Here is a 144179-nt window from a genome sequence, read left to right on the forward strand (position 1 = left end):
TTTTAGATGAAAAACTATGTTTGGTAAATTTTTCAAAAAGCTGTTTCAGCTTTTGCGGGGAGCTGAAAACAGCTTTTGGGAGGAAGCTCCAATTTGGAGCTTTTGGGAGGAAGCTGTTTCAGCTTTTTCGGAAAGCTATATTTTTGACAAAAATGCCCATATTAAAATAACATAATTACATAGTTTATCCCTGTATAAACCTAAAAATCTGCTGGAGCCAAGAACCCAAGCCGTCAGACTCCCTTCCGTAAGAAAAGGTATTTTTCTTTTCAATTTTTGTATGCATCTCTTGAACCACATTTTAGAAGAAAAAAAATTTTAATCCTTTTCTATACTTTCCAAAATCAATTTATTGTTTTTTTTTATCATCAACCTCGCGGCCCACGTTGAGGTCCTCCTCGAGCGTGGACCATGAAGAAGAGCCCCTGGACCGCGGAAAATTATTTTATGAAAAATTATTATGGAAAATTATTTTATACTAATAATTATAATATTTTATATCTTTATTTTTGTATTATACTATAAATATAATATCATATTATATTATATCATAATACATTAATATGTTATGTTAAATAATTTAATATTATATTATATTATGAAAAATTAATTTATACTAATAATTATAATATTTTATACCTTTATTTTTTATTATACTATAAATATAATATCATATTATATTATATCATAATACATTAATATGTTATGTTAAATAATTTAATATTATGTTATATTATGGAAAATTAATTTATACTAATAATTATAATATTTTATACCTTTATTATTGTATTATACTATAAATATTGTATTATATTACATTACATTATAATACATTAATATGTTATTTTAAATAATTTAATATTATGGTATATTATGGAAAATTAATTTATAATATTAATTATAATATTTTATACCTTTATTTTTGTATTAAACTATAAATATAATATCATATTATATTATATCATAATACATTAATATGTTATGTTAAATAATTTAATATTATGTTATATTATGAAAAATTAATTTATACTAATAATTATAATATTTTATACCTTTATTTTTGTATTATACCATAAATATAATATCATATTATATTATATCATAATACATTAATATGGTATGTTAAATAATTTAATATTATGTTATATTATGGAAAATTAATTTATACTAATAATTATAATATTTTATACCTTTATTATTGTATTATACTATAAATATTGTATTATATTACATTACATTATAATACATTAATATGTTATTTTAAATAATTTAATATTATGTTATATTATGAGAAATTAATTTATACTAATAATTATAATATTTTATACTTTTATTATTGTATTATATTATAAATATAATATATATTACATTATATCATAATACATTAATATGTTATGTTAAATAATTTAATATTATGTTATATTATCAAATATCAATTTACTCTAATAATTATATTACTATTATGCTATATTAACATAATATTATTTTATATTACAATAATATTATACTATATCGTATATTTATGTATTAATTTATGTTATGTTTTATTATGTTGTGTTGTATAATACTATGCAATGTCCTTTATGGTAATTTTGTCATATAAAAGTACTTTCTCAGTTTGTTTACCAAACACAAAACAAAGTACCACAGCACTTTACGAATGTAGTTACCAAACAGCAAACAGCTTTTTATAACAGCTCTACTTCAGACAGCTCTACTTCCAACAGCTCTACTTCCAACAGCTCTACTGCCAACAGCTCCCCCAAACAGGGCCTAATATTCCTTACAAATCACAATACTTGCAATAGGAACTCGGGGTAGACCATACTCCACCAAAGTGCGACTCTTCATTTCCTTTCTACTCATTTCGCTTCACGGTCGCAAAACATAGATATCAAATAAAACTAACATCAAATCACAAGATTTTACAACTAGCCGCACATATCTACATTTTCCATGTTAAGTTTTCCTTTTCGAGGAATATAAATCTATACAAATAGCATCCAACAAATTTTTCTGTTTCTAGAGTTGAGCTTAAAGCCACTTGAGAGAGCATTACCTATGCGTGGCTCACATTGAGGGCGGACCGAAATCATCTGAAAGAGGATTCGGTGATAGTGACCGAGTGGATCTAGGGCCATGCTAGAATTGACGACGCGTACCTATTATTGTAGGACATTCGTAACCTATTGAGAAAATGTGTGGCTACCTGTCATCCACATATATCGCGAGGTGAATGGAACTACTAATTGGCTTGCATCGTTTGTTGCATAACATTCCGGTGTCTGGAGTTGTAATGGCTATGAGACTTTACTGCCCTCTCCGCTGCCTCCTTATTTCTGACTTTCTTGAATATATCTATATTATGACGGTGTGGTATATCTGCTTTACCAGAAAAAAAAAGAAAAGAAAAGGGTAAGGTGCATTATTTGGATTTTCTTATGCCTCTGTGCCGCAAATTTGTATGGATGGCTGGCCGATTCGGCATTAACGCCATAACTAGCAATTGTAATTAACCGTTTTCCTAATAAAAAAAGATTTTATCATAATTCTGCATTTGTCTTCATGATGATTACTTCAAAACAAACATTTAAATCACTTGCCTCCTAGCATAAATTAGTTTATCCTATTCAATTGATCATCACATTCTTTGTTGTCCTCACGTACTGATCTTGCATCACATTTTCTTGAACTTCATCATCAGATAAAAGGGACGAAAAAAATCAAATCTAAAGCAGAAAAGAAATAAGAGGCATCATCTAAATTTAGCATTATATTAAATTATATCATCTCTTTTTTCCCGTTCCAGGCTTCTTGCGATGCTAACTCTAATGATTCTTGCACCAAAATATAATAATAAAAACGCCAACGCTCCATTAATTCCAACCGTTATCCAAAAAACGCCTCCAGGCCTGAGACATGTAGATGGCCTGGGAATGGCCCTCCTAAGGACACGATGGTGTATAACTGCTGAGGAATGCGAGTCCACCACTGGAGGAAGAGGAATTGCTTGCAAAAACTGAAGCCAAGGCTGTGTTCTTGGCAGAACCACCTCAAGATCTAGGCATCGCAATGCTGCTCCAACTCCAACAGGCCGCGACGGTCCCTGGGCGTCCTTCTTGTCCCTTCTCCCCTCCAAATGGGCTGAGGACGAGGAGAGGAGGAATTCCACGCGGGAAACCATCCACTGCTACTGTTCTGTGTCCACGAGCCGCGCTTCCTTCAAGAACCCAAGTAACATATATATCCCCTTCCTTTCTCTCTCCCCTACGTTTTTCAAGAACCTAAGTATAAATCGTTGTGAGCTTGCGAACGTTTTTCTCAAATTAATCGAATGAAAGAGGGTGAACATGAGTAAGCTAAAAAAACCCGTCCTATATATTTCGTTTCTACTTTCTACGCATTCGGCCATCTTTGGGAAAAGTGTAGCGTAGTTTATCTTTCGTTTTTTGTTTTGTTTTGTTTTTGTTTAGATTTCCAACGATCGTTTATGGCCGACTTATGAGCAACAATTCTTGTACCATCTGTGTTATGTGAATCTTGCTCTCTTGGTAGTTGGTACTGACCCAAGAAAGGTCCAGTCTTGAAATAGGTTATTTCTTTAAATCGTCTCTCGTGGAGTCTATTCATGTTTTCTTTGGTCGTGCGTTTTGTTTTATTTTTTTCCCTGTTCATTGGTGTTTTTCGAAATTTAAGTTTCAGTTTCCAAGCTTGTTTCACGTGGCTTGGGATCCGAAACGTGTTGCCAAAATAAAGCTTTTCTCCTAAAAAGAAAACGGTTCTGACAAGTTGTTGGCTGTTTTCTTGGATTTTGACAAAACCTAAGTTCGATTTGTTCTTGGTTAAATGATGAATAAACCGTACCGAACTTGTCTCACATTCTGATTTGGAAGTGCTGGCACAAATGCTTTGTTCTAATCAAGAGTCAAACCATTACTTGTATCCAATGCCCGGAATCTGAGTAATTAATTGATTTTTTCTGACCTATTTTAAAGGAGCAGGAAATGGCACATCAAACACCCAACAGGCAAATTGGGAACCCTAACTTTGAGGGCTGCCAATGGGGTCACTGTTAAGACTAGTGATAGCAATCTAGCCTGCTTTTGATTTAAAGGATTACGTTCTGTTGTTTGAATTCTATTACATGTAGATGATTAGTAGCTTCGCGGTGGAAGAGGAGCCCAGCATTCAACTTTCTATTTAGTATAGAGAGGAAATTAGCTTTTCAGTCGAATATCGCACGAGACAAATCCAATCTTATTCTTCCTCTTCTCATATGTGCTCTTATATTCCTCTTTTTCTAATCTCAACATTTTTGTCAGAAACAATGATTTATGGGAAGGATCCTTGGAGAGAAAGGAGTAAATCCAAGCTATCCAATACTATTGCTATAATGTTCTTCTGTTTAACTTGCAAATTTTTGCATAGGGTACTTATTTGGTTTTAGAATTCAGAATGGTGAAAAAACTCTAGGTTGATAATTTTATGTCCATTGTTAAAAATTGTATCGACATTTTGTCTTAGCCTTGACTTCAAGAAATGTATGTAAAGTAGTTTAATCATACCAATTTTCTACTTGTGAGGTTTGTATCTCGATCTAATTTGTGTTTTTAATCATACCAATTTTCTTTTACTATTTTCAAGTTCTCTTGTTTTCTTTTTATTTCCCAGTGTTTAATATGAGGTTGAAACTAAAATAAACATGTAACCAACTTGCAGAGGATAATGGAAAAGATTTCTTCGAATGATGATGTAGGTGGAGCTGGGGGAGCTAGCTCATACAATGCTTTGAAGAGATTGGATCAATTATGGTCAAGTATTTGTGCTGCTCCACTAGGTAAGATTGGAATTTGCTATATCAGTATTGCCAATGTTGTTGTTTCAAGTGCTATACGTTATAATATGTGTGCATGTATTAAACTGAAGATATGTACATTTGCAATTAGAGAAATGATCCATCACTTCATGATTTTAACTACTGAGGATGTGTGCCATAGTTATGAGCATTATAAGTTTTCCATCATGTAAAACCAGCCTGGAAAAGTTCTTAAGTTTGTTTAACTTCTAATTAAATTTTTTAATGGACCAAGGATGTCATAAATGATCTCCTAAGGGATCATGAGATGTGGCACCATCTGTAATATGACTGACATTCTGCTTTTGCACTCTTGTTGCAGAAAAAAAAAAGTAAAAATACGTATATAAGTGTAGATACAGAAAGTCAGTTTTTTTCAGGAGATATCTAACAATCAGTTTCATATGAACTTGTCTGTTGCAGACACAGGAGAAGTTCCTGAAGTTGTATCTCGAATTTTTAGTTCATCCAGGCAATTTGATGAGGATAACAGCCTTAACTGTGGGTTTGATGTATTGGTTTGTGGTGGCACTTTAGGTATCTTTGTTGCCACAACACTCATTTCCAAAGGCTTGCGAGTTGGGATTGTCGAAAGGAACCTGCTCAAGGGGGTGCTTTTATACTCCTTATGCTATTTAGTGACTTGTTAATCTGATATCATCTCTCTTATCAAATATTAATATGGTTTCCTTTTCTCTCAATAGAGAGAACAGGAGTGGAACATCTCGAGAAAAGAGCTTATGGAACTTGTTCAAGTTGGCATTCTGTCAGAAGAAGAAATTGAAGAGATTATTGCAATTACATTCAACCCTGTAGGTTTCTAAAATCATTAGTGGCTTTATGCTGACTGGTCCGTTCTCTGATGTGATCAGCTCTTATCTTCATTTAGTGATATTGTTGTTCCTCTTTTTGCTCGCTGTGCAGAATAGATGTGGATTTGAGAAGAAAGGTGATATCTGGGTGAAGGATATTCTTAATCTTGGAGTTTCGTAAGTTAATATACTGTTGACTTTGTTATTTCATGTTTCTCATTTCTTAAAGTGATTTTATTACATCCAAGGATCAACATACAATTGTTGCAGGATTTAAAATTCTATTATACATAAAACATGCCCTTATTGCCCCCGCTTCTTCTTTTCAGAAAACTATTAGAATTAGTAATAAGATGTCTGAAGAGAGGAATTAGCCTATATGGAAATTGTGAGCTAAGATTTGAAAATTCAAATCTTTTCAGAGGACATATATTTTCCAGAACTCTAATGACTTACAGATTGGATAAGGCTTGGTGTGGTCTTGGTTGATAAACAAAGTAGATAATAAACTTTCATATATATAATTATATAATCTGAGTAAAGAAACAAACTTAAAACTGCATAATGTAATACAACAAGCATTTCAAAATTATTAGTGCAAAGTCTTAATTCAATATAATACGTCAAGTTTGTAGGGGCAGGCAATTACCAAAGCTATGAACTGTATCATGTGGTTTTGGTTCCAAATCACTTCAAGATTATAAGATCGATGGCTGAAACCGTGAGCATGAAGTACATATATTTTGGTAGAGGAAAAGTTTACAATGAGCACCTTTTCATCTTGGTTGGCACTCTGAAGTTGAAATTTTGAAGGTTCTTGAAAGGATGATATCAACTTTTGTGGTTTATTTAGTGACTTTTCCTTATAACTAAATGTGTGAATGCTATTTAAATATTGCATGCATTTAATTATGTAATGCATCCACCTGTTTTCTGAAATGGTACCCATAATGTAAAAGTAAAGGCTCTCTTTCTGAGATTTGTTAAAGATTTTATATGTTAAGTACAATAGAAAAGAGAAATAGATAAATAGAAGATATGAACACAGGGTAATCATGCCATGTGATTTCCACTCTATGGGTGCAGGCCAGCTAAGCTTTTGGAGATTATGAAGAAACGTTTTGTTTCCTTAGGTGGAATAGTTTTTGAGGGCAAATGTTTGTCTAGTATACGCATTTATAATGATGCAGCGGTAAGTCAACCATTTCCCATGCATTTCAATTGTAATAATATATTTTTGATCCATCAATATTTGAATTTTTACTATTTAAAGCAGCACGGCTATAATTTTGATTGCCACTATTTGCAGTACTTTCTTCATGTGATTTTGAACTTTGTATACAATATTTCTAGATTTTAAAAATGTCAATTTTGCTCATTGCCACGTATGTGGGTTCTCTTATTCTTGATGCACATTATTTATCTCTACAACAGGACTCAACCTTTAGACCATATCGTTGTTACTAATCTCTCCATACTTCTATTTGATTTATGAAATAATGAAATAAATTTTGTCATGATATCTTATGGCCATCAACCTTCAATACATTTAATTTCCATTTACATTCTGTTTTTCTTTTACTAATTTTCCCCCTTATCTTACAAGGCTTACTTCTGTAGTCCCATGTAATCACTAGCTTAAGTAGCATTTGCAGCTTCGATCTCCTTCGATGATCCATGGTAGAGTCAAGTGAGCAAATGCAACTCTCAGAGCTATGAAGATTGGGAAAATGCTAAATAGTGATGTAGCAAATAGAGCACGGGGAATTAGTAAAGTAGCACAAGAGGGTATTAGATGTACAAGGTCGTACAGGATGTGGTTAGGTGTATAAAATCAACCGCAAGTTGGTGATACTTAGTAGTGGCCAACCATAAAACGGATGAACCAAGGTTTGCCATTTCGATACCAGACCCCATGCTGGTAGCATCCTATTACAATATTAGTACGCCTGGTGTGATATCCAATTTGGTGTACCGAGTGTTGGTATGCTTTCTGTACCATGTACTAGTTCGGTACTGGTATGGTACGGTACGATCAATACGCACCGATATCGATTGGCACGGCAAACCTTGGGATGAAGTTCCACTGATGTACCAACATGTGGTATTGATGAAGCAAGCATGATTAATTTATTCAAGGTGCAATGTTATTCTGCATATATCCCTTAAGGAAGAAAAAAGAATACTATGTAAGTAACCAAGGTTTTATCACAAGTTGATGATGAAGATGTCTTATATGTGCAAAATCGGACGCATCATAACCAATTATAATCTTTTGTTAGTATAAAACACTAATACTGTGATGTCACTAGAGGAGCACTTTATGTAAGTATGAGCACTTAACTACACAAAGTAATCCTACTTAGCCTATGATAGCTTGGTTGGTTGACAAAACACAATTGTAAGAGCATAGAAGGCTGAACGCTGAGTGACAGGCTGCATGTAGATCTAATATGGTGAAGCTATGCATACTCCATGTCCAATTTATCAGGGTGAACTACAAAATCAACAACAACAACAATTATTGTCTGGTGTGGTCATCTGCATTTCAGGGTTTATAATTGATAATGTGTTTTTGGTGAAATTTTCTCCAACTAGATAAGCTTTGCAGCATTACATAGACCATGTAAATATTGTTGTATATATAGAAATGCTTGCTGCCAATAGAGAATTTCTTTATAGGAAGAGTGACAAGATCCCTACTATGTGTCTAATGATGGGTGTTCAGTTTCTCAACCAAAACTACTTGACTCTTGAGGTGCTACATTGCCTCAATATAGGTACTAGACCCTTGAAGGATATGAATGACTATCCAGAGAGCATAAAACTATGGAGAGCAAGAACCAAGGCTTAAATAAGAAAATAAACTGGGTACCATGTATGCGTTGGGATAATGTGGAACAGGCTTATCATCCTTCTGAGATAAAACAAGTGGCTGGGGGGGGGGGGGATGCATTAGAAAAACATAGTATAACTCTCATTAGGAACACTCAGTGTATTATAGAAGTCTTCCTATGCCTGCAGGTAATGATGATAAGTGTGCATGATTGTAGGTCATTTAGGAGGGTCACCCTAAAGCAAGAGGAGAAGGATTGAAGGAAGCTGGAGGAGTGTTATAGGGTGAGAAGAAAGAAGAAAGGCCCCAAGTGGATTCATGGTGTCATGCCCCAAATCCGGGACATAACACGGCCATGCTACCAAGAGGTACAACTTACAATAACACAAAGCCAACAATCATAATCTCAAATAAAATAACAGTCCAAATCCATGAATCAGGCCTTCACACATCGAGTAGAATAACAATGGAATAATGATCAGTCAGATTAGTAAATGAGAAAATAAATCTTGAGAAAAGGCAGAATAGTAGGGCACTTCCTCAATAAGGTTCCATGCCTTGAGATTCATGATAGGCAAGCAGTTTGACCATGACGAAGGGGGAGAGCTTTTCTATGTTCTTTATCTTAAGAATTATACCCAGTGGCGATCTATATGTTGAAATAATAACTGTTATGCTCATGCTTATACATTTCCAAATTTTGAATGTTAATTTGTTGCATTAATTTCCTGTATCCTGCCTATTCTCGAATTTCTCTACTTAATTAACTCTCATGCCTTTTAAAACATTTTATAAGTATCTTTTACTTCATCAGATAGTAATATGTTGATTATAATCCTCAGGTTTTGCAGTTTGCTGACGGCGATGTTTTGTCATCACGTCTGGTTGTTGATTCAATGGGTAATTTCTCTCCTGTGGTGAAACAGGTGAATTTTTTCAGATGCTTACATCTTGATGGAATTATGAATGTCAATTTCCAACCTTCGTAAGATGACATGTCACCATAAAATTTTGTACATGGCAATCAGTTCTTATATTCATAGAGAAGATTTCGAGTTCTTAGATTTAAATTCTTTATATTTGTTTTTACTTTAGGCGTAACCTTTCCATGCAATTATTTGTTGCAGTGGGCCACATTGCAGAAGTGGCTTGTTTTGAAAGTATATAGAAGCTTGTAGGACTTGACTGTTTCAAATCTTGTAGTGCATGGGAGCTTACTCTTAGGAAGGACTGATCCATGTGCTATCAAAGCCTAAAAATCTAAGGACACGGAAGCTAAGTTTTCAGGAAGCACTCAGAGGTTTCTTATGTGATAGTTGTGACATTGTCTGTTTTTGGCAACTAGGATTTTCTCCTCATAATTAACCCTTGATGAATGTAGATTGGTCTTGGGTGTTGAATTCTCTTGGTATGACCTTCAGATGCCAAAACCCTAGACACCTCATTGCAAGAATCGCTGAACCGGTACCGATAGGCGTACCGTTCGGCCACTAGACCGGTTCGGCCGGTACCAAACTGGCTAAAAAGGTCACAACGCGCATGGCGTGGCTGTGGCATTTGCGCTATGGTAGATCGAATCGGACTTGGTGTGGGTTCGCACCGAGTCCTGGCCGAACTGGACGGAACCGGTCTGGTTCCATCCGGTTCGCTCTTGTACTGGCCAGTTCCGGCTTGTTAGGGGCGGAAATCGTTTTCTATGCCCGAACCAACCCGGTCAGAGATTAGACTGGTTCGGTACAGGATGAATCGGTCGGTACGAGCTAGTTCAACATTCTTTACCTCATTGTATATTTTCTCATACAATAGGCCTGAAATTTTCTAGATTTCTGTACCATAAGTGGCATATATACTCATTGCGATTAGTTTATGAACATTCAAGCAACCATGCCTCTATTGCCTTGAAATTACTCAATTATTCAAAAAGTTGTTTTCATGGACTATCGATCAAGTGTCTTATTTATCCAAGAAAAATAATTTCGAGATAATACATTCTACGTCCTTTGAAACTCAGATAATCATCTTTAATTTGTTTGAATTGGATGAGTCAGATACTGAAAAGACTAGTCTTGCTGCTTCTTGGAGGAATAGAAAGTCTCCAATTTTAGCCTTGTTTTCTAGAATCTAAATATGTAGCCTTGCAACAACAAGATTCCTTAAAGGATAGACAATAACACAATAAATAAAAGAAAATAAAAATGAGTTGTAGAGAAGATAGAAGATGAGAAAATAAGAAAATGTAGTGAGAATTGGGGACGTAATGAGTTTCACTCAAGATTTGTTGGAACGGTATTGGAGCTTGTACTGGCCGGCAATTGGTTTGGTACAGTACAGGTTCGTACTGTACTGTGTTGGAGCGTATTGAAACAGCTGTACCGTGTTGGAACGTACTGAAACATGGGGAGACGGAGAAGGAGAGGGAGGAAGAGAGAGGGAGAGAGGGGGGAGAGGAAGAAGGGGAGGGAGGGAGAGAAGGGGGGAAGCTGAGGCCTCCAAGCTCATCTAAGATTGAGAGGGAGACCAAGGCTGAGGTGTTCGACGACAGCTTCGCAAGGGGGAAGAGGCCGAAGGAGGCGGGAGAGAGAGAGAGAGGAAGTGAGGGCTTTGCAAGAGCTCAATGCAGCTTCGAGTCATCTGGATCCTGTGATGGGGACCGAGAGAAGGAGGGAGGGGGAGGCTTACCTTAGCGATCATCCAGTGGAGGCTTCGAGCATCTGGTGGAGAGAGTTCTCACGAGGTGAAGTGAGCGGGAGAAAGAGAGCCCTCGAAGGCTCTCAAAGCTTTGGTTCGAATCGGGGAGAGGCGATGAATTTTATAACCCGAAGTCCAGGTTTGGCATTGGTTTGGTTCGGTATGGTCCGAACCACATAGTTTAGGTTGGTTCGGCATTTCTTGTTTTTACTAGGTCATGTACACTTTATCAAAGGCTAGATTTCACCACGTATAATGCATGTGAGAGGAAGGTAGTGGGTGTGATCCTTCCATCTTTAGAGATTTTTTACTACTCTAATTGAAGACAAAGAGTTGGATGACATTTCGGTTTGTTGACAAGGTTGCACGCGCGCATGCACACACATCTGCGCTGCAACCATGTTTGAGGTGTGGATCGACCATGATGGTTAGCCAACTGACTACATTGCTCAGAAATGGCTAGTCGTTTATAACAGCCAGTATGCAAATTTCAGCCTGTATATGAGTCTGGAAGAGGCGTAAAAACTCTTTTTCATGGGAAATGACCTCACTGATTGCTAGTAAGCAGTAATACTTGAATAACAGGTAACATAAATCTCCTGTCCTCTGATTATGCATAAATTTGGAAGCAACCAGGTCTGAAATAATACTGAATTAATTGTGACTTTGAAGGGGTTTGGCTAATTCTGCAGTTTGATTTTTGAACTTCACTTTTCACTTCTAACTTCTTCAATAAAATAATATTTGTCATATACGTGTATGTTCCTCTCATGTTAGACATGATTGTTCACTATCTGCTATTTTCCTTGATTATTTTGATGTAGCTTACCTAGACCTTGGTCTAGATATTTCATCTCAGCAAAGAGTTACATTGGCAATTCCTATTCTCAAAGGTTGCCACTCCACTTGACATTGAAATAATAGTTTGTTCCTTTTTCTTCCAAGTTACGATATATACTATGCTCTCAGAGAAAAATGCGTGGATCTTAGTTGTTTTTTTTTATCAAGCAGAGATACTACTTTATTTGCATCAGAAAACAATTGGGTTACAGATGGCTATTATTCTTATAAGCTACCCCGTTTGAGGCGCCAATTGGAGATCTTGCATTAACAACAAAGATAAGCCTTGATAGAAATGATAGGTGAATAAGGATTCATGAAACCAACCCCACATGTTTGGGAAAAGACTTGTTGATTATGGTTGTGGTTTATATCTTTCCATGTACATGATAGAGATATATTTACAGTGTAAAATTGTATTTATTTCCTGACTCTGTTCTTTATTTATTAATTTTTTTCTTTTTATTGGTTTGTAGATAAGATCTGGCAGAAAGCCGGATGGGGTGTGCCTTGTTGTTGGCACTTGCTCTCGTGGTTTCAGTGAGAACTCATCAAGTGATATTATTTTCAGTAGTTCATCCGCGAAGAAGGTTCGAGATTCAGAAGTACAATACTTTTGGGAGGTAATTTCAGATTTAGTTTTAAAATAAACTTTATATAATAACCAGGGGAAGAAAGACATGTTTTTGTCTATATTCTTTCATGTTTGTCACTAAATGCTGATCCTAAATGTGATCCTGACTACTGGATGATTTTGCAAAAGAAAAAAAGGGGGTCATCTTGAAGTATATTTCTTCCTTGTTCCTATGTATTATGCTGATTTAACAAGGATGCATTTCTTCATATGTAAATTAGGGTGTCACTTCACCAATTTTATTAAGAAAGAATGATGCTTTATTTGATAGCTTCTTGTTCTACTTTGGTTGGTCCAGATGTTTCACAGTCTGATTTAGATAATTTTACAGGCTTTTCCTTCTGGTTCTGGTCCTACAGATCGGACAACTTACTTGTTCACTTATACTGATGCACATCTAGGGGCACCAAAGTTGGAAGAGCTACTAGAGGACTATTGGGATCTTTTACCAGCTTATCAGGTTAGTGCTCAATACTTTGCTCGATTCATTTAGTATGCTTATCCTTGTACGGTGTGGAGGAGACCTTAAGGTCTCCCATATTCTTTGAAGTCTTGTGATGTTCCTTTTCAATATAACCTGTGTCTAAAGTCTTTAAAGTTTGTTCTGGGTAGGTGTTTTCAGGCTCACATATAATTTATTTCATCTTTGAGTGTGTGTATATATATATATGATTTTGCGATCTGGCAATACAAATATACATGGTGAAGTACATCTGTCTGATCTCATGGTATTGAGGAGCAAATATAATTTTTCTGTGGCTTTACATGCAATTTAAAGTTAAAAAATTGATAGGTGGCTATTTGATGGACCGGCAAAAGACTGAGTTTGCATAAGCTGCTGAACTTGTCACAAGCGATGTAATGGTACATGCTTTCAAGGCATTTAGCAGAAGGCAATGACAACGGTTCAAGAATTTTAAGCAGCAAAGTTTTGCTATTATTTTATTCCAAAAAACCGAGTCGATGGCTTGACTGGGCAAATAATGGCCAATATTTCTGTTATATGGTACACCATGGTTTTGAGGAGGTTCCATAATTATGGAATATTGGTGTTTACATCTTGTGACCGAAGCATTGTGGACTTGAAAGTCAGTCCCTTTTCTAACGGCTATAGGTTTAATAGTATCATCATACCAATGATCTGGAGGAAGGTCATTTTCAGTAATGTAACTCAACAGTCAATTTATTACACTTTGACAATGAAGAAAGAATATGAGTCGCATATTAACATAAAGTCAATTTGTCATCATTTTTGGTTTCCAAATTAGCTTTATCTTTGTGAATTCGAATAATGCATTTTGTTTCCCTTCTATTCTTTCTATCCTGCCATTGACGTACATATATTATAATTTTCTCCAATAGGGTGTATCTCTTGACCAGTTGGAAATATTAAGAGTCATCTTTGGTATCTTCCCTACTTATCGAGACAGGTAAAGAACCAGATAGCTAGCATATTGGAACGGACATTATTGTTTTGATATTCTTAGTGTATAAGATATTCTTACACATTCATATATAGTTTATACATTGTTTTTGCTCGTATTGTCTGGACATACCGTGCATGAGGGCTTGTGCCTGTTATAACCATATAGGACAATTTTCACTATAATAGTAAAGAAATAAAGCATCGTGCATCTAATTTCTCAAATTTTATAAAATTCATGTCCAGGACACTTAGCCTGAGCTTCAAAATTTAGTTTCTTTCTGAAGCAAATCCCACCATTGGATTTGATTATTGCATCAAACATAACAAATTCTTACCCTTCTCTCCATCTATACTTTCTCACAGAAATTCTATTTACTGTCATCAGCAGATCATCACCAGAGATCCCAGATCCCAATTAAATCTTAGGGATTTGCATCAGATCTCCATGATTCCTCTGGTGATATCGGATTCATTGAAGTAACCACCCCTTCATTCTTCAAGTGGTTGACAGTAGTCAATGGTCTATTGCATTCATCTGAGCTTTTCTACTTCATGTTGGATTTGCCTTGGAAGGTTACTAATGGACTTTCATCTCTTTCAATGAAACTTCGGATCCTAGATTTACTTTAGTAAGAACAACCCTTTTCTTTGGGACTAATGTCATTCAGGGAACTAAAATTATCTCTCTTGCCCTGTTTTGCTTCCAGAGCTGATTGCTTATCTTTGCTTCCTAAGAGGACTAAATATGTAAGTGTGCATGCAAGGACACATGTATCTATGCACATATGTTAGGCTACTTGTTATTTGTGTATAAAGAAGGCAAACCTGAATTGAATTACCTAAAATACATCTAGTCTTTGTATCCTCTTCCATCTTACCTTTGCTTCTAGTGTTTTCACATCTATCCGACCCTTCATTAGAATTGCATAAACTCTTGCTCTTAAGATTAGGTTTCAGAGTTCTTCTCTGTCATTCATTTCAACCAAACCTTTTGAAATCCTTCTTACTACCTTCATCAATAGTATTAGGCATGCACCACTGCCTTCTCCCTTGTTGTACTCATGTTCCTCTCTATGCACATGCCATTTTAATCTGTTGAAATTTACCAATCCATTTCTCTCTATTTCAAAAATACATTCTCTGCTTGTGCTATTTCCAGACTTCCCAAACTTCCTTAATCAGTGAGAAGTTTTATGCCTTAGTACCCTCATCTTGGTATGCTCATCTTTTGCCTATTTACTTATTTTTCAAATAGTCTTGTTTGTGCAGCTTTCAGCTATAATTGTTATCTTGTATAGTTTTGCCTTGTCTCTCTCAATGTGACTGGCTATCACACAACACCATGGTAGCGCCTTTTACTTAATTTAACATCAATTAATTCTCAAACCGCTATTGGCCAGTTTGAATTGTTTGAATCTTCTTCAATAAAAAATAATTACATTTTTTTTGAAGATGGAAAATTGATTGTTATACCCACAATGGATAACCAATATTAGCTTAGTCTATCTGTACTAGCTTTGCTGGAGCTTGCATGCTACTCTTAGTGATCATAACAGGTTGATTATCTAGGAAAAAAAATATTCTGATTGTTATCCGATTGTTATTCGGCATTAGGTACAGCACAACATGTGCCTGGTCACTCCATCTTGGGTGAAATTAGCATTGCATGGACACAGATTCGAGACCCGGATTTGGACACATCCAACTATCTGACTTAGCAAGAGGGAAAAAGAGACATGGAAATTCATAGGATAAAATAAAATTTTAACTAAATTATATATTTATACTTTTAAATATTAAATATTAAAAGATATTGTTTGTTAAGATTGTCAATTTACATGTTTTTAATTCAAATGTCCTAATTAAGTGATTAACTTAAGAATTTAAGGAAAATAATATTTTACCTAGTCTCTAAAAGCAACAAATATTGACTCCCAATTTCAAATAGAGGTTCAAACTCATCGTTAGAGGAGATCAACTCTCTTCCAACCTATAAAATTGGCTGACAAAGTACTTCATTAGTATCCAAGTGTTTGATACATATCCGACTTGGATATGTATCCGGCATATTTTATTGGAGCTGAATGCAAGTGTCTAGGTAACACAGTCAAATCCTATTCTTATCACTCGGCCATCCTATTGTCTTATCACTTCTCTAGCACCCTATCTATTTTATGCCCTCTGATGCCACTACCTCATGTATGTGGAGTTAAAGTTTTCTACTAGGACTATGTACTAGCCCCTGCAATCCATTTAAAAAGCACAAGAACCATATAACACCTACATAGAGATTTTGCATGCTTAACTGACATATGTAGTGTGTGCACAATTTATATATCCACTTGTAGTTTGACATTGAAAAACATATTACCCCTACACAAGGATGTTGCTGAGTACCTGACATAGCTTGTAATGCACAGATTACATGTCCACGTGTAGCCTGACATTGCTGCAAACATATGACCAACTTGTTTAGCGCTTTCTCCTTTCATGTTTTCAGCATGCGGTGTTTGCAGACCCATGCATATAAGGGAGGTCATAGTATATTCAAGACATCATTTTGAATAAAAACCTTAAGTATTTATGCTGAGTTAATAGTGTAATTTGAGATGCAATCTGTAAGAAGCACATACTTAGCCTGTCATTGTGTATGAGACATCTGAATTCAGTGTTTCATTCATTGTACAACTTTTTCACTTTTTAAATTTATATTTCTTGCATCTTGATTCGTTGTGTATGTTCATCATAAGTCATGCCATGATCTTAGCTTAATAAGCTCCTAAATGAGAAACTATTGTGAATTCATTTTCTCTGAGATCTCCCTTGTTAATTGGTTACAGCCCACTGCCTGCAGCATTTGATCGTATCATACAGGTATTTTACATCATCCATAGTGAAACTTTCATCCTCTGTGGCTTTTCACTAATAGTTCAATGAAGGTTGGTGATGCCAGTGGTATCCAATCACCTGTTTCTTTTGGAGGTTTTGGGAGCATGACAAGACACCTAAGTCGGCTGTCGACAGGTATGCATGGCTAATGCTTACTATAGAAGCAGCACGTTTTCTAAATAAATGAATTTGTTCAATGAATAATAAAAGTTATGTGAGTCTGGATTTTTCAGTCAATTTTACAATCAGGAAAATAGGTATATATCTGCATCACCACAATTGGTGCGTACCCTTTTTTAATATAAACTGTGCAGTCTTTTTTAGAATGGCTTAGGATAGGTTATATTTGTAATTCGTTAATCGAGCTCCGTATGTTACCATGAAATAGAGCAAAGATTGTAAGTGTGATGAAGGTCAACAGAGTTATATGTTTTAGGCTCTATTAGATGCAGGCGCAGTTTTCATGCTATACAAAGTGTATTACAAAGACTGCACTCTGATGTTATTTCCATTCTTTTGGTTTGTTGGAGGTTAAGGTATATACGAAGCGGTCATGGGAAATTTCCTTGATGCTTATTCCTTGGGCTTGCTAAACCCTTATATGGTTTGTATTATATGGCTCAGTCCATTTACGTAAGTTCTGATGGATAGACCTCAGGTGAAGAATTTGATTTGCAGCCAAATTTAAGTGCATCATGGTTGTTTCAAAGAGCAATGTCAGCCAAGTCAGATACTGACGTATCATCAACTTTTATTAATGAGCTTCTTTATGTAAACTTCCAAGCTATGCAGGTAATGTTTCCACACACGATTCCTTATGACATTGTTTCTGCTTGTGTCTTTGTGATTAAAATTCTCTATTGGTATCTTAATTATATTTCGGCAGAGGCTTGGGGATTCAGTGCTTCGGCCATTTCTCCAGGTTCGAATCATAATCTTAGACTTGGTTGATCCATTGCTTGCTAGAAACTTTTGAGGTTCCCTTACTTCTGTAAGAGTATTAAAAAAGGTTATCATGTCAGTTCACTGCCTTAAATTTGAATAGGTACCATTGTTTATGGTAGCACTCGCTTGTGTTTTAAATTAATTGTTTTTTGAGGAATGTATTTATATGATGCCATAATAGGATGTGATACAATTTGGGCCTCTTGTGAAGACCTTGGGTTCAGTGATGTTAAACCAACCACAAATTTTGCCTTCAATATTCAAACAGGTGAACATATTTCATTTTTTAAAAACTAAATTTATCTTTTCCTAAATTTTCTCTTCTTTTGTTATTGAGTATTTTATTATCTTTTTAGCAACTGTAACTTTTTTTAAATTAAACTCCACATCATTTATTTTTATAAAATTGTGATTATTTGTATATGCTACTTGACATTATCACAGATGCTAGAGTTACAGCAGGAGATAAATTTGGTTCTCATTGATGGAGGTGCTTTTGCTATATGAATTATGTCTGCCTACTTTGTGATATAGGCAGTGTGCTGATCCCTTAATTACAGTAATAGGGAAGCCAAAGGATGTTCTTTCCTGTTGTTTCTCTTTTAACATTGATATACCAACTCCAAACTTCTGAGCAGGGCCGGCCCAACCTTTAGGCGACTTAGGCGGTCGCCTAAGGCCCCGGCCCAAATATGGCCCACCGCAGGAAAGGCCTCAAAGATAAATGAAAAGAAAAAAGGTCCCCATGTTAGTTCGTCTTAGGCCGGCCTACTGCAGGGAAGGCCTCAAAGACAAAACAGCCTTAGGCCCCCAAATACATTGGGCCGTTCCTGCTTCTGAGCATCACCAATGGTCTTGTCGCTGACCTGTAGAGCTGGTTCAGGGTTAACAATTTCCTGTCTGATGAATTACATTCTGTAACCCTCATTTCCTTCCCTCATACATTAACGGGTCCTAATGTGTCACATACATCAGTGCATATGCAATCAGTAACCCTCCACTGGTCATGTATTATTATACCACTGCTCGGCTTTAGCGTTTTATCCATTTCAAAATCTCCTTGTAAATGAATCCTTACATTACCTCATACACAATGCAAATGCAATCGGTAACCATCGACCAGTCATCTATTATAATACCACTGCTCAGCTGTTTATCATTTACCTATTTTAAAAGTTCTACCTTCTGAAAGTGATGCGTTCTGTATATCAGGAAAAATTTAGATGCAAAGTGGATAGTTCAGCCACTGAACTGAACCTAATCATTTAACTCTTTGAAGCATGTCTGTTCTCTCTTCTGTAGTCATTTGTACAGAGGAAACCTCCATGAATGATGTTCCCCAAGAACTTCACATTTGATGACATCAAAAAGTTCCCATAATTTCCTTACATCAATTGGGATTACTGAGCCAACTACCAAAAATCTGTCACCTGGCCAAAGATGACCATCCTAATCGCAAGCAGCAGGAGTGTCACTTGCACCCTTATCTATAGTTTCTGGAAAACAGTCTCCAATTAGCTGTTGATTCCAGTCAGGTTTGGGGACATTAACTAAAACATAATTTCTAGGGGAAAAAGAAACTAACATTGTGCTTCAAAGCAGTTAATGTTAAGGATAGAACTCCCTCAGTTGGTTCACCTGATAGTTTGTGATGTTTACTGTCAACTGGTCACCATCTATGCATTCATGAGATTTTTTTTATTTTAATTTTTTAAATAGAACGATGCTGCTAATCATGGACTGACAAAAGGGGATTCTATGCTTCCTCTGGTCCTTAATCACTGTGTGGGGAAGAATTTAACCCAGAGGTTTAGCATTGAGCGTCAAACAGAGATTATCTCACGAGGTTGCAGGTCAACAATGTTTGCTGTTATCCACTTGGAGGACATGACCTCAGTGGCGGCGGCAGACTCATTGCATGTGAGGTAATTTTTAAAGGACTCTCTGCTGTTCAAAGGATTAGAGGAGTCAGATGTATGTACATGTTTTGAAATTCTTTCAGATTGGCCTAACGCACAGGGCGATCCAGAACAAAGGCCTTTGCATCAAAGGGACACTGGTAGGCTGTTGAGGGGTAAAATGGTAGGAGCATTTAGTGAGCCCTTTCCATATAGCGATATGTGGTTGTTCATCATTGGGTATCAAGGCTGGTGCATAGGAGTAGCATGTTGACCTTGGTGAAATAAAAATATTGAACTCGTGCAAGTTTACACGGTCATACATGATAGAGCTAGTGAATGAGGTCAGCAGTGGAAGCTAGGTTCATTCATCTTCGGTTTCTTGAGTTTTATGACCAATTATCAACTCATTATCTATGAAGTGGCTATAGTAGGAAATTATGTATAATGAATTTTATCTGTTATTTAGAGAACGGTGATTTGCTTACGACCTTCTTCCCTTTCTTTGACATGGTTTCCATGATTGCATCTGTTTTCATATGTCAACAAATGGTTGCTTGGTTGTAACTTACGCTAGTGATATGTTTCTTTCTCCCGTATTTTCTTCAGGTTGGAGTTGGCGTTATTCTTGGCTGGTCTGTGCATTTTGTAATGCTCGGTCACTACACATTTCTTTCATGCTATGTTGGTCCTGTTATTAGGTAAAGTATCATGTATGGCAAGTTGCTAGCAGCTGCTACTTTTTGGTGTTCTTTACCCATAAAAAACGTACCTGCTATATTTTTGCTGACATACAAACGCTTTCTTGTCGAAGACCATGGATGGAATTTCTTCCACAAAAGAAGAAATATGAATGGAATCGGCATTTGGAAGCATGGAAGTATGGAGCTGGCTTAGATTACAAAGAAATGAAGTAAACAGCTTAAAGCAGAGAATTTTTATATGATATTCATAGTTAATCACTTAACTCCGGATCATATGTTTCTGTAGACATTGTTTTCTTAGCCCACATTTGGGCAATGAATACTCCACACCATGTCATAACCGATCTGTGATAGAGAATATCTTCAATCTATTTAGCACGTTGACCAATATGTCATGTAATATGGCATTTGAAATTGTAGCCTTTGTTGTTTTTAATAAAGAATAAGCGATCAGAATAAGTGTGCGTTTTCTTGATCCGTAAATATTCCAGAACTTTCACATTGACCCGGTTTTAAGTCATGCAACTAAATTTTTCTCAGTTTAGATTTGGTCAAGTTTAAAAAACTATGGGCATGTTGGATTGCATCATATCAAGTTGATTTATTTTTTTTGCTTTTTTACTTCGGAAAGTACAATAAATATTCATCACGACCTGGATTTAGAACCCAGAAACGAAGGCACCGACTGATATTCTTTCACTGTAGAGGCCAGATGTTGAATCATGCGATCGAGAGTAGGATGGGTCGGCCTATGTTGGGCCAGATCAAATTTGATTGGGTCAAGCCACGAAACTTGTCTCGCGAGTCCATCTCCTCCCGCCCACAACCCGACCCAAGCCAAATGATTTGGTTCGCAACTTGACAGAACCAAAATTATGTCCTACTATAGAGTGGTAACATTTAATCACCGTAAAGTCACTTCACTTCGTCATTGTGAAAGCATGCTTCAAGAGAAAAATTGCATTGGAAAACAAAGGTTAAAGACAGTCATCATAGATGACCATCAATTACAAAAAACTAACTTTTACAAGCTTTTCACAACTATGGCCTCATTCCATATTTCCACTGAAGTTTTGTAGAAGCAGATACGCTAACTGGGGATGAATTTGTAGGAAAGACTCCCTTGCTTTGTAGTTCTCCCTTTGTTGACCACAATGGGTCAAGCAAGTTTACTTACCATTTTAATATTTTTCTTTACCAATTATACAGAAAAAAAGAACAATAATGCTCAACGCAAATAATAATTTCCTCATGCAAGTGCTAAGGGCTTCCATGGGGACCTGGAACTTCTTTCCACGGTAGCTGACAAAGCTTCTCGCCGCTGCTCGGCACACTTAATATACTCTTCGATAGGTGGAAGATTTATTCCGCCCTCAACATCTTTCAATGCTTGGCCTCTTATTACCTATCGCAAGCATGCAATCTCATACACAAACCATGGCAAAAGAAATGATACGAAAAAAACACAAAATTCAAAGTCATACCTTTGAAGCCCAATGCCTTTCAGCTTGTTGGCACACATCCCTGATATCTCTCCCAGACATTCTAAAACACAACATGCAATCTATGGTCATTCACAGACAGGGGATCATACCAATAAAGCATAATCTAAATTTGCTTACAAAAAGAATAATATGTAGGTCAGAAAAGTTGGTGCTGGCTCTCTTTAACAAACTACAACATTTCATGCACCAAGAATATACCAAATTATATAACAAGCTGAAATTACGTATCCAACCGACATCTACTTCATGAACAATCACATCCCTGCAAATGCCATAATTACAACAAATAGTAAAGCATAAATAACAATGGTATTAAGTCAAGAAATCTTCAAATCTTGCAGCTCTGGAGGGCATAATGAAAATCATAAGACTTCTCAACATTTCCTGCTAATGAAGGATTTCAAAACAAGGCCTGTGTTTTGCCCCTTATCTTGAGTTTTACCTTTTCTGTGCATAATCTTCAAAAGGGATTCATTGCGATGATTGCAAAATTTTTAGCTTTTCTGATATGCCGTTAGCTGGTTTATATGGGAAAAGAATCATCGCAGTTCTCATACAATCAAATATCAAATATTGACATTACTGAACCAAGATGACACAAGGGCACATTGTCACCTCGCTACTTCTTCCATCATATAATGTGATCATGGTTCAAGGCGCACAAACATAATATGCTAGTGCTTGCTTTTGAAAGTTTAGTGCTCAAGAGTGAACTGTTTCTTAAACAGAAACAAGTGTGCCAAAACGTATCTGCATTTGCAAGTCATGCAAGTCATGAGGCATGATGATTGCTGGCACCTCCCCAGAGATGTTGCCTTTTGTAAAACTGAATAGGGAATCCGATGACATCTAAACCACGAGTAACTAAACAAATGAACTTCAGAGTCTTAGGAATTGCTGAAACATTGAACCCGAGCTTTTCCATTGACAAAGGGGATAATGAGTTTTAGCACAACAACTTCATATAGTCCATAACTTTGTAATTCATAAAGATTTCTTGAATCAGTCCAGAATAAATCATAGAATCTGTAAATAATTTAGTATTAAACAAATCTTTAACTGACTTGTTATAGGAAGCAGTTCAGAAAATCATTCAGCGAAGGACAAATTAAGAATAATTCAAAGGTTTTTAACAATTCAGAAAATTTTAACAATTCAGAGAGCATTGCTTGGATGCTGAGTAGTTAACCACCGCCTGGACAATAACATTGGTATTCAGCCCTTAACCAACCAGAAAACAAAGTTATTCGCTGTTTCTTGGTACTCATTTAACCCACCATTCATGCCATAATATAATATAATCTATTATTAGATTAGATTCTAATCTGTTATATTATATTATGTTGCCATATTATATTACAATATTATTATATTATATTATATTACATATTATGTTATAATTATAATAAAATTATATAATATTGTAGTAATATTGTATTATTAATAATACATTACTATATCATATCATATTATGCTATATTATTATTATACTATAGTATTCAATATTATATTACACTATATTATAATAATATTGTACAAAATAATAATATTTTAATATGTAATAATATGTAATATTTTATTATATTATACTCCAATATGCATTAGTATGTAAAATATCCTTTATTGTCATTTTATCGTATCAAAAGTATTTTCTCATTTTGGTTACCAAACATATATTAAAGTTTCACAACACTTTAGAAATGTAGTTACCAAACAACAAATAGTTTTTTTATAAAAACTCTACTTCCAAAAGTTCTACTTTCCAAATGCTCTACTTCTAAAAGTCCTAAAAGCTCTACTGCCAACAGCAATCCCAAACAAGGCCTAAGCCTTAACAAATGCTAATTATAGAGATGATGCTATAGAACAATGCAAGATAATGAAACTAGAAAAAAAAAGTGATGACTTTAGGCCAGACAACTAATGTGTGAAACCCATGTTTCAAAACTTGGTTCTGGTTTCGGTCAGGCCAGACAGTAGTTCTTTATGTTTCAGCAGTTTCAGCTTGAAGAGTAGATGGCTAAAATACCCCAAGGAAACCTATTATGATCTTTAGGTTCATGGTTTTGCTATTTTGAGGCTCAAAGCTTGAATGGATGAGGAATTAATCTTTGAAAACTAATGAAAATCTTACAGAACTACTGTTTTTTTTTATACATAAAGAACTACTGTTTAACAAACTTACTCTTAAACAACTAATATTGTAAATATTTATAATAGCAGAATATGATTATACAGAACCAGTTTATGAATATAAAACTTGATATAATGACAACCTTCATGCTAGGTACCAAACCAACATATAACTAATAATTCAGTAGGTATGAGAAAAGATCAACAACTGTGATGGATCAACAAATGTCACATATGGTTACTGTGTCCATGTCACCCGTACCATTAAGGCCCTGTTTGGACACTAGAGCATCTTATCCGGCAATAGGATTTGCTTTAATCTATACACAGCCAGAAAATTAGGAGTTTGAGGAGAAATTATTCAATAGACAGTGAGCAAAAACCATGATGGGAAATTCTGGTTCATAGCAGCCCACATAAGAAAATCACCTCTCAAATAGAACAGAATCCCAATTTTTCAGGAATTAAGGGCTCTGGGTGGTTTCTGTTCCATTAATCATTTCTCTCCTAAAGTTCCTCCCCTTTTCACTTTAAACTCTATTTGGGTCTTATCCAATGAATAACATACCCAGCCATCCAGAAAGGCCCTAAAAAAGTTCAACTCCAATCTACTAGTATCAAGACAACCTTCTAAAGTCTAAACATCTCACGACCTTGTTCTGCAACAAACAAGTTCAGAGAAAGAGACTTGAAGATCTTGCTTTATTGAGATAAACATGTCTAAAGCCAGCCATTAATTAGACTTCAGAAAAGGATGGAAGGAAAAATAGCCAACAAATTATATGCAGTTGGTTAACTATCTTGAGTAATGGAAGCACTTACTCTTCTGTAGCTGAGGCAAACTGGACTAATTCAGACTTTTTTAGGTGCTTTGCATACTGAGCAGCTATTTCTTCACGAGTTTGTTGATCAGGTAGACCAAATGAAATCATTGAATCAAAGCGGCTGGAAGAAAAGATGCACATGCAAAAATTGATTGCTCTTATCAATCAATAGCATGTATAGCATACAGAAAGAACCATGACAGATTCAGCAACGTCCACTAACTCCACACAGGAAAAAAACATCATAGAAGTTCACCTGATGAGAGCAGGATCAAGGTCTTGCTTTCTATTGGTTGCAGCTATAACCACTACTCGCTTTTCTTGCTCAAATCCATCAATCTGCAAAAAAGCAGACCGTGCATTAATGGCTTGATATAAATCACACAAGTGTAACAACACTATCACCAGTTCAACCCCATAAAAAAGAGGAAGAAAATATAGAACTTTCAATCAGTGAAGCTGGTATTAAAACCTGAATCAAAAATCTCCTCAAACATCAACCATTCCGGCATATCCATAGGAAGAAGCATAGGCGAACAAATCGAACACTTATATCACGTATTATTTTGAGAGAAAATTATATCACTACTTAAGTTCTGGATTTTGATAAATGCAATACCCTTTTTTTGGAAATACACACTTAGTCAGATTAACTCTATTGACCATGTTTGAGAAAATGAAATGATGGTACACAGTAACATGAGTCTATCACTGATAACTAATCTTTTAGAACAAATTTATCACATGCAATGCAGGTGCCTGAAATACAGCACTTGTAATTTATAATCTATAATCACATTAAGACTTAGTCAACTTAAAAAACCATAACCTTTTAATAGTATGTATTAGATGCAATGTACAAAAAGAGTTGCCACACCCTTTTTTCACCAATTCTCAAGTGAATTCAGGAGGAAATCAGAATGTAACTTGACAATGAATTCCGAACTCCTAATCCTGACTTAATGCTTAAGTATGAAGCAGCAGCTAAGATGATCCTTCAACTTTACCATTTTATTCTAAACATGACATTGCCATCTGAAGGAGTAATTGATCTAGTGACACATCAGGTTTGTTTGCAGAACAAACAAGCCGGAACATCATTATTAAAATTGTGCTTATGTAAAGTACTCAATTAATTACAGATGCATCATTATACTTTCAAATTAGCAATCTAATCAAATTTATGCTTTGCAAGCATAGAAAAACATTTTGTTCAATTTATACATTTGAATTTCCACTTTTCTTTTTCTTTTTTATGTCCTAAATCCTATTATGTGAAGAGTTAAGCAATTTGAACCTAAGCTGGAAAACATAATGAGCAAGGCCCAGATCTGCTCGAACAAACTAACCCACTAGTGTTTCTAACCAGAAGGTCCAGAACAACTAAAGTATCACGAATTTTTCTAGTGCCTATCTTAACTTCTAACTTCAAGTTAAATTCTATTGATACACAATCTCTATAGTCTATACTATGGTGTTTAGCTCAAACATGACTATAGGTGTGAACATCAGCAGGTGTGAGAGAGTATGATTTGGCAAGAGAAAGAAGAGAACCTTCTATACAAAATATGTTTTATCAATAATAAATGAATATGGTTTCTATGTCTCTTATCTGCTCTAGAACTTCATCTTCATTATTCTTTATATTTCTATCAGTTTAAAAATATCAAAATTTTACATTGCCAATCCAATTATCTAGATCAATCTACCATCATCATAATGCATGAATGAAACTAAAACACAGTTTGGAGATAGGGTGCACGGCCTAAAATGATAAAATTATTGATATGGAGTAACAATAAAATAAAAGTAAAAATAACCCCACCTGTCGTAATATTACTGACAAAATCCTACGCGTAGCTTCATGCATTTCACTATCTCGAGCAACTGCAAAAGAATCAACCTATACAAATAGAAGAAAGCTGTGAAGAGATCCATATCACTCCACATATGAATACAAGCCACTCTCTCTCTCTCTCGCTCACTCACTATGTGTGCCTGCGTGTGTGACGGGTGTCCATACATACATACATACATATTAAAGGATAACATAGCAAAAAAGCCACAGCATTTCTATGCCTGGATTTGTACATCATACTTTGTCTCTCTCAACTAAGGTAATACATTCATTTCTGAAATTATGGCACATAAATACACCAAGGATTTAGAAGCTGCTCATACTGGACCTACACAATCTGGTACATAGAGTTAAAGGCCAGGAGCCGGTAGGGGAAAGACCAATATGCTCTGGAATCAGCCAAACTGGGCCCAAACCGCCCATATCGACCAATACGAGGCAGATCGGCCCCAGGCTAACCTGCACCAGGGGCCAACCGAGCAATACCACTCAAGATGGGTTTCTTGTGCTTTTTAGAGCCTGTTCTCTGCCATTTAAAGGTTGGAACGGGCAGAGGAAGAAGCCAGCAACTATTAAAAGGTAAGTTTCATGGGAATAAAGCAAGGATAATGGAGTTTTTGGTCCAGAAGAGCATTCTAGTTTGGTAAATCTGTCTCCACCCCTTCCCATTTTTTAATTTCTTGAAAAATCCAAGAACTATGTAGTATTTAATTTGAAAAAATAATGAGAATTTTGTTCTTTATGGATCTAATGATGTTTTAATCCCCATATTCATGCCTAGATCCCATGGAATTTCAATTGATACAACCCTAAACCCAATTGCACTTCAATTGATAATTCTAATGCATCTATATTCTAAATGTATCTTTAATTTGAAGTTATATGATGTTATGTCATCAACATACAACACAAAAATTTCAGCACATACCAAGAAACATGACTGGAGCACTTAAATCGATACTTTTACCATATTTCTTGCAAAAACATAGCGATAAGGAAATAAAACATAAGAAAAAGGAAAACAAAACATGGAGACCAAAATAGGCCAATACCAAGGGTGTGCGAGTTGTGTCAAAGTGTCTCAATCAATACCCTTTGTAGATACTGAGCACAACATGGCATATGCGATATAGGTTCAATACTTCGTATTTTGAACGTCACTTTACATGTATATGAAAATCTTATCTAGAATCAGCATTTGAAGTTTTAGTTTGAGGAATCCAATACCTCACACTAATTTACATAATTATAAGCATAACCATATATGTATCAAGTACAAAATCACATCTACGAATTCCCATACCACCCAATATGGGGCGTACCGTACCACATCGGATGGGAACCGGTATGAAATTCAAATTCGGATAAGTACAGAACTATAGATCCTGTATTGCCTTGTATCATCCCGTACCAAGACGTACCAAGGTAATGTACCACCCCTTACCAAGGCGTATCGAGATAGAAAGTAAAAAAAAATGGTTGGAGGGCTATTTCAGTACAAGATGCATACCGCACCATACCGACCCGTATTATACCAAACCAATAAGGTACCAATACAGTACCCGGTACCGAGATTGCGGACCTTGATCATATCAATGATAGTTTTAACTTTGCTTGTACAAGAATATATAATAAAAGTGGCCCCAAATACCTCATCTAGAAAAATGATAGCTCCATTAGGAAGCTCATTAGCAAGAGAAAAAACATTCCCTAGCAACCGCTCACTTTCACCATAATATTTTGACATGATGACCTCCAATGGCACATAAAGCAATGGAACACCCTGCAACAACAAGACCATGCGAACATAATAGTAAATGACAATACATGATGTATTTGTAAAAATAAAATATAGTAAATCATATTTTTCAAAAAACACTTGGATAACACCAGTTGTGCAGTGACAATTTTCCACGGAATATATTTTTTGTGTGATTAGCAAGTTATATTGTGAAAGTGAAGAAAGTTATGTCTCATAAATATTAATAACAGAAATAAACAACACTACCCCTGTACTACTTGCTTGAGCTGAGGTTCATAGTCTATACTCTTCATGATAATTGGTGATTCAACATCCACCAAATGCTTAAAGGGAATCCCTTCTATACTAAAGTACGACACTTAAAACCATTATCATCTTAATAGACTTTGAACAAAATATCGCATGTTGTATTCAATTAATAGCATAAGTAGAATTTGCTTCCTTCAGGGGAGAACTTAAAGCAGTTAATAGCTTGAACACAAAAAAGTACATCCAAGAAACTGTACCGTTTGGATAACAAAAATAGCATACTCAACAACATGAACAGGAAATCTCTTTGACAATGCAGCAAAGGAGAAAGTGAACAACAGATTAAGAACAGATATAGATGCCATACCGCTTGCTTAGCAATTACACGAGCAGAAGATGTCTTCCCAGTCCCTAAAATTCACAGTTGTAGAAAAAATAAGTCCAATACAATAATGACCCTATCCTAGCAGGTTAAATAAAAGACCAACAGAGAATTTGAAAAAATCAAAAAAGAGCATATGAAGTGTTTTTCTTCCCTTGGAATCAAGTTATCTTTCTCAGTGGGCAAGTACGTGTTTAGCATTACTGAACATTAAAAATAATCAATCATAGGCAACAACTGACTTAATGATTAACTATATGTACTTTTAACCTATGGATTCACAAGTAATTTATACTGTTAAAACACACAACAAAAAGAGAACTACAGATAAATATCTTCTCTCACTGAAAGAAATTTCTATTTAGATCCAGTACATGATTATGTAATGCCTAAAAAATAGCTTTTCTCCGAAATGATGTCATGGTTATAAACTATCATATACTCTGCTTTCAATATATCCTTGTTAGGGCACAAGACATCTTTCAATATTTGAGCTTAGGCATCTTGTTCCAAACCTAGCAAACCTACCCACAAAATCAAGGTAAATTTCGAGACTCCGGTGAACCAAATCACAATTGTCAATCAATTTTTCTAATAGGAATTGGCTGCTGAGTGCTTTACAAAGATAAGAGACCTGATACATATATATAGATACACACAAGGACGGTGGAACAGGTATTGGGCACCGTACCGATTGCTCGGCAGAATGAGTCGATACGGGTCCACGCCGTGCTGTAACATGCCGGGCCGGGCCCATATCGACACATCTTCTACGGCGGGGGAGAGGGAGAACGAAAGAGGAAAAGAGAGAGAGAGCGGAGGAGGGAGAGAGAGGGAGATGAGGGAAGAGAGAGGCCAGGGCCTGCTAGCAAAAGTCGGAGAGCCTCCGCACGTAGGAGCAGGAGCGGCCCAATATATTTAGAAGCCTAAGGCCGTTTTATCTTTGAGGCTTTCCTTGCAGTGGGCCGGCCTAAAGCAAACTCATAGAAGGGCCTTTTTCCTTTCCATTTTGTCATTGAGGCCTTTCCTGCGGTAGGCCTTCTTTGGGTCGGGGCCTTAGGCAATCGCTTAAGTCGCTTAACGATTGGGCCGGCCTTGCGTAGGAGGTGGAGGCTGGAGAGACGTGGAGGCAGGACTCCACCTCCGGGCCCCTTTTATTTTTGGATTTTTTAAGTTGAAGTCGGCAAACCTATTGCCGACTTCACTTAATGGGTTTGCCGACTTCAACTTAAAAAACCTAAAAATAAAAGGCCCCCCTCCGGGCCCCGCCTCCGCGTCTTCCCAGCCTTCGCCTCCTTCGCACGGAGGCTCTTCGGCTTCCGCCAGCCGACCCTGGCCTCTCTCTTCCCTCCTCTCCCTCTTCCTCCATCCCCCGCTCTCTCTTTCTCTTTTCCTCTCTCGTTCTCCCTCTCCCCCACCGTAGATATGTCGGTATGGGCACGGCACGGCACGACATGACGTAGGCCCGTACAGACTTGTCCCGTTGGGCAACCGGTACAATGCCCGGTACTGGTTAGGCCGTTCTTGTGTGTATCTATATATATATGTATTAGATCTCTTATCTTTGCAAAGCACTCAACAACCAGTTCCTATTAGATAATTAGAAAAATTATACCAGAAGACAAATTGATTGACAATTGTGTTTTGGTTCACTGGAGAAAATTTACCTTGATTTTGCGGGTAGGTTCTTAAGGTTTGGAACAAGGTTCATTAGAGGCTCCCCGGCCGGCCCGAACCACTCTCTTCCTTCCTCTCTCTCTCCCTCCCTTCCCCGCTCTCTTTTTTTCTTCTACTTCTTCCCCTCCGACTAGTCCTCTCAGTTTCAATGGCGGAACCGTCCTGGTCTGCCGTCGGTACGACCCGAGATGCTTTGAACCGGGCTATTTGGGACCGTTCCGCAAACCTTGGATACACATACATATGGTGCTAAATAAAGATTATTCTTTTAAAGAGACAATTGTGCATGTATACAACAATTACTGGATTGAACTAATTTATAATAATGCACACTATTTCTAACTAAATGAGCCATAATCACGAAACCTTCTCCCAATTAACTGGGATCGGTTTCATTTTAATCCTCATTTGCCAATCCTATGATGTTAAATGCCTTAGCATTCGTGAACATATTGTTGGACATGCTGTTTAACAATCAGTTCTCAACCAAACATCCACCCTTCACCTTACCATCCAGGTCTGGAACCAACAATGACAGTATTCATTGCTAACTATATAGTACATCCAAATGAAAAGGCATGCCCTAATTCTACAAGTGCAAATAGTTCCAACGAGATCTATCATTTAAAAAGCTTAAAGCATAAAAACATATATTTCTCTTGGGGCACAAAAGAAAAGATAGAGATAGAATCTTGAAATGCTTAAAATGCTATATGCTTTCTCCATTCAACAGAGAGAGAAGCAGGGTGAATCCAACAATATGTAACTAGTTTTCCCTTCAATGCATGAACAACAGCATAACCTCTGAGTCTGAGTAAAATTTTAAATCATAATCAACTAACCTGGTGGACCTTCAAAAAGGACAGCGCGAGGTCGATTACTCTCAAATTTAGAACGGGTTCCACGAGCAATATCATCATACACTTCAGGGCATTGTAATGCCAAAAGTATGGTGTCCTCTATTTCCCTATGAATTTCAATCATAATAATGCCATAATTTGCATAGGAAGACAAAAGACAACTTTAGAAAAAACTGGAGAAGAAAGCATGAAGTTAGAGAATATCTTAACAATCTTGTTTAGCAGAAAATGTCCTAGAAGTTATCCTGTCAAATAAACGTCACTAGCCTTTCCCCTTTCATTTCAAAGCATAAAGCCTGTGAGTTTTCTTCTTAATTCAAAAGATTATTGAACATAGAACCAACTAGTGGCTGTAGCTCGCACATATGATAGAGGGCACTCAAAACATGAAAAATGCCGAAGAAAACTAACAGTCAAAATCTAAACTTTCTCCACCCAACATCTCTCCTCGCCACTTCATTCTCAATCCTCTCATCTCTCCTCATCAACTCATTCTCAGTCTTCTCATCTCTCCTCTTCTTTCCCTCTCCTATTTCTTGCATCCTTGTCCACCTCTCCACTCTCCTCACACTCCTTCCCTCTTCCAATCCTCATTCCCAGCCTCTCCTCCAAAGTCCTCACATTCTGCAGTCTCCTCAAACCTTCCATGTTGTAGCATCAAACACATCACAGTATGACATAGCTTTACCTTACGCCTGTTAACATTTTGACCCCTCTCAGACATCAGTTAACCCCAGCTTCCTTGGCCACAGCAGACCTGCAGCCTATGCTGACACCTAAACCCTCAACCACAATCTAAAATCTACATGTTCACTAGGCTAGGTTCTTCCTACAGACTTCAGATCAGGCAACGACTAGGCATGAATCAAGATAATAATCCAGGGCTGACACAAGGCATGGGCATTCACCATAAAGGTCAGATTGCATCCAGGCAAGCCCGGTCACTAACAGTTATATGTATGCAGTATGTGGAATCACCATTTGTCGAAACAAACATACTATCCCTTGATAATAACTAATTTGCATTAATGAAAAAGGGGTATACCAAGCTCACCTTCCTACATCCAATTACCTAGGTGTTCAAATAACGAAAAACCCATCATGACATAAGCATGAACAGCAGAAAATTGGGGGTATAGAAGACTACGCAAGTCTAATGATGACCTGTGAGGCTCCTTCTTTGCTGCAGGCGGGTACACTCATTTTAATTTTTCCTCTTTTTTTTTATGGAAAAGGAGGCTTAGCCACCTTTTTTTTAAATTTAGACATAAAAACCAGATGTGCAACATTCAACTAGAACCAAAGTGTCGTATAATCTACAGTCTCCAATGATGCAAAAGATATATATAGCCATCAAAAAGCATAATTCAAACATATAAAAAATATAAAATGCTTCATTAGGTTCTCTCTACGATTCATTGTCGCACAATACTGATGTCAGGGAGAAAAGAATTGAATAGCTATTTACCAGATTTGGGCATTCACCTTGTATTTAAATATCCATTACCTTTGTATTGGCGCTTATACAAAGGTTTGTGCATGATGCAAAATTTTAAAAAAAAAAAATTCAGATGCACGTAGTCTACAAGACAACTATCAAATAATAAATGGTTAAAAGGAAAATTATTCATTATCATATTTATACCGTTTCTGCTGATCATATCCTGCAATGTTATCCCATGATATCATCCCGTCCATGGGAGCACCACAAGTTCCATCAAATCCATAGACTCTTACACCCATGGCCTCTAAAGCAGACACTGCTTTTTCCACAGAAGACGTTTGTGCACCACCATGATTATTGTCTCTTTTGAACTCACGCCCCTTTGGGCTCTTTCCTACTGATTTTTTGACATCCTTTCTACCAGCTAGTTTTAGTGCGCTCACCAAGGCATCAAGTTCTTTGAAGCTAAAGCTTCCCTGTTTTATGAACTCAATCTCCTGAAGAACAGCTTGGTTAGAAACTTCTGAAAATGACTGGTTTAATTAAATTCAATATACAACCTAACGGACAAAGATTATAATGGCAGAAAGCACAATGCTAATGACTTAATTAGCCAAAAGAAAAGGAAGAAAAGAAGAACTAACACAATACTCAGAACCAACAAGGGACTCAAATAGCAAAATGCAGAAACTGCCCCCATGTTTTTCTCCATTGTCATCCTTCACGTTTTCTGGAGAGTTAAGAGTTATCTGCCATGCAGCTGCACTGAAACAGAAGTGCTGTAATTATACCAGTAAAACAGATAGTGAATATTTATAAAGATCTAACATCCATGGTTTGATTGATTACCCAGATATAATATCCATAATTTGAGTGATTACCAACTTTCTATGAAAGCATAGACATAACATATAAATACTGCGCGAGAATAACTAATAAAATTACTCCAGAATATCTAAGGAGAAAGTAATAAGTTAATAACATCCAATGAAATGACCAACACAACAAGCTCGTAGAATAGTTCATAACTATAATGGTAAAACAAAAAAGCAATTGCAATCATAGAAAAAACAATAACCAAAATTGCCAATATGGCTGGACACAAGAGCTAAATAGCATTGATAGGGTAGAAAACTAGCAATATTTACAAAAAGAAGGAAAGCCATGGGAGAATGTTATATAATAATGGACACTCATGAAGATGTAATGATTCAAATGTCCTTTTAGTCTTCGTTTTTTTTCTAAAAATACTATTGTAACTATTATTTGAACAATTAATTGGGGAAAAAAATTGTAATGATGAGAAACTATGGATCAGGAGCTGCAAAGGTTGGTTATGTGCTACTGAACAAGGCAAACATGTTTCTGTGAACAGCCATTCAGATCTTACATAATGGATTATAAACCACAGCTTCCTTTCTAGCAGTAATAGAACAGTGATAAAAGAACAACCAGGGGAGTTTAGCTTGATAACAAATACAGATGATATGAATCAAGCCTTTGCAGAGGTCTTTGTCACCAGAAAAAGGGCAGGTTGTGGTAATCACCAGCCAAGAACAGTGAGGAAAAAGCATCTCGAGGGAAAAATACATAAACAGATTGTGCTTAAAGAGGAGAGGACAAAGAGATCCATACAAAAATTACTAAAAAAGGTTCTCAGGAGTTCTGATAATAAAGAAAGAACTAGAAGTCTAACCACAATCAAAAAACTATCAACATCTTGCTCAAACCCTTTACACGACTGTTTATTGCTCCTGGGACACTGCTATGTTTCCCCAATAACCTTCCCAGAATGTGTAGACCCGGTTTTTTCAGCATCATACAAGCAGGGGTTGGTCATTAATTGGGGCCAAAATGCCAACTGTAAGCCTGTAATCTTGACAGTTAGAATAAAACCATGAGCTGAACAAGTTTCAGGAAAGTTTTGGGGAAGAGGAAGCAATTTTCATTGCTCTTGATACCAAACTAACCTAAAAACTAATCTAAGCCATTGCACTGAAGCTGCATCACGTAAGAGTACAATGAATGTGAACGACGCGTGAGCCAATCTAATGTTCATTTTGGAAGTTAGATGCCCAACAACAGTGCTTGACAGTTGAAAAAGCTTTGAAAAATGGTTTGTTTTGCAAAAACAACTACCTTCTTGGAGCACCATAGATAGACTATTTTACCTACCGTCATGCCTTAAATAACAACCCATGGCAAACTAGATACTATCATGCACGCATTACTATCTGCATACTTAATATATTGTGTCTAATCTACATGTTTATCTCAAGTATCATATTGCCTTCATCTCTACATTGTTTACATCTTCTCATGATTGACTAATTCATAGGATCAATTTCCATATACAAAATGTTGCACCAAAGCATATGCTATTTGTAACAACCTGGGACCTCACCTAAAAAGGCTAGCTAGAAGATATTATTTGAGTGTCTCTATATAAGTATACAAAATCTGCCCAATGCATAGCTAATTTGGGACTAAACACACATTTGTACCGGTCCTCACAAACTCCCTTTGTTTAAGCCATGGCGTTCTCGTCAAGATAAAGGTCCAAATCCATTCAAATCCAATCACAAACACCATCATTAGCTTGTAGTCAGTCCAAATGGGCTTATGTTGCAGCGTACCCTAGACCATATGAGCCATGGGCCGGATTCGCTTTAATACCATTTGTAACAATCCAAGACCTCACCCGAAAAGGCAAGCTAGAAGTTATTATTTGAATTCCTTGGCCTTGTATAAGTACCCAAAGTTTACTCAGTGCATAGCCAATATGGAACTAAACAAACCCCCGCACGGGTCCTCACATAACAAAGTTGTTTCTTGAAGAATCAAACCTATATCATTGCGTTTGTTAGTCCAAGCCTTATACGATTGTAGCAAGCAATGAACTCTTTTGTAATAACCCAGAGCCTCACCTAAAAAGGCTAGTCAGAAGGTATTAGTTGAGTTCTTTGATTCTATATAAGTAACTAAGATCTACTTAGTACAAAGCTGATGTACGACGAAGCATATGCCCGCACAGGTCCTCATCCTTTATGTATGCATTAAAGTACAAGCAGAAAATACAATTAATTAAGAAATTTAATCACAAATTATTCTCTGTCCTAAAGCCCAAAAATGAAAATCTTATGCTATGAATGAGAGAAGAAATATCAAACTACAATAACAATACAAATAAGAATGGTGTTAATTCTTTAAATTATAGAAGAAACATGTTATAAACATGCAACATAGTAGATGCCTTCGAAATTTGAGAAAGAATATCATTTTTTTTTACATATAAGAGGAAATTTCATCAGACATCAAAATCCTAAGCATACAGATCTGCTAAGTACATGTCGTAGTCACATGCTTTCAACATGCTTTCTCAATAATCAGCTCTAAATTCAACATCTTCATAATAAATTGGATACATAAGCTGGTTAAGGCCACTCTGAACAAGGGAGAAGCTTGCCACCATCAACCTTAACCAGTTAGTAAGTAGGGAAACCAAGCTTACTAGTTACACAATCTAATCAGCTCAAGTCAGGTAGAATCCATCTGACTTTTTGGGTCAGATGGTAAGTTTTTGTTAAAAACCTCATCAAGTTTTTGTTGACAACAACACATTTGTTTATGAAATTCATGGAGGGTCAGATTAGATAGACAAGAACGTATTTGATTACTTTCAGGTCGGGTCAGGCGGTCTCATATGATCCATAACAGATCTACATGTCAAACATCTCAGTCATTTTAATCTAAGTCTAACTTGAATGATCCATCAAAATGGAATAGACACGGTGATTTTCAGGTTGGTGACAAACCGGATAACGGTCAATATAAACCACGTTCAACCCATCCAGTAAATGCTCTAATGCCCAACCCTCTAAAAGCATTCTAATGATTTATGGTGGTTTTGCACGTGTGCAAATGTGACCGGAAGAGTTTCTAACTTGCTCCATGAGTTTTCAGCAGAAACTCTACTAAGCCAACAGAACATTCTATGCAGAGTTCCGGACATCAAAAATCATATGTACTTCATTAGTTATGACATTGTTCGCTCTGGTGTGGAAATCACTCAGTACTCTATGATATATTTCTTGAACATGACTCATTTTATCTGTGCTATGATTTACTATGTGTTTCAGAAGTGATAACTTAGTAACATAAACCCCCTTTTATAATGTTAATCCATTAATATGGTAGTATTTATCTTTATGAGTTCCTTGTACAAACAACACTCAAGACATAAAAAGTATTATCCCTATGTATTCTCCAATCACCGGCTCCTTACAAACTTCTTCTTATGTATCGTTTTATCTATATATATATATATCATTCATCAATCAGTTACGCAAACAAATCAATTTTTATTGACAAACAATATGCCTAACCACTGATACACTTCACAATTTTCACCTATGAGCACAGGTTCAACCAAACACATAGGGGTACTTGGTCTTTCCTTCAGATGGCAGGCCACCCTTGCACAGATCCCATCAGGTTGCCTCCAACACAGTGTGAAACTTTGATTATGATAAATCTGACTTGTTGCTAAACACCTTACAAACATCTTAAATATTAGTTGTTTGATTTACCATATTGGTAACATCCTCTACTTAGTGGTCTTAGATAGTCTTTTTACTTCTTCGATGATGATCATAACCCCTTAATCCATGGTCAACCAGCCCCAATCATCTCATCTTATAATCTGATCCATCTAACAACTTATCATATAGTCTTTCTCACATTCATTGCTAATGGTTGCCCTAAATGTCTTATCTTGGCCCTTCAGTCTTGTCACCAAGACTTGCTCTAAGTCCATTTTGAGTTTGCCTAAAGAGAAAGAAAGAGGACCAAGTGAGAATTTAGGTTCCACTCATGAATGCAAAAACGCACACACCATGCACATTCCCCAACACCTAACACTAACTCACCCACCCATGCAGATCCATACTTTTTTCTGTTTTCATTTTTTTTAATCTGCTATAAGGGTGAGCTCGCAGCTTCATTTGATTCACTTTGAAGAAAGAATTTAAGAACAGGAAAACAAAAAACAAAATAGTTAGCCAGAAGTATAGAGATGTGTATATAGAATGAAGATGGCAAAATAAAGCCGTAAGTTAAATCAACATTGTTTCATACTTTCATCCATAACTGCAGTAAAATTCAGAAGTTTCTCACCACAAGATTTCTAACCATCAAAGAAAGGTACAGAATTCCAGAAATGCTTCAGAACTCAAATGAATGGGGATCAAAATTTAAATGGTTATTTTAACAAGAAGAAATAAAAAGAATTGTATATGGTAGAGCACAAATATTAAATAATTGAAAACTATAAGAATTATTGCTTGTACAAACCTGTCCCAAGCACGTAATAACATTTCTGAACCACTGCCATGCTGTTCAGCCTTAAGTCCAAGATGTGTTACAAGATCCACAATAAGATGCGATATCTCACATGTAGAAGGAATCTTGAATTTGACAATGACCTAGTATTCATGAAGTTATTCAATAGAATAAAGTCAATAAACTGCGGAATAAAGTTACTGATAACATTGCATATGTGCAAATCTAATATCAAGGTCCATACAAGTAGCCTGCACATCAAAAGATCAGACAGCTAAAAGTCAAGCTATCTTTTGGATACATATATCCTATTATGTGTGTCGATATCAACCAATGTTGTACTATCTCTAAGGGCCTTTTCAGGTAATCCAAGAGGACTCAAGCTGGATTTCCTGTTGGATTACCCAAACAAGCCCTAAGTTGATTCAAGCCACTCAACTTTTTTAGAAATTGAATGTCTAGTCTACTGTTTTAAACCTCAAAAGGTGACACAAAGACATGCTTATATTTGCAAAATCCAGTTTATATTTATGAAGGATCTCACCATGTTGTCAAAAATGGTTAGACAGTCATTAAAAAAACACGAAAAGCATTTAACTAGTTTAAACATCTGAATGGACTATGAAACAATCGAGGAACTACAAAAAATATGTACATTATTAACATAAGCTACTCTCTGTAAAGTAATAAAACATTGACATGAATAACTCAATCAACTAGAAACTAGTTTTGCAATCAATATGAGGCATAACACTATTATCAATTCCACAAAATAAAGAAAGAAAATAAATAAGTGAGAATATGAAATAGAAGCACATTCGGAAAAAATTTAGATGATTTAAGGTGAAAAAATGAAAAAAAAAGAGATAAAGATAAATTAAGAGGGCAAAAGAGGTGCACTCCATTCAGTTGCACTATTTGAGAAAGGACATAGGCCTTCCTTCACCAATAAGAGTACTAGAATAAGTTGCTTACCATTAGAATAAAGGATAAAATTTGGTTCAGATTAAAAAAAAAAAACACTCTTAACTTCTTTTGTTAAACATATTTGGTTGGTATTTACATAAAGCCTAAGCCATGGAACACTGTGAAACAAAGCAATAGCAAATAAAATACAATCCAGTGTATTATTGTATCATGTTGTATAGTATACAGAAATTATATTTTTATAGCATCAAGTCAGTAACAGAGTACTAGTAAACACTCGACAGACTGAATTTTGAGATGAACTGTGGAAACAACATGCACAAGGTCAAGTGGTCGATATAGTCACTTCGAAAAATAAGTAGGCTTTGAAAGTGAAAAGAAGATATAAGCATTCATGTGACTATATTTAATAACCTCGAATGCTCCTGGTTTAGCTTATAATGGTAACCTTTGGATACTACGTTCAACTTAATATTTTCTGATCCCATTCTTCTCCTTCCTCCAATTCACATTTATAGTTATTTAACTGATTCATCGCCCACTCTGATCCTAAATAAGTTTTAAATCGTATCACCCAAAATCAAATGCTGCAAATGAAAAATTACGGATTTTTTCACCATCAAACACAAAATGATATTTAAACAAGCAGCAACGTGTGGCTTAACATATTGGATAAGATAAATTTGGTACTCTATGAATGAAAATTTCAAATGAGCCAATAAAGATTGAATCTGTGCTTCCTGTATGGGTTCCACGTTGTTCTTTTAGATGACTGGACAATTATAGAGCATGGAATAATTTTCCCAGCCAACCTATGTTCTAGTACTGCATGTGAATTCCACCACCAATGCCACTCAAAGCACAAATAAATTGCCCGTCCTATTACACATAATTTAGCAAAAAAGCAATAGTAAGAGCTCAAATTCTTGTCGGTACTATGCCAACGAAATATAAAGAGCATCGAGTATAAACTTATCGGAAGCAGAGAAAAGAAAAGAAAAGCATGGAAAAAACTTGCAAGCTATTCTAGACCATGGACTGGCAAAAATCATCAAGCACATGAATCCGTGCGGCTACCAGCTTAAGGTATAGTTTCGGAGCAGTCCGACAGTCGCCAAAAAGGAGAAAGGTAAACAAATCACAATAACATAACTCCGAAAAAGAAAAAGAAAAAAGGAAAAAAAAAAGCAGCCTGACAACTAGCCAGCTTCAATTGTACGGTTAACTAAACAAAGGCATCATGGATCATCACAAGAGATCGAGGGAACAGTGCTAATATCGACCTTATGACCCTTGGCCGCAACACTGAAGGGCGGATACGAGCCACGCGGCATTCCCCTGCTTCTGAGCAACTCTTCTATACGCTGCTTTTCTTGACTGACCAAGCTTTCCGTTCCACCGAAACTCGGTACAGAATCCGATGCAGCAAGAGGCTTGGGTCCATCCTGCAAAAAGGCGCAGCAAAAAGAACACAACCAAACCTCGATTCTTGTCACTGTGCTTAGGATATTTCGAAACCAGAAGAGCGACGACATCAAGAAGATGAACAAAAAGAAAGAGTAGGTGCAGCAGAGACCTCGCTGACATCGGCATAAGACCTTTCTAACGATCCAATTCCGAACACGCCGGCCAAGAAAGCGGCCGGAAATAAAGAAGAAAGCCAAAACGGCGACTCGGATGACGACTTGAAACCCGTTCTTGAAAGCGTTTGGCGATGAGACCGGTGTTCGAACAGAGGCCCTGCAGTGGAACTAGGCCAAGAATAATGGGAGAATAAATCAAGAAAGAAACCCTAGCGACGATAAAGATAAGGGATAAGAGGGCGTACAGAGATGGTGAGGTCGGTGGGCGAGATTTCGGGAAGCGGAATCCAAGAAAGGGGATGGCCTTGCAAGTCGCGTCCTCTTCATCAGCTTCGATACCAAGGTGGCCGCCATTACTCTCATGGTATTCCCGTGGAAATAAGAAAGAGACGGTGGTCTCTTCTTGCTCCCCGACTCCAGGACTGCTCCGGCACCTTGGCCCCTCGCGCAAGAAACGCCTCGCGCGATGGGTTTTCTTCGTGCGGGTAACGTGCGATGCGCGTGCACGCGGCAATGTCGGCGTCGCCTTGTCTTATTTTGCCGTGTCTTGTCAACCCAAGTAAATCTAAATCTAGACTGTTTGGTCTACGGGCTGGATTCAAACCCCATACATCAAGGTCTAGCAACAATTGGAGTATTGGGCCTACGTTTAGGTCTATCATGGGCATGCCCCTGGTCCAGCACGTTAGGTCACTTACTTTCTTAAGGGTTTCCTATGTAATAAATGCTTATACTAAGTTTGAACTAATTCTGTCAGGCCAATTGCCGAGGCTAGTTCAAATCTGGCAACCATGATTATGTATAATCCTTCTGAAATGGATAGTTCATACAGTTCTAGTACGGATTCATTCAATAAAGTCAAAAAACAATAAGTCATAGAGCGTTCTAAGCAACTTTCCTTTCTCGACCCGCAGAGTGCTTCCGAAGTGATTAGCCACATATGAAGCTACTCAGTCTGCGGCTCCGTTTGTCTCTTTGAAAACATGCTTGGCCTTAAAGGTCACACCACCACTCATCATAGCTCAACCATCCCAAAGCAAGGAGTGGCCTCCTCCACCGTTGGTGCCACTCTGAACTAACCAATTATAGTGGCTGAGTCTCCCTCAAGTATGGCCGAGCTGCCCTGCAGCACTTGCCGAGCATGGCCCAAGCCGGGCCATGCTGAAGTCAGCTCTATTTCAGAAACTGAGATGTCGAAAATCTGGCAGCCTCGAGTATCCACAACCTTAAAGTCCAAGCCTATGATGACTAAACTAGCATCTGCAAACCTTTAGCATGATTACTTCAAATCTGAGGCAAGCATTTTACCATGTAACCTCTTATCAAGTATCAATGTAACCAGCCGTCTGTGTTAATGCTTAAACTAACTAACTTCAGATCTAGTCCCTGCAATTGGCTTACTCGAACTTGTTCAAATTCTAAAGTATTATCACATATTGCCCCCTATCAAACATTAAAATATCACCAGATTCGTTGGCGACATGTCTATTTGAGATGGCCTCCGACAAAGCTGACACGTGAGGCCGACCAACGACTCGGCGAAGGAGACGAGACGACGAGCCCCAATCTTCCTCTCGCGATCGCCTCTCTACCACGGGCTCGCTCTCCCCGCCCGGCTCCGTGCCAGCGATGAGCTCCAAGGAAAAGAAGCCGGCCAAGCCCTCGAGCAGCGGCCGCCCCACCATCCGCACCCTCGCCGATCTCAACCGCCCCTCCGGCCCCTCCGACGACAGCGACTCGGACGGGCCCCAGGAGTACTATACCGGCGGCGAGAAGAGGTCCCGTCTCGTTTCTTCTCTTTCGATCTATTTCGTTCTTGATTCCCCGCCTCCGATCGTTCTTTATTCCTCAACCCAATGATTCGATTGTTATTCGTCTTTTTTGCTTTTCTTGTTAATTGAAATTTATGGTGATTGATGAGAATGGATTACTGCAGTGATTAGTGCTTCTTTTCTGGATGAAGAATTAGTGGTACTTGGTTTCTTGGGTCAAGATTAATTTTTCTATGATTTTTTCTACCGAATTTGTGGTTGCTTGACTAATCCGTTTGGAAATTTTTGAAATTTAGTATTAATGGGAAAGCAAGATACTGCTATCATGCAGAAAATGATGGGAAAATTGCCATGGTGAAGATTTTATTCATCTTATCTTGTTTATTCACTATATGCAAGAAGCTTATTTACACCAGGTAAATTTTGGGCTTAAAATATTAATATTTTACATTCAGTTATTTAATCTTTGGACTACATCTAAGCTGGTTCACGAAATCTTGCTCGTCGTAGTTGGATGCCTTCTCCCAAACGTCTCCTCAAAAAAGGAAACAAATTATCCTTAAAAAAATGTCAACAACCCTTTATCGCAAAAATAGAATTAGCGTTGATCTTTAAAGGATCCATGTTCATCGCAAAAATGTCAACAAATCTCCTTATGAGTGAAAGCATAAGGAGAGTATCTCAGAGTATGCAGAACGCATTAGCTATGGGGGATGATATGTACTTCTGTGGTTGTCATTAAAATCAATGCAGCATCAATATTGTTCGCTGAAGTGCAAATTTTCTTCCTTTTATTGGATTGTAGGCCACCTATTTATACCTTTATCCTTACTGTACTTGTTCTTCCTTTTTTTCTTCCATATTTTGCCTCATCTTGTTGTAATGCTACATCAACAATGGATACATCAAAAAATCTTCGATTAAAAAAGAAGCAAGTGAGCAACCCTCCTGCTCAAAAGTGAAAGAGCATATACTGTTTATAGTGAAATGAGCGCACTCTTCCTTTGATATTCTTCTTTCTGTTTATAGTGAAAGAACCCCCCCCCCCCCCCCCCCACCCAAAACAAAAATAAAATAAAATAAAATAAAATAAAATAAAAAAATAAAAGGAGTGAGAATGTTATCCAATATTATGAAATTTCATTTTGCATTTCCTTAGATGCATTTAAAGCTAAATTATTTTAATGACTGAGAAAAGACCAACATCATTCTTGAGTACAACGATGAGAAAATTTGTATTGAGTTCATATCAGTTGATAGTTTGTATTGGGTTCATACACTGTGTAGACACTCAGCATGCATGGGCTCAGAGTGTTACTTACTTGACTGTATGGCACACATGTGACATACCAAGAAATGTCGGGAAACCCTTATATACGTGTTTATTTTCGTAGATTTCGATTTACATGAATGTATGCAGGTATGCATTTATGGTTGCAAACATGTGGGCACACAATATAGACGTGTGCGCACTTGCATGCATGCACGCACGCACGCACACTAACTATGCTGTCGAACCTATTCCTGGTTGATGCTTTCATGCTATTAGACACTTACGTTCCCTGTACTACAGTTGTGAGCGACATAAAATTGCTATTCCCTTTATTCAATCTCATTTGCACCCTTGAAATGAATATTACTTATTAATTGGTCTATTTCTGATATCTTTATGTAGGTAGTGGATATGCTTGAATGCTCAAGTGTGAGTATTAATACCCATTGTCATACTAAAGATTTCTGCTAATTTTGATAAATGCGTTTTAAACATGTATGACATATAATTTAAGCTTCAGGCTGGATTAGGGTCAGCCTAGGTCCAGCTTGAAGGTGATTTGAGTCAAGATTTGGGGCTTCGCCTACTCTGCAGTTTGTTTTCCTTCAGCCTATGCCTGGCATGGGCTTGTTAGCAGCCCGAGTAGTCATCTAAATGTTTGGGTACCTGCCTACATGGATTACTCTGTCAATAGGAATCCATATTTTTTTTTGTTGCTTTTCTTTTCACAATGAAAAAAATGATAATGCTACATGGTATGCTAATGAGGGAGTCATTAGATTGGACACTAGAGAAACATAGTATTGCTTTGAAAGATTAAAAATAAATTAAGAGAAAGTACTACTAAGTAACCCCATAAGGTCTTTTAACCGAAGTGCTTGGTGCTTTAGTCTCTGTTTAGTTGGACAACCTAGGAAGCTCAACATTCTCAGCCATTTGCTCTAGGACTCAATATTATACATTGTTGATCATTTCATGTTTATTTATGAATTAGGTACAGATTTTAAAGATGACACGATATGCCGAACATATCCATTTTTGTAAAGCTGTAATCAAACAAAAGACTCCTTGTGTATGCCTCAAGCCATATTACTATTTTAGCTTGTAGAAGATGTTATGAAATCTGATAAAACAAATGAAGCAATTGTATTTTCTATTTAGTTGCTCGAATGGCTGCTTGGATGCTGGTCATTCATTTAGGCAATGAACTAGATCCTGTTGCTTGGGGTTGCCTAGGCTATTTTGCAACTTTACTCTTGCTATTATTTATTTTTTCAATTTGAATTAAGCAACATAAATGTTATTGTTCCCTCCAAAATCTCCTGCTTGCTTCCTCTCCTCTTCTATCTAATTCATTATGACTGTTTTTTTGTATGATTTATATGGAAGTCATGGTTTATATACTTTAGTTTGTTTAAATAGTAATATATAAGTTATTTTTAATGGCTTATGTCTGCTTCTTGTTTAAATGTTGAATCTCTTTCCCTCTCTTCATTCATCTTTGCTCTCATGCTTCATTCCAGTTGGATTGAAGGTGTGATATATTCAGATTTGAACCACCAAATTGTGATCTCCATCAACATCATTTAAATATTTCATTCCCTTTTCAGTTTTTCAGATGTCTTGTGATATGGGCATACATACATCAACCATATCTGGTATAAGCATTGGCATTTTTCCTTGACTCTGAATTTTTTAATGATAATACTCAATTGAAAGGCTTTTTTTGTCTTCGTTATTTGTGCACGTGTTGTACTGCATCTGATATTTGGGCATTTTTTTTTAGTGGTAGTATCATTGAAAAGGCAATCTACGAATTTACGTCATTGAAAAAGCAGTCTAAGAATTTTACCTAATCTCAAAGATCATTGTAAGGTCAGTGCTACAATGTTTCCTTGTATCTATGAAGATCCTATATGGCTGGATTAAAACAGATCAAAGTAGTAGATTTGAAAAGTCATTTTTCTGTTGTATTAACAATTTAGAAGTTCCAAGATTTTTTTTCACCATTTTTTCCTTCTCTCTCTTTTCCTGTGTTGTCCCCCCCCCCCCCCCTCTTTCAGGTTAATTATAACTTAGGCAGGTAAAGTTTAAATGGAGCTGTAGGTTCCTTTAGCATGCTATTAACAGGGATCTAGGTGCCGGCCATGTTGGATGGCATGGGCCTGCACGTGTGAGTCTGTACTGACCTACCATGCCATGCCTGGTGGATGCCGGCCTGTGCTGTGGCATATAGTGTTTTGATCAGTGACCAGCTTGGGCCTGTTCAGTGGCTTTTCAAACCATGGTTATTGAGATGGCCAATCTTCTTTTCATGAGTTAATGAAACTGTTTTTTTTGTTAGGTTACTTTGAAGACCTAAAGATGTCTTGTTCTTGGTCTAACTGAATCCTCATATCATAGTGCATAGAAATATAACTTGTAAAACATTTTCTTTTTTGTACTGCAGTTGCTCAAATGTTATGATGCTCATTTTGATAGTAGCGTGTTTCTTGTGCAGCGGAATGCTTGTTCAAGATCCTTCTAAAGGAAATTATGATGTGGATGAAGTTTTTGAGCAAGCTAGGCAGATGGGAGCTATTCAGGGACCATTTGAGCATCCTTCTTCAAGCTCAAGAAGTTTTACAGGGACTGGTAGACTGCTTTCAGGTGAAACAGTACCATCTGCTCCACAACAGCCTGCGAATGTCGTCCACAACATTTACTTTTGGAGTAATGGATTCACTGTAAATGATGGTCCATTGAGGAGGTTTGATGATCCTGAGAATGCATCCTTCTTGGAGGTGATTTTCCTGTCCCAATCTCTTTCTGGGATGTTGTCGTATTGTTTTACATTGTTTTGTCTGTTGTTTATTTGCGCAACAAAAAATCTGGTTGGGCATTTGTATGCTTGTCATTTGGAGTTTTCTATATTATTTTTAGATCAATGATCTTTGATGTGTTCTTTACAAGCAATTTAGAATTGTTCTATTGCTGAATATGGGTGTTTAATGTAGACTGTAACACGTAATTGGATAGAAAATATTGACAGAAGAGGTTCTTCCTACTTATTTCTCTGTTGTGATGCGATCCAAGGATTCAAGTACCAATGCCTACTGGTCCATAATGGCCGTACCAGATTCTATCGATAAGGTATGCGTAGTAATAGGCCTTCTATATTGGTACTATACTGAAATATGGTTGTCACCTCTTTTTTGGCTTTCCAGGCTCCAAGTGGCATAACCATAGTTTCAGCATTGCAGAACAAATTGGGAAGGTCTAAAATTTGAAGTTTGGAATCTGGATAAAGTTTGGGACAAGTTCAAAATTTTAAAATAATAAACAATAAAATCTGAACGTAAATGCTATATATATAAAAAAAATTACATAAATTCATCGCTGCCAACATAATTTCATGATAAAGTCATCAACTTTCAAGTTATTATCGTTTTTAGTTTATTATATACAAGCTTAATTAAGGAAAAGATCTGAAACAAAAAATAAAATCAATTGAGTCCTAATTAGGGAAGGAGTTAGAGAGCATTAATACTTTTCATTAGTTATTTTGGAAAAACAAAAAGCAGGGTCCATATAAATTCCCCAGGTTTTATCTTGTCTCTTTGTTTCCCCAATCTTCTTTTTTTCCCCGCCATTTCCCATGCTTGTTACCCATTTTTTTATCTCTTCCGCCCAGTCCTTCCAACCATGACTCCTGCCACATGATAGCCAATAAGCCCGACTAGTTTGGTGCCCAGCGGAGGCGGGCTTTGGGTAATGGGAATTAGAAATATGGAAAAGTTTTGATTGATTCCTGCTGACAATTGAGTGAGATCAGGGACTAAACATTGATGCCAAAATTTGATGAATGGAGTAGGAATCAGACGACTGGAAGATGTCAGAGATGATGTTGAGGCTATGTTGGTGATGGAGTTGATGAGGAGATTGGTGCGATTGGGGCATTGGTAGAAGATGAGGAAGGTGATGGTAACTTTGATAGTGAGGTTGGTGGGGACGAGGGTAGGTTGACCAATTGACAGGGAGGAAAACAGTGAAGTTCTAGAACTTGGTGATAGAGATAAGGTAGAAGGTGTCGCTAGCAGTGATCGAATAGTTGATGAAGCCATAGGAATGGTTCTCGGCATAGGAGCATGAGAGGGGGATAAGAAGGGGCTAGGTAGAGTGGAGATTGGCAACGGAGTTGGTCGAGGTTGCTAGCATAGGAAGTTGATAGATGGTGCATGCCGAAGAGGTCACCAACGGAAGCTAGGTTGTTGGTGGTGCTTGCGTGGTAGAGGACGTAGGTGTGGCATAGGTAGATAGAGTGGTCGGCTTAGTGGGTGAAACCAAGGCATGGGTAGATGGAACCACCTTAGGTCGAATAATTGTGGTTATCAATTCCCTGGTGGGAGGAACTCGATTGGACGTGGGATGGCAGTATCAGCAGAGCAAGGAAGGAGAGGAGGAGTTAGGGGGTGTTGGGTGCTGCTCTCTCTCTTGTCTCTTCTCATTTTTTTTGTTTTCTTGGTTGGTTAAGGGAGAGGCTGGTTTGCAAAGAAGAGATGGTTTTGTTTTCAAGTTCCGGAGAAGTGAAAGGTATTATATTAAGTTGATGGCTTTTGTCATAGGTTTTGGAGGGAGTCGTGGATGAAGTGACTGCAAAGAGGAGGGAGTGTAGTTTTTGTGGGATGGGATGGTTCAAAGTCAACGGTCTACTGTCATTGTCCTTTGGAAATGGAATAGTGACTGCAGATTCGGTGTATAGCCTAGGGGACTAATAGGATGCTGTGGGCAACTTGCTCTGACGTCACAATATTTTTGAGGTATTCGTGAGCGGTTCGAGAACCAGCAGATATAATTCGGTTTGGCACCTCATAGTGAAAATTCGACTTTTTTGAAAACTCACCAAATATTGTGACTATGGGCGTAACATGTATCAGTGCAGTATTGTACTGTATTGGTCTATACCATACCAGCAAGGCTTATGGGTACCAGTATGAATACTTTAGACATTGATGCAAGCTATGTTTGAAAGAATTGGAGAAGAGGATAGAGTTTGTTATTTAATTGTTTTTGTTATTAGGAGTTTTATGGGGATGCACTTTGCATGTCTGGAATTGCAATTCCTAGTTCTAGTCATATTGAGGACTTGTGTACTTCAGTAATACTAAGAGTACACTTGATTCCATGGTTGGATCTTAGTAACTTGAACCAAGAGTCTATTTGGAAGCTAGTTCATGTATAGAAGCAGGGAAATGGATACCTCAAAAACTTTGGGTGTGGAAGCACCTATGAAGTTTCAGAAGAGAATAATAACAATTAGTAATTAAGTATTGTATTTATAAAAGTTCACATGAGTTTTTTGATAAAAAATGGAAAGGCAAAATAATGAATGTGGAGACACTGTACAAGATACTTGTGGCAATGTCCATGGCACTGAGAGCTGTGGAAGGAGAGGGGAGGATGGTGAGGTGAGGAAGGGTAGGGTGGCGGCAAAGGTGGAATTGTAGGAGGAATGGTGAAGGATGGCGAGGATGATTCTATTGTAAGGTGGAGAGAGTGAGAAGTGCATGGTAGTCGGTGGGGCACCACATTAAATTAATTAATTATCTGCAACAAGTTTTCCGAAGTTGGTCATGACTCATGAGTGACTGCACTCACATACACGCACAGACACCATTTGTACACGAAACATGCATAGCCACTTACACATATCAGGTATGGTAAGTTTATTCAACCCCAATATAAGCAAGCTGGCCATTGCTCAATATCGGCTTAAAATTATACTGAACTGAGATCCCAAGCTCGAGCTCAGCTCTCGTACCGAGTGAGCCCTTGCTGAGCCTTATGCTATCAGAACATGCATTTCTCATGTATTACTTGTTGTGCGGTTCCATGCAAGTGTCTGTTTAGTCCCATATCAATTGTGCACCGGGGAGATCTTGGTTATTTATATCGGGCCAAGTAACTCAAATAACACTTTCTAGCTGGACTTCTTGTCATTGTACTTTCTGCACATCATGTTCATGGTGTATGGAATTAAAACATTTGCAGCAAAGAACAGGTGAATGTAGATATGGACTCTATTTTTTGGTATTAATTAATGGGTCAGTTTCTTCTTCTTCTTCTTCTTCTTGTGGAAACTCTGACTATTGCATTAACAAGAAACTCATCATTGATGAAAGGTTCACAAATTGGCGACTTGCTGATGGTAATTCTCATTCTTTCTCATCTATTCCACTAATAAAGTTGATGGGTTCCAGATAGTTGTAGCTTACTTAATCATAACAAGAACCTCGGACCATTATATTCCTGAGCATGTGCCTTACTGACATCATATGATGTGGCCATTCAATGCCATAGAGAATCTCCTTCATGTACAAATTATTTATATGAACTAAACTTTGGCATCGTGACATACGTGAGAGAGCATGGATGACCATGATTTTTCCATCTTAATGAAGATTTTTTTCTCCCCTCACTCTTGGGATTCTGGGCTTCTTGGGTGAGACAGAGAGACCAAGAGGGTCGATTTAGATGCCAGTTTCTTCAGACTTGTGAGCTGAGAGTTTATGAGTCTGGTTCCTCTTGGAGCCATAGGGTTATAGTGTATTTATACCCTCCCTTTTGTGTCCCGCCCAGTTGCCTTTCTTATGTGATCTCATATGTGACAACAGAAGGTCTGATGAATGTACTTCAAAGAGTTTGCAATGTCAAAATGAAAACCTTGTTTTTGTAGGAATAATGAATGCCTTAATTAAATTTTATCAATGACTCTTTTAGAACTCCAAAACTCTTCATAAACTAGAAATAGGGCAAATACAATTTATACTTTACAGTTTAGGGCAAAAAATATTCTTACCTAGTCATGGCAAACTAAGACCTCATTGTAGTCTCCAGTATTCTCATATGACTTGTACATGGAAACATATGTATGGTCCATGGGTATGTTTTAAGCCACAATCTTATTTTTGTTACTTGTAAATTTCTAATTTTTAACATTATTCTGTCAGTGTCCCATTGACTGTTCACACTATTCCTGAATGAGTGACATTTACGAGCTATACAATGGTAAATAAATTTGCAGATTACATATGACCTGCTTTAGACTTATTCATGCAATGCTCATGATTGTTATTTTATTATGCTATTGTGTTGTAGCTGGAGGTGGTCGTGTCATTATGTCTTTGCCATTCTTATCATCTCTTTTGCTAGATTTTTTTTTGGAGTACTAGGTTGCAGTTTTCTTCTGATATTTGCAAATTGTGTGCATTTTCCCAAATTTTGAATTTCTCCCTAGCTCGACTTCATTAAATCTAGATAACTTTCTTGTATGGTGAAAATGTGGGCCAGTAAGTGAGATCTCATTAAGCTGAATCCTTGTATGATTCAGTAGTGCAAATATATTAAGTCATAGTATCCGGTGATATTTCTTTTTCTTTGTGTAGAGCATCAGGAAATCTGAGTGCCCTGAAGAGATGGAACCTGCTGATAGGAGTTCTAGGGTTCGAGTCAATCTCATAAGGAGGGAGGAAAAGTGTCCCGTGAGTCAATGCCACCCTATACACTTTTACATCTCCCATTGCATCATCTGCTCAAAGAGTTTGACACTTTCATCGGTCCGTGCTTTCAGGAACCTGTGAAGCGGCAGACTCCATTTCAGGGTGTCGGAAGAACTTTAGGTGGTGAATCTTTATCAAATACCCCAACCTCTGAGCCTTCAGCTGCTGCTGCCACCAAAAGTTCTGCTGCTTCCTCATCTGTTGGCCTTTCTGTTGATGATTCTTTGCCTTCCACATCCATACAGCTGAGATTGGCAGATGGTACACGCATGGTTGCACGCTTCAACACTCACCACACGGTGGGTGATATCCGAGCCTTCATTGATGCATCAAGGCCTGCAGCAGCGAGAACTTACCAGTTACAGACTGTTGATTTTCCACCTAAGCAACTAACTGATGTGACTAAGACCATCGAGCAAGCAGGTCTTGCAAATTCTGTGGTGATTCAGAAGCTGTAGGACCCTTCCTAGAGGAATGTCACTTGATAAGATCTATGTTTTAGAGTTAGGATGGTCACATTTGACAAGACCTCAAAACCCTTCCATCTTACCAATGACTCTTGAAATATATGGGGGATGGGAATGTTTTATCATCAGCTCTCCGAGGTTGAACTTTGAAAAATATTTTGAGATTAAAGCACGCATAAACATAGAAATTTTTAGGCTGGTTATGCTTTAATAATCACGGTTCTGTCCATGCTTTTCCTGCATGCTTAAATTTTGAATGTTTTCCATTTTAATAGAATCCTTTCGGCTTGCTTCAGGAGATTGAGGTTGTGATTCTCCTTTAAAACATGAGCAGGGCAAATGTGGAGGCAGGCTGTTATTGACATCATCTCTTTCATTTAATTGTTATGTGGATGCCTTAATGCATGTTTTTTTTGCTGCAAATTATCATTGGAATTGGACAGGTCAGCGATCATATTTGCATCAAGAAAGTAAAATTATGGTATTCATGCTGAAATTGAGAGAGGCCAGGTTATGTTTTCTTGGATCTTTGCAGCCACGAGGAGTATAGGTGTGGGTGTGTCCAAATGGTTCATTTTGACTGGATGCTTTGTTGGCAATGAGAAAAGCTAGCTGGACGACGGCTTTAGTTGGAATGGAGGTTTTTTTTTGGCAAGACGATCAATGCAAGATGAACACCATGGTGTTTGACTGATGTGTATCTGTTCTTGCAATCTGAAAGTTCTGTTTTTTTTATTTTTTTGAAAGAAATAACCCACCCTAATTTATTTATAAAAGTTCTAATAGTTTGACAAAGTGGATCTGCGCTCTGCAATCAGACAGGTTACTGTCCTAATCTTAGGAGAATGCTTGCTGAGTTTTGATGAAGCTTGAGAGTGGTGGGGAAGGGAACAAATCCGGCTCGTGGGACAGATTTATTGTTGCATGGGCTGCATGTCATGGATCAGGATGCAAGAGATACGCTGAACCAATGAACAGTATTATTGTCGACTAAAATTCGCCATCTTCATATCGAATTTTGTACCGGTGCTATATTAGTACAGTATTGATACGATACGGTATAATTTTTTTTTGGCATATTGAGTGTCATTACGCTATCCGTATGGAGTAGCGGTATCGAATAGGTATGGTATGGTATGCTCTGTACCGTTTAATTTGAGCTGGGACGGCATACTATGTTCTAGAGAGCACATTTTCATGCATCCAAGTACCTAGGTGTGATTTTTGGTCCATGCGGAAGCTTTATTGAAACTAGACAGCCTTCCATACCAAGTACCATATCTGGTGCGATCGGATCTCGTCAAATGGTATCATGAGGTTTTCAAAGGGAAGAGGGAAGTCGAGAAAAGGTCGGAGCAAGAGATGGGGAGGAAGTTGAATATTACACCATTTTTTGCTGGGGTTGGCGACAGGCAGTCCACTTGATTGTGATGAATGATGAAGGGGTCGGTGGTTCAATGAAGGGGAAGAAAGGAAAGAGAAGGAGAGAGGAGAGAGAGAGAGAGAGAGAGAGAGAGAGGATATGAAACAGAGACACAGCAACTTGCAATGAAGGATATTTTGGGGAAAAAATCAAGCGGCTCCACAGAGCCCAACCAACTTCAGGCGTTAAGTGGATCCGAGCTCAATTGAGACAATATTAAAATTGTTTGGGCGAAGCAAGAAGAGTGCTGCGCGATTGGCTGGCATATAATACAAGCTGGCCAATTGAGGTAATCCAATAAGTCACCGACCAGCGACTTTTATATTAAATATCAAAAGATTAGCTTAGACGGGAAGTGGTTTACCACTGAGAAAAAAGATTGACATTAGCATTTCACCGTCCTGTGATTGTGCCGTTTTATTATTTCGCCGTCATGTTCGAGATAGAGGTCTACAGACAATGTGAAGGACTTGTTAATGTACCAAAAAAGGAGGACTTGCTGCATTGTCAAAACAAAGTGCTCAAACATTTATACGATTTGATAAAAGATTCAGATATTACGTCCATCCATCTTGCAATCGATAAGATCATTGCGTAAAGAGATCGTCATGTGGTGGATACGTGCCCGTTCTCTCCTTCGGCCACGTTTTGTAAACACCTCTATCTTGGAGCCACGTACGGCCCCAACCCCCTCTCTCTTATAAGCAATGCAATGAAGAACCGAGCATTGTGCACTGAGAAGAGGAGGCACCGATCAAGATGGACAAGCTTCTCCTCCATGGACGGCGCTCCTCTACGCTGAAGACATCCATGGCGCTGATTTCGCTTGGCAATACTCTCAGAAACAGCGTATGCCTATTGGCCCTATTCTCTCTACTGTCTAATATTCTATCTATGTTGAGGTTGGCAATGTTCGGTTGTATATATCTCTACCAGGTGAGGTCTTAGCATTGACTAGCCTGTATAGTAGCATTCAGAGCTGAAGATTCTTTACTGGTACTTTGAATGCTAACTGTAAATTTTAGATCTACATTTCAAGCCGGCTTCTTCTTCAGGAATTAGTTTTTTATGATTGCACACTTTTCGTCCATTTCTATTCCTTGTTTTTCTAGTACTAGACCACTTGTAGTTGTAGATCCCATGAAAAAAAATTTAATGGAATATACAAATCTCTCTCTCTCTCTCTCTTTCTCAGTGGATGTTTTGCTTTAGAATTTTAGTGTAGAAAGGGTCAGAAATATTAATTTTGTCATTGAACCGTATTGCCCATAGCTGCACCACGTCAAAGACTCGGAGCAATGATGCATATAAAAACATAATTCTCTCTTTAACAAATTTAGTTTAATTTTTTCCAATATCTTCAGTACTCTACCGAGAGTAAGGAGGAACACTCACTAGGAATCGGGCAGAAGGCAAGATCAACAGCTGAAGAGTTTAGCCGGCAAGCCAAAGAAAAGGCTGAAAAAATCAGTGAGACTACCAAGGAGGCCTGGGAGGATGCCAAGGAAGCAGTGGTGGGAGAGACGCAGCAAGAGAAGGAGAAGCTCAAAGAAAAAGTTGAGAAGGGAAATTATGATAAGATAGGCCGCGAGTAATAATATTCCCAATTCCATCAGTAAATGAAACAAATGTTCATGTAAAAAAACCAGCGAGATTGTGTGATAGAAACAAATGTTCTGGAGTGTTTCTTGAATAATTTCTGGGGAGGTTGCCTTCTAGCTTCCATGTAAAACCAATAACAATGAATGACAGAAAAAAATAATTATATCTTTGAACGTCTTCAACATTTTTCTTTCATCTCGTTGCTGTTCATTGCCTGGGTATCACCTCAGTGATTTAGTAGGATGACTTTTTTGGGTCCGTTAAAACAAATGCATTCACCAGAACACCAAATCTTGTATTCCTGAATGCATGGCCTGCAGCTTTCCTTTTTTAAAAAAACAGGCTGCAATCTTTATCTGTAAGGACCATGCGGACGTATATTTAGTCTCCACATCGGTTATTCGTTAGGTCGATCTTGGATATCTATACAGAATCAAGAAATCCAAATAATTATACCTTCCGGCTAGCCATTTTGGGTGAGGTCATTGGTTGTTACAAAATGGTATTAGAGCGGATTTGGTCCATAATCTATATGGAATAGGGAACACTGCAACATGGATCCATTGGGACTAATCACAAACCGATCATGGTGCTTGTGATTAGATTTGAATGGATTTGAACCTTTAGTCTAACGAGGAAGTCAAGACTTAAACGAGATAGCATGTGAGGATCCGTGCGGGCGTGTGTTTGGTCCCACATCGGTTATTCGCTGAGTAGATTTTAGGTACTTAAATAGGATCAAAGAATCCAAATAATACCGCTATTTTTTATAATAAAGCATGATTTCTATAACAATTATGCTAATCCATAATTTTAAGAGAAGTATGATATTTCTACAAGCAAATTTTATGTACGGAAAATATAATAATTTGAAAAATAATAAGAAGTGTGCTAAACCTATTTAAAAACATGAAGAGCATAATCAATTTCTATTTGAATGGAAATAATAACAAACATGGATGATTAGTCGGATGATGGCGTTCGACGGTTCCGGGTGGGTCAAGTATGGGCGACCCGAACTAGGAATCTTGGGCCCAAACTCTATCAGGGTCAAAGTCGTTCAACATGGTTCATAATCAATGGGTTCCAGGAACACTTAACAGGGTGGGGGTGATCAGTCCAGCAGGCGGCTCGGGCACTAAGGAAGTTTAGGGCCTCCTTTTAGAGGTCAACTCGGATTCGTAAATCAAGCTAACAAGGCCCTATACTAGGATCTATAAATCTCCTAGAGAGAGAAAGAAGGAGAAGAAATAAGAGAGAGAGAGAGGTAGGTTCTTCTTCTTCTTTTCCTTTCAACTTTTTCTTCTTTTTTCTTTCTTTCTTCTTCTTATTGGCAGGACAGGGGAAGGAGGCAGCGGACTATGGCTGTGGTTGTGGTGGTTTGACGAGAAGGCAGTTGGAGGGGGTGGAAGGTAGTGGAGGGCAATCGGCGGCAGCAGCCGGCCAGCAACAATCAACCTAAAATAGGGCCGAAGAGGGGAGAGACTTCCCAATCAATTCTTCCATTGACGATGATGGTTTAGGACCATGGGAAGAAGAGAGGACAAAGAGGAGGAAGAACAGAGTGATACCTTGGCTCTGAATGAGTCGATGACCTTGATTTCCTGCGAAGCATGATCGACAAAGTCGGTCCATGAAAACAGGGGAGCGAAAGCTTAGAGAGGAAAGAAGGAGAGCCCCAAACGGCCGCCAACCGTTAGCACCGACCATTAGGGTTTCGCACCGGTTGCGCCTTAACGGCGGTCGTTTAGGCTGCTCGGGCAGGAGATCACAATCCTCTGTTTCGATTTATTTATTTATTTATTTTTTTGAATTTTGAATCAAAACCAGCTGGGCCTGCCAACTTTGGTCCAGAATAGACCTAGTTGGCCTGATTATTACATTACCAACCTTTCTTTCTCTAAGATGGTTATATATATTTGTGTAAAATCACAGTAATAAGAACACCATCACATTACGCCCTAAAAAAAAATGAAGAAAGATCATATTTAGGTTGCCTTTTGCTTTTAATGCAAGTCACTAGAAGAGTTAGAATATCAAAAGTATTATTGATGCTGAAATCCATATTCTAATGGTTCGTTGTATCATGTATCGGTATGCTCTTTGTACCATATATCGATACCGAATGGGTACAATATGATATATTCCGTACCATCTGGTTCGCTATGGTATGGCGTACCTTATTCTTTGAGTGATGCAGATATTGTAGAAGAAAGAGAATGACATTGTCCTTCACATAAGGTATATAGTTGTAATTGCGTTTTGTAAAACAGCCCTCCTCTTAGGTTCTTCTCCGACTTGTATTGGAAGAGGGGTATTGTGGAGGCATTAATTTCCCTATGAGAGTATCATGTTCTCCTGAATGGAAAAGTTGGGACCATGAGGGTGTTGGTTCCTCGCCAACCAGGAATGCTAATTTAGGGTGCCATCGGAAGCCATGTTGATGAGTTATTATTCCATTTAATTTTTTGTGTTACCATAGTATTGTTACTCTTTTCTTTTGAGCTAAAACACCTAAGGTTTGAAACTTCGAGTCATTCCACAAATTGTTGTCAAATAAATATAAGCTATGGAGTATATAACCATCCATTTTCTTAATAGGAATAACTTGTTCCTATGTATTCCATTTTTCCTTGTTCCTAGGCCATACAAAATTGGAACCCCTACCAGCTACCACACCCTTCGTTGTCTAAGCTTCACCTACTGCCTGCTATATTTCATTCTTTGAATTCGATAAAATAAGCTAATCTAATAAATTGCAAAATAAATAACAAAATAATTCTTGTTATCATAAATTGTCTTGGAAGTCTATATCCTGTCTGAAATCTAGTTTGGAAGGGGGAGTAAGCTGCCTCTTGAACATCTCAGAAATCTGCAACAATTGTAAGCAGGATGCCTCTAGAACTACTATAACAAATTTCGAGCTCAATCGTAGAGCCTATTATAAGTAGGATAAATGTGGGTATTTTTTTTTAAAAAATAATATAAATAGATCATATAACTCTAGTATGAGTATATCCATACAAGTTAAATGATACAATAATACAGAAAGAAAAAGTGGTAGCCTCAAGTCTATCCAACAAACAATCACCAAAATACTGAGCCACATAAGAGGCAATCTAGTCAGAATAAGAATGCTTTCAACTTAAATAGAAAGATAGTTATCCTATACTTGTTCAATGAACTAATCCTCCATGCGGTACGTGAGGATCGAATGGGTATAACTCCAAGCCTACTTACCATCATATAACCAACCATCAAACTCCCATAGGAAATTGGTTACCATAGAGCGGAAGTTGAGCGGCGAAGATTACTCTCGAATAGTTACCGATATCTTATATGTACTGCAACAGATCCGAACGGACACATGAGAGGAAAATTGAGCAGGTTTGTTCAGTTCCGGATAGCCACCACGTCATTCATCTTAAAGACGGATTGCTGCCGTTCAACACACGAAACACGTACCATGTTTGATTCTAGAGATGAATTATATGTTTTGTAGATAGATGACGTGGTGACTATCCAAGACTACAATATCTTGTGGACCGTAGAGGATCCGAACTCGATACTCTAAACTCAGGACTGGTCAGCCTAGAGCTAGACCGCATGTACACGCGCGGCATGATGGTCAGCCTTAGCCCCATGCTGATCTGCACTCGCCCAGTTCCTTCCGAGCGCTCGGTGGACTGTTACAGGAAAAAGGAGGCCTAGCAGCTCATCGTTGCGTGAGTGAAATCCACCTCGGCAAGCAACAAAAAATGGAGGAGAAAAAGGTGCGGAATTTAATGGCTGTCCTCATTGCCTTGTTCTCTCCCAGCATCCAAAACAAAGTATGTTTCCACCCGGATCAATCGGCATTGCATGCTTTTCTTGGCTCTGGATGCGTTATGCTCCACTTTGAAGAGGTGATCTACTCAGCTTTTAGGTGAGATCGGTTTCTTGTACCTTTATATATATATATATAAAGTTTCTTCTCATGAATTGCTCGTCATGTCATCATGGCCTATCAACTTTCTGGTTGTAATAATGGAACTTACGTAGGAGGCGCATCAGTCGTAACCACCTTTGCGTGGTTGATGTCTTTGTGATCCAATTGATAAAAGAGGGTGGATGGAGCAGAATGTCGCCATGCTAACGATAGGTGAGATTCATGTACGTGTGACAACCTCCAAAGTCGCATCATCTTGCTGACATATGGGGACTCGTATTGAAAAGATAATTGAATATTCTATCAAGCAGCAATTATGCAAGCATTATGTTGGAAAAACGGGTTTGGTCCACCCATGATGGTTCAACCAAACCGGTAACCAAAAGACATGATCTCATGTCCAAAAGAGATGTCTTTCCATAGACATCTCTCCAACCCTGAAACTGTCTATTGACAGTTATGCATAAGGCTTCATTTAAAAAGGGGGTAGTTATGAGATTCTCTGTAAGTGACTTGGGCATTTAGGTTGTGGAAAACAGTAGATTTTTATTGGTAAAATCCACTCCTTGATCAGTGAATCGAATCAAAGAGAAAATCTGTAAGTGATCCGAAATCCTTGTTTATGTTAATGTGTTTATCTTACACCTTATAATAAACCTTACCTGTTATCTTCTTTCAAAAATGATGTTTAAACTTCGATCTTATTATCACCATTATCATTAACTTATTGTATAAGTTTTAAGGTCTTGCATATTTCATGAGGCAATATATCATAAGAAATTGTAACCATGTCCAATGACAGTGCTCATATGAGATTAGTGTAAGCAGCTGATGTAAAAAAAAATAAATAAATTATAACCATGTTATGTGACCATTTTGTATGGCGAGTATGGGTTGTGACATCCATTATATGCTTTTTAACAATTACAGAGCTATATAATAACAATGACACCGTGACAACAAGAAGTACAATAAAAGGTAAGAGATCTTTGTTTTAATTTTTTCAAAAAAGCAGATTTTCATATAGGGGGACTCTTTTGAATACCTTTCTTATTCCATACATATCAACTAGTAAAGCAATGTAAATATTAAACTTTTTGACTTTATGGTATATCAAGTTTAGGGAAATTTTCGTCAAAAGATCAAGGAAATTCTTCCTTATACAACCATCATTCTTCCATGGGAAGAGAATATTGTTGGGTAAATTAACAAAAATAAGGGGAAAGTGGTTAGCAAGAATCGAGGCATGCTCTAAGGCTCTATTTTTAAAGAAAAGTATACTTCCAGAAGGTATACAGAAAGGTATTGCATATGTCACCCGGAACTCGGATTAAAAAGAGTTTTAGAGAGCTCAGCGAAGAGGAGGTTCAAAGCTTCAAAAAAAATTTTATAAAGACATCCACATTTATAGCACAATGGTCCCACCACCATTCCTCGATTTAGGCTACTTTAATAAAGATTAAGTAGTTCTTAATGGAATAAACTAACCTGCTAGTAGACTGACTCAATCAAGTCAATACACAAAATTTGGTGATCCAGTATAAAAAAAGAAGTCATACAATAAAATCATGTCAAATCTCATTAGCTAAATATACTTAAAATGATAAAAAATAAGATGAGCTAAATAAAGTACATGATGACTGTGACTAGAACATAGAGAGAGCACAAGCTTGCACGTATAATATCATGCTTATGATGACATACGGCTAACGTACGTCACCAAGCCAGGCTCATACACACCTAGACATGTGCATCTTAAAAATTTCAAAATTTTTAAAGTATCTATAAAAAACTTAATCTCAACAATCCTCAGAAAATTCGGTCTTCAAGGGAAAAAAAAAAATCCATAAGAAAATTGGCACATGCCTCGGATCTCGGCCGAGAAGTGCTTGAATCTTGATCGCTCTCTGCTGCAACGGACCAGATTTCGAGGCAGGGTTTTCTCTTCCCTTTTGGATGCCACCACCCAAAAAGCCCGACCTTCCAGCCTTTCTTTACTTGATCCCCTTCGATAATTAGCCTTTTGGAGGGACAAATGTATCTATTCTTGACCCCTTTAACAATGGGTGTGGGAGTCTATCAGAGGCCACTAAGAGCACTAAACGTTCCAACAGAAAGCAGTATACTGTTGATCCCTGAAAGGGTTAAGCAAAAGCACCTATGTAGATGTTGAAGTGTTGGTTGTGTTTATTTTCTTCTGGTTTACCAAAGGAAGGAGCAATGAAGCTGAATGGTCATGACTAGCCTGCATATTCTGCTGATAGGTGGCAGTTTTCATTTGTAATATCTCTCTCTCTCCCCCTCCCTCCTTCCTTCTGTCATGGCTCTGGAGAAGAGATCAACAGGGCTCGGCAAGTCGTGTGTTCTTATTATAGGTAACATCTTTGATCACACTTGTTGGTGGTATTTTTTGTTGTTAGAAGTATGGCTGCGTGCCGAAGAGAGGTGAATTTTGAAGTGGGATTGTATCAACTGCAGTGGTGGCTAGTGTGGAGAGATTTGCGTACAAGGGAGTGGCTTCCAACTTGGTGACTTACCTTACTGATGTGGTGAAGATGAGCACATCCTCAGCTGCGAAGAGTATTAGCACTTGGGTAGGACTCACATCGATGCTTCCCCTTGTAAGCGCGATCCTTGCCGATTCTTACTGGGATCGTTATTCGACCATCATGGCATCTTCCTTGCTCTATGTCATGGTAAGTTTCTCCATGGACAACTGCACAGAACTGGTCATGTATTGTCAGGGGTGAAGTAGTTAAGAAGTAACCTGTTAATCGACATAGTTCTATAATTGTGTGTGTATATGTAGCAATGATTCTCTGCAACTTTGATATATATGTTCCGTTCCATGTCTATTAGTCCTGGAAGCATCGACATTAAGAAGAGTGAGAGCAATCAGCAGTGATTTTAATGATAAGAATTCATAAAGAGAGACTTCAAGCTTTCTTCGAGTAGTTGGATCATTCCTATTCTTTATACGACCATGCCTTCTTATAACTACAAATCCTATTCTTCTCGGCAGGGCTTGGTGGGATTGACCTTATGGGCATTACTATGTGCAAGGATGCCAGCCTCATCCTTGTTTATTCCGCTCTACTTGATTTCAGTAGGACAAGGTGGATACAACCCATCATTGCAAGCATTTGGAGCAGATCAACTGGAGATCGAGGACAATTTGCCTTGCAGCAATGAAGATAAAACAAGCAAAAAGAGCCTCTTCTTCCAATGGTGGTACTTCGGCATATGTGGTGGAAGCCTCTTGGGAAATTCTACCATGTCTTACATTCAAGACACTTTAGGTTGGGGTCTGGGGTTCGCCATCCCCACCGGCGCCATGGCAATGTCAGTGGCATGCTTCTTATGCGGTGCCCGCTTTTATGTGCACAAGCAACTCAAGCTACGTAATAGGCCTAAAGAGAGCATAGTCCAAGCTCTCAAGGCTGCTGCAAACTATATCATAAACCGGAAACTCCGCTTGCCATCGAGGGATGATGATGTCGCAGAACTTGAGTAAGCACTTCGAAATGGAAAAATATATGGCGAGCAAGCATTCTGCGACCTTTCGATATTACTGATCTGGTGTTTCTGTCCTTGTTTTGAGTGTAGGTTGCAAGAGAAACCCCTCAGAGATGACTTCAGTTGTTCAAAAGCTTTGGATACAGACTTTGCCACTGTGGATGAACCACCTAGTGTCACTAAAACAATTTTGAGGCTATTGCCCATCTGGACAATGCTCCTTATGTTTGCAGTCATCTTCCAACAGCCAGCAACTTTCTTCACAAAACAAGGGATGATGATGAAGCACAACATTGGAAACTTTGTGATCCCTCCGGCAATGCTTCAGAGTTCTATCACCATCTCAATCATACTGCTAATGCCTCTTTATGATAAGCTTATAATCCCATTCCTGCGTGTGTTTACTCGCGACGAGAACGGGATTACCGTGCTTCAAAGGATCGGAATAGGCATGTGCCTTTCAATTGTTGGTATGGTTGTAGCAGCACTAGTTGAATCCAAGAGGCTGGGGATTATAAAGGACGGAGCGGCCGAATCCCTTTCGTTAAAGAACACTCAGCTGAGCATCTTTTGGTTGCTGCCTCAGTACATTCTCCTGGGAATCTCCGATGTTTTCACAGTCGTTGGAATGCAAGAGTTCTTCTACATGCAAGTTCCTACTACGATGAGAACTATTGGCATAGCGCTTTACCTCAGTGTTTTCGGTGTGGGCAGCTTTCTTGGTGCTCTGCTGATCTCGGTCGTGGAGCTGACGACCGGCGCGAATGGGAAAAACCGTGGCTGGTTATCTGATGATGCAAGGGAATCCCGGCTTGACAACTACTATTGGTTTCTGGCTGTGTTAAGCTCCATTAGCTTTCTTATTTTTGTAAACTTATCTAGATGCTACCAAGGTTCCAATGCTTCTGAAAAATGATTCATTGGTAAGTATTTTACCTGAAGTGTTGAACAAATTTGTAGAGTCCAGTGAACGTAGATACCGCAGGGTTCGGATGCTTATGCAAAACGTGTAACAAATGAGTATCATTCTCTGAGTTTAAGTGTTCAACAAATTTGTACGGTTCCTTGAAACAATGCAGAGGAAGAGTTTTTTGCTGTATGCTTGATTAATATTCTTGTATCTCTCAATAAATTTATTGTCAAAACGAGGATTAGAATATAAGTTCATACTGCATACTTTCAGTCTTCTCAAAGGATTGCATACTTTCAAGCCAAAAGATATTTTTGTTGGAAACTAGAAGATCATGGTGATGAAAATGACTCCAAAGATTCCGATCAAAAAAGGAGGAGGAGAAGAAGAGAGATGGGGAGAAGAGGATCGTCGCACAATTTTTTTAGAGAAAAAAAAGAGTTAAGGATTGTGATGCTTTGATCCTGACGTGTTTACTCCGAGATAATAATTTAACTGCATTTGACATATAGCTCCATTATCTAGCTCTTGAGCAATAATTTTGAAAAACACAAGAATCTTTTGTACCACAGTGACACTGAAGAATATGAGAACAGGTCTTCTAATTTCTATTTCCTTTCATTTGAGGAGGAGAAAAAAAAACCTTTGGCCTTCTTCGAGCTACTTATCTATGAACAGAGGATATGGTACAGAAGCAACAAGGCCATGACTGGTGTCATAGAAGGATGTTCTATGAAAACAAAATCATTCCTTTATTTCACTTTCAACCATACCATAGTTTGAATTATATGTTTCTGCGAAGATTAATGTGATAATACATCAGCAGAACAAGGAATGCTAAAGATGGAGGAAGGCAGTGGAAGTGACGGAGCATGTATAAACTGAGTGTGCAGATATAAGAAGGGGTCAGAACTGTGGACTTGACTTAATCTTCCTAGAATAGAGATAACACTTGCTACTATCTTTATAAGCAATGGTAAAAAATTTCTTGTTAAGGGGTTACAAATTCAGGGCATGAATGATAGCCGTACGAGCTGTTTGATGTGGAAAAAAATCAATGCAAAAGTATCAGCTAAAGTCATTATTCTGATGTTACAATCCTCAAGAGAAGCATTTGCTTATGGTGGGAAATTAATATCAGATCCACTTGTTGTTTAGTTACATAATAATAAGCAGCTAGCAAATTTCTATAACCTAACAACCAGGATCCTTTGGTTTGCTACCCCTGGATCGCGAGGAGCAAATCAAGCAAAACCAACCAAGCAATACGGTAGTGTAAAAACTTATAATTGGCTGCACAGTTCATACAAGGTTTATTAGTACTATTATGTTTGTTCTTAGACTATTCACTAAGAATCTTTTAAATTATAAATAATTTGAATATTGTTGGTAAAAATATTGTAGAGCTTTCTATTTGTATAATATGTCCATACTCCATCACTCAAGGGATTAGAGGAGGGAGACCCAGGTTGGCCGAATTGGACCGAACCGCCTGATTTGGCCCGCACTGAGCCGACTCGGTGAGGAACTGGGTTGGTTTGCCTATTAAATTCGGGACCGGTCTTGAGCCAAATCGAACCCACTGAAACCATTCAGAATCGGTCGGTTCCAGTTGTATGAACTATGTTGAAAAATCCATTGATGGAGAAGGGCACATATATTGACCTCAGCTTTGAACAAGGAAAAAGGGAAAAAAAGACAAAGCAAAAGGATTGTGCTGTGTGCTGCGGGAAAGCAGTTTCAGAAGTATCTTGAAGGCCAGCAAAAGCCAATTAAGGAGCAATTTCATAAGCAGAACAAAGGATAAAGATCTAAAGCAACTAAGTTGCAAATCGCTCAGCTGTGTACCGTGCGTTGGAGGGCACCGGATCATGATGAATTAAGCTAAATAGGCCCTAATGGATTTTTGTAATCAAAGATCAGAAAAGCATTTACAGGTAATGGTTTTTGGATAATAGATTGTTTAGCAACTGCCTATGGTAGATAAGCAAACGATGTACTAAGAAAATTTGTTTGTAATGCAATTAAAGACAGACCTAAAAAATTCACAAAGGAATCAAATTCTCCCACACTTGTCAAGATGATTAAAGCTGTTAACCTGGGCGGCCAGAGCTGTTTCTTTCGATGGCCAACAGGAATCCTTGAGAGATCTATGCCTTGCTGCTTAGTTCTTAACTATTGACCGAGGAGAGCTCCTGAAAAAAATTCCTCTCTAGCAAAATAGCATAGCAACCACCGGAAATCCGACCTGGGCACAAGAACCATAGCAGGCAGTTTGCTGTTAGATGTTATGCGTCGTCAGAACCATAGCTGTATTTATTTATGCAGTTCTTTGCTTCTTATTTTTTTTTTTATATAAAAAAGATTTAAGATAGAAATAACCTCTCCACATGTATGCAGAGGTAAGGTTGCATACAATTGACTCTTCCCAGATCCCATATCGATACTTTATCAATTCAATACACTTCTGTATCGAAACAACTCTTACACCTTGGTACAGAGCTTGACCGACTTGATATTATGTTTCGCACCGATTTTTTCTCAATATAGTATAGCCATATTTATTTTCTTATGTCACTTTTTTAAAAAAAAAAAATGATTTCAAACAAATAAAGTAAATATTTTTAAATTTTAAAATCATTTTCCTCCCTCTAAACAGTAAATTGATCTTGGTGTTCAAACCATAACATAGGTAAAAGGTTCACCAAAAATTAAAAATAAAAAATTAGGGATCACAAGGATTATTTTGAACTGTTTTAAAGAATTAAAGCAATGATTTGTTAATTTTTGATTCCTGTGGTTTGAAGAAGGATAGAAACAAGATTACAAATGTACTTCCAACACCACTGCATGCAATAAAATTTGTAATCAGATAAGAAGGGTTACTGGTTCTCGGCAACTTGAAATTCAGGACTTCCTGCACGGTACAGAGTAATGTTGAAAACAATCGAACCTTTTAGTAGGAGGTACCCTCTGATAAGATGCTTTCAGAAGAAACTGCCAAGATCTAAATACTTGAGGTGCCACAAAAGAAACTAGGTGTTCGTCCCAGTCGCACATTACGATACATCGCCTAGCACCGTCATCCAACTTCTCCCCGCTTGATCTGGTGGGAGGGAATAGGTGCAATTCATAAAGGCCAACGAATCTAGTGGAAATATATTATTGATCATCAGAAAAACAACAAAAAAAGGAAGAAAATTAGCGTTTTGGCAAGAGAGAGAAACTGCCATGCACTCGAGTGCAACTCGAGAACAAATTGCATGCAAGAATAACCTTCTGCAGCAGTGTCATAAGATGATTGCATATGGTCATCAAAATCACCACATATGACATGGAACTACAGAACTCATTCTTCTTAACACCTACTTCCACATAGGATAGATTTAGCAATGCAGCATGAGGATTTATGAAGCTAGTCTGCATTACTCAGAAGCATGCAGATTCTATGCAGCAACGTGAGGTTGTTGCAACATAGTTGATAGATGCTCACAGCCTCACATGCTTGCAGATTTTACAGCATGGTAGTCTAATAACCTGTATACCAATTGCGAGTTAGCATTTTGCAAGTACTTGTCGTACAGCCATCGAGAGATATTCAGAGCATCGCCAGAAGCTTTCACTGTGAACACCTTTCTGCTACTTTGCCATTTATTGGTTAGACTAATCCACTCCCTCCTCCAATCCTCCAATGGAAAAGTCTCCCCTTTCACCATGCTAGCTAACAAGTATTTGAAGTATATTGCTGCCCGTGGTCCATAATAGTCTTGCAGAAGACCACTCCAGTATTTGTTTCCTGCAACAAACACACCGTTAACAGTAACACAATGGATGAACTAAAACAAATTTCTTGCATCGAAAAGTAAAATTTATCACGCACCATAGTCACGAAGCAAACTAGCTTCAGTCTCTGTATTGTCAAACCACATAGTTATTTGAGTTCTTGCATTCCACTCAAACTGCACCCCATGGACACAATGGTTTCAACATCCATAATGTTTTAAGTTTTTGCAGAAATTATTTTATATATAGAAGTACCAAGAATACCACCTGCTTCTCTTGCTCTGAATCTTTTGCAAGGCGCTTGGCACTTTCCAACCAGGACCCAAGCAGAAATCCATCATCGGAGGACAAGAGAATGTCCAAGTCTTTGACAAGATCAAGAAAGTGCTGACTGTAAAAAGTGACTTGCTTGATATCATTATGTTGATACCCTTCTATGACTTCTAAGAAAACCTGGTTTGCATATTTTACTAATGCCTGCCGTGTGAGATCCACAAGATCATACCTATGGATGACAATAAGTTAGCATGCATTACATTCACTATCCAAACCAAGCATTCTGTACTCCTTGAAAACATCAGTGATCTGATCCCACAATCTATTTGGTTCAGTTCTTAAGTTTCAACTACCCTCAAAATATTTTCTCTCTCGAGTAAATGATGAAATGTACCCTCACCTGAAAGTCTGGCTATCTGATACTTCATCACCATTGTCTAGGAAAAGTTTTAATGCATATATGACATCAGTAGTCGAATACCATAGATGTGGCTGGTCATAAGACTTAGATATTTCCTTCAAATGTCCTCTTTCTGATAATCTTCTATTGATATACTGATGCTTTGCAGATACTTCTGGTATCATAATGATGGATGGATCAACATCTGGAAATGCTACAATTACATCTCGATTTTTGTTCTGTAATGAAATCTTAAAGGATTAACATGAAGCAGCTGAAACTTTCAGACAATAAAGTATAGGTTTCACTCAAATGGAGATGGAACTGGGGGAAAAACAAAGGTATCCATACAACTCAATGATGTCCTTGGTAACTCATTTCTATACTATGATATTGGAGTTAAATATGTGTTACCATATTCTCTTAGACATAATAATCAAACAATTGCATGTACAAAAAAAAAAGTCAACTTAAATGTCAGATAATGGAAAGACAAGTCCTATAATTAAGACGAAGTACAATGCAAGAGGGAAAAAGAACAAAAACTGTGATGAGTGAAAACCAGTGAATAATTTGGGGTAAGTTAATAGATAAAAGACAACAGAACCCAAATATATCTAAATCCCAGTAAGCAAAGAGACTAGATATCTAGGTTCCAAGGGTAAAGGATTGTCTAAAATGACACTATTAGTTTCATTCTAGTGAGGTCCAGAAAGTAAACTTTGACCACAAATAGGTATTCTATGTCGCGTATTGACAATTTATTAGGAAAATTGAAAGGTAGTACAGTATCTTGGTTATCAGGAAAAATCTTTAAAAATAATCTTTCAAACATTATGTTCATAACTATTATTATTTTAAAAATAATCTTTCAAACATATGTTCATAACTATCATGACGGCTAATTTGTATCTACTAATGAGGTTAAATTATTGATCATTTTTTAATCAAGTCTTTTAATCGTCTCAGTGAAATTAAATTGTCTTACATTGGACAGAGGTCATAATGTCGTCATGATTGCTAATTTATATTTCTAGTTAAATTTCAGTTGTTGAAGTTAATTTTCATTTTAGTATTTTATTTATGAAAATTCCATGGGAAAAACTCGCCATTAAGGTCCAGCAATCACTGGACTAGTAAATGAGGCTAAGTCATCGAGAGAAGTAACTAGGGTTCTTCATGAAGGCCCTGCGGTTTTTGATGGATGAGGGTAACTAGTTCATTAGGTTGATTGGTTAATCTTGCATAGAATTGGTATCCATTTATTGTTTCAGTTTTTCACCCTGTATACTAGCTTAGCTGTCAATGTCAATCCTCCATCTTTTTCATCTAGACCTTGAGACTGCATTGGGGCCAGTTATAACACCTAATTGGCCACAGGAAATTGCTTACTCTTAGAGTCACTTGTCAGTCAATTGATAAAGGTAGGAAAAACCAGTGAAAACTAGAGGCGGCATGTGGATCATGCATCGTCTACTTGGTTAGTACTACACAGCAAAATATTCATGAAAATGCTTGTATTATTATTGAATTTGTTTGTTTCACTGACTTTTAGCATCAAGATAGCAGCAATGATGTACACCTTATATACATTCTCGAGAAATTATAACGTCAATCCTCCCAACTCTACATGCTTGTGTATACTGCATGTGAAATACTTACCAAATAACCAAAAGATTGAAATTACGAGTTTATTAAAACATTATTCTGACCACAAATTACACCTTGTTAAGCTGAAATTATTGTTTTCACAAAGCTTTGGAATTAATATAAGGAGGAATACAAGGATCTATTATTACTTAAAATGAGCCAAGTGCATTGTTGAAAAAAAAAAAAAAGTTGAACATACGCTAACACCATCAGTGCAGTTATAGATAGTACTATATAGTATTTTCCATGCAACTTGCAGTGCGGAAATAGGCCTTCCATATCTCCGTGTTGGGTAGAGATCAATCCACATCTGAAAGAAAATAAAGAATATCAAGAATTCAGAAGTCAAAGTACCATTGGAAAGCATGACCACAAGTGGTGGATAATCAGATAAATGATTCTGGGAATCACTATATACAAACCATTTAAACAAATTCTTCTTGCATGTATATGCTGCAAGCATCTTGCTATTTTCCTAAACTAACAATAACAAAAATCAGAAACTTTCTCATGGGAGAAATGTAGGTGCTATGTGCCTCAAAAGAAGTCCCACGATTCAATTATCTTGAAACTGAGTATTCTATAACATGTTTAGAGTTCCCCAATTGGGTAGAGAATATTAAAGAAACTGTAGTGACCAGAATTTAGCTGTCCGATACTTTGTGATCTTCTCATTTTTATGCTCATTCCTTCTAAGATTCATGCTTTGAGATTTTCCTTCTCTATCAACAAATGAAAATACAAGCCACCTTTTAAATGCAAATCTCGAAGCATTTGGTGTTCTTCATTCCCACAATTAATATCCAGAAATCCTGTTCTAGAGGAAGATTAATTTGCACCTTCTCAAGCAGCTTCTAGTGACAAAATTTATCATATACTGGTTTATTGAAATAAAGTCTTAGGTAATATGACACTCAGCTAAGTAAATAATCTCTTTTTCCTGTCTCTCTTGACTGCAACAAAAAATCTCCTAATATAACCTGGAAAAAGATCCCACATTAAGTAGAGATCATAACATAACTATTCATTGTGCTTCATCATGAATTTAAACAGCAATATAACTACAGAACCTTGGAGAGATGGTATCATGGAAAAATAAGAAAAGATATCAGGCTGGTGTTCTGATATTTGTTTATGCTTGTAGTGTTTGAAGACAAACTGATTCACCTTATTAGATGCAGGTTTAATTTGCACAAGCAACAACTAGCATTTCATGTTAGATTTATGAATCAAGATACGGTTGTATCGAATTTTGAAAACACATACTAACTGTTAACCCTCAAAGAATATCTGCATTCCATTGGAAAGAAACTTGTCATATAATTTAAAAGCAAGGACTCTTGCAACTTATTGATGGCAATTAAAATGAGAAGGGTGTACAACTGTACATCATGTACCCAGAGCAACATGCATACTGAGGAATTGAGAAGTGGAACAACTACTAAATTGGTAATGCTCTTTAAGCAAATGCAATAGGGGAGAAATCCTCGAGTTTTCCTGGACTGGGAAAGAATCAAGACTGAAGGTAGATCTCAGCTTATAGCAGGGAAATAGATTCATTTTGAGGAAAAAAAAAGCCATAAGGAAAATTTTTTTGCACAATTCAATCCCCAGAAGATAAGTTTATGATTATCACATGTTGTCAGCAATGAATGTTAAAGCATAATCATCATACCATTCACAAAGCATAACAAACCAAACATTAGAAAAAGGATAGCAGGGCAACCATTGCTGTATAAATTAAATAAAAATACATCTAAGAAAGAGTTGGAAAGAAGATGCACAAGTTGTTGTCAGCAAAGAACATTAAAGCATAACCATCATACAGTTCACAAAGCAATAACAAACTAAAATTTAGTAATAGGGTAACAGAGCAAACATTAGCAGTATAAATTAAATAAAGAATACATCTAAGAAAGAGATGGAAAGAAGATGCACAGGTTGTTGTTACCAATGAATGCTAAAGCATAACCATCATCTTTTTACGAAGCATAAGAAAATAAAAACCAGTAGAAGGATAACAGAGAACTATTAGAATTATAAATTAAATAAAAATATATCAAAGTAACAGATGGACAGAAGATGGCTAATGAAGTAATTATTATCGTAAAAAAAGTAAAGGAATAAATAGAGCCATATGGAATGATATAGGTATCAGACAGCTGCCAGCAAATCATGAACAACACAGAATGTTTGTTCGCATGCAGGCAAGAAGCCTTAGGTGCCAAGCAATATAGAATGATAAGTATCAGGCAGCTGGCATCCAATCAGCAACAACACAGAAACTAAGAACCATTAAAACAAGAAACCTTGGGTACCTAGCTCGCTAGGTGGCACCTACTAGTTACCTTGGTGAAATTGTCGACAATGACAAATATTAATTGAACAAGAAGGAAATCAGAGTTTATAATTCCATTTTCTACATTTTCCTGTATTTAGAAAATATTTTAATTTTCTTTTTTTTACTGAATTCCTAACTCAAAGTGACTTCAAATGTTAAAATGGAGAACCAATCAACACCGTCATATGTTCTAAGGTATTTCATTGATGTTTCCCTATAATGTATTGTAATTACGTCATAAAAAGTTTTCAAGCTAAATGTAAAAATAATTTCCCAATTTTCTTAATTTTAATTATTTCTTAACTATTTATCTTTTAGTTTACAAACTTTTACTTAAATTTATGATTTTTCTTAAGTACTAACCATATCCAATGCTACATATCAGGTGCAGAGGCCTTGGGCAACACTGGTTCCCACTTATTACTTGAAAAAAAATTTAATACAATTCAACCTTGATACTGTAGATGCTTAAGTCCTTCTGAAGATGGAAAGAAGGGCACTTGTGTATTAAATAGCTAGTTTGGATGCCTTATTGTATGCTCTAATTTATAGTCCTTCAAGCCATGTATGGTAGACTTTTTGGTCATTTATGTAATGGCCAGGCCCATGCCAAACTGGAGTTTCCTCTTGCAAGAATAACTTTATAATTTTAATGATAAGTTGAATTACAGTATAACAAGGATTGGAGTCTTCTGGTCTACTTATTCATTTAATGAAGTTATGCACAACTCAATCATTTCTTAGTATCAAGTATCAACTAATATCAGGATATCGGCGGTTAATAAGTTGATCAGACCAGTTACTTTTGAATCTATGTTTATGCCTTCGCATAACACCAAACTGTTTGCAAATACATTAAAACTTTCCTTAATCTTTTTATCTAAAATGAAAAAAATGAAACATTGAAACTGGGTATGCTACTCCATCTAGATATGTAATAATATCAAGAAAATAGATCGTGTATCAGTTCCAGAATTAAGCTCCAGAAAGTACCTATGCATACAGTATGGCATGTGTCATATAGGCTTTCAGAAGCATGGTACAACATCTGGACACTTATTTGTATCAGGCCACATTCATCAAACCATTGAGGTTCACTGCGACTCATATAAACAAATATTATCCCAAAAAGGCTCTGCAGCCTCTCTCTCTCTCTCTCTCTCTCTCTCTCACTCTCTCAAACCCACCATATGAGTCTCATTTAACAACAACCAAGAGAAAGAAAGAGGGAGGGGGAAAGAGAGAGAGAGAGTGTGTGTGTAAGAACCTCATAACCTCAATTGGAACTTGTCTCATGACAAATCAAAATTATAAGAATCACCTAACACCATATTGAGCAAGTTTATGAAAATCATGACTTGTCTACTCAATTTTTTTGCAGTTTGTTTATTTTAATCGCTGGAAACAGGATGAAGATCAAGGTACTAGGAGAAGTTACCCTTCCACATGCATTCAAAATATCAGAGGGAAAGGAGGAGGTGACAGACAGGGCAGGCTATCCTTCAGGAGATATCCTAAAGACATGGAGGCTGTAAGAGAAGGTTGTCGTTAGTTGATTCAAATGGGGATAAGACGAATAGATGATAGAGGATTAGAGGTCTAGGATAATTCTTCCATGTCTTTTCCATCACATCAGCATAATTTTCATAGCAACATGTCCGACATGTACATGGCACACGGTTTTATCATCTTATTTTAATCACTGGAAACAGGATGAAGATCAAGGTACTAGGAGAAGTTACCCTTCCACATGCATTCAAGATATCAGAGGGAAAGGAGGAGGTGACAGCCAGGGCAGGCTATCCTTCAGGAGATATCCTAAAGACATGGAGGCTGTAAGAGAAGGTTGTCGTTAGTTGATTCAAATGGGGCTAAGACGAATAGATGATAGAGGATTAGAGGTCTAGGATACTTCTTCCATGTCTTTTCCATCACATCAGCATAATTTTCATAGCAACATGTCCGACATGTACATGCCACACGGTTTTATCATCTTATATCTTACACTGTTAGGGTCAGATCAGAACCCCAACATACACGACTTGTAAGGGCAGACTGTCTCAGAGCCCTATGTCTAGCAGATGTAAACTCCCTACAGGCATTACTGCACCCCTTCCCACAACAGCCTCACCTGGTAGATCCTCCAATGCCAATACTTAGGCACATTGCTCAGGTTCGTATACATCATATCATGTGCAACACATGAAGTATATGAAATAATATGAAGACTGGTACTCAAACAGGGTTTCACATATTGTTCGCATATACAAACCCACAACATGATACATGAATGGAAGTATTGGTACTGTTACGGGGGAACTCAGCCACCATGCCCCACGTGACCGGCACGCGCGCCCAGGAAGACTACGGCAGCCCCTTGATCCAGCAATCCGACCCCGAGTCGGACATCTTCGGCTCCGCAGCCCGACCCCGAGTCGGCTGCCCCTTGATCCAGCAATCCGACCCCGAGTCGGATATCTTCGGCTCCGCAGCCCGACCCCGAGTCGGCTGCCCCTTGATCCAGCAATCCGACCCCGAGTCGGACATCTTCGGCTCCGCAGCCCGACCCCGAGTCGGACATCTCTCGACAACGACAGGCTATTCCCCAGAGGCACGCCGTAGCCTCCTGCTCCACTACTCCCTGCAACGGTTGTATCTGGCGCTGCTCCACGATCCCCTGTAACAGCCGTACAAGGCGGAGCTCCACTACGCCCTGTCATGGCCGTACCCAGCGCTGCCCCACGACGCCCTGTAACGGCCGTGTCAGTGGCAGCTCCATCGTGCCCCACGATGACGAACCCCCCTGAAAGACCCCCCAGCCTGGTATATATGCGGCTGGGGGGAGAAGGGGGGGAGGGAAGCAAGAACTTCCAGAGCATTCTCCTACTTGCTACTATTATCTCTCCTTCTCCTCCAATCTCCTCTGACTTGATCGTCGGAGGGCCCCCACTACCCCAGTGGTGGTGTGAGGCTTGCTTGCAGGTTTTCCGATGGAAGGTGGAGCGCAATCAACACCAACCAAGGCAACTCAGACGGAATCCCGTTCACACCGCTGTGCCAATCGTTCTCGGTTTGGACTACCAGCAACAGTTGGCGCTAGAGGAAGGGCCTGATCTCAGAGCGATCGTAATGGCACGGCGAGGTGGTCGTGGAGTTTCCAATGCCTCCGGTCGCGGGGCCTCTCGCGCCTCCGGCCGGGAGGCCGCTGCGTCTCCAACACATTCTCAGCAACACTCCACCGTTCCACCCCCGATTCAGATGGTCGAAGCCGCTCAGTTCGACCAGTTAGCCCAGCAGGTCCGCACCCTCGCGGAGGCGGTGCAGAACCTGCAGGGTGTGATGTCTCGGGCGCCGCAGCGGGCCCAGGAGCCGCTGCTCCCTGAGCGCTCACCTGTCCTCCTTAACCCGCGCTCCTTCCTCTCCCATGGGGAGGAGCGCCGGCGCGAGGAAGATTCTCGAGCACGGTCCATTCTGCCGGGACCGTCCCATCGAAGCTGCGCGGGGTACAAGAGGCGGGCCCGGGCGCGTTCCCAGACCCCCCAGTCCTCAAGGAACCCGCGCTCCAGTCGGTCCCCCTCTCGGTGCTCCTTGTCTCCCACCCACCGGTCGCGCTCCCTGGACCGGCGGGTGGACGATCTCCACCGACAACTCCAGGTCCTGAAGGGCCACTCTAAAGATCCCTTCGCCGACTTGGAGATCTCCTCCCAACCGGCGCTTGCCTCGAGGATCCTGCGGACCCCAAATCCGCCGGGATTCAAAATGCCGGCGATCGAGCCCTATGACGGGGCGGCGGACCCGCGGGATCACGTGGAGAGTTTCAGGACTCTTATGCTCCTCCATGGAGCATCAGATCCCCTCCTCTGCAAGGCCTTCCCGGCGACCCTCCGTGGCCCAGCCAGGGCGTGGTTCGCCGGCCTGGAGGCTGACTCTATCCAGTCCTTTGACCAGTTCACTCGCCTCTTCATCAGCCATTTCGCCGTCAGTAGCCGGCGGTGATTGGTTTCCGACTCCCTCTTTGATGTCCGGCAAAACGAGGGAGAAAGCCTGCGGGATTACCTTACCCGCTTCAACAAGGCTACATTGGAGGTCCGGAACCTGAGCCAGGAGGTGGCTCTCTCAGCCCTGAAGCGTGGCTTCCGGAAGGGCAGACTCACCTTCTCCCTGGACAAACGCCTGCCGCGGAGCTTCCCGGAGCTGTTGTCTCGGGCGAACCAGTATGCAGACGCCGAGGAGGCAGCCGCCCACCGGAACAAGGAGGCCGCCGAGGCCCCTCTAAAGCTCGGGAAGAAAAGGCGAAAAGAGGCACCCCAGAGGAGGAGCCCGACGCCTCAACATCGGCGCAGAAGCCCGTCACCGGCGAGGAACCACGGCGCCCCACGCCCTCGTTCTCCGCACCGACGCTTCAACCGGTACACCCCACTCCTGGCCCCCCGGGCCCAGATCCTTATGGAGGTCAAGGGGCGGGAGAACCTCCCGGTCCCGAGGCAGATGAAGAAAATCCCTGGGAGGAGGCCCTCTCGAGCGTACTGTGAGTACCACCGAGACCACGGCCACGACACCGAAGACTGCTTCCAGCTTCGGGACGAGATCGAGGCTCTCATCCGCCGAGGGCGTCTCGGTCGATATGTGAACGACCGACGTCCCCCCGCAGACCCGCGTCCGGCCGACCCGGCCCCTCAGGAGCCTCGGGAGCAGAATCGACCCGTCGCGGGCGTGACCCACACTATCACTGGGGGCTGCCCCCGACCCGAGAGGAATGCAGGGGGCTCGACTGAGGCGTCCGGAGCAACAGTCGTCGCAAAGAGGCAGAGGGTCGGTAATGTAATCACCTTTTCTGATGAGGATGTAAAGGGGGTTCAGACTCCCCACGATGACGCCATGGTGATCTCCCTCACTATGGCAAACTATGATGTAAGGCGTGTTCCTGTTGATAGTGGAAGCTCAGCTGATATTTTGTTTTACGAGGCCCCCCGGTCGTTCCGATGCGGGTGGCTCCAATAAAGGCGGGCGCACCGAATCCGGAGCCGTTCCGGCTCTCGAGGCGTATCCTCCCACGATCTCCTAAGCGTCGTTCTCTTTAATTGTATTCTTTGTGCAGGACACTCCGGGCGGCATGTATCCCTCGGTCCACGTATCTCCGCTCGCGCCCAGGCCGCATCCGCCTCGAAGAACGCGCGTATCGCGGCCGCTTAACTGACACTCCTTGCAAGCAGCAACTGGCGGTCCGATTTCCCAGGTAACGCTTCAATTAGCATTTAATGCCCTTCTGGTGTTCCCCAGGCGACGCTGGGAGAGGAGGAGAAACACGATCGCAGCTGGCCACGGAGAAATCCCGTCGGACGGCAAGCGACAGGCGCACGACCAGCGAGCGGAATTTCCCGAGGCTCGGCCCTCGGATGCCAGGCTAACCCGATGATCATCCCGGGAGCAGACTAGCCTGAAGCCCCGACCGGTCGCCTCGGCTTGCGCCAGCCTTGGCCGACCAACGAGCGGAATTTCCTGAGGCCTGACAACCCTCAGATGCCAGGCTAACCCGATGGTCATCCCGGGAGCAGACTAGCTTGAAGCCCCGACCGGTCGCCTCGGCTTGCGCCAGCCTTGGCCGACCAACGAGCGGAATTTCCTGAGGCCTGACAACCCTCAGATGCCAGGCTAACCCGATGATCATCTCGGGAGCAGACTAGCCTGAAGCCCCGACCGGTCGCCTCGGCTTGCGCCAGCCTTGGCCGACCAACGAGCGGAATTTCCTGAGGCCTGACAACCCTCAGATGCCAGGCTAACCCGATGATCATCCCGGGAGCAGACTAGCCTGAAGCCCCGACCGGTCGTCTCGGCTTGCGCCAGCCTTGGCCGACCAACGAGCGGAATTTCCTGAGGCCTGACAACCCTCAGATGCCAGGCTAACCCGATGATCATCCCGGGAGCAGACTAGCCTGAAGCCCCGACCGGTCGCCTCGGCTTGCGCCAGCCTTGGCCGACCAACGAGCGGAATTTCCCGAGGCTCGGCCCTCGGATGCCAGGCTAACCCGATGATCATCCCGGGAGCAGACTAGCCTGAAGCCCCGACCGGTCGCCTCGGCTTGCGCCAGCCTTGGCCGACCAACGAGCGAAATTTTTCGAGGCTCGGCCCTCGGATGCCAGGCTAACCCGATGATCATCCCGGGAGCAGACTAGCCTGAAGCCCCGACCGGTCGCCTCGGCTTGCGCCAGCCTTGGCCGACCAACGAGCGGAATTTCCCGAGGCTCGGCCCTCGGATGCCAGGCTAACCCGATGATCATCCCGGGAGCAGACTAGCCTGAAGCCCCGACTGGTCGCCTCGGCTTGCGCCAGCCTTGGCCGACCAACGAGCGGAATTTCCCGAGGCTCGGCCCTCGGATGCCAGGCTAACCCGATGATCATCCCGGGAGCAGACTAGCCTGAAGCCCCGACCGGTCGCCTCGGCTTGCGCCAGCCTTGGCCGACCAACGAGCGGAATTTTCCGAGGCTCGGCCCTCGGATGCCAGGCTAACCCGATGATCATCCCGGGAGCAGACTAGCCTGAAGCCCCGACCGGTCGCCTCGGCTTGCGCCAGCCTTGGCCGACCAACGAGCGGAATTTCCCGAGGCTCGGCCCTCGGATGCCAGGCTAACCCGATGATCATCCCGGGAGCAGACTAGCCTGAAGCCCCGACCGGTCGCCTCGGCTTGCGCCAGCCTTGGCCGACCAACGAGCGGAATTTTCTGAGGCCTAACCCTCGGATGCCTGGCCTAGCGCCGGAAGAATTCCCTGAGGCCTAACCCTCGGATGCCTGGCCTAGCGCCGGAAGAATTTTCTGAGGCCTAACCCTCGGATGCCTGGCTTAGCGCCGGAAGAATTTCCTGAGGCCTAACCCTCGGATGCCTGGCTTAGCGCCGGAAGAATTTCCTGAGGCCTAACCCTCGGATGCCTGGCTTAGCGCCGGAAGAATTTTCTGAGGCCTAACCCTCGGATGCCTGGCTTAGCGCCGGAAGAATTTCCTGAGGCCTAACCCTCGGATGCCTGGCCTAGCGCCGGAAGAATTCCCTGAGGCCTAACCCTCGGATGCCTGGCTTAGCGCCGGAAGAAGTTCCTGAGGCCTAACCCTCGGATGCCTGGCCTAGCGCCGGAAGAATTTCCTGAGGCCTAACCCTCGGATGCCTGGCCTAGCGCCGGAAGAATTTCCTGAGGCCTAACCCTCGGATGTCTGGCCTAGCGCCGGAAGAATTTCCTGAGGCCTAACCCTCGGGTGCCTGGCTTAGCGCCGGAAGAATCTCCTGGGGCCTAACCCTCGGATGCCTGGCTTAACGCCGGAAGAACTTCCTGAGGCCTAACCCTCGGATGCCTGGCCTGGCGCCGGAAGAACTTCGAGAGTCAGGAGTCGGCGAGACGTTACCAGAAGTTAAAAAGAGGAAGGATGTCCGCCGAAATCCTCAGACTGCCAGGTCAGCAACAACCGCCATACGCCATAAAGAAGGCGGAGAGCTCGAAGCGCGCGCGCCTCTCCGAGGGATGGCGGCAATCTCGAAGCATCACTTCCTTCACCCGTTCCCCTTCTGGTTCCGGGCTCGGAAGTGGGGGGCTACTGTTACGGGGGAACTCAGCCACCATGCCCCACGTGACCGGCACGCGCGCCCAGGAAGACTACGGCAGCCCCTTGATCCAGCAATCCGACCCCGAGTCGGACATCTTCGGCTCTGCAGCCCGACCGGCACGCGCGCCCAGGAAGACTACGGCAGCCCCTTGATCCAGCAATCCGACCCCGAGTCGGACATCTTCGGCTCTGCAGCCCGACCCCGAGTCGGCTGCCCCTTGATCCAGCAATCCGACCCCGAGTCAGATATCTTCGGCTCCGCAGCCCGACCCCGAGTCGGCTGCCCCTTGATCCAGCAATCCGACCCCGAGTCGGACATCTTCGGCTCCGCAGCCCGACGCCGAGTCGGACATCTCTCGACAACGACAGGCTATTCCCCAGAGGCACGCCGTAGCCTCCTGCTCCACTACTCCCTGCAACGGTTGTATCTGGCGCTGCTCCACGATCCCCTGTAACAGCCGTACAAGGCGGAGCTCCACTACGCCCTGTCATGGCCGTACCCAGCGCTGCCCCACGACGCCCTGTAACGGCCGTGTCAGTGGCAGCTCCATCGTGCCCCACGATGACGAACCCCCCTGAAAGACCCCCCAGCCTGGTATATATGCGGCTGGGGGGAGAAGGGGAGGAGGGAAGCAATATCTTCCAGAGCACTCTCTTGCTTGCTATTATTATCTCTCCTTCTCCTCCAATCTCCTCTGACTTGATCGTCGGAGGGCCCCCACTACCCCAGTGGTGGTGCGAGGCTTGCTCGCAGGTTTCCCGGTGGAAGGTGGAGCGTAACCAACACCAACCAAAACAACCCAGACGGAACCCCGTTCACACCGCTGTGTCAATCGTTCTCGGTTTGGACCACCAGCAACAGGTACATTATAGTATTGGCATATATGAAACCCACATTCTAGCTAATGAGATATATACAAGCCTCCTCTGCATAAGAAGTGAGATAGGGATCTCAAAGCTTGATATCACTTTTTTAGTTATGGTATTACTTTTTTCAGATATTGTATTGTTTGTCTTAGTATTTAACTATACTGAGATTCAAGTATTAGTTGTCTTATATATGGTATCTCCATTTGTTTCGCTTGTTAACGTCTAATATTTTAAACAACTCAAGCCTATTCATATTGTTAATACTGCCATGGCCCGTCCCAAGCCCAGACTAGAAAGGTGGAGGGTCAATGTTAGGTCAACAGCCTGTCATAACAGATATATCAAACTACGAAAAAACTTGGCAAATTAGGATCCATAAAGGCAATCCTATATAGTTGAGAAAAGGCTGAATGATTATGGTTATGGAGTTTATTACATTATTCATATTTCATACGAAAACAAGGTTGTATTGGATGCTATAAACTTCAAATTATACATTGCACATGTAAGACAGCAAACAAAATGTACAAATGTGATGATTAGTGATGGTATGATCTTATAGTTTGCTTTTAATCTTTGATTTTTGAACAACTAAATCTTAACCCAGTTCGAAGTTAGAATTAACTTCAACTTTAAATAAATAAATAAACATTCAGGAGTCAGGATAGTGTATCCATGCATGTGAACCTCATCGCAAAGCATGCGTGGCTGCCATTCTGTGCCACATGTTGACATGATATGGCACATGACACGTATCCTCCCAATCCATGGCCAGAAAATATATGACTTGCAAAATCAAGAACCATGATTAATACCAGCATCTTTTAATGCAATGATTTTTGTAACTCTGACATTACTTTTTCTCATCTTCACTTACTATAATTATCATCCTCCCTTTCCCTTGAGCATAACCATAGTAAAGATCATCATTCACTTAACGTTACTAGCATTTCTTCCAAACCTTTTAATACTTTTTTGTTCTTTGATCACTTTTGACTTTAACATTCCAGAACTAGGTTACATTATAAACGAGAAGCCTATTGAGAAGCAATGCCTAGTAGGTGGAGCCCATTTCTCCCTTCTACAACTCTATGCACCATATCCAATATATCAATCAATGTCATACAAGATTTAAGAGCAATTATTTCACAAAATGTTGATGAAAAAACATGATAAATGATGGATTTGAAGGACATAATACTCTTACGATATGTAAATATAGGTGTTTTATCTTAATTCTTACAATGTGTATAGAAATATTTGTTGAGCAAGATTAAGTAAACACCGCTGCCTTGTAGCTTATAAACACTTATATATAGATCAGTAGAGGTTGATGCATAAAAAAATTGTGCACGGACATAGTGTTCGTGAACAAGGTGTGGATAATAAAAATATATATTTATTTTCGGAGAAATATGAAACCAGAAAATCATGATACAGAACATAAAGGAAACCGCAAACGTTCTGCACCTTGTTTACTTACACTGAAAAGATGACAGGTGTCAAAAAAAAAAATTGAAAGAAATAAGAGGTGTGCAAACAGAAGATAATGTTACCTCTACATCTATTGGCTCATGATGAAATGCCATTTCAGACATAAGATCATAAACAATAGGATTTTGTTCAATGCCCTCCATACACATTCCAGTGCCAACCTGCCAACAAAAAAAGGAAATAGAAATGTAAACAAGCAAATGGGATATGCCTTTTAAGCATACATTGCTTCTACTAAAATGCATGTATATAGTTAGTATTGATATCTTTGAATAACAATTTATACAGGAGTTTTATCTAGAAAAGCAGTTGCTAGAATATAGTTCCTAATACTAAGTTGTCGCTCTTATGCAATTAACTTTTTTTCTGGTAAAATTGATACTTTGTTTGGGTAATATCCAGAGACAAAATTAGGACAATGTAGGCATTTTTAAGAAAAATAAAAAAAGACAGATAAAGTTAGTTAATCAAAATGACTTCTTTCCATAATGAAAATGGGCCACATAATGGCCCTTCACAAAACACATTATGACAGTACACTCTAAAGGGATGTAATTTAAGCAACACGAATGATACCACAATTATGAAATTTGTAGAGATTAACATCAGATCCAACTAATAAAGCTCCAGCACCAACTCAGGCCTGTTTTGTTCACAAAATCGGTCCTTTTTAAGCTGCATATTATATGGTACCTCACATAATGACTTGACATATGAATATGGATAATTAGATAAATCAAGCAAGCTGGGCCATTCTAAACAAATATTGTAAATTATGTCACCATTAGGACAGCCTATCGCAAGAACAAGATTTTAATGTCATCTGCCAAAGATGTTAACAAAGAATTGATATTGACCAACATGAATCACATATGTGACCAAAACAATCTCTCAGATATCAGAAAATTGTATGAACATGTGCCAAATGGTTTCACTAGGCTACAAATCAGTTTAGGATGGATGAACTAGGATGTTGTGTTACACTATTTAACGTTTTAATGATCTACATTTATTTAATTGAAATATATGGAATTTCAAATAGAGTAAAGGTCCATTAAAACATTTTCAGAACAAATATTAGATTATGCAAAAATTGTAGTTAAGGGAGTAATATGAGAACTTATTCATGTTTAATCAGCCTTTTTGGTAAAAGAAAATTATAAAGCGATAAGATGGTGAGCTTTCATTTAACTAAGGTAGCAAAGTGATTTTTCATACATAATGGTATTGATCTACGTGAAATTATTCTGCAATACTCTAGAGAGTTGTTTTGAAGTATTAGTGAATTGTACCACTATTTCTATGCTTGGGAGTTCTTTCAATTTACATATCTCCATTGTCCTTGCAGATAATAACAAAAATTTGGTCATGTCATATACATACAGATATAGCATCACTAGCTACGAAAACCTACGGAGTTAGTGCAATAATTACAGCCAACAAAATAGAAGGCCATGTGGATAGAAAAAATACACTTTCATGAATAATTTTTAACTTGCTTCGCTAAGGCATCTAATCAAACAAAGGAATTGTGCATATGGTCAGTATATACTACAGATTACTTATATAGTGGAATACATATTAGTGTAGTATTTACACCACATTTAATATGGTACATTTAGGTTATATTCTTGATTAGTGGATAATGCAAAGCACAGTCTTCCTCAACTTATCCATTCTTTACAACATTTAGTGTCATCTTAGAAGTCCAATAAAATTTTTGAGAACATCTAAGCTGCAGAGTATCCATCTATTAATCCAATCAACCATAAGAACTGAAGGTTGCTAATAAGTTTCATTCAATCCGTATGCTAATAAGTTTCCCACTAGCTTTACAGAAGCAACAATGATCAAGAGCATCAATGCTTATAAAAAGTATTTAAACAAACCATGGTTGAATGAAATTATATTATATTTCATTAATATATCTGAAAATACATAATATTTTTTATTTTTTAAAAAATTATAGATCTACTTTATGTCATCCATGGTACTAAATGGGGTGGCTTATAACTTGTGGACAAAATACGAAATTAAAATAACATTAAAACAACTTTATATTACATTTTCCAGATCCCTAACCCTTAAAATAACTATAATCAAAAATTTTAAAAATAAAAAATAAAAAACAGTGAATTGGTACCATACTTGTTTGTTTTCGAATACCAAGTGCCAATTCAGTACTCTACCATACCTTACTGACCCGGTGGCAAAATTGTTTACCTTGATAACAATTCATTCAATCTGAATGCTAATAAGTTCCCCACAAGCTTTACACAAGCAACAATGATCAAGAGAATCAATGCTTAATAAAAAGTAGTTAAACAAACCATGGTTGAATTTTCAGTTTTACGAGCTTCAATAGGTCCAGATGCAATTGTATCTAAAATCCCGTACATCTCAATGTTTCCAGCAAAATTGTGTAGCATGCACCTGAAAAAGCACAAAAAGATAATACAGACAGAAAAAAGAGAGGAGAATTTAAGACTTTTTTGGAATATCAATGAGCCTAAAAAGAAGTACTAGAGAAACAGAGAACTTTCCAGATGTATGGAACACCATAAAATTGGTCAGAAGTGATCCAAATGGGTTTTACTTCAGCATATAAATCAAGAACCACCATTCGGCCGATAGGAACAGAATGCAAGAGTGCCTAAACACACAATATATGGCACATGTAAGCATGAAAAGTAAATATGAAATTTCTAATTCAAAATTTAGGACCAATACATTAAGGATTTCATGACCGCAACTATTTTGATTTTGGGGCAGAAATCAGGGTCGGTGGAACCGTCCCAAACTAGGCGATTCCGGCCGTCCCGAGCCGTACTGGGTGGCTTACCGGTACAGTTCCAGCAACGGAAACAGAATCCATTGCCGAAGCTGAAGCCGGAGAAGGAGAAGGAAAGAGAGCTAGCAGGGGAGGGAGGGAGAGAGAGAGAGAGAGGGCGGGATGCCAACGAAGTGCCGGCCTCTGCTAGCCTCCGCCAGCGTCTGCTACCCTCCTCCAGCCCTCCCTCCCCCACTTGCTCTCTCTTTCTATTTTTCTCTCTCTCACGGTCCCTCTCAGTACAAGCCCGACACAGCTTGTACCGAGTCATCCCGCCGAGGAACCAGTACAGTGCTCGGTACCGGTTCCTCCGACCTTGGCAAAAATACAAATGATAGAAAATCAGAAGGCAAGTTAACATTCAATTCTAGATCTAACATATTGACTCCATAATAAAACCATAAAGATCAAGCTTTCTCTCATCTATATGTGATCACATGTGTCCTTCACAAGTCCTTGAGTGAAAAAAAGTCTAGGGATGCATGCTTTTCAGATCCTTTCTGAACCATTAACAAATTGTAGGTTAAATATAATTTAAGATGTAACGACAGATGAAACTACCAAACCATAGTACTATTCTGCTCTGTTCTTGTAAGTACATTGTTATTGCACAAGCTCCTTAACCACGACCATAACTAGAAGCCTTATTCCAAAGACATCTTTTGACAGCTAAAGCTTATTCTAATCCTTACTTTTACATAAATTTAAGATGTAACTACAAATGAAACTACCAAAGCATAATACTATTCTGCTTTGTTCTTGTACGTACATTGTTATTGCACAAGCTCCTCATACACAACCATAACTAGAAGCATTATCCCAAAGTTTTGACATCTTTTGACAGCTAAAACATTTTCTAATCCTTATTTTTAACCTGCATGTAGGATTTTGAGGCCTTATGTATTTTCCATCTTAGATCCTTTAAGACAAATAATTTCGCATTTGTAATTATTGATTAAATTTCTGATATCCCTTCCAACTCCATATGGACCATTTAAAAGTTATAAATTGACTATTGTTATATTTCATGCATATTTTTTCCATATACTAGACACATCTTTTTAAATATATGTGTATTTCAATCTTCCAACAAATGCTGCTCAAGTTATATGGTCCAAGGCAGAAATTCGCTTCAAGGGCTCCTTATGGTATTTTCTGAGTTGATACTACATACACAGCGCAAAGTATCTTTTCTTTCCATGTTGATATTACATGCAGATATTTTTCCCCTTTCTCTAAAGCTCTCTAGCAGTTGCTGGGAAAGAAAATAACTACTATTATTCATCTTATGGCCATGAATATATGTTAGCCTTTGAGACCAATGCAGTCTCTTTCTTAGTCTCTAATCTATCACCCCCTCATACAACTTAACAGTGTGACTCAAAAATATATTCCATTGTAGTCAATGGAATTCCACAAATCACTTTTCTCCTATACTTTCCAATTAAAAAGATGACACCACAAATGTACTGAAATTTCAAAAAAAAAAAAAAAGGAGTAAAGGTTCAAGTAAAAATGTAAGAGAGTGTATGGGGATCGAAAGTGTTAATAAAAGATATTCTAATAAGCCGAGTGTTACCTTCATTTGTGGTGGCTCCCAAAATGGATCATATGAAAATAACCAACCCTACAAAGGCTCACAAAATTCATTAAGAATTATATGATAGAACATGAAATATATAAAATAATAATGTAGCTTCTAGGAGCTTTGCAAAGCAAGATGAATGCTGTAAAACTTAAAATGTTAGAATGTGTAACTAGGAAAGACAGGTTCACAAATGAATATACTGAAGGTGTAGGTGATGCATGCAAATAATCATCATAAATAGATAAATAGTTGCTATTTGCTAATACTATTGTAAGAGTCAAAGTAGAGTTTTGGGGATGTTTTAATGGTCTATTTCGTGCTGGGTATTTCGATCATTTTGATTTCCCAGTAATGGTCACTTCTTATTTGGGACAGATTTTGGGTCATTTTGGTCTCTTGGTCTTATTTGTGACGGTAATTATGTTGTGGGGGGTTTCTGGAAAAGAGACATGATATGTTAACTGGGGTTAAGAAAGCAGTTTGACATTTGAGGCGAGAAGCTTCTCCAAGAAGCCTCTAGCTCAAGTATTGGAATTGAGGATTCTGAGGAGTCAACCTGCGGCACCATCCGATCCCTCTATCACTGTGTCATGCATGAGAGGTTTGCATTCCGCCATTGTTTCCTCCTCTTTTCTGAGCTGTGAAGCTCTAGATTTTAGGTACTTTCTTGAATCTGAAGAAATACCTGATCTTTGTGCTCTAAAGTTGATCACTTTACTGTTTTCGACTGGTTCTGCTCCTATATTGCGCTGAGATTTATGAAAGAGCATTGTCTATCTGCTGTTAAGTAGCTCCTTGTTCATCTATTGTTTAGTTGGGCGATCTCTCTATAAGAAGTAGAATCAACTTATTTTCAAATTTCAGTTTGCTTCAGTAGGAGTTCCACAAACTGAGTGCAAAGTGATAGAGAATGATTAGAGAATGTATACAAATATATAACAATGATATAAGAATGATGTAAAAAAAGGTGCTCGAATTCATGTTAGAAGATCAGGAAATAAGTGGGATAGACCTAAGCGATCACAGATTGTCCTCATGAGAAAGGACTTAAAAAGATTTTAATAACAATAGAGAAGCACCATAATAGTAATTGTGGATTCATAAAGCTGCACTAAATAGTCAGGACAAAGGCTGATGGTAATGGTTATTTAGCAGCATAGCCTCTCTAAAAGATATATTTGCATTACAAGTACAGGTAGATGTTGGGTCACTATCCATTTTAACAATATGAAGGCATTTAACTTCAATAGTCCAACTACTAATTCTAAAGATCCATAACTATGTAGATGGATAATGCATGACTAACATAAGCATGCTTTAGCAAACCAAGGCAGAAATAAAATAAAATTGTAGCATGCTTACTTGCATTAGCCATATAGCAGAATCATCACCACTTTGCATTCCCCTATATACTGCAGCACCTAATGCAGATATGTACTTTGGGTCATCCACAGGTGGAGTGTTCTCATCAAAAGTATCACTGCATATAAAATGCAGAGTACAATGAGAAAGTCAAACTCAACTCAAAGAAAAATTATAAGACAATGTATAGGCATTTCAGTAGTGAAATTTCTAACAATAAAACCAAAAAGAGAAAAAATGATTTCTGTTAGAAAAACTTGCTGATAACCAAAAACCACAATGGCCAATGACATCAGTCAGAAAATAGGACCATACAATATCTATATATGAAAAATATCTGTCAGCATGAACAAAGCACCAAAATGCATGAAAAGCTCCTATATCTCATCTTTCTTACAGAAATTAGTCTAATACATAAAAATTATATAAAGAGGGCCTTAGTGCGCAGGTCACCTGGCTGCATCTTGAGGGAATGTATAACACAAAATTCTGGACTTGTCAAAACTAATCATAGATTGATTTTCTCTTGTTTATGAACTATGCAACAGATTTCTTCAAGATCATGTGAGTGGTGGTTCATGTACAGTACAACAACTAAGGAACAAGATCATTTCATTAAAAGGGGGAAAATCATTGACAGGCAAGGTCTACATAATTATACCTGTCGAACTAACAGGAAAACAATCAGAGTAAGTAGGAAAAGACCACAGACACCATATAGAAAAGTTTTCTTTCCCTTTACTAGTATTTCAACAATTTTTTTGTTCCCCTTGCTGCAGCAAGAGATCTCAGGACAGAGAGGGACTTAACTTTCACAATCTGCTCAGGTCGAAGGGGAACTATTTTCTGGGCTAAGTCTCCTATCTAAGAGAAGACTGTAAGACAAGAAATGAACAAGAAGAGAGAATGAAGGAAGAGAGAGGTGGTGGACAGACTGCTCTGGTCGATCCTTGTGCCCTCTTCAGATTTTTGTATTGTTTGGATGACTGGGCCACCCAATGTAACCTAAAAACCAGAATATCCCTGGGTCTGCAGCCTACTTTTAAGCCTTTATTTACATTATGGTTGAGACAACAAACGTTATGTCTCAAGAAAGCCCTTACCTAGCACTTACAGAAGTTCTAATGAATCTTTAGCATGTTTTGTCATTTCTGTTTTTCTCTATTGCATCCATTCATCAAATCAACCTGTTCACTGCATGTATATAAATCAACCTGTTTATGAAAACTGACATGCCATTCAGATCTGGAGATTGTTTTTTCCTCTATGTGGTCAGTTAGCCTTGAAACTGTTTTATGGTAGATTTGGGGTCATCATATAAACATTTAAACCCTCCCTGTTTCAGATAACCATAAAACATATCCACACATTGAGCAGGAAAACAGATGTATCCTAGATTCACTTTATCTTGCTTGGCGTACATAACGATTATGGGTCTGATGTTGACATCTACATCTGTCCTTGTAATGAAACAAAAAATTGAAGAGTTGAGATGACAAAAATGTGATCCCCAATATGAGAACCCATTACCATATAGTTAAGAATTAACATATGACTGGTTAGCAATGTATCAGCTTACAGTAGAAAAATTCCAGATAAAATTAAGAGGAAAGAAAACAACTGGAAAGAAAGAAGAGTTAGTGTGCCTCTGAGCAGCTAGTACAGTCTGCTCTATTATCTATTAGTTGAATTTTTCTGATACATCATTTGGAGGACATTAAATAAACCTGTGAAGTCTATCAAAATATGGCAGAAATAGGATAAATTCAAAAGGTCTCCTAAAAAAGTTTGCCAGGAGATGGAAGTGGAGAAATTGTACCAATTGTATATGTGACTAGTCCTGCCATACTCTGCACAAGAAACAAAGATTCAATTTTAGACTTGCAATACGGGAGACAGAAATTTTGGAAGCAAGCTTAGGTCACCAATCACCATAACTTGTGGATGTATATGAACGAGTCACATAAATCACATGCCTATGAATAAGATAGAGGTGATACGTGCAACTACACAAATTCTTATTGAAAAAGAAAAAAAATTATATAAAATTATAAATCCTTTTTTGTAAAAGAAAAGGCAATATAACTAAGAAGAGAGAGGTTGCTGATTCATTTAGCATCAAGGATGTGCCTCTCACGAAATATAGTTGCATATGTCCATGTCAATTTACATGCATATGTATGAATTTGAAAATTTCAAGATATGTAACAATGCACTCTCTCTCACACACACACACACACACAAACTCCTCTAGAGAGGAATCTCCTGATTTTTTGACTATACGATTATCATGTAAAACATTATATCAATCAGATTCGAAATCAAATTAAAAAAGAAAATCACCTTCCTCTTGTGCCTTTTCTCCTTCCCCCTTAGCCAGGTTCTGTTGCATACTCCTTCCCCAACATCCGTTGAAGCTAGGTGAAAAAAGAGGGGGCGGCGGCGGAGGAGGACAAAGGACAGAAAGGGTGGCAGTGAGAGCAGATCCTGAGGGAAGAAGGCAGTGATGAAGGGGGAAGCAGGGCAGGGAGTGCTCGCAGAGGAGTATGGTTACTACTGGTAGAAGGGATTAAGGGAGAGGAGGTTGCTAGACAAAGTATTAAAGGATGAGAAGGCCATAGACAAAGCAGATGTAGTAATGAAGGAGAAATCAGAGAGAACAAAGACTATGGTGAGAGGGTTCTCTTGGATTAGAAGCCAGAATGGATTTAATATGAGTTATTCTCTGAACTCTTCCTCTATAATTTAGTTTTGCTTCAAATTCTTATCTTGTAATTTAACGGTGCACCTTCATCTGTATTCTGATTCCCTTTCATATCGGAAGACATGGCAAGTTTTAGATTTAGGCTATCCATATAGAAGAATAATAAATAAATAAACATCATAATTCATGGTCAACACCAGGGATCAAGGTACGCCGTCTCGGTACTGGGCCTAATACCAGTGCCACCCAGTTACTATGCCAATAGGCTTGGTACATGGGCCAATTCAGCATATCGAGTCCAGCATCGAACCGATACAGTACGGTATGCTCCATACCATCTGATTTGGTTCGATACAATGACACTGTCATGGCTAGAACTTATGCATCCATCAATGACTTAAGGATTATATATCTTGGGTGCTCAACTAACATTGACCACTATCTCTCACATTGGTATAATTATACTAATGATATACAAGAAAGTATTGTTCCACAAATACAGGTTATCATGTGAAGAGCAACTTAATAAAGGAGAAGTTGGTTTGGCAAGGCCAAGGGGTAGAGGGACGAGAAGAGGAAAGGGTGAGATGAAGGAACAACAGTTATGAAATAACATGTAGAGGACAAGGAGAGAGCAAGAAAAATAATCCATATTGGTCATCTTTCTTGGATGACCTGCCCATCCAAAAATTGATAATAATCCAATTTGTCTCTTCTTTTAGCTTTTTGGACAACAACTTAAATTTGCTTCTTTTAGCTTTTTGGACAACTTAAGTTTGCCACTAGTGCATAGCATGTGACTTTATCTTGTACATGACAACGTGAAAATTTTAGCATATTAAATCTATAACAGATGCCTAACCACCGAGATCATAAGTAGAACTCTAAAGTGTGTTTAAGAAACAGTTCATGATGAAAAGAACTAAAAGAATGCATGAAATGGAAAGTGGAATTTGTATCTATTACTAAAAAAACTCTCAGGAATCAAATTACAGGGAAACAACAAAAAACAAAGTGGGAAACTATCTTTTTCATTTTTTTCTTTAATATAGTAAGACATGAGTATGTGTAGATACATCAGATTTACATATTATACTTATATGACAAACAAACAAATTATGGTATGTCGTACCATACCGAACCAGATAGTATCGGGCAAGGTTCACCGTACCGGTACCAGTAGGCGTACCGGACTGGTACGGTTTCAGTTCGGACCGGTTTAAACCGGTACCGAACCGGAATACTCTTCCCCGTCAGAGCTGGGGAAGAAGAAGAGAATGAGAGAGCAAGCGAAGGAGGGAGGGAGGAGAGGAGAGGCCGCCCGCGAAGAGCTATGGCGGGGGGGGAGGGTGCGGAGGCCGAGGAGGGGGCAACGGAGCATATGGGGGGGCAAGGGAGCCCGCAAGGGTTCGGCAGAAGCCGCGGCCGCGGTTTTTTAATTTGGAGATTTTTAAGTGAAGTCGGCAAATCGATTGTTGACTTCACTTACAAATTTCTAATTTTTTTTTCTGTGGCCACGTCGCCTGTTTCAAAAGAAACAGAGGACGCAGCCGCGGCCTCGGCCTCCGCCGCACCCCCGCAAGCTCCCCCGCCCCCTGCGGGCTCTGTCGCCCCCTGGCCTCCGACGGCCCCCCTTGGCCCTCCACGGGCGGCGGAGGCCGCTCCTCCCTCCCTCTCTTTCCCGCTCTCTCTCTCTCCTTCTCTTCGTCTTCCCCAGCTCCGGCTGGGTTCGGCCCATACTGGTTTCCACTGCTCCGGCGTACCGGTTACAGACCGGATCGGTCCGAACCGGCCAGTACGGACCGGTTCGTCAGACCATGATACCTGGCGTACTGTACCGATTTACTACCGATACTACTACTGGTGGCATACCGAGTATCACTACCGATACTACTACTGGTGGCATACCGATACTCGGTATGCCAAAAGAACCACATACCATACCGTACCGACCAAGGTCCGCTGTACCGACCATACCGACGTACCGGTGGGCACCGATACCGGTACCATACCGAACTGAACCGGTACTGTACCGGTTCGGCTGGTCCGGGCCAAAAGCCAAAAAAAATTTGAGGTCGGTACGAGCCGGTCGGTACGGGCCGGTACCAACCGATATCGACTGGTACGGGTTGCGAATAGTCGGAACCGAAAAATATAGTTGGATCATACCGGTTCCGTCCGATATCGGTACGTACCGGCCCGTATTGACCCGTACCGATCGGTACGGCAAACCATGGTACCGACACTATGCTAGTGTGACATCGGTAGGTAGTCTGGTACCAAGATGGCGAACCTTGATACGAATAACCCTCTTGAAAAGCCTCCCTCATATTCATCCTTAGGGTGTCATGGGTATGCATGCAAGAATGCAATAGTCCGTCGCTGTAATTTTGTTATAGTTGGGTTTTATCTAAAACATAATACATCGAAGAAGTTGAATAAAAAAGAAGAAAAAAAGAAACCAATTTAATAAAAAGAAAAAAACCAATAAACCGATGCATTATTGGTGTAGGAAAACTAAGAGAAGAAAAATTTTATTAAAATAACTCACCAGAGTATGCTCTCCCCTACCAAGATTAAGGGGGGAGAGCAGACATTAAATATCGTAAAGAGAACGGAAACTGTCACTTGCCGACAGGAACTGCGGAAAACAAACAAAAAACATGACAAACAATAACTCAAGCATTCGAAGATACATTTTACTTACACTCAATAGACTAGACAAAAAAGAAACCTTATGGAAAACTACCCGACGAGTCTAATCTGCATCCTATCATTGATCTTGTCATCACGTGAAGCGCAAAATCCTCCTAATCCACTTCTATAGGGGAGAGCAGACTATGGTGAGCTCTCTTAATAAAAATTTTTCTCTCTCAGTTTCCTATACCAATAATGTGTTGGTTTATTGGTGTTTTTCTTTTCATTAAATTGGTTTCTTTTTTTCTTCCTTTTTATTCAAGAACTACTTCAGTTTATTAAATCCTTTAGTGCTACATAGTACATACAATTCTTGTTTCTTTTTATCTCCTGTTCATTCAATAGCTTCTAAAAACCAGATGGGCACAAAAATGCAAACAATAAGAACAGAGAATCTAGCATGCTAAAAGTATTGTTCGTATCAATACTTCTTTTCATGCCTACCCAATTTATAACAAAAATTCCAGTTTTTGTTAAGCATACAACATAAAAATGACTAATACAAATAAGTAACATACTTCTGTATTGAAATACTTGTCAAATTCTCCTATGTCATATACTACAAAGTCTACTGATAACTAGGTCCATGGTTGGAATATACTCCTGTTAGCTATCCTATTTTTTGCAACTATGATATAGATCATAGAGAATTAGTATTTATACCTTTGAACTGTTGCTCTATGAATGCTTTCCCAATTTCTATGAACAAGTTATCAGTTGCATCCAACAGAAATGTACAACACCACCTTGGATCACTGTCAATAGAAAACCTACAACAAAACAAGTAACCATCCGGATAACTCCATACATTAGGCACATGCCATAATAGTTACTGGCAAACAAAGAAGTGTTAGGTATCTCATTAAAAGATTGTTAGTAAATTGAAATGGGTCAACGTGAATGCATGCACCCACAAAATAAAATAAAATAAAATAAATTAGGTGCCAATTACTAAATACGGCATCACATATGAAACAATCAATACATTTTTATGAACCCACATAAAGACAATTCATCACTCCAAAAAGGATAGAAAAATTTTCACACTTAAGACATAGAGGCAGCAAATACCGTACCAATTTGCAAGGCGGGTTATTTTAGCTGAAGGAAATTTGGATCTTAATGCCAAAGGAACATTTCCAGAAAATGCGGGAAGAACTGCAAGCAAGATCATAGCAATTTCTTAAATTATAAAGCAAAGTATGAGATAATATATACACAATTAGTAAATATGAAATTTTCCTTGATGAATTCAGAGTCTATACTTCAGGAGTAAAATTTATACAGATAAGACACGATCCTGAGATTCATGTTATATTCATGTCATAAGTATGTAAAAGCATGAATAACCAAGCACAAGCCTATGAGATGATGCATAATGGTTGCAAGGAAAATTTCTGATAAAAAATAAAGACAATCTTATGATTCATTTGTTTCTTCCTGGATGGTTGGAGGATTATCTCGAAGTCCAGTAACTATAGGTAACTCAAATATATAAAGATTAAGGAAACAATTCTATAGTTTTGGGTTTTTTTCTAAAGCCAACAGACATTTTTACATTTAAATCAATTAAATCAGTTAAACAATTGTCAAGGTACAATCTACCCTCGGATTAAACATCAGTTCAAAAGGAGTAAAATGAGAATCAAGACACTTCGTAAGTACAAGTTCAATAACTTAATATGTGTCTAATGAATACTTTAAGCGAAATATGTTAGTTAGAAAAAATGTTTATCTTCGCTAGCCAATTGCATTTCCATCCAGAAAAAAAAGATTTCGCAACAATGCTTTTTAGCCATTTAAATAGGTTCGGGAACAAAAAGATAATATTGAGTTGTTAATTTAAATAATATTTTTCTATCTTAACATCGTAATTAAATATTGCGATCCTATAACAATAATACTATTTTTAAACTTGGGCATTGTACTATTTTTGTTTTACCGCATTAAGTGCAGTATCAACAACCATGTTTAGTTAATTAAAAGTGTAAGATCAGCAATAATGAATCATTTATGTGGTTTACTTGTCCCAAACAAGTCCATTTATGATTATACACCAAGGAATAATAACCTAGAAAAATAACTGATAGCTCCCCTAATCAAGCGATTGGTGCAGCTTTAAACTGGCTTTAGCTCATGCTTCATGTTAGTTGGTGTTGGTTTTCACATAATACTAACAAACAAGTTGGTTATTCTGTGATACAAATATCTCTCCCAAAACAATTGAAATAAATTTTATAGTACAAAACCAGTGTTTTACCTCGCTGAAACATTCATACAGCCAACTGCACCTAGTTGGGAAAGTGGTTGATGGTTATGGTTATGAAGGTTATGATATCAAATAGTTCTTTTCAAAATACAAGTTCCTTATCTTTGATTTGATTGTTTTAGTTCCCATATAGTACTATTTTTTTCAATTTTTGGTTAATAATTTTTAAGGTAATGTTATACAAATTTTTAGGTCATGAGCATCAATGCGAGATGCATATTTAATATAGTAATATATGCTTTAGAACGGTTATATTGTTGGTTTAAATGACCAAAACATACATGTTTATCTACACAAGATAAGCAAAAAAACAAACAAAAAAAAAGATCCAAATTGAAAGGGAAAAGTAGTAGTTTCAAAGGTATCTGATAATGCCATTTTTTCTCTTGACAATGTTGCAAGTCTTTCCATTTTAATGTTGCACATCCTTCCACAAATACATAGTACTCAGCATAGTGTGTTTTGAGTATACCTGTAAATAGCAAGACTATAATACCTAACTCTAAACATTGAATCTCTTTACTTTTGAAAAAAGAAAAAAAAAATCACTCCTATCACTACTCAAAATTAAAGAATGGTGGTTAGACAATAATCCAAATTGAAAAGAGTTGCCAAAAGGAATTTTTACTTAAAAACATTTAATTAAAGTCCTATTACCATTTCATCTTTTTCTTAAACTCTTTTAGATTAAATGAGATATAACATCCTATTTCCCATGTAAGTTTCTTGCTTTCATAACTATGCCTCATATTTGTCCCTCTTGTATTCCTGTCCAGCTAACCAGTTTAAAGTTTTAAAGCTTATCACCAGTTATATATTTTCTTGCCCATCAACTTCCAGAATTTCTCTATAATGAAAGAGTATAGAGTTACATCCATTGAAAAATGAAACAACCATTCAGTCAACCTGCTAGAAATCTGGAACTTATCTTCAAGATCAGACCCATGGATTTCAATTAATTAGCTCTTGCTTCATTGGCCAACATTTTTGTTCCTACCAATCATTTGCTATACATGTTCATAAACTAAGCAACACAAGATAATTCCTCTTACATAATAAACAAGAAACAAATATGTTAAGGACATGAAAAAAGAATTTGCAGATTATGAAATAAATCTAACCAAATAGAAAACTTGGCATTAAAAAGAAAATATCTTCATGGAATGAAACAAATATCAAAACATGGGAACCAAGATAACCTTCTGGAAGCCATTGTGCATTTTTGTCTACTCACAGAAGAATGTGTTTTCAAGGTTTCATCACAAATTTGCAAAAGTTCATGTATTTTCAAGTTAATACCTGGAGACATTCCAAGGTCATACATCCTAGCTAGAATTTTCTTCTGAAGAACAAGTTGATCATCAATCCAACTCTGAGGAAGTGGTCCACCCCATCTATCATTAACCACTCACAAAATGTTTATAACCAAAGAAAACAAAGCATCCATTCAATTCTTGTGATGCATATCATAGAAATTAGTACAATGATATAAATGAAGGAACTAAAATCTTTTTGTTACATAGATAAGGAATCCTTATTTGTATAACTGTGTGTAGGAAAGTTCACTAGTTTGTAAGATGAAGATCACTAATTAAAGTCCACCACATGGTGAAACCATTCCAAATTATATAGATAATGTAGCAAGCTTTTTACTAGGATGAATTTGTAATTGGCCCAAATTCAAAAGCCCAAATCAACAAATTGAAACTAGCAAATTGGTAGTGGCATGTCTTCTTTTTTCCCATGAATCAGCCATTGGACATCTCTCTTTTGTCGAGATAGTTTGTAAGTTTCAGAGTATATGATATATCTGTTTCCATCTCTCTCAAGAATCCCAGGTGCATTACCTAATCATCTATAATCACATACAACCTTAGGCTCAGTAATACAAAAGTAGAAAATCTTTTAAAGTTAGAAAAGGATTAAAAAGCATATTGAAATGAACTGAGGAAACAAAACTTATTTTAGATATAAAAGCTTTCAAGGGGAAAATAGAAGCAAGCTACTATACATGAGAAAATTGTAACAAATAGTAAACTCACCCATGCAAGTTTCCCATTCGTGACCATGCAAGAAAAGCCGGTCCCCCAAAAAAATCATCCAACTCTGAACCACTTATATTAAACCTCTAGAAAGCAAAAGAAACACTTGTCAGAATATGACTATTAACCTGCTAAAATAATTTAATTTATCTTGATAAGGTTGCTGACTTGCTTCCCTATTCATATTCTAAATTATTAAGTATGAAGGGATTATGGTTATCGTATATCAAAAAAAATTGTAAAGAGATGAAAAGCATAATGGAGAAATAAGAAAATTTAAATATAATGTAACTAATACCATCCCTTCCAGAGAAAAAGAATTAGACAATATAATGACCATAAATAAAATGGAACAGTTCCTTTCTGCTTATGGATATTCCTGAAACAGATAATACTTTAGTACATTTTTCACTAATTTAAGGTAATTTGCAAGCAAAAAATTGATCCAATATTATCTAATTTAAGATAAGGAAAGAATTAAAAAATAAAACACGTGTTAAAATAACCACAACCAAAAAGACCTGTCCAACTATTTGGGGAGCTTTATGCATCCTCATTCACCAAGTGTTTCTATATAGGGTTACCTTTGTTGTTACTTCAAGCTAATCTATATCCTTTCTCACTACTTCAATCCATGTTGTCTTAGGCCATCTCTCTTTTTCCTACATCCTTCATCAAAAGTTGTAAATCTCCTTATTGGAGCCACCTCAACTCTTCGTTGTACATGACTATATCATCTTATTCAATTGTCCATCTTGTCCTTAATTTATGCAACTCCTACAGCTGCCTTAAAATATACTTATTTCTCTCTCTATCCTTCCTAGTTTTAACATGTATTAAAAAAAGTAATAACATTTATTGAAAGAATAGAACTCAGAAGGTTGTTGTCTGTCAATGTCTATGCATTTTTCCAATGCCTGAATGTCAAAAATAAAGAGAAACTAATCTTAGAAATAGTAATAAATAATATTATGAAATGCTGTTTAAGATAGATTAATTCAAGAAGATAGACAAAGAAAAGTACCTGAAAAACTTTCTGCCAGATAGCCTCCTGCCCATTGAAAGCAAGAGGCAAATTGATTCCTTGGAGAGCCATCCAGTCAATTTCCTTTTCCCACCTTTCCCAGTCCCACCATGCAAATGAATCTTACAAATGAATCATTAATTAATAATTAATAGAATCAACTGAACAAAGTAGGCCTAAAACTGTACAGATATCTCAGTTGTCCTTGTAATAGAGACATCATGGAGAATCTCAGAAAATCATATAGATATAGATATCATGGGTTAAAATATAATGTATTGGAATTGCCACCGCCAAATCCAATTGAACAGTGGCTATTAATTTTAAATCATTCACCAAAGTTAACATACAGCAAAACAAAAACATAATAGAGTCAGCTGTGAAGGGTCTCAGGTCACAGCTTGGACAAGATTCAGCATTTCATCAGTATCCAAGTTCCAGTGGTCAACTGAGTCTTAACATAGTCAACCTTCATAGCATGCAATGATACTCATCAAAAACATAAGGAAAGAAAAAAAAGATAAGGGAATCAGTGAATGATTCAACCAAGAAAAGAAGCCAAAGCTAAAATATAAGTAAAACAGCTCCATCGATGTAACTCCCTAAGCAATACTCCCATAGAATGCTGAATCGGCCCATACCGAACCGGTACCGGCTCTGACCGGTCCAGTTCGGTGTTAAAAACCGATACCAGCCCGTACCGGTTCCAAATTTTTTTGGGGCTTTTGGATGCATGAATCAAGCCGAACCAGTGGTACCGATTCGGTACCAGTCCGAACTGGTATTGGCGCCCACCGATACGTCAGTACGGTGGACCTTGAATACTCCTAACAACCGAAACATGAGAAGGCTGGTATCAGACTATGTACTAAGATATGTTAGATGACTTTAAATAAACATGAACATAATAAAAACTTGACCCTTGTTGTTGTGGGTCTTATGGGTTATAACAGGCTCAAGAGTCAGGAGTATAAGCATATAGCAGACAATTACAGAAGGCCCCAGGAGTCAGGAGTATAAGCATATAGCATACATTATAAGAAGGGAAAAATGAAGAAGAAGAAGGAGAAGGAGAAGAAGGTGGAGGAAGAGAAGGAGAAGAAGAAGAATAAGGAGGAGGAGGAGGAGAGGAGAAGAAGAAGGAGGAGGAGGAGAAGAAGGAGAAGACGGAGAAGAAGGAGAAGACGGAGAAGAAGGAGCAGTAGAAGCAGAAGAAGAAGGAGGAGAAGAAGAAGAAGAAACAGAAGAAGAAGAAGGAGAAGAAGGAGGAGGAGGAGAAGGAGAAGAAGCAGAAGTTCGGAATAAGTACACAATTGCATACCGTGTGTCGGTATGGTACCAGTTTAGTATCATACCAAACCGGCTGCTGCCCAGGATGGGTCCCAGTACTAGTTTGATGGACCTTGGCCCCACCAGTGGGGTTTCTTTCTTCTTGAGGAATATGGGTTATGTTATCAAACTCCTAAAGAAGCTGCTGTGGACTTCCATCATTGGCCCCCAGAAATCCAAAAGCGCATAACATCTGCTTCGGACTATCTTGTAGGCCCCATGAGCTTGCTGCACCACTCATCCCAAACTTATTGTGCTACAAAATGTTACAACCTTTGTTGCACTGCTAGTCCAAGTAATATATATATATATATACTCTAAAGCTAAGGACTGATTATCTGACAATAGTTACATGGCCTCAGACATCGATCAGGAAAAGAGAAAACTTATGCAGATGAACAAAATATGGCAAAACAAGAGAAAACATTTATTACATCATGAAATAATGTACTGCAGAAATAATGTGTTGAACTTTTATGTTGATCTTTTCCAAGAAAAGGAAAGTTTGAAAATATAGGCAAGAAAACAAGTTTGCTACTAGAAGCACAGAAACTTATGGAGATGACGAAGATGATCTGATATAGATAAAGGTGTTCACTTGATTAAAAAAAAAAAGACATGATACAGTTGCTTCTCTAAATTAAAAACAGGTGAAAACGTCTAAATCTATCAGAAGACAAGAAGAATAACTTTGCATATGAGTAACCCAAATTCACTAAACAGAAAATGCTATAGCTTACAGCTGGACGAAACAGCATTCTGGTAGTAACTCCATGGAATGGGCCTTTGAACTAAAACACCAGTAGAAGAAACATGGGGAAGGGCCCCTGGTTTTGGCACTGAAGATAATTGTACACCACCAGCTTTCTCCCAAGATATATGTGCGAGACACCAGTATTTCAAATACCAATGTAGACCAGCTGAAAGCTCCACACCGCTTACCCCATGGATTCTGATACAAACTCAAATCACTGAAAATTAATGTTAAATGTAAAAATTTCTTACATGTGCAAGAAATACAAGTAATCAGTGAATTATATTCTCAAGCATCCTTATTTTATTTTCATTTATCATAAATCCATGCAATCAGTAAAAAACAGAGTGAGCATCCGATGGAATCCTATGAGGCGATCAAAACCATCTGTTATTTATATGGAAGATGACTGGATGTTCCAATACTACAAGCTAGTTGGATCAAAGTATCCCAAAGGCCTTATACAAGGGCATTTTAACAGGACAATGCATTACGCTCTGATAATAACTGAAAAAAAAAATGCAAGTATTTGGTAAGCTAAACACCAAAGTATAAATATCTTCTGGATTTAGACACCCAAGCAGAGGATTAGGGACTATTGAATGGATAGTATATGCGGCAAACAACTAGAAGGTGCAACCAGACCTGACCTATGCAACTCCAACATGCATGAACAACATTAAAGAACAGCATGAACAACATTAAAGAACAAGCATGTAAATCAGAGAAGGACTACATATAAACAATTATGAACATGAACAAATAGTCTACAATTTTGTATTTATTACAAAACAAGCAATTACACAGAAGAGTAAGGACTACATAAAAGAATTAGACAAATGTAGCACATCCTAGATAATGTAAATAAGAAAACAGATACTATTTTACAAGAAGATCACACTGTCTAAGCCATGTTCTAAGTATAAATTCTACATCCAGATCGATGGACCTATAATAAAACAGTCACTTCTAAGATGAGCGAAGTTATCATCTTATATCTTTCGAGATAGTACAAATGTAGATCATAGCTTGAACGTAACCAGCTGTCAACACAGTATCGACTTCAGGAATCCTATTTTTATCCATCCTGTACAGCACCTCTCCAACAATGAAAGTTTTTTTTTGAGCACTTTCTGACATATTCCATCTATATAATAACAGTAAGCAATAAGCTTTAAAAAAATAACTAAATAAATGGAGTTTCATAAAGATATAAGTGGGTGCTGAATGTAAGTTGTTGATCAATAGATGGAGAAAATCTGCATGATCATCCAAACATAAGAGATAATACATACAGTATTTCTGGAGATCCTTTAATACCAGAAGAAGGATGGTTGTTGATAATGAAGCATGCTTTTCCACCACATTCTGCCTATGAAAATAAAAGGTTACAATTGATTTCATAATTAAAGAAACAACGAAAAACAATTAAATGTCCCACTATATCATTAGTGAAATAAAAAAAATACCAAAAACTAACAAATAACACAACCAATTCCATCTAAGAGTAAATTGCTCATTTATAATCAAATATATATTGGCCTTTTGCACTTACGAGACGCCATATTCTAAACACTTTCTCCTCAAGTTTCAAAGAATACAGTTTGCTCAACGAAATCCAGCAATTATGGCTGTCTAACAAAGTTTACAATGAAGGATATTATCACATGATTAATTAAAGTACCTCAAGGAAGGGTAAAAGAACTAAAAGAATAGCCAAAAAAATGAAATTCTTCATTGAAATCAGATATCACCATGAAAATATTAATCTTAAAAACCTTCAGGTGGCAAAACCTAAGTTATAATTTATAAAGATCTAGGCATGTAAGATAATATCAAGTTAGGATAGTAAACTCTGCTAATCAAACATCCAGTAGTACTGTTTTCATAAGAGATTCTACTTTAATTTAGTTCAGAGAGTATAGTAGTCATTCAAGAAATTTCTAGGTCGTAATCAGGCAAAGGATCTGACAAGAAATTATCTTCATAAGAACCTAAAGAATATTGGAATGTTTGTAAAGATTCAGCCTTTCTTGGATTGTTTTAAACATCGCCCAAAAAATCAATCAAGCAGTCACCTAATAACAACAAGAATTTTAAACAAACAAACAAAATTTTTAAAACCCTTAAGGCAGAAATCAACATGAAATAGCAATCTTAAAGACTGTGGCAGCACAAAAGTTATAAATTGAGGAGCTAGACATGTCGGATCAGATGAAATTTGAAGAATTATACCAATCATACAGGCACCTGTACTCTTTACATAAAAGATTATTTCTTTGCATCATTTGGATAGTTTTCCAGCATTCAGGAAAATCTAAATCACAATCATGCAAAAAAGTTAGCAAGAATCTAACTTCATCACAAAAAAAAAAAAAGGAAAAGAAAAGTCCCAAAAGATTCAGCCTCTCTTCGATCGTATTAAAAATTACCTAAAAATCCATGGCAATCAAGTGGTTACCTGAAAGAAAAGAGAGAAAACTCTTCAAACCGTTCATTGGAAGTGAAAAGAAGCATGAAAAATGCAATATTGAAAACCTTTACTAACAAGACAACAAGTTCCCCCTTATTCTTCATTTCATTCAGTACTGACACCAGCATCCAAGACATAGCTCAAACACAATAATGCAAAAGGATTAGCAAGAATCTAACTTCATCATAAAACTAAATGAACATTGAAAAGTTTGAAAAGATTTAGAGCCTTTCTTGGATTTCAAGCAGTGCCTTAAGAGCCACAGCAATCTAGCAATTATCCAACCAAAAAAGGGGGAAAAATCCTAAACCAACAAGAAATCAACATGAAAAGTGCAATATTGGAAACCTTAACTTTACCAATCAGACACCATACCAATCTTTTCAACAAACTCTATTCAGATAATTTGCCGGCATTCAAGAAATATCTAAATAACAGTCATTAAAAAAAAAAGAATATAACTTCATCAAAAAATGAATTGAACATTGAAAAGTCCAAAAAGATTCAGGCTTTCTTGGACTGTTTCAAACAATACCTAAAAATTCATAGTAATCACGCAGTTGCCTGACAAAAGAAAAAGGAAAAGAAAAGAAAAGAAATCTTGACACTGTTCACTGCAGGACTCTATCAGAGACCAGGAAGTACAATTCCATCAAAGATTCCTGGTTCGATTCACTTCTTATTGTGATGGCCCAGTCAAGGCCCGGTCCACTTGACCGGCCTAACCCGAGCTTGGCCCAGCCAAATCTCCATCGAAATCAGCAAGAAGAAACAACTAAATCCCAATCATGCAACAAAGAAATCAGCAAGAAGGTAACTTCTTAACAAAACTAAAACCAACATTGAGAAGTTTCAAATAAATTTAGCCTTTCTTGGATCATTTCAAACATTACCTAAAAGCTCACAAACTATTTAGTTCTTCACAAAATTAAACCAACCTTGAAAACTTTCGAAAGATTTAGCCTCTCTTGGATCATTTCAAACATTACCCAAAAACCCACAGCAATCGAACAATTACCTGGGGAACAAAATAAAAAATCTTGAAATGTTTGCTAGACGTGAAAACCAGAGACCAGGCATTTCTCTATCCATAAAAGATTCTTGGTTCGACTCAGTTCAGATAGTTTACCGGCATTAACAAACATCTGGGACACAATTATGAAATAAACTTAGCAAGAAACTAACTCCCCTGCAAACCTAAACAAACATCGACAAGGTTGAAAAGATTCAACCTTTCTTGAATTATTTCAGGCATTACCCAAGAATAAGAATAGCCAGCAATCAAGCAGTTATCTTAGAAAGAGAGATTTAAAAAAAAAAAATCTTGAAACCGTTCACTAGTAGAAATCATACACAAAGTAGTACCATTTCCACATAAGATTCCTGTCCGTTCAAATAGTTTACCACCATTCGAGAAACATTTAAATCACAATCATGCCAAAAAAAAAGGTGAGAACCTAATTTGCTCACAAACGTAAACGTAAACAAACGTATATACACAAGATTCTTGTCCGTTATAATAGTTTATCAGCATTCAAGAAACAATTAAATCACAATCATGCCACCAAGAAAAAAAAAGGGGCAAGAACTTGATTTCCTCACAAACGTAAACGTAAAGAAACGTCAATCGGACAGTTACCTTGGGGATGATCTCAAACTCGAAGCTGGCCTGATGGGACGGAAGGAGACGCCCAAGAAGGCCACGGACCGTCGCTATTTGAACCGATGGAGACACCCGCTCTCGCTCCTGAATCTCGAGAACGCGAGCAAGGTGGGAGTGTTCGAGCGGAGAGGAAGAAGAAATCCAAGGAACGAAGCAGAGGAAGAGGAGGAGGAGGAAGGGAGCCATGGGGACGGGCAAAGCAAACCCTGGTTTGGAGCGGAGGAGGAGTGAGGTGATATATAAAACTGAGGGGGCATATGGTGGTTGCGGAGGGGAGAAGAGAAGAGAAGCCCAGATTCCGGAGAGCTACGGGACAAAGTTCTAGGCCGGCAAGGAGCCAAGGAGACGCTTCCTTTTTATACAAGGTTCTTGAAGACGGTTACGGAACTACGGTAGGGGCCATCAATGATAACGGCGTCTTCTTCACTTTTATTTTTACCCCCTTGGCGTATTTGCTTTTGATATTTTTCGATATATACCACGCGCATTGCTAATGATTATATATTTAGAGGCAACTTCTAATTATTCAGCGTACGCCGTGACTAGCCGTTACGTTGGATTCCTCCTCGGTAAACTACTCTTTTTGTGAAATGAAAAGTTCTTGTCCTTAACGCGGCGTACCTCTCTCTGAATCATATTTAGAAGCAGAACGTCTCATTCCAATGCAGCATCTCTCTTCCCTCTGGAATTTAAAATTTCACATCGCATAGGCCCACGGTGCTCAAGATGTGGGCCGAACCATATCTTGATCTGCGGCCCACGGTGCATCATGAATTTTACTTTCTCTATAAATTATTGGTTAAGTTCCCGCAAGGTGTTTTGTGTGTGTGTGGGTGTGGGTGTAAATTCCTCTTTTTGTATTTTATGACCTAGGTGAAGTGTATCTTTTTGAGGGTGGCATGTGTCCATGATTGCAGCCGCTAAGAATTAGTTTGACCATCGAACGATGAAGGTTATTGAAGAGCTTGGCGATCAACTGCTCGGACCGTGCAGAACGACGGTGCACCTGAAACTATACTGGAAGGTTGAGATTGTACTTGGAATTCCGGTCCGGCGTCAAGTTCAGGCTGAAACAATAAATATAAAGAAATTTTCTTGCTGGAGAGTATCCAGCGGGAGACCTTTTAATGCCTAAATCATAATAACACTTGAGGAACAGGTTTAGAAAGTAACAATACAATAATCTGCCAGAGCTCTATAGCACTTATTTGAAAGATCCTCTTGAGATTGGATTGTATAAGCAAAAGCCATGTTTGAGAATTTGGATATATAGGTTGGTCATTTTGGGCAAGCTACTCACGTTCTAAGGATTACACACAGTTATTTTGCATGCATATTTCACTCCACATATCTTGTAGGTATGGTTTGGAAAACTATCTGAGATTGTTGCCGAGGTGTTGCCAGCTATGAGGAATTTTTGCAATTCAAATGGCTGCCCACACACTTCTCAAGCCCGTCACTTGGCTGGCCTTGATTGACGGATAGGAGGCTTCATGAAAGATTATGATAAAATACAATTACATACTCTTTCAAAATGTTGATGGATCAATAACAAACTATTTGGATTTGATGAAGGAAATACTAGACACCTCAACCTCAGCCCCAACAGTCGATAGCTCTAGCAGTCCGCAATCACAGTGGCATCACATTCCGCACCTTACTAGCATCTCACATTCTGCACGTGGACTGGCACCCATGCTGCAGCTGTACCACCGGCCACTGTCTGCCATCACTACACATTATGTCAGCCCAAGTAACGATAAACTGGCTTTCCTATATTAGGGGAGCAATCCAGAGAACCTCAAAGAGGCAAGATACACGCAATACACTATCATTCTCACAGAGCCCTCACTTTGCTAAAATCTCTTCCTTCTATATTGTTACCTCGTTGTTTTGACTTAGATGTCAGAAAATCCTTCAAAAATCCTTCGGTAAGTGGACTTTTTGCATGCCATTCAGCGGAGGAGTCCAATGCCTAACGCCTCAATCATCCTGCTTAACTTGTTTCCAACCGACCTTAGGGCTATCCGAATTGCGCTTCTACTTCTGTCCAGAAATGGCGGCAACAGGATCCAATTATTGAAAATGACCACAATCATTTTTCAACACAAATGGAGTACTTGACCTAACCTGTAAAACATCGATACTTTGTTCAAGTATTTTTTTTTAAGAAATATCTAAAATTTGAAACTAGACCTTCTCAAAGATCGAGCCTTTTTGCAAGAGAGGTGCCCGTCGAGTTAGTTAATAATTGTTGGCCAATTCATGGCCCAAGTAACCTACGGAAAACATTCTTAATGACAAGACGTACTTCTAAAAGGTGCGTTCCTTCCTCCATGCCCATGTACGTGAGACTCTGTGCGTGTGTGTGTGTGTGTGTGAGAGAGAGAGAGAGAGCGCGCGCTTGGGACATAATTTCGGCCTTCCCCCAGTTGGGTCAGTTGGCCCATGAAGCATTAGTTGGTGCAAAGTCCTTTCTCTTAGTTCCACATTTGTGCCTTCCGCTACGTAAATATACACTGCAGAGCTTGTAACACAGTTAGAACGAAGCTTTATTTTTAATAGAATAGTGCAGATTCAAAACGCACGGATATCGATTAAATACGGGGACTGGATGCCCTCTGTCTGGTTTGTCCGTTAAAAGTGCTACTAGTCATTTGGTACTAAGATGGTGGTGGGGTGACGTACTCATACACGGGTTCGCCCATGCTGGTGGGGAGGGTATGAGAAATTTTCTACCTTCAACGGACATTCTCTGGTGAAAGGAGGGCCTAGTGGGGAGGCTGCAATGCTATATTTGCCCTCTCAACTTCTATAGATGTCTATTGATCTCATGGAAGCTTATTTCCTAGGACGACAAACTCCAGAGAATTCCTGCCCTGCTTTCTATGTTGTCAAGCTGCTACAAACAAACTTCGCAGAAACTCGGTAGAGCGCCGGCTTTGGAGCCTATTTGGATGCCCCCAATCCCCATATATTTTCTCCATGGATATTTTTTTTTCAGTCAAAAGTTAAAAGAACTAATGATCAGGAAGGAAGAATTTGATGAAGCAAAAGAGATCCTCGATCGCACAATCCCAAAGAACGAGAAATCTGCGTTCCTTTCTACAGCATTCATGGTTATTCAAGATCGCGAGTTAAGGTTTTCTTTAAAAAAAAAAAATTCCATTGATCATCTGCTTTCATTGCCTGCCATGTATGGATAATTCCATGTACTATCCATGGATTATTTATCCAAGCATCCGAACAGGACAAATTATTTTCAATGGATTATGCTACAAAAATATTTATATGGATCTCTAGTTTAATTTACATACTTATGAGTCGATGGGGTAGGCTATCTTGGAAATGAATATGGACTGCGTAAGATATCCAAACATCTGCCGAAAACATCTTAAAGTACTTGCACCAATGATATTACATCTTACACACTGAGCAAGAGATTGAGGTTTGATTCTAAGTGACATCATGCTTCAATTCTCGATTAGCAAAATCTTGATTCTAGTATTTTACGAGCTTTGGTTTGGTCTGCATCGGGTTTAGGCTCCAATCTAGATTGAAAGGAATGGATATAAGTAAGCGCAAATATAACTTATATCATGTCCACATAGTTGTGCATCATGCTAATTATTATTTTTAGATTTTATTTATCTTGCACTTATCTCGATGATTTATCTATTAGGAAGTAAATGATATGATTAGTTGGTGCATGGCTATAGAGGATAAAAAAAAGGGGAAGTTGCTTAGCGGTCCAAAGTTAGACCCCTTTATAACGAATAGTCTCTGTTGACTGTTCTTTTAATAAGCGGTCCATTGACATATGAAATACCATAAGGAGACCAAAATACCCCTGGCCTTTTTCCTCTTCCGTCGTTCCTCGTATGCTATGTGTTCATTTGAACTAGCCCTATTTAAAGTTCACCAATTTCAGCCCTCGTTCGTCCCCAATCTTCGTATCCTAATCCTAAAAATTTCGCCCGATTCTGCTTGATTTTTACGCCCCGGTTTCAAACCCTAGAACTGCAAACCACTTTCCAATGGTACTCGATCTTCCTCTTTTTCCCTGTTAAGCCGTTTCCCTTTTAGAAAAGTAGAACCCTTCCGACCCGATTCTGAGGAGCAAGGAGATATTTTCTGTTCGGCCTCGGAGTCGACCTTCGAACCGACTTCGCCCTGTTCATTTGTAGCGGAAGCTTAGGTGGACATTGGTCTCTCCAACCTTCCCTGAGTCGTCTCTGCATTCCTTCAACAGGTTTGTCACCGCATACTTTCTCGAATAATGTATTGAACACGGACGCGATATGTAGTATTATACGGCATTCCAGATAGTTGTTGGAATGGTCTAGTGGTTTTGCGGAATTAATGGACAAAGAGGTTGTGATAGCACATTTGAGATATTTGTTATGGAAAAATTTTTCTATTTCGTGCTAATTGTGTTATTTGTTTTAGTTTTTAGGATGATTTATTTTTCATTGATATTATTAAAAATATAATTTGTAACTATATTTGTGATGCAGAAATTTAAGATGGCCCCAAAGCAGAGTACCGGCAAAAAATCCTCTGTTGGCCCGAGTAATATGGTTAATGGAAGGTGTTATTTCACCCACTTTGTAAATTTTATAGTCACCCTAATCCCATTCATGTCTGATGAACATAAAGAAAGAATACATGACACTTCATTTGGGCACATGCTAGGTCTATCGTATATAAAACAGAGTAGGCCTGTCTTGGACACATTGCTCTCCCTTTGGGATAATGTTGAGGAGGGTTTTTGGTTTGGTAGGGTTATAGTGCCTTTTGTAGGGACTGATTTCGCACTAATCATTGGTTTGAGTGCGACGGGTGATGAGGTGCAACTGCATAGGAAGGGGAGGGTTACGTGTGACCTCATCACCCGGTTTTTTGATGGTGACCACCAGAAAGCCAGTAGAGATGCAATTAAAAGTAGATTACAAGTTCTTGTCGGTAAGAGCAGTCGAGAAGATGTGGAGGATTTTACAAAATTATAAGTTCTTTTTCTTTTTGGGACTATCCTCTTCCCAACCGTACGCTACTATGTCCCTAAGACATTATGTTCATATGTTGATGATTTAGACCGCTTAGGTTCTTATAGTTGGGGTCTTGCCGTTTTCTCTTTTCTTCGGCAGCAAATACCTAGTCTAGCCGATAGTGTGAAGACTAGAAACGTCACAGGCCAAGGGGTTGGTAGATACATGGATGGCTGCACGGTCGCCTTGGTGGTAAGTATCATAAGATGTTTTTTTTTAAATTTCATTGTTACAATATATATATTTAGATGTAATTTGATGTTTACAATGCATTTTTGGCAGGTATGGGCTGTTGAACATGCTAACAGCATTGTTGGAAGGCACCAGCCACCGTTCATGTATCCACATCTCGTACGCTGGAACAACACCCCATTCCCCCGCAGGGTGGACGTGATTGCGGATGTTATGAAAAATTTAAAACGATTTGAGGTTTGAATGTTGAATTCTTACATTGGAAATATTTTAACTTGTACGTAAATTTAACTGTTCGCATGCTTTAGGTTATTAAGAAGCTAGAACCAAGAGAGGAGCAGTTGCACCTTCTCTTGCAAGGAAGGCCACAATTACTACGGCCTGATGAGAGGCGTACGGAAACAGAATAGCAACAATCCGTGCATGTCAGAACTCAGGTATTAGCAGCTTACTGTGACATAGCATTTCCAAACACAGTTAAAAGCACTTTTGATTTGACATGCACTTTTCACTTACCGGCACATAGTTCAAGTCTGCACACATGGATGTATGCCTACAGTTTGTTCAATTCATACACCACATTCATTATTGTGTTGTTTTAGATTCCGTCATCCAGCCAAAGTGATCGACATCCACTGCGGGGAATTCACACACGTATCACAGTGCTTGAGATGTATTTGCTACAATATGGCTTTAGTTTACCAGACCCTCATTCTATTGGGGATGTCGAGAATACCCGCATAGAACAGCTCGATAAGAGGGTGTCGACAATAGAGAAGGTCCTACGAGATAAGGGCCTTCTGGTTGATGACAAACCTGGTGAGCATGCTACAGTTCCCCCTGAGGTAAGCATGCTTCCTCTGTATAAGGTCTGACAAGTTAACTATCAGTTCTAGTATCAATCGATTTACTTGATTTAAATATGATCTTTCTTGGTTACGTGAAGGAGCATACTACAGTTGATCCACCTATTCACGACGATGCTCTTCAGAAAGATCATATGCAGCATAGTGCTGATTTGGTGGAGGTATGTAATTTTTTGATACGTAGTGTTCGCAGTTTTTAGAATGGTAGTATAAATTGTCTTGAAATGCATTTTCTTATCAGATTATTTCGTCCACTGATGCTGAAGCTAAGAAGAAAGCTGGAGCTCCGAGCTCATATGTGTCCTCCTTATGCAAGCGCGTGAAGCTGGGAGCACGCGAGCGCAAGCCATCGGAAAAAGCGAAGGCCATATCACACCAGCCAAAGACTTATAAAAGGGCTAAAAAAAGGGTCAAAGTTGCCCAAATAGCTGAGGTTTGTACGGAAATTACTATTGATACCGAGGATTTGCCCGCTCGGTCAACCAACATATTCGACCCACCGACCAGTTCATTAATGGAGCTCCAAAAATCTGCTCCAACATGGAAGGAAACCTCTCCCCCGGGAGCGGTATAGAATTGTTGTCTCGTCCATATGTGTTTATTTATCTATACAGTTAAGTTTCCTAACCAAAATATCTGTCGTCACCATTTATTCAACTTAGCATATAGTGTCGTCCACTAAAGTTAACGATCTTGAGAGAGTGGCACTGAAACATAGCTTTCATGGGAAGGGGACAGGTATACTCCCTATTTGCTATGAAGAAGCTATTAAATTCTTCCTTGAAGAACATGAGTTTGGGTAAGTTTATTATATTAACCTACCGTTTTTCACAATTATCGCATTGAAAGTTGCTTAAACATTTGAATTATGTAGGGATATAATATGGGAGGATGAAGATCGTACCAAACCTGCATGCAGCCCTGATGCCTTAGTGCAGCTCCTGCATGACAAGCCACTACGGAGTGACGTATGCTCCTACAATGAACTACTACTGAAAATTATAATTTGGTACTGACTGCGTACTTTTTTTTATTACGTACAGGTAATCAATGTGTACTTTCGCATTTTGGAGCTTCTGCCTCGTGCATATAATGAGATTATTGACAATCTGTGTTTATATTTGCGCTGCGAGATCCAGGTTTTGACTTACTGCTTATGATATCTCGTCCTTACATTTTTCCAATTGAAATTCAGCGTGCCAATGGGGCTGTAACAAATAAATTGTATGCAGGCTGCCGTGCTCCAGCATCTACCATTGGATTACCTCTCAATTACCACTGATGTTACTAAAAGAATCATAGAGTCATTGGTGCCCAGTATTCAAACATGGCTTCGGAAATTCAGATGTGTCGATCTTCAAAAGTGTAGATATCTCTTCATTTCGATGAATACGGGATGGCATTGGTATCTACTTTCTCTGGACTTGAAGGACCAGCGTTTCGAATGCTACAACTCCTTGTGGAGTTTCGACGTTGGGGTGGACGCTGTTAGATATGTTGGTATCACTTGTGAAATTTGATATTACTGATATTCTTCTTTATCATAGGTATGTTCTTAAAATTTTGCATTCTTCACATTATTACAGGCATCTTTTGTGAGATCGTGGCTAAACGACTATATTGAATTTCGTATCCCTGAATTAGCATATTCTGAAATTCGACAATGTGCACAACAACGAAATGATAGTGTCGACTGCGGGGCATACATGCTTATGTTTGCAGAGGGACTTACCCGAGGCAGCACGAGACCATTGCAGGAAGAATTGAAGGATCCATCTTTATACAAGAGCTGGGCTGCAGGGAGTATTCTATTACATTCCGGGAGTGTTGCCAGTGTTAGGTTTAGGTCAATGTACCATGTGAAGACTTGTATAGAGAAATCGTAGACTACTTATTGTATCACATGAATGCAAATGAGTTGTAAAACTTGATTGTAAATGTGTTCTAAAGGATGTTTGTCCAACTGTAATTTTCATGTTCTGTGTAATATAACATTTTCACAGATAATATCATTATTCCCTGCAAAGTCCATATTGATTGGCAATTTTTTCAAGTCCCTATCATGCTCATCGCTTAACTGAAAAGTCCACGGTGACTTATTAAACTGAGCCACTTAAACGTATTTTCAGGTTGTCACGTAATTCATATTGGAAATTTCTCGTAAATCAAATGCAATCTCAGACAACTTAAAAATCGATTTGTACAGTGCGATCTGTCGGCCTTTTCGATGCATGCACAAGCATGCTTACATGGCATGCGGAAGATTCGCCACTCGCCACAAGAGCAGCTACACATCTGCAGATCAACTTTGCATGAGTAGTTCGTATCCTTTACGTCATATATCATTATGTTGGATGTAAATACAGCTAATCTCCGACCATCTTCCACATTTTTATGCAACACTTTCTCAGCATCCGGACAAAGTTGAGATTGAATGCTATATCCTCGATTACGTCGTTCATGCATCATCTGCATTATTTGGATCCTTATATGATCAACCATCTGAGGCATAGGGAGATGACGAGCCTCCATGACCCAACTATTAAAAGACTCTGCCACATTCGATGTCATGATGCCCCAGTGTAGACCTGAAAATACAGCATTCGCCCAATGCTCCGGCTTTGCATGTAGGAGAAAGGTGGTAGCACTAGGGGCTTCTGATGTAAGCTTTGCAATTAGCTTTCGGAATACACTAAGCCTTGGTGTATAGGCAGCAGCATTCAGTAAATCAATGAGCCTCTTTCTCTTAGCTGCACGATAATGGACAAGGACCTGCATTGATAATTAAAATCAGATATACCACATGCTATATTACTTAGATACTTTGTAGTTTAAATTATTCATAATATGACGATGCAAACCTGATTCTTGAAGTTTTCTTTCACATGACGTATACATTATGAGTGGTAAGAATCAGGAAAGTACTTCGGTATGGATTTAATAATGCCCTGATGGCTATCCGTCGTAAATGTGAACTGTTGACCACGATACTCACTACAACTATGAATAGCTTTTTTCAGAAACCGGCAAAACCATTCCCAATTTTCATCACTTTCTATATCTACAACACCATAAGCTATAGGAAACATATCATCATTTCCATCTTTGGAAGTGGCTCCAAGCAGTGCACCTCCATCCTTATGCTTTATAAATGTGCCATCCATAAAAATCAGAGGACGACATCCTTTTATGAAACCCATTAGTGAAGCATGAAAACAAATGAATAGACGTCTGAATCGACCTTCAATTGTTTCATACTCTGCAATGCTGTCGGGGTTGGTCCGAAGAATGGCATCGCAATACCAGCGAATCCGTTCATAAGATAGCCGGCTATTACCATAAAGATCCATCATACCACCTTCTTACCATGCCAAGCTTGATGATACGGCAATTCAACACCATATTGTCGACGAATATCCTTTACAATATCACTCGCTTATATAACGGCATATCTTGAAGTTGATCTTTAACAATTTTCGAAACCCAACGTTTTGAAGCCTTTGAATGAGACCGCACTTGCAATCCTCCTCCACATGTGTGGTTACAGTACATTTTTTTAATTGCAAACTTTTCACCATTCCCAAGGTGAGAAGTATGAATACGTCATTCGCAACCATCATAAACACATTCTACAGTAACTCGATCACGATCGTTCTTCACGAAGACAAAATCCCTGCAATTTGCAATGCAATAGTTGCGAATGGTGTCACGTAGAGTTTCCACATTCATGAACTCCTGACCAACACCCTCTATACTATTTTTCCAATCATCCAACGAATTTTTTTGACTTGCTTCCTCTTTAATTGCGGCTCTTGTTTCTTCAACAAATTCACCAAAATTACTTGAGCTACCCTTCGAAAATTTTTTTCCTCTCGAACTAATTTCAGGACAATGGGATGAGCCACTGTTCATACAATATGATAAACATTATTTTAGCAAACTTACTAAAATCCGTTGCACAAACCAAAATTTTAAAAACGGAATACCTCTCAATTACCACAGCAGCACCTTCGATCAAGGTTGGAGAATGAGTAACAACCATCTCGATCACCTTGGCATTTAAGTTGACGTGTATTTGTTGCATGTTACGAACATCCTTATCGCTCATGAGCGTAACAAGTATTTTAGACTTGTTTGGAATATAAAACTTAACTTCTATCATTGTAGAAGATAAATGTCTCCACCTTTCAACTATTTCCTTAAAGATTTGATCAAGAATTATGTCCTTTGAGATGGAAATAATCACAGCTTCGCTACCATAACAACAAATGGCCATAAAAATAGAGCTAGTAGTATCTTCCGAAGCCATGACAATGGAAAAAAGAGGAGGCAATGAATAAATAATTCCGAATTGCAAACAGACTTAGAAATATAGTGAAGCAGACTCTCACTACACAGAGAAAGAGGGACTATCAGCGTTCTCTCAAACAGGGAACATGTAAAGAGTAAGAGGGAGTCTCAACGTTTTTAGGTCAACACAAAGGCTCGACATGCTCTCTCCCTATCCATCTAGCATCCATCCTAATGGGTGCCTGTCTCTTCCCAGACCAAACAATCTCCATTTGCAAAGACAAAACAGAGAAGAACAGAAAAGAACGGAGACAAAACGCATACCCTGTTGCGGCCTATTTTTTCACCTTTTTTCTCGTCTCAAAATATTCCTCCAAAGCCATCTTCGGTAAACATCTTCTGTGGGATCACCAGGGGCATCCACGCTTAAGGGCTGCAAGTGGAATTTTTACTTGGGAGCATCTTCGGTAGACAAAAACAAAGTGTCTTCCGGTTAGAAAACAGAATACGGTACCTATTTTTTTCCCGCTTCCGGTAACATGGGGGTACTTAAGTAACCTGGGGGCACTTTGGATACTATATTTTAAAGGAAACAGTAACTTAGAGACCGGAAATTAAAGATCCATGAAGCGGTGGACCGGAAATTTTTTTTGGGTCAACCGGAACCCCTTGTTACATTGAGTCTTTAGAGGGATGGAAAAGTAATTTTCGGTAAAAAAAAAAAAAAATCATCAGTAGCTGTCCGCTCAACAAACTCCTGTAGGCGGAGACGAATGCCGACTTCGTGTATATGAGTTCTGGAAGCAGGGCCGGTTGTCTTAGATTAATTTCCCAACAATTTGGTCGGTCCGTCCCCGGCGATGATTGGCTTTCTCCGCCGATTCCGCGGCCCAGTTACAGCCTCCCACCTCCCCGCCGGTCTCCTCCCCAAAACCCTGGTGTCCGCCGCCGCTGCTTCGAAGCCTTCCGTCGCCGTATTCTGGGACCTCGACAACAAGCCCCCCAACTCCATCCCCCCCTACGACGCCGCCGTCCGCCTCAAGCTCGCCGTCTCCTCCCTCGGCCCCGTTCGCTTCTGCGTCGCCTACGCCAACCACCACGCCTTCCGCCACGTCCCAACCCCCGTCCGCGCCGCCCGCGCCGCGCGCCGCGCCCGCGACCGCCGGGAGGCCTCCCACCCTTCGCCGGAACCCTATCCCTGCCGCATCTGCGGGCGGAACTTCTTCGCTCGCGCCAAGCTCGTCGACCACTTCCACCAGATCCACGAGCGCGAGCAAGCCAAGCGCCTCCACCGCCTCGACTCCGCCCGCGGCGGCCGCCGGGTGCGGCTGGCGGCGCAGCTCGCTCTCAAGATGGAGAAGTACGAGAAGGCTTCGAGGGAACTGCTGGTCCCCCGGGTCGGGTACGGCCTCGCCGACGAGCTCCGGCGGGCCGGGGTGGTGGTCCGGACCGTTGAGGACCGGCCGGAGGCGGCTGACCGGGCTCTTCGGGAGCACATTGTGGACACCATGGACCGCGGAAAAATCGGGTGTTTGGTGTTGGTCTCCGATGATTCGGGGTTCCTCGGAGTGCTGAAGGAGGCGAGGATGAGGTGTTTGAAGACGGTGGTGGTGGGGGACGAGGGGGACGGGGCGCTCAAGAGGTGCGCCGATGCTAATTTTTCTTGGAAGGATGTGATTTCGGGGAAGGCGAGGAAGGAAGCGGCGTCGGCGGTGGGAAAATGGAAGGATAAGGAGCTGTTGAAGAGGTTGGAGTGGACGTATGACTCGGATTTGAAGGAAATTGAGGATGTTTTCGAGGGAGAGAGCGAGGACGGAGATGATGAAGATGGAAGATTTGGGTTGGTGGGGAATAGGTGGTCGAAAGATTCTAAACCTTGGTGGAAATTAGACTCAGATTCTTGCGATTCGAATTTGAGGTAACAACCTTAGTATCAGTTTGGACATTGCCTTTGAAGAGAGTGCAGCTTCAAGGAATCACAAGAATTGCTGTTCTTTGAAGAAAACTGATCATTTGTTCCAATGAGCCCTGAATTGATATACTGAGAAGCTTGAGAAAGCTGCAAATATCTGATACTCTGTTTCATCTTGCTTCATGAGGATTCGCCTACTGGAATGATGAGTCTGGGCAGCATTTGTGTTTATATCGTACTCCTATTTTGTCAAGTTTCTGGGAATAGGGTAACTATTTCTATATGAAATGTGCTTCAATGAGCTGTAAGATAAAAATGAGCTTATTTCACATAGCTTTGTATAAAAATTTACTTGAGGCTTCAATGAGCTATGTTTATTGCATAGTTTGTTATATACTGTTCTCCCACTTCTTCATATTATTTCCTATATAGTGCTACTAAATTATCTAGAATATTGTTAGACTTGGCTTGGGGTCACAAAGCTATTCAGATAATCATTTACTTGGCAGCTGAATTGAAGAACAAAAAATAAAAGCATTGACATAGAATATTGTTTGAAATGAATCTTGGTGGCGGTATTCAAGTGAATACTCTCTCTCTCTCTCTCTCTCTCTCTCTCTCTCTCTCATGTTCAACGAGCTGAATTCAAGTAAGGATTTATGATTTATGTGGTTGGTCTAGATCATAAAATATTTGCAAACTTGAGTTGAGTACTTTTGGGGATTTGCTCCTCATTCTCAATGGTCAACCTGTATATGTGACAACATGACAGTGACATTGGCATAGTTGAAAAACATGGTTAACATGAAGCTTTCCAACATTGATATTTCTCATATTGTTGCATATATCATCATTTTTAAGGCAATGCTCTGTCTAGTGACACATCATTTCTTAAGCACTGAACCCCCTGTTTTTTTCCATGCGTGTAGCTTAGACAAACTATTCTTGCCTGATTTTTTTTCCTTTAAAAAATGAAACATATTTTGTTGTGATGTGAATTATTTCATATGGTGTTGTTTCTCCATGAATTTTAAACCTTAGCAGCGTGTTACAGTGCTGAAGTACATTGTATATCTAATTGTATGTGATTAGAAAAGATTAAAGCATTGATTAGATTGGCTGTGCATATGAACATGCTGAAGTAATAATGACAAACTCTATATGGCTAGACTTGCCCTGCCAGATCATTCTGTGGCCTGGATGATTTATGTAAAGACAACTTCTTTGATGGTTTTCCTGTATTGTGAAACCTAAACATAATGAAAGTAATATGATAACAGTTCTGACATGTATAATACGGCACACTCATTGAAGAAATAGAAGAAATTATAGTGTGATATAAGAGAATGGTTTGTGTATTAGAAAACCCAAATAAGCATTTGATCCAAGGATGAAGATGTAAAATGTATATGAGAAGGAAATCAAGGGATTTACACCATGCATATGCTAATCACAAATGACAACCCTGTAAGATTTCTTTCAGGGAGGCAAGCTCTTGGAGTTCCATATATCTAATTTCTGAAAAAAGTTAGGTCCTGCACCACTTTCTCACCTCATATTTTAAACCAATATTATACCATCTCTTGGAGCAATAAGAGGTCTCAGGAAAGCAACCTCAATGATTGTTCAAACACCCAGTGCCGCCCTTCTGCACCTTGAACCCAATCCCCACATGAAACGCATTCCAAGTTTCTAAGTAGACCTCCAAAGTGGGGACATTGTTGTAATAAGTATGGTAAATTCATGCCATCATAATTGATTGGGATGGGACTATAGCTAGAGTGCGAGTTTGTAACAGCCTCCTGTGGTTGGGATGGTGACAGGTTTCAATCTAGATGCTTCTCAGGTTTCGAATGTCATAATTGTTAAATCCGGTGGGTTGTCCCTAGGGACGCAGATAATCTGTTCCAACTGTGACTTTCCATCTGCAGATCTTTTGTTGCTATGATGAGGATTCTTACATATGTGCATGAGCTGCGTCGCCTGGTTCAATATACCACCACCTGGGTTGTCATGTTGAATGATGTTTGAAGGTGAAAAATAGTCTTTTTTGAAAAGCATCATTGTACTGAGATGTACATTGATGGGTCAGGAGTCTTTGTATGTTTTCTGTCTGTCTGCGTGTGCCATCCTATAGGCCAAAACAGTAGATCAGCTTGGTAGAAATGCTAGTGCCCTTGTACTCTATTACCTTCTATACGTCTTAGTAGCTTTGAACAGTTCATAGTCTTCCATTTTGATTAATGATGTATCTATTGGAACAAAAAGTAATCTAAAACGCAATCTAGTTTTAGTGCTTCAGTTGATTTTGTTTTTTTTGTTTTTTGATGATCTTGAGCTACTTCAGTTAGATTTCTGTAGAAACTGAATGAAACGAACTGGTGCAATTATATTGGAAAGATTTCTTCCTTTTTTGGTGGTGCTGGTCATAAAATTTGGTCTTTGGGAAGCATTTCTGCAAGATTCGTTTCAGATTTTAAGAGTGCTTAAAAAGTGTTGGAATGATTCGGGTGGTGGAATCCTAGAATTTTAGGAAAAAAGTAGCTGTTTTAATCAATTTTTGTGTCAGTGTAAAATGAGTTCAAACTAAATGGGATTTTGTTCTGTTATATTTTATGAAGTCCCCAAACTGTGGAATTGACTTTGACCTGTAGAAGTGGCAAGTGTATGATGGCTCAATCTCTCTCTCTCTCTCTCTCTCTCTCTCTCTCTCTCTCTCTCTCTTCTACAGAGAAATGGAATACAATTTGTTGGTTTGTTTTAGGTTTCCTCCAATTTTGTGCAAATGTTTTCAGACTTCACAACATATTCTTATATGAATATGTTGAGTAAAGAATCATAAAAAAATGCTGTATTATCTTTCTGCAAACAACCTGTCTATGCTGTGAGAGGCAATGTTTTTTATGCCAATGACTCTATGTTCTATTTCCTCTTGCCTATGTAACGGGTTATGTCCAAGTTGCAGACATTCGATATATGCTGATGAAGGCTGTGAGGTGCTATAATACATATTTTACATTCTTTTGTCATCAAGATTAGGACGTATACTTGGAAGGGATTATTGAAGAGTGGCAAGGAATTTCTCAATTAAGGATATCATTAGAAGCTGGATGTAAGGTATTTATGATTTGTTGAAGCAGGGCATCAATCTCTGGATTAAGTGGAACAGGAATCAAAAACAAATTGCTGAACAGAATCTGCCAGATATTAAGCATTGTCGTCTCGCATCATAGACAATACTTCATATGCACCGAAAGTAATTCATCTATCATTGCAATTCGAACACAGGAATCAACTTTTTTTTTCTTACACTTGTGTAACTTAAAGGTGAATTTGACAGGACAAGGCCAACCTGGGGGTCACATCATGTGGAATGAGTAGGACCAGACTCTGTTGGAGCCATGAGTTTGATGTTATCATATTTGAGGTTATTGTTGGTAAATGGTGATACAGGAAGATGTACCAAAGTCAAGAGATCAGAACCATAGGAAACATTTATGCTGGAAACTTCAATGTAATAAAAGCCTGCTAATTTTAAGGAGCTGTAATTCTACAATCATCATTATAACCTGCCGATTTTGAGGAGATGAGTATCAGTCATGCCATGGTACAAACCCAGACATTGTCTTTAAAAGAAGTGAGGGAGTCTCGAAAACTCTTCAGACAGGAGTTGGGACTTTCAATGAATTTTGCAAAGACCACCATGTGATGCTATGCATGGTAAGATGTTTGGAAGTGAGTAATGAAAGGTGATGAACATATTTTAACAGAAAAATTACACCTCAGTAACATGAAAACCTTAAGTATGTCTTTCTACTTCAATCTGGCATGTATGGAGAAAAAAGATTTGGTGGTTCTAGACATGATGCTGAGCTGATTAAGCTTAAACATTTGATATTTGTTGCTATTATGCTGGACTACAAAGTTGTGACAGGATGAAATCAGCTGTCAGGCATCGTCTGTGTAGGTATTAATTGTGGAACAACGAGACAGCACTCGAGCATGATGCGGTTACAACCAGAAAAACTGGGCAGTATGAATTGAAACCAGGTAGATCAAGATTTCTTGCAAAATTGGTTAAGAGGAAAGATATCTGAAACACGTTATAAGGTTCCAAGCTGGATTGTACTTAAAACCTTCCATGCTCCAATATCATAAGAACCTTAAAGAGTACATGATCCTTTCTTCTTAATTTTGTATCAAGAGAAAAAGGTGAGATACTTCTGAAGGAAAAGCTTGCTTGACTAGGAACTGACTAAGCTAAGCCATCCTTATATGTGGTGTTAATCAACTATGTTGCAACAACCTCACGTTGCTGCATAGAATCTGCATGCTTCTGAGTAATGCAGACTAGCTTCATAAATCCTCATGCTGCATTGCTAAATCTATCCTATGTGGAAGTAGGTGTTAAGAAGAATGAGTTCTTTAGTTCCATGTCATATGTGGTGATTTTGATGACCATATGCAATCATCTTATGACACTGCTGCAGAAGGTTATTCTTGCATGCAATTTCTTCTCGAGTTGCACTCGAGTGTATGGCAGTTTCTCTCTCTTGCCAAAACGCGGTTGAACCCCATAAAATTAATTTTCTTCTTTTTTTTGTTGTTTTTCTTATGATCAATAATATATTTCCACTAGATTCGTTGGCCTTTATGAATTGCACCAATTCCCTCCCACCAGATAAAGTGGGGAGAAGTTGGATGACGGTGCTAGGCGATGTATTGTAATGTGCGACTGGGACGAACACCTAGTTTCTTTTGTGGCACCTCAAGTATTTAGATCTTGGCAGTTTCTTCTGAAAGCATCTTATCAGAGGGAACCACCTACTAAAAGGTTCGATTGTTTTCAACATTCCTCTGTACCGTGCAGGAAGTCCTGAATTTCAAGTTGCCGAGAACCAATAACCCTTCTTATCTGATTAAAAATTTTATTGCATGCAGTGGTACTGTTGGAAGTACATTTGTAATCTTGTTTCTATCCTTCTTCAAACCACATGAATCAAAAATTAACAAATCATTGCTTTAATACTTTAAAACAATTCAAAATAATCCTTGTGATCGCTAATTTTTTTATTTTTAATTTTTGGTTAACCTTTTACCTATGTTATGGTTTGAACACTAGATCAATTTACAGTTTAGAGGGAGGAAAATGATTTTAAAATCTAAAAATATTTACTTTATTTGTTTGAAATCAATTTTTTTTAAAAAAAAGAGACTTAAGAAAATAGATATGACTTTACCATATTCTGAAAAAATCAGTACGAAACATAATTTCAAGTCGGTATAAGCTCTGTACCAAGGTGTAAGAGTTATTTCGGCATGTATTGAATTGATAAAGTATTGATATGGTATTCGGTATCGAGATTGCAAATTTTGGATACACACACACACACACACATATATATATATATATATATATATATATATATATATATATATATATATATATATATAAAGTGTATAAGCCTGTTAATGCCGAATCACCAATTATCACTAGGCACGGAAAAGGTCACAGGAATTCAAGCAAGGAGATCACCTTCTGCAGCAGGAGGAAAAGACAGTGAAGTGAATTATACTTGGGAAAACAAGGTGGCGCTTCTCCAATCAAAAATCAAACTAATCAGGAGCAGCTGAGAACAAGGCAGTGGTGTCTCAGGATCCCAGTCCAAAATCCAACAGCTAGAAGCTGGTTACAGGTCACGCAATCTACACACAAGGATGACATTGCTAATAAGTAAGAACAAACCACCACGTCAGCAGTGCACCATGTTAATAATCACATTTCTTGTTTTTTGGATTTCATTCATCATGTGGCTCATCTAGGATTGCCGCCCCCTAATCACAGTGCATTTGGTATAGAGTATAATTTGGGTCGCTGCATGCTCTATCATATGACCCGTTTCTTCTTTTTTTTTTTGGTTTTCAAAGCACTAAGTCTTGGCTTGGACGAGCGGTGCATGTATGAGCAAGTTGTCCATCACCCTATGTGCTCAATTGCTGCAACGATTACTGAATTCTCCTCCACGTATGCAACGAATCATGCATATTACAGGAATATCAACACCTAAATGTATCTATTAATTTCTAAATTTTTCAATCATCTTTTTAATCGTTGGCAAATTCTTCATATAATTTTATTTGAATTCGGTTTCCACTGGTTGACGAACTAGTTTCGCAGCTAGAAACCCGAGACCATGCTCTGTCACGGTGAGTGCCAACCCAGCAAAATCAAATGGAAATTGGAATCTCATGCCGTCTGTTTTTGACCTCAGACTAGATTTTTCTTTTTTTTTTCATGTGTGTAACTGCCAAGGTGGTGGCTTCAAGATTGAATTTAGTAGATTTTGGAGTGCGGCCCAAACATTTGAGCCTCAAAATAGTTTATAAAGTGATAAGAGAGGATTTCATCATGCCGTGTTCATCAATGACCAGATCACTCTTACCTAATTGGATACCATAGGACCTTTTTTCTTTTAATCTTCTTATTCTACTTTTCTCAACAAATGACTTCTCTCCCGAAGACTTTCAAACTTCCCTTCGTCAAAGCATGCAGAAAATGTGTGATTTTTTATTGAAACCACGCCCAGCCTCCTGTTTACTATATTAATTCCCTGCCGGCTGCTTACTATAAATATACCAGATGTACCCTTCTCTTGTTTCACTCTTTTTCCTTCCTTCTCCTTTTCATTGAAGTCTGTCGATAAATTTATCGTGTCTACTTGATGAAGAGGAGCAGCTCGCTTGGGATATCTTGGGCGGATCAATGGGACTACAATGATCCCGCGCCGTGTTCAGAGAAGAGCAGCAGCAGCTGCAGCAACATGGAGAGGGGCGTCGAGAAGACAAAGGCCATGGCTTCCACCGGGCTGAAGAAGGCGAAGGAAGGTGCCGCTCGTGGGATGCAGTGGCTCAAAGGCAAGTATCAGAAGAGGACCCAGAGGCGCCGAAAGACCACGCAGGAAGTTCTTGTATCCACCTTCCTATCTCTTTACATACTGTTGGGGGAAAAACCCAAGTCATGCCGCCTCGGAGGCGCCCGACCAGAAGGGCGCCGACCAGCAGCGCTCAACTAAAGAGCGCCGACCAGAGAGCGCTCGACCAGAAGGGCGCCGACCAGCAGCGCCGACCAGAGAGCGCTCAACTAAAGAGCGCCGACCAGAGAGACTCAACCAAAAAGCGCCGAATAGAGGTGCTCGGCTAGAAGGAGCCGACCAGAAAGCGCCGATCAGAAGCAATCCCGCCACAGGACATTCCCTTAGGTAACCAGCTCGGCTCGGAACCCGGGCCGGGCCTTTGCCTTAGCCAAACTCTCAGTCCCCGCCTAACCCTCTAAGGGACCTGACAACTCCACTACAACCTGCCACCATCTCTAAGCCATCAAGGCGCAAGATCTCCGCAGGTATTCGGCACGATCTGTCATTAATGCATGAGACCTCCTCAGGTCTCCGATGCACTCAGTCATTAAATGAACACGGCTCAAGATGATCTCCGGATCACTGAACCATCAAAGCGTATGGCTCTCCCTGACCGCCGGTTCACTCGGTAATTAATGCACTTACCATCTACGAATCCTAGGCCCACCACGGCCGACGGTTCAACCACTCCAACGGGTCCGATCAACCGCGACAACTCCCTGACTCCAGTCTGATTCGGCCTTATTCTCCACTACGCCATTAATGAGTCAAATCGTACTCAACTATCACGGAAAAGGACAAAACCCCTGTCACCTCCCAGGTAACATAATACCCTTCTATAAAAGGGAACCTGGGGGGAAGGAGGAAAAGAGAAAAAAAAAAGGGAGACACGGACACAAATAAACAGCACAGACACAAAAGAGGAAAAGCATTCCTCTCCTTGACTCCTCCCACATATTAAGCCCCTCTGACTTAAGCATCGGAGGGCCGGCGCCGAAAAGCCCGGCCACCGGCTTTTTTGCAGGACTCTCTCTCTCCAAGGAGGACGCCACCAACCGGCGCATCGCCGTCCACCGTCCCTGCGGCGGAGCTCCTCCCCCCTTGGCTCGCGGCGGCCCCCGGGTCCAATTTCCAGCAACAGTTGGCGCTAGAGGAAGGGACCGAGTTGCCGCCATGAAGCTAAGGAGTAAAGGGGCTTCCAATGCTTCTCGACGTCCTCCACCTAGTCCTGAACATTCTGTCCAAAACTCGCCGCCTCCGGCCGAGTCAACTCCTCAAGTTCGGCCGGAGCAGTTTAATGCCCTGGTGCAACAGGTGCAAGCCTTGGCTACCGCTGTCCAAGGCTTGCAACCAAAGGGCATCCCGACGGCACCGCCTCCTCCGGCTCCAGTTCAACCGGAGCCCTCTACAAGCGGACTTTTCCTTCGAGGTCAGGACTCCCAAGTCCAGGCCTCCCTCAGGAGAGAACACCCAGTCAGAGGCCATGGAGGCTGGCCACAACCTTCAGAAGCTGAGTCGGTTCCAGGGCAACTTGCACCCGAATGAACCGCTGCAGCGATCCTCCAGAATAATGAACTCGACAAGAAGGTCGAGAAACTAGAGCGCCAGATCCAGGCACTCCATGGAAGGAAATCGGGACGTGATGGCGACTTCGAGTTCACCACGAAGTCGCCCTTCTCCCCGGAGATTGAAGATAAACCGGTTCCACTACGGTTCAAGATGCCCCAGGTGGAGCCCTACAACGGCAAGGCTGATCCCCTTGACCACCTGGAAAGTTACCGGGTCTTAATGGCCCTACAAGGAGCCTCGGAGGCCATGATGTGCAAGGCTTTCCCAGCGACACTCCGAGGACCGGCCCGGCTTTGGTTTACCGGGCTGAAGCCGAGTACTGTCTCCTCTTTTGAGCAGCTCGGCAGACAATTCGCTGGCAATTTTGCCGCCAGCCAGCCCCAGCGGCGGACATCGGACTCCCTCCTTGATATCAAACAAAAGGAGGGAGAATCCTTCAAGGAGTATCTGGACCGGTTTACCGCTGCAACATGGGAGGTCCGGAAGCTTGACCAGTCCATCGCCATGTCGGCGCTAAAGACTGGAGCCCGGTCTTATAGGTTCCTCTTCTCTATTGAGAAGAACTTTCCGATAGATCTCACTGAAATGCTTGCTCGGGCACGGAAGTACGCCAAGGCTGAGGAAGCCGTGGCTGTTAGGCGGGGCAAGACCGAGCAGAACCCCAGGAAACAGAAGAGGCGCCGCGAGGAACGTGGCCAGCCCAGGAGCCCGTCCCCACGCCGAGCCAAGAATCCGCCCCGCCTGAAGAGTCCACCCCGACTACGGGGACCGCCTCAGCAGAGGTCATCACTCCGCCCAAGGTTCCCGCCACGGGCCCGTGCATCCGAAGGGAGGTATGAAAACTATACTCCCCTCACCGCTCCTCGGGCTGAAATCCTCATGGAGATTGAGGGTCGGGATTGCATCCGGCTCCCACCTCCGAAACAAGATTTCAGAACTCGGCGTGATCCCCGGAAGTATTGCCGTTACCATCGGGATCACGGCCATGATACCGAGGATTGCTATCAGCTCCGGAATGAGATCGAAGCACTCATCCGCCGAGGGGTGCTTGATCGATTCGTGCGAGGTCGGCGTGAAGAAAAGAAGCCAGCCGAAGGGGCCGCACAGCCTGAAGGATCAAATGCTAACAGGCCCATTGCCGGCATCATCAACACCATCCAAGGCGGAGCCTCGGCTGAAAGAGCTTCGGGGGAAGGAACCTCCTCGAAGCGCCTGCGCACTTCAGAAGCCATCTCTTTCTCGGATGATGATCTAGAGGGAGTCGAAACTCCCCACGATGATGTCGTGGTCGTCTCCATGATCATAAATAAATTTGATGTAAAACGCATCTTGATCGATAATGGAAGCTCGGCGAATGTTTTGTATTTTGGCGCCTATTGTAAAATGGGGATGGCAAAAGAGCAGCTACGGAGAATGAATGCTCCGTTAGTTGGATTTACTGGGGATTCAGTCCCAGTAGAAGGCGAAATCGACCTCCTGGTCACAGCCGGGCTCGCCCCCCGTGAAAGTACCGTGGGGATGAGCTTCCTTGTGATACGCCTGCCCTCGGTCTACAATGCCATCCTCGGAAGGCCAGGTCTCAACGCCCTCCGAGCAGTGGTCTCGACACGCCACCTGCTCATGCGATTCCCCACCAGCCAAGGAGTTGGCGAAGTTCGAGGGGACCAAATGGTAGCAAGGCGATGCTACCTGGCGACCCACGAGGCAAGACCACCAGCCGAGGTGTCTATCCCAGCAACCGACCAGCCCCCAACTAAGATTCTGGAGGCACGGGTCAACCCTCAGAAAAAGCGGGTAGAGCCTGGTGAGTTATTAATCCAAGTTTCTTTACGCGAGAACTTTCCCGAGCTAACCGTGCAGGTCGGCTCTGGCCTCAATAAGTGCGAGAGGGATCGTCTGTCAACTTCTTGCGAGACAACATGGATATCTTCGCATGGTCGCCCGCGGATATGCCGGGAATAGATCCCGAGATCATGGTCCACCGGTTTCAAGTAAAGCCAACCTGCAAGCCCGTGCGACAAAAGAAGCAAGGCGCTGCCCCTGAGCGACAGCGAGCAACAGCCGAGGAGGTCAACAAGCTCCTTCAAGCTGGCTTCATTCGGGAGATATCCTACCCGGAGTGGCTCGCTAATGTGGTCCTCGTCAAAAAAGCCAGCGGAAAATGGCGCATGTGCGTGGACTACACCGACCTGAATAAAACCTGCCCAAAGGACAGCTTCCCACTCCCCAGCATCGACCAGCTCGTGGACTCCACCTCGGGTCACGAGCTTCTAGCCTTCATGGACGCCTTTTCCGGATACAACCAGATCCGCATGGCGCCAGAAGACGAAGAAAAAACGGCCTTCATCACCAACGGGGGAACCTACTGCTACAAAGTAATGCCATTCGGCTTAAAAAATGCAGGGGCAACTTATCAGAGGCTGGTCAGCCGAATCTTCAAAGATCAAATAGGCCGAAACATGGAGGTCTATGTTGATGACATGCTGGTGAAAAGCAAGGTGGCGCAAGATCATGTGGCCGACCTCGATGAAGCATTCTCCACACTCCGAAGGTACCAAATGAAACTCAATCCAGCCAAATGTGCATTCGGAGTCACCTCTGGTAAATTCCTCGGCTTCATCATCACACAGCGGGAAATCGAGGCGAATCCTAAAAAGATCCGAGCCCTCCAAGAAATGACGCCTCCCAGGACGGTCAAGGAGGTACAACGACTCACGGGCCGAGTTGCAGCCCTCGGGAGATTCATCTCCCGCTCGGCCGAGCGCTGCCTTCCATTCTTTGCAGCTCTCAAGAAGCCAAAAGACTTCCTATGGTCGGACGAGTGCCAACGGTCTTTCGAAGAGCTCAAGCACCTTCTGGCTTCCCCTCCCCTACTCACAAAGCCTCAACAGGGTGAACTCCTTTACCTATATTTAGCCGTTTCCCCTGTAGCAGTGAGCTCGATCCTGGTCCGAGAGGAGGGCAAACTTCAAAAGCTAGTATACTACACCAGCCGGATCTTGAGGGATGCTGAGACCCGATACTCGAAGCTGGAGAAGACTGTCTATGCTCTGGTCATCTCAGCTCGGAGACTCCGGCCCTACTTCCAAGCCCACACAATGGCTGTGCTGACCGACCAGCCGGTCAAGCAGATCCTGCAAAGATCAGACCGTGCAGGCCAGATCACTAAATGGGCCATCGAGTTCGGAGAATTTGACCTCGAGTACCGACCCAGACCGGCGATCAAAGCACAAGCGCTCGCAGACTTTATAGTCGAATGCACCATACCGGATGAGGTCGAGCCCGAGCCTGAGCCACCAACAGAGCATACCCCGAGTTTGACATGGACTCTGCATGTCGATGGCTCTTCAAACTCGGGGGGTAGCGGGGCAGGTCTCATCCTCATCAGCCCGGAGGGGGTGGTCGCTGAGCAAGCCTTGCGCCTCGAATTTCCTGCTTCCAATAATATGGCGGAGTACGAAGCGCTTGTCGTCGGACTCAAGCTAGCCAAAGAGCTAGGGGTGAAGGACTTGAAGGCCTTCAGTGATTCTCAGCTCGTCGTCAACCAAATCATGGGCGATTTCGAAGCCAGAGACTCGACCATGCAGAAGTATCTTCAGAAGGTACGGGATCTCACCTCGACCTTGGAATCTTTTCACATTCAACATATTGCCAGGTCAGGGAACCTCAGGGCCGACCAGCTGTCAAAGCTAGCGTCCTCCCGCATGAGCGAGCTTTCCAAAGCGGCAGCACTAGAGTATCTTCAAAAACCCAGTACGGAGGAGCCCGAGCAGGCCCTCTGCATTGAGTTCGAGCCAAGCTGGATGGACGAGCTCATCAGCTATCTGCAAGACGAAATCCTCCCTAGTAATGAACAAGGGGCTCGCCGAATAAAGCGCTCCGCCACCCGGTACATATTGCATGAGGGAAAGCTTTATCGGAGATCTTTCACCTCTCCCCTCCTCAGATGCCTCCGCCCAACGGAGGCTGATTATGCCATGCGCGAAGTCCACGAAGGAATTTGTGGAAACCATCTGGGAGGACGAGCATTGGCCCATAAAATTCTACGCCAAGGATACTATTGGCCGACACTTCAGAAGGACACTGTGGACTTCGTCCGAAGATGTGACCGGTGCCAGAGAAATGCCAATGTCCAACGCCGACCTTCGGCTTCCTTAACTTCAATCAGCTCCCTTGGCCTTTTGCCCAGTGGAGAATTGACATTCTAGGGCCATTTTCACTGGCTACCGGGCAAAGGAAGTTCCTGGTCGTCTCCATCGACTATTTCACTAAGTGGGTGGAAGCCGAGCCTCTTGCCCGGATCACCGAGCAGAAGATGCGGGATTTTGTCTGGAAATCAATAATTTGCAGATTCGGGCTTCCCCGCATTCCCATATCTGACAACGGTCGCCAGTTCGACAACATTCACTTCAGAGAATTCTGCTCCGAGCTTGGCATTGACCACCGCTTCACCTCGGTCGCGCACCCTCAGACAAACGGAGAAACCGAGGTAACAAACCGTACTATTTTGCAGGGGCTCAAAGCCAGGCTCGACAAATCCAAAGGACAATGGGTCGAAGACCTATACAATGTCCTGTGGGCTTACCGGACCACGTTCCGTGTCCCCACCGGCGAGACTCCCTTCAACCTGACATATGGGACGGAAGCTGTCATTCCGTTGGAGATCGGACTCCCATCTCCAAGAGTGGAACATCATGACACCAGCTCCAACTCCTCGCAGCTTAGAAACAACCTTGACCTGATCGAGGAGACGAGGGAGGCCGCCCGAGTTCGCATGGTGAGGTACCAGCAAAAGACGGCTCAATATTACAACGCTAGGGTCAAGGTCAAATCCTTCAGAGCAGGGGACCTTGTCCTCAGAAGAGCCGAGGCCTCCCGACCAACTGAGCAAGGGAAATTGGCTCTGAATTGGGAAGGACCTTACCGAGTCATGCGCGTCCGCCGACCCAGAACTTACAAGCTAGAATCCTTAGATGGAACTCCCATTCCGCGAAGCTGGAGCTCTGAAAACCTCCGCGTGTACTACCAGTAGAACCCCAAGGGGTCCCCCACTATTCAACCATGAATTTCATTTTATGATAAACTTGTGATGGTTTGCGTATTTATTCGAGCTCACCAATTCTTCTAAATGTCTCATGGTACCAGGCTTGTTCTCCTCCCCCGACCACGGTTGGGATGCCCCGATATCTCGGGATGATAGAGTACCTGCATGGACTCCCTGAAGATATTCGTGAGCTCGTGATGCGTTCTTCGACGAGCTCGGCTCGTTCTCCATCGACTTCAACCAATGAGCTCGGCTCGTTCTCCATCGGCCAACGAGCTCGGCTCGTTCTCCATCGGCCAACGAGCTCGGCTCGTTCTCCTACCCCGAGACGTCGGGATGCCCCGATATTTTGGGATGCCCCGATACGTCGGGATGCCCCGATACGTCGGGATGCCCCGAGACGTCGGGACGCAGTCTCCACCAACCAACGAGCTCGGCTCGTTCTCCATCGGCCAACGAGCTCGGCTCGTTCTCCATCGACCAACGAGCTCGGCTCGTTCTCCTACCCTGACCACGGTGGGGATGCTCCGAGACGTCGGGATGCCCCGATACTTCGGGATGCCCCGAGACGTCGGGATGCCCCGATACGTTCGGATGCCTCGAGACGTCGAGATGCGGTCTTCACCGACCAACGAGCTCGGCTCGTTCTCCATCGACTTCAACCGACGAGCTCGGCTCGTTCTCCATCGGCCAACGAGCTCGGCTCGTTCTCCTACCCCGACCACGGCCGGGATGCCTCGAGACGTCAAGATGCCCCGATACGTCGGGAGGCCTCGAGACGTCGGGATGCGGTCTTCACCGACCAACGAGCTCGGCTCGTTCTCCATCGACTTCAACCGACGAGCTCGGCTCGCTCTCCATCGGCCAACGAGCTCGGCTCGTTCTCCATCGGCCAACGAGCTCGGCTCGTTCTCCTACCCCGACCACGGCCGGGATGCCTCGAGACGTCGAGATGCCCCGATACGTCGGGATGCCCCGAGACGTCGGGATGCGGTCTTCACCGACCAACGAGCTCGGCTCGTTCTCCATCGATTTCAACCGACGAGCTCGGCTCGTTCTCCATCGGCCAACGAGCTCGGCTCGTTCTTCTACCCCGACCACGGCCGGGATGCCTCGAGACGTCGAGATGCCCCGATACGTCGGGATGCCCCGATACGTCGGGATGCCCTGATACGTCGGAATGCGGTCTTCATCGGCCAACGAGCTCGGCTCGTTCTCCCTCGACTTCAACCAACAAGCTCGGCTCGTTCTCCACCGACTTCAGCCAACGAGCTCGGCTCGTTCTCCTACCCCGACCATGGTCGGGACGCCCCAATGCTTCGGGATGCGATCTTTGTCGACCAGCGAGCTTGGCTCATTCTCCTGTTCATGATCAGCGAAAAGTCCGTGGTTCGCAATAAGCTGGATTTTTCTCTCGGCCAACGTCCTCAAAGAACGGTCTCCGAGCAGAGGAGCGTCTTCAGTCGCCTCGGCGTAAGAACGCTCACGGTACCAGGTACCCATTTATTTAATGTTTTTACATTATCTTATCTATTCTTGGATTTTTCTCTCGGCCAACGTCCTCAAAGAACGGACTCCGAGCAGAGGAGCGTCTTCAGTCGCCTCGGCGTAAGAACGCTCACGGTACCAGGTACCCATTTATTTAATGTTTTTACATTATCTTATCTATTCTTGGATTTTTCTCTCGGCCAACGTCCTCAAAGAACGGACTCCGAGCAGAGGAGCGTCTTCAGTCGTCTCGGCGTAAGAACGCTCACGGTACCAGGTACCTATTTATTTAATGTTTTTTTACATTATCTTATCTATTCTTGGATTTTTCTCTCGGCCAACATCCTCAAAAAACGGACTCCGAGCAGAGGAGCGTCTTCAGTCACCTCGGCGTAAGAACGCTCACGGTACCAGGTACCCATTTATTTAATGTTTTTACATTATCTTATCTATTCTTGGATTTTTCTCTCGGCCAACGTACTCAAAGAACGGACTCCGAGCAGAGGAGCGTCTTCAGTCGCCTCGGCGTAAGAACGCTCACGGTACCAGGGACCCATTTATTTAATATTTTTACATTATCTTATCTATTCTTGAATTTTTCTCTCGGCCAACGTCCTCAAAGAACGGACTCCGAGCAGAGGAGCGTCTTCAGTCGCCTCGGCGTAAGAACGCTCACGGTACCAGGTACCCATTTATTTAGTATTTTTACGTTATCTATTCTTGGATTTTTCTCTCTGCCGACGTCCTCAAAGAACGGACTCCGAGCAGAGGAGCGTCCTCAGTCGCCTCGGCGTAAGAACGCTCACGGCACCAGGTACCCACTCAATGTCTACGTTCTCAATTTACTTTCATTCCTGATTAATTATCTGAATGAACCCCCGACTGAAGTCGAGGTACCTGGTCAGGCCAATCATCGCCCGGCCTCGACTTTCCTACGTACACCGATTAACAGCAAGCTTAGTTTACACTAGGCTCGGTGAATCCCCGTCGCGAACTGACGAGCATTCAACCTATTCATCGGAAAAGAATTCGGTCCGCCCCGGCAACTCGAGGCTCGGACTCAAAGTTCACTAACTTTGCTAAAAAAAATTAAGTCCTAGTGACCGTCCTAGGGCTCGACCGAATTCTGGGCTAGGCTCGGAAAGACTTCCCGAGTCCAAACACCCTAAACGTAAGCATTACTATATTGCTGGTCGAAGGACCGAGCGATGGAGCTCGGTAAGCCGAGCCTAAACGCAAGTCCTGTGGCGGACGAAGTTGGGGCCATAGAGCCCGTGCCCTTGGAGCCTAAAAAGGATCCAAGCAGAGGAACCAAAGTATACCAAAGACAAGGCATCGCAAGTATAAGGAAAATACGTGTATATTCATTTCAAAAAAGCTCGTAGGCTAAGTACAAAGACTCGAGCTCGGCCCTTACAAGTGTGGGGACCATCCCGACTTAAAAAAAAAAAAACCATTACACTAAGGCTCGGCCTCGGCAGCTTCGGGAGCGGCTGGCTCTGCAGTCGGGGCTTCCTCTTCGGCGGCCTCGACAGTAATAGGAGCAGCCTCCGAGGCAGCCTCGGTGACTTCAGGGACCGCCTCGGGCAGACCTCCCTGGTCGGCCTCCGAAGCCTCCGACCTTTCGACCCCTGCTCCCGGTTTGAGCAGGTCTACGTCAAAATCCGGAAGGAGCCGCCGCAATTGGTTGCGGAAGTCCCTGAAGCCTTGGATCATCCCGTTCACACCCTCTTCTTCTAGAAGGTCACGGAACTCATCCGACTCCCGGAAGAGCGTCACCGCGCTCTGAGCTTGCTCCCGAGCCTCGAGCTCCCGAGCCTCGTGATATGCGGCTTTCCGCTCGAGGTTTCTTATTTCCCGCTCGAGCTCCAAGTGTCTGAGGCGGGCATTCCCCACCTCCTGCTCGCGGCTGGCCAATGCCAGCTCGGCCTCGGCCAAACGAGCCTCTACGGCGCGCACTTCGGATCTCGCAAGAGTGTGCGCGCCCTTCTCTTCTTCGAGCTCGGCGGTCAGAGCTCGGATCTCATCCTCGGCTGCTCCCACCCTTGCTTGGAGCACCTGACGCTCGGCCTCGGACGCCTGGCATCTCGCCTCGGCCTCCTCGTACCCTCGCTGATACTTCCGGGCCCGCTCCCGGTAGTCTTGTACAACGTGCATCAGCGTCTCCGTCTCGTGCAAGTGCTGTAAAAGAGGCGTGAAAAACGTGAGGAACTACAAGTGAACTTTTCATAATTATACAGGTAGGAAAACTAACTTACCCGGACGGCATTACAAAGAGTAGCGTCCATGAAAGCGCTGTAGCTCATGGACCTTATCTTGACCTGGTCGGCCGGGAGCAGCGCGACTCGAAATACCTCGCGTGCCACTTGAGGATTATCGAGGGCTGAATCGCCCTTGAATACCGACCAGTTGGGTGCGTAAGGCACCCGCTCCTCCGAGCCTGACGGGCCCGGAAGGCCAGCTTTGGCTGGCCTGGGCGGAGCCGACCCCGAGGCTCCCTGACTGCTCCCCGGCTCGGAGCTGGAGGGCTAGGGTCGAGTAGGCGGCCGATCCGACTGCCGCAAAGCTGGAGCGGGGCGCGCAAGCGCCAGACTCGCGGAACTCCTCCCCTGGTCGGCAACTGGGGCATCCTGCCAACCAGGAACTTGCGCCAAGGGCACCGGGCACGGGAGCACCACTGAAGCTCCCCGGGAGCCTGTGCCCCTGGAATCCGCGCCCTCCCTCCGACCAGCGTCGGAGTGCGCGGGCCGAGAAGCGCCCGCCTCGGCCACTGCTGTCGCCGGGGGTGCCGAGGTTTTCGCTTTCTTCCTCGGCTCGGTTGGCTCGCCTGAGAGCTCGGCCGCCCTCTTCTGAAATCGGGCGTAGAGGACCTCGCTCTTGGTCACCATCTTTGCGATATCTGCAAGGGCGAGCAGGATTAGAACATTAGAACAGTAATAAAACGAAAAAGACACCTTGCTACTATTCTTACCATGGGGACGCGCCGAGCTCAAGCCAACATTTACTAGAGCATCCTCACTTATGAGGCCTCTCAGTAAAATACCGCCCCCGAGGCTCCGGATGGTGTCGATAATATCCTGCTCATGTGGAGAAAGCTTGGGGGGTTTGTTGATAGACCTGAGCTGGGTCGGCCCCCACCTAGGGTCAAACCCCCAGGTCCGTTCAGAGCCTAGAAAGAAGAATTTCTTCTTCCAGTCATGAATGGACGAGGGAGCGCCCTGAAAGAGTGGCCGACCTGCCCGAAGGGCGATGTAGAGCCACTCTCCGTCTTCCGAATTCGACTTTAACAGAAAAAGTCGCCGGAAGACGTTGACAGAGGTCGGAATCCCTTGCAATAAGCACAAGGACAGAAAACTGATCATTGTCCTCCAGGCGTTCGGAGCAAGTTGTGCCGGAATCAGTTGGTATACCGTCAACAACTCATTCACGAAGCCGTGAAGAGGAAATCGTAGACCGGCCCAGAGTGATTCCAAATACACTCCAATCCGGCCTACCGGAGGATCGGTTACCCGATCCCCCCGCCTGGCGGGTTCCAGACGGAACCCTTGAAGAGGAAAAAACCACTCTTCGGTCATCTCGACCTCCAGGACGCTCATGGTGGACTCGACTTCACTCGGGATGGACCCCATTATGAGGAAGAGAGAAATTAAGAGGAAAAATGAAACCTGTGGGAGACGCCGGAGAAAAAGAACTTCGGGTTGAAAAGAACTGGAGGAAGAAGGCAATAAGAAAAGGACGGAAGGCCAGGGGAAAGTTTATATAGACCTCCCCAACGGCCCGGATCAGCGAGAAAAATGCTGCATCTCATTTAGATTACGACACGTGTCGGCCCAAAAGACAAAGCGCCACATTTAATTCAGGATGACGCTTCGAACACCGAAGCGCCACATCGGATCGTGCGGCCCCATCATGAGCCCACGACGCGAGGACGCTTCGGAGAAAGCGTCCCAATAATGAGATATTTCGGAAAGGAGGAGACGCCGCCTATTAAGGGCACCTCGAAGCGCCCGATAATTCGAAGAGCGCAACAATTTAAAAATTCAGAATCTGTAATGACCCAACTAAAACTACTTCCCGCGCTCAAGCTGGTAGCCAGCTGGAACTCGGAAGTCGGGGGGTAGTGTTGGGGAAAAACCCAAGTCATGCCGCCTCGGAGGCGCCCGACCAGAAGGGCGCCGACCAGCAGCGCTCAACTAAAGAGCGCCGACCAGAGAGCGCTCGACCAGCAGCGCTCAACTAAAGAGCGTCGACCAGAGAGCGCTCAACTAAAGAGCGCCGACCAGAGAGACTCAACCAAGGAGCGCCGAATAGAGGTGCTCGGCTAGAAGGAGCCGACCAGAAAGCGCCGATCAGAAGCAATCCCGCCACAGGACATTCCCTTAGGTAACCAGCTCGGCTCGGAACCCGGGCCGGGCCTTTGCCTTAGCCAAACTCTCAGTCCCCGCCTAACCCTCTAAGGGACCTGACAACTCCACTACAACCTGTCACCATCTCTAAGCCATCAAGGCGCAAGATCTCCGCAGGTATTCGGCACGATCTGTCATTAATGCATGAGACCCCCTCAAGTCTCCGATGCACTCAGTCATTAAATGAACACGGCTCAAGATGATCTCCGGATCACTGAACCATCAAAGCGTATGGCTCTCCCTGACCGCCGGTTCACTCGGTAATTAATGCACTTACCATCTACGAATCCTAGGCCCACCACGGCCGACGGTTCAACCACTCCAACGGGTCCGATCAACTGCGACAACTCCCTGACTCCGGTCTGATTCGGCCTTATTCTCCACTACGCCATTAATGAGTCAAATCGTACTCAACTATCACGGAAAAGGACAAAACCCCTATCACCTCCCAGGTAACATAATACCCTTCTATAAAAGAGAACCTGGGGGGAAGGAGGAAAAGAGAAAAAAAAAGGGAGACACGGACACAAATAAACAGCACAGACACAAAAGAGGAAAAACATTCCTCTCCTTGACTCCTCCCACATATTAGCCCCCTCTGACTTAAGCATCGGAGGGCCGGCGCCGGAAAGCCCGGCCTTTGGCTTTTTTGCAGGACTCTTTCTCTCCAAGGAGGACGCCACCAACCGGCGCATCGCCGTCCACCGTCCCTGCGGCGGAGCTCCTCCCCCGTTGGCTCGCGGCGGCCCCCGGGTCCAATTTCCAGCAACACATACCTACAGAATGATTTGTGCTGAACAGCTCTTGTTTAGTAATGCTTCGTAGTTGGTGGCTCTTGTTTACTGATTCTTTATCATTTTGATGTAAATAAAATTGGGGAGTTATGTGAGTTTAGATAATTTTTGTTCTCATGGTGGTGTTTTGATTGCTCTTATTTATCTTGTGGTTAATGACAAGAAAATGATTGTACCAATCCAGTAATTATTAAGCCATTAGGTGGACGGCTTTCGGGGCCATGGAATCTTATCTCTGCATGCATGAGGAGAGGCTATTTTCATATTAACCTTTTTTTATATTAAAAAAAATAAATAAGAAGCAAAGAACTGCATAAATAAATACAGCTATGGTTCTGACGACGCATAACATCCAACCGCAAACTGCCTGCTGTAGTTCTTATGCCCGGGTCGGATTTTCGGTGGTTGCCATGCTATTTTGCTAGAGAGGAATTTTTTTCAGTAGCCTCTTTCGGTCAATAGTTAACAACTAACTAAGCAGCAAGGCATAAATCTCTCAAGGATTCCTGTTGGCCACTGAAGGAAACAGCTTTGGCCGCCCGGTAAGGTGAGTCACCAAGTTGGAAGCCACTCCCTTGTACGCAAATCTCTCCACACCAGCCGCCACTGCACTTAATACAATCCCACTTCAAAATTCACCTCTCTTCGGCACGCAGTCGTACATCTGACAATAAAAAACACCACCAACAAGTGTGATCAAAGATGTTACCTATAATAAGAACATATTACTTGCCGAGCACTACCAGAAAATACGCGTATAGTGACGGAAAATTAGTGACGGACCGTTATCAGTTACTATTTGTGACGGATTAGTGACCGACAGAAATTTGGTCACCGTGGTGTAAACTTAGTGACCGTTTAGTGACAGACCGGTCACAGAATGCGCGGGTAGGATGGGCGCCAAACCTTAGTGACCATCATAGTGACGGGGTATCTGTCAGCAATATGATAACCAAAATTGCAACCAGACAGTGACAAATGCAGCCGTCACAAATATAGTAACCCTAGTATTTATAAATTTTTAAAAGATTATTTTTGGCAGTAACAGATTATTGACAAAAATTTCTGTCACCAAATTTAATTTTTAATTCCAAAAATATTAAAAATATTATTTTTGAGTAAACCTAAATTAAAAGAAAAAATAAAAGGAGGAATATCCAAAATGAAACTAAGTGTGCCCGCCGTTCCGCCCAAATTTCTTCGATAATCCAAATTCCAATCGCTCTCTATAAAACTCAAATTTCTTCTTCTCATTTTAAAATCTCATGGTGTCGGCCATGACCCATTTGCACCCCTATTGCAAGTTTCCTGCTTTATAGAATTTTTTTACCATACTTTATAGTTCAAAAATATTTTTGCCTTGCAAGTCCCATCCAATCAGCCTTATAAATAAAAAAAAAAATTTGATATGAAATTTGGCTTGCAAACCGATTTAGCCCAAATCACGATTTAGCCCAAATCAGCCTATATACAATTTGGCTTGCAAACCGACTTAAATACCAAAACCCTAACCTTTCCCTTCCCTTCCCTTCCCGTCCCTTGCTGAGAGCAGCCGCCGCCCCCCCCCCCCCCACTCCCTCGCCCCCCCTCCCTCGCTGAGAGCCGTCGCCGCCCTCCCTCGCTGAGAGCCGTCGCCGCACCCCCTCGCTGAGAGCCGCCGCCGCACCCCCCCTCCCTCGCTGAGAGCCGCCGCTGCCTCCCCTCCCTCGCTGAGAGCCGCCGCCGGCCCCCCTCCCTCGCTGAGAGCCGTCGCCGCCCTCCCTCGCTGAGAGCCGCCGCCGCACCCCCTCGCTGAGAGCCGCCGCCGCACCCCCCCTCCCTCGCTGAGAGCCGCCGCTGCCTCCCCTCCCTCGCTGAGAGCCGCCGCCGCCGGCCCCCCTCCCTCGCTGAGAGCCGCCGCCGCCGCCGCCCCCGCCCCCCCTTTTCCCTCGCTGAGAGCCTGATAGCCGCCTTCGTCGCCTCTTCAACGACCGGCCGGCGGCTCTTCGCGTCCTTCTCCCCCGGACGGCAACCTCCGCGGCTCCGGTCACCGACTCACAGTCACCGGTAAGAGTTTTCTCCTCCTCCTCCTCCTCTTCAAGCTCGATCCCGGTAGATTTTGCCCAAGCCCGGAGAGAGAAAGAGAGAGAGAGAGAGAGGTGGTGGGGCAGCGAGACAGCTCGGAACAGTGGGAGAGTGGGGAGTAGGGACAGTGGTTTTGTTTTGGGTGGAGACGGGAGACAGAGAAAGAGAGGAGGGATTTTTTTTTTTTTGCTAAAATAGACGAAAGAAACTTTGATATATCTGAGTAGCTGCTTTTATTATGATACTTGGACACATCACTTGGTTGGGTAAATCATGATACGGGCACTGTGTCGAATTTACTGTTGCTAAAATAGACAAAAATAATGTTGTACTTGAGGAGCTCCTTAATATTATGCATTTTTATTCTGACACATTTGTTAGTCCTACCAATGGTTTGCATATATTTAGACTGCTTCACTGATTATTGTTGTAATTTTGAGGGTTGATGGGTTGGGATTATGTAAAGTTCATGGATTTTAATTTTTTCGTCATGTTATTCATTTTTACAATCATTGTTCATCTACAAGGAATAATGGAAAGTGGTGGAAAGTGGTGTTGCTTCATGGTTGTGAGTTATTTCCAGTGTGCAATCAAGAAGCTGGTCAAAAAGCTTGCTAAGAAGTACCATGCTTTCCTAGCATCAGAGGCGATCATGTATATTCACATTTGTTCTATGTGAAGCAGATAGTATTCCATATGTAAATTTGGATGATTTGACTTGTATTCCTTGTCTTTGTAAAGATTAAATGCTTTTTGAATATTGCTGGTATTAGATGAATGAACAGATAACTTGTAAAGGTTAATTCCTTATGTTCAGCTTTTTGTAAAGATTGAATGCCTTCTTAATGTCAATGATGCTGGGACAAGATTGAATGACTTATTTTTGTCATGCTTATGATAACTTCTCATCTTCATAAATATCATACCAGTTTTTGTTTCTTTTACATTTTTTACGATCTTGCCTTTCGTGTTTTTAATGGTTCGGTTTTTCTTATGTTGTTTTCTTTTTTTATCATCTCTCTAATATTTTCTAGGCTTTCTTATGTTGTTTTATTTTTTTGATTTTTAGAGGAACTATGTCAGTTGATCGTAATTGGATGTACCACCGACTTAGTGAAAATGGTTATATAAGAGCTGAGTTCTGTGATGGAGTTAAAGGGTTCCTTGAGTTTGCATTTACTCAGTTAGAGTATTGTAGTGGTGATAAGATTAGATGCCCTTGTATAAGATGTGACAACCAGAAATTTCTTAACCGTGATACGGTCAATGTTCATCTGTTGAGAAAGGGGTTTACACCGATCTATATATTGTTAGGAGATACACACAATTCTTCCAGGACAATTGCATCATGTGCATGAAGTTTGGAACAAGCATTGTCAGCGACGATTGACAACCTCATTAGGGAAGGTCAGAAGCCAAAAGCTTCTGGAAGCAAAAGGAGATTTAAACAAAGCCCGTGATAAACCCCCTAATTGGATCTCTAGAGAAAATTGGAATAAGCTAATTGATATTTGGATCTCCCCAAAATGGAAGAAGAAATCAGAAGCCAACAAAAATAATAGAAACACCATGAAGAACGGTAGCATCTCTAAACACTGTGGAGGATCAATCACATTTATCAATCATGACGAACGATTGGTACATATCTTTATTCAATTAGATTTCTATAATAATTTTTATATTATTGTTCAGTCATCTTAAATTAGCCCATTATATGTTAATGAATTTTTTCTTTTCTCTTTTGTAGAAATTAAAGTTAGGCAGGGAGCCAACAATAGTTGAATCATTTAATCGGACGCATAAGACAAAGCAAGGCATGGGAGGATATGTAGATAAGAGAAGTGAAGCTGTCATGGTAAGTATAATTTTTTTATGATTCATAAATATTATTGAGCTTGCTCATGTTTATCTCTTGTTTGATCCACCATAATGTTTTTCTCTTCTTTTAAATCAACTGGCAGGCAAAGTATTCAGCTGAATACTCCAAAAAATATGGTGATGCCTCCACCTCAGATGCTCCTCCACGTGATTATGACTTGTGGTTTGAGGCAACTGGTGTCCCAACTCATGGCCATGTCTATGGCTTTAGTCCCCTAGAGGATCTCACTGGAATTATTGGGCAATCATCATCTGCTTCCACCTCTACAAGTCAAGCTCCAGAGCTGTACACTCATGAAGACCTTCTACGTATTCTTGAGCAGGAAAAGAAAAAATGGCAAGAGGAGGTTCTTCAAAAGATGAGAGAAGAGATTGGCTTTGGACCAAGGCATGCAGATCGGGGGAGTAATGGTGATTCTGATTCTGCTGATCATGCTTCATTATAATTGTTTTTGCCTTAGATGATAGGTCTTTGCATTCCTAGGAGGAATGAAATCTCTGTTGATCTTTATGACATATTTTTAGACTTTGATTTTGATGGATTCAGAACATGTTGATGCCAATTTTGAATGACATTTAAAATGACTTTTGCGTAATGTTGAATGCCTTTGCTATTAATGATATTATTGTTATTATTATTATGTGCCAATCAATGTACCAAATGTACCAGGTTATTAGATTGTGATCGGTGACCAAATTTTGGTTACTAAATTGTTTACCAACTATTGTGACGAGCAGTCATAAACTTAGTGACAGGATTTTGGTCAATAAAAATTGATTTTGCTCAGCGCGTTTGTAACCAATTAGTGACCGTAAACTTATCACTAGGTCAGTGACGGGATTAATGACAAATGTAGTGACAAAATGTGTGACCATGTCTGTGACGACTAAATCTGTCACTAAAGGTCGTGACAGATTAGTGACCAAACTTGTGACCGCATTCTGTGACAAAATCAGTGACCAAGTTGCCTTCGTCACTAACTCCGCAACTGGATAGTGACGGGAAATACATAATTTCTTAAATATTTAATTCTTGAATTTGTAACGGCTTAGTGACGGCGGTTCTGTCACGGAGGTTAGTGACGGGAATCGCCGCCATCACGGAGAATTTAGCGACGCGTGTTTTTGTAACGAAGTCAGTGACAGGAGCTCCGGTCACAAATTCCATATTAGTAACCGGAAACACGGTATAGTGACGGGAATCTCCGTCACTATACGCGTGTTTTCTGGTAGTGGAGCCCTGTTGATCTCTTCTCTAAAGCCATGACAGAAGGAAGGAGGGAGGGAGAGAGAGATTACAAATGAAAACTGCCACCTATCACCAGAATATGGAGGCTAGTGACCATTCATTTTCATTGCTCCTTCCTTTGGTAAACCAGAAGAAAATAAACAAAACCAACACTTCAACATCTACATAGGGGCTTTTGCTTAACCCTCTCAGTGATCAACAGTATACTGCTTTCTGTTGGAACGTTTAGTGCTCTTAGTGGCCTCTGATATGAAAGATTTGAGGAGAAGGGCTTGGTCTTTCATACCAAAGCCATGTATTCATTCTCTCTTTATAGACAAAGTCATTTACAGATTAAGTATACATTCCAAATATACATCCTTTGATATAGCAATCATACAGCTAGAGTTGGTGGAAGGTTGTTGTCTAACATAATAGACTCCCACACCCATTGTTAAAGGGGTCAAGAATAGATACATTTGTCCCTCCAAAAGGCTAATTATCGAAGGGGATCAAGTAAAGAAAGGCTGGAAGGTCGGGCTTTTTGGGTGGTGGCATCCAAAAGGAAGAGAAAACTCTGCCTCCAAATCTGGTCCGTTATAGCTGAGAGCGATCAAACGCTTCTCGGCCGAGATCCGAGGCATGTGCCAATTTTCTTGTGGACCTTTTTTTTTTCCATGAAGATCAATTTTTTTGAGGATTGTTGAGATTAACGCATAACGCATACGGTCTAGCTCACCTAAAAGCTGAGTAGACCACCTCTTCAAAGTGGAGCATAACGCATCTAGAGCCAAGAAAAGCATGCAAGGCCGATTGATCCGGGTGGAAACATACTTTTATTTTGGATGCTGGGAGAGTGGGAGAGAACAAGGCAATGAGGACAGCCATTAAATTCTGCACCTTTTTCTCCTCCATTTTTTGTTGCTTGCCGAGGTGGATTTCACTCACGCAAGGATGAGCCGCCAGGCCTCCTATTTCCTGGAACAGTCCACCCAGCGCTCGGAAGGAACTGGGCGGGTGCAGATCAGCATGGGGCTTAGGCTGACCATCATGCCGTGTACATGCGGTCTAGCTCTAGGCTGACCAGTCCGACCTTAGAATATCGAGTTTGGATCCTCTACGGTCGACAGACCTTGGATGGTCACCACATCATGTGATGCTATGCATGGTAAGATGTTTTGAAGTGGGTAATGAAAGGTGATGAACATATTTTAACAGAGAAATTACACCTCAGTAACATGAAAACCTAAAGTGAGTCTTTCTACTTCAATCTGGCATGTATGGAGAAAAAAGATTTGGTGGTTCTAGACATGATGCTGAGCTGATTAAGCTTAAACATTTTCATTTTTGTTGCTATTATGCTGGACTACAAAGTTGTGACAGGATGAAATCAGCTGTCGGGCATGGTCTGTACATGTAGGTATTAATTGTGGAACAACGAGACAACACTCGAGCATGATGCGGTTACAACCAGAAAAACTGGGCACTATGAATTGAAACCAGGTAGATCAAGATTTCTTGCAAAATTCGTCAAGAGGAAAGATATCTGAAACACGTCATAAGGTTCCAAGCTGGATTAATTGTACTTAAAAGTTAAAACCTTCCATGCTCCAATATCATAAGAACCTTAAAGAGTACATGATCCTTTCTTCTTAATTTTGTATCAAGAGAAAAAGGTGAGATACTTCTGAAGGAAAAGTTTGCTTGACTAGGAACTGACTAAGCTAAGCCTTCCTTATATGTGGTGTTAATCATTTAGAGTATGTAGTTGTCCTGGTTTTTAATCAACTGTCAAACATATTATACACTGGCATCGACCCTGAAGTATTTGTGATGATAGTTCACTT

At 40.4% G+C, this 144179-nt stretch overlaps 7 protein-coding genes across 13 annotated transcripts; 5 read left to right on the forward strand and 2 right to left on the reverse strand.

The window, feature by feature from the left end:
• The first annotated feature begins 2878 nt into the window (after positions 1-2878).
• On the forward strand, positions 2879-20986 carry LOC103710007 (Lycopene beta/epsilon cyclase protein). 2 transcript variants are annotated; one of them, XM_008795567.6, is made up of 18 exons: positions 2879-3234; positions 4720-4837; positions 5279-5466; positions 5560-5667; positions 5780-5844; positions 6754-6859; positions 9346-9429; positions 12508-12654; positions 12997-13125; positions 14028-14095; positions 16932-16965; positions 17031-17115; positions 17517-17584; positions 17659-17772; positions 17867-17902; positions 18107-18193; positions 20433-20524; positions 20638-20986. In XM_008795567.6, exons 1-18 carry the CDS (start codon positions 3073-3075, stop codon positions 20738-20740), a joined length of 1794 nt encoding a protein of 597 aa, XP_008793789.1. In that variant the 5' UTR covers positions 2879-3072; the 3' UTR covers positions 20741-20986. The 2 variants fall into 2 exon arrangements, with proteins under 2 accessions (XP_008793789.1, XP_088563444.1); XM_088707318.2 differs by having other exon boundaries at positions 2892-3234; positions 4757-4837.
• A 486-nt stretch (positions 20987-21472) lies between these two features.
• Positions 21473-41512, reverse strand: LOC103710008 (P-loop containing nucleoside triphosphate hydrolases superfamily protein). Its single transcript, XM_088707319.2, has 14 exons — positions 41317-41512; positions 41065-41239; positions 40772-40933; positions 38574-38704; positions 33866-33986; positions 33423-33718; positions 31760-31884; positions 29226-29269; positions 28499-28630; positions 26815-26892; positions 25246-25328; positions 24988-25110; positions 22012-22072; positions 21473-21932 (listed from the first exon to the last, which is right to left on the reverse strand). The coding sequence occupies exons 3-14, from the start codon at positions 40820-40822 to the stop codon at positions 21777-21779; spliced, it is 1401 nt and encodes a 466-aa protein (XP_088563445.2). The 5' UTR covers positions 40823-40933; positions 41065-41239; positions 41317-41512; the 3' UTR covers positions 21473-21776.
• Positions 41513-42566: 1054 nt separating this feature from the next.
• On the forward strand, positions 42567-52335 carry LOC103710009 (plant UBX domain-containing protein 4). Its single transcript, XM_039128146.3, has 4 exons — positions 42567-42849; positions 46617-46899; positions 51541-51636; positions 51726-52335. Exons 1-4 carry the CDS (start codon positions 42701-42703, stop codon positions 52110-52112), a joined length of 915 nt encoding a protein of 304 aa, XP_038984074.3. The 5' UTR covers positions 42567-42700; the 3' UTR covers positions 52113-52335.
• Positions 52336-52481: 146 nt separating this feature from the next.
• LOC103710012 (protein NRT1/ PTR FAMILY 5.8-like) lies at positions 52482-63783 on the forward strand. Of its 2 annotated transcripts, XM_008795575.6 has the most exons (4): positions 60684-61449; positions 61553-61770; positions 62097-62584; positions 62681-63783. In XM_008795575.6, the coding sequence occupies exons 1-4, from the start codon at positions 61395-61397 to the stop codon at positions 63504-63506; spliced, it is 1587 nt and encodes a 528-aa protein (XP_008793797.4). In that variant the 5' UTR covers positions 60684-61394; the 3' UTR covers positions 63507-63783. The 2 variants fall into 2 exon arrangements, with proteins under 2 accessions (XP_088563449.2, XP_008793797.4); XM_088707323.2 differs by lacking the exons at positions 60684-61449; positions 61553-61770 and adding an exon at positions 52482-54393.
• Positions 61741-104998, reverse strand: LOC103710013 (alpha-N-acetylglucosaminidase-like). Of its 5 annotated transcripts, none has more exons than XM_088707321.2 (21): positions 104616-104998; positions 101799-101875; positions 100490-100701; positions 98421-98542; positions 97397-97482; positions 96654-96748; positions 94162-94243; positions 93749-93855; positions 89504-89534; positions 87685-87802; positions 86314-86361; positions 84447-84557; positions 84235-84336; positions 81967-82065; positions 69809-69919; positions 67960-68198; positions 67551-67788; positions 67381-67459; positions 67038-67296; positions 66454-66606; positions 61741-65748 (listed from the first exon to the last, which is right to left on the reverse strand). In XM_088707321.2, the coding sequence occupies exons 1-21, from the start codon at positions 104823-104825 to the stop codon at positions 65676-65678; spliced, it is 2652 nt and encodes an 883-aa protein (XP_088563447.2). In that variant the 5' UTR covers positions 104826-104998; the 3' UTR covers positions 61741-65675. The 5 variants fall into 5 exon arrangements, with proteins under 5 accessions (XP_088563447.2, XP_089782287.1, XP_088563446.2 ...); XM_089926161.1 differs by having other exon boundaries at positions 61741-66346; XM_088707320.2 differs by having other exon boundaries at positions 66454-66648.
• Positions 104999-115825: 10827 nt separating this feature from the next.
• On the forward strand, positions 115826-117339 carry LOC103710014 (zinc finger (C2H2 type) family protein). Its single transcript, XM_008795579.5, has one exon. The coding sequence runs from the start codon at positions 115896-115898 to the stop codon at positions 116955-116957; it is 1062 nt and encodes a 353-aa protein (XP_008793801.1). The 5' UTR covers positions 115826-115895; the 3' UTR covers positions 116958-117339.
• Positions 117340-139743: 22404 nt separating this feature from the next.
• LOC120111329 (uncharacterized) lies at positions 139744-141646 on the forward strand. The gene is made up of 3 exons (XM_088709820.2): positions 139744-140864; positions 140974-141081; positions 141188-141646. Exons 1-3 carry the CDS (start codon positions 140796-140798, stop codon positions 141548-141550), a joined length of 540 nt encoding a protein of 179 aa, XP_088565946.2. The 5' UTR covers positions 139744-140795; the 3' UTR covers positions 141551-141646.
• The last annotated feature ends 2533 nt before the right edge of the window (positions 141647-144179 follow it).

Source organism: Phoenix dactylifera, chromosome 11 (genome assembly GCF_051530095.1).
Source record: "Phoenix dactylifera cultivar Ajwa chromosome 11, Ajwa_hap1_PhDact_Kaust_v1.1, whole genome shotgun sequence".
Lineage (NCBI taxonomy): Eukaryota > Viridiplantae > Streptophyta > Magnoliopsida > Arecales > Arecaceae > Phoenix > Phoenix dactylifera.

Coding starts and splice junctions, on each gene's coding strand:
- LOC103710007 (XM_008795567.6), top strand. CDS start 3,073: ATGCTGCTCCAACTCCAACAGGCCGCGACGGTCCCTGGGCGTCCTTCT. Junction 3,235..4,719: donor CGCTTCCTTCAAGAACCCAA/GTAACATATATA, acceptor ACCAACTTGCAG/AGGATAATGGAAAAGATTTC. Junction 5,668..5,779: donor TTGCAATTACATTCAACCCT/GTAGGTTTCTAA, acceptor CTCGCTGTGCAG/AATAGATGTGGATTTGAGAA.
- LOC103710009 (XM_039128146.3), top strand. CDS start 42,701: ATGAGCTCCAAGGAAAAGAAGCCGGCCAAGCCCTCGAGCAGCGGCCGC. Junction 42,850..46,616: donor TATACCGGCGGCGAGAAGAG/GTCCCGTCTCGT, acceptor TTTCTTGTGCAG/CGGAATGCTTGTTCAAGATC. Junction 46,900..51,540: donor AGAATGCATCCTTCTTGGAG/GTGATTTTCCTG, acceptor TTCTTTGTGTAG/AGCATCAGGAAATCTGAGTG.
- LOC120111329 (XM_088709820.2), top strand. CDS start 140,796: ATGAAGAACGGTAGCATCTCTAAACACTGTGGAGGATCAATCACATTT. Junction 140,865..140,973: donor TCAATCATGACGAACGATTG/GTACATATCTTT, acceptor TCTCTTTTGTAG/AAATTAAAGTTAGGCAGGGA. Junction 141,082..141,187: donor AGAGAAGTGAAGCTGTCATG/GTAAGTATAATT, acceptor ATCAACTGGCAG/GCAAAGTATTCAGCTGAATA.
- LOC103710012 (XM_008795575.6), top strand. CDS start 61,395: ATGGCTCTGGAGAAGAGATCAACAGGGCTCGGCAAGTCGTGTGTTCTT. Junction 61,771..62,096: donor CTTCCTTGCTCTATGTCATG/GTAAGTTTCTCC, acceptor TCTTCTCGGCAG/GGCTTGGTGGGATTGACCTT. Junction 62,585..62,680: donor GATGATGTCGCAGAACTTGA/GTAAGCACTTCG, acceptor TTTTGAGTGTAG/GTTGCAAGAGAAACCCCTCA.
- LOC103710008 (XM_088707319.2), bottom strand. CDS start 40,822: ATGCCGCGTGGCTCGTATCCGCCCTTCAGTGTTGCGGCCAAGGGTCAT. Junction 33,719..33,865: donor TTGTTGGTTCTGAGTATTGT/GTTAGTTCTTCT, acceptor GCTGTTCTTCAG/GAGATTGAGTTCATAAAACA. Junction 25,111..25,245: donor CTTGATCCTGCTCTCATCAG/GTGAACTTCTAT, acceptor CTTTTCTTCCAG/CCGCTTTGATTCAATGATTT.
- LOC103710014 (XM_008795579.5), top strand. CDS start 115,896: ATGATTGGCTTTCTCCGCCGATTCCGCGGCCCAGTTACAGCCTCCCAC.
- LOC103710013 (XM_089926160.1), bottom strand. CDS start 104,825: ATGGCTCCCTTCCTCCTCCTCCTCTTCCTCTGCTTCGTTCCTTGGATT. Junction 98,543..100,489: donor GAATGCTGTTTCGTCCAGCT/GTAAGCTATAGC, acceptor TTCATTTGTAAG/ATTCATTTGCATGGTGGGAC. Junction 84,337..84,446: donor ATGGTGTTCCATACATCTGG/AAAGTTCTCTGT, acceptor TGCTTTTTCAGG/TGCATGCTACACAATTTTGC.